Source organism: Scatophagus argus, chromosome 12 (genome assembly GCF_020382885.2).
Source record: "Scatophagus argus isolate fScaArg1 chromosome 12, fScaArg1.pri, whole genome shotgun sequence".
NCBI classification, from domain to species: Eukaryota; Metazoa; Chordata; class Actinopteri; family Scatophagidae; genus Scatophagus; species Scatophagus argus.
In genome coordinates this window covers 24,147,014-24,276,148 of record NC_058504.1, presented here as the reverse complement: position 1 = coordinate 24,276,148, position 129,135 = coordinate 24,147,014, and the positions used below count along the sequence as shown (strand labels likewise).

General features: G+C 41.9%; 2 protein-coding genes across 5 annotated transcripts; both read right to left on the bottom strand.

The window, feature by feature from the left end:
- Window positions 1-34,504: 34,504 nt before the first annotated feature.
- LOC124068665 (transposon Tf2-1 polyprotein) lies at window positions 34,505-36,643 on the bottom strand. The gene has a single exon (XM_046407065.1). The coding sequence runs from the start codon at window positions 36,635-36,637 to the stop codon at window positions 34,505-34,507; it is 2,133 nt and encodes a 710-aa protein (XP_046263021.1). The 5' UTR covers window positions 36,638-36,643.
- A 7,167-nt stretch (window positions 36,644-43,810) lies between these two features.
- LOC124067770 (storkhead-box protein 2-like) lies at window positions 43,811-127,709 on the bottom strand. 4 transcript variants are annotated; one of them, XM_046405366.1, is made up of 5 exons: window positions 126,253-127,709; window positions 77,497-77,649; window positions 69,796-69,921; window positions 55,461-57,855; window positions 43,811-49,453 (listed from the first exon to the last, which is right to left on the bottom strand). In XM_046405366.1, the coding sequence occupies exons 1-5, from the start codon at window positions 126,590-126,592 to the stop codon at window positions 49,249-49,251; spliced, it is 3,219 nt and encodes a 1,072-aa protein (XP_046261322.1). In that variant the 5' UTR covers window positions 126,593-127,709; the 3' UTR covers window positions 43,811-49,248. The 4 variants fall into 4 exon arrangements, with proteins under 4 accessions (XP_046261322.1, XP_046261323.1, XP_046261324.1 ...); XM_046405367.1 differs by lacking the exon at window positions 69,796-69,921 and having other exon boundaries at window positions 126,253-127,707; XM_046405368.1 differs by lacking the exons at window positions 69,796-69,921; window positions 77,497-77,649 and having other exon boundaries at window positions 126,253-127,708.
- Between the last annotated feature and the right edge of the window lie 1,426 nt (window positions 127,710-129,135).

Sequence of the window (129,135 nt, the reverse complement as noted above, 5' to 3'; positions counted from 1 at the left end):
GATGATGATGTCAGACACTTCAAAGCCATCTGTGAAAATGTCTTTTGACTATTAAAGACTGTCCAAGTTATACATGACTATGAAGTCAGACACTTCAAAAGCGTCTGTGAAAATGTCGTTGGATGTCTAGACCGTCCACGTTATGAGCTACTTCATAGTCAGAAACTTCAGTTCCATCTGTGAAAAAGTCGCCGTCATAAAACGTCAAAGTTATCCGTGTCCATGATGTCAGAGACTTCAAAGCCATGTGCAAAAATGCATTTGACTGTTGTTTAACTTGAATCTTTTTGTGATGATGTTCAGAGACTTCAAAGCGATCTGTGAAAATGTCTTTGTTCTTTTACTTCAATTGTTCTTGTGATCATGATCTCAGACACTTCAAAGCCATCTGTGAAAATGTTGTTGACTGTTGTTTAAGTTCAGTGGGACTTGTGATGATGATCTCAAACACATCAAAGCCATCTGTGAAAATGTTGTTGACTGTTGTATAACAGTCAAATACATTTTCACACGTGGCTTTGAAGTCTCTGACTTCATCATCACCCATAACTTGAACGTTCTATAACAGTCAACGACATTTTAACAGATGGCTCTGAAGTCTCTTACTTAATAGTCACTCATAACTTGGACGTTCTTGACATCTGAAGCCATTTTCACAGATTGCTTTGAAGTCTCTGACATCACCATTACCAATGAGTTTGAATTCTTGACAGTCAAAGACATTTTCACAGATGGCTGTGAAGTCTCTTGCTTCATCATCACCCATAACTTGAACCTTCTATAACAGTCAACGACATTTTAACACATGAACAAGAAGAACTTGCTATTTTCTCAATTCTGCACATGTCTGATGAAGAAAGCAGTCTGTAAACTTGATTTGAACGACAGTCAGATTACAAAAACAGCGTTCTCTTGCTGAGATAAGGCCAAAATGAACAAGTAGTGTGTGTAGCTGCTAAACTTCACAATAAACACATCAAACCATTAAGAACTTGCTATTTTCTCAATCCTGCATATGTCTGATGAAGAAAGCAGTCTGTAAACTTGTTTAGAAGTGAACTGCAGTCAGATTTACAAAAACAGCGTTCTCTCGCTGAGATAAGGCCAAAATGAACAAGTAGTGTGGGTAGCTGCTAAACTTCACAATAAACACATCAAACCATTAAGAACTTGCTATTTTCTCAATTCTGCATATGTCTGATGAAGAAAGCAGTCTGTAAACTTGATTTGAACTCCAGTCAGATTTACAAAAAACAGCGTTCTCTCGCTGAGATAAGGCAAACTAGTGTGTGTAGCTGCTAAACTTCACAATAAACACATCAAACTTAAGAACTTGCTATTTTCTCAATCCTGCATATGTCTGATGAAGAAAGTACTTTGCAAAACGTGTTTCCTTTGAACTACAGTCAGATTTACAAAAACAGCGTTCTCGCTGAGATAAGGCAAAATGAACAAGTAGTGTGTGTAGCTGCTAAACTTCACAATAAACACATCAAACCATTAAGAACTTGCTATTTTCTCAATCCTGCATATGTCTGATGAAGAAAGTACTTTGCAAACTGTTTCCCTTTGAACTACAGTCAGATTTACAAAAACAGCGTTCTCTCGCTGAGATAAGGCCAAAATGACCAGTATGTGTGTAGCTGCTAAACTTCACAATAAACACATCAAACATTAAGAACTTGCTATTTTCTCAATTCTGCATATGTCTGAAAAAAGAAGTCTGTAAACTTGTTTCCATTTGAACTACAGTCAGATTTACAAAAACAGCGTTCTCTCGCTGAGATAAGGCCAAAATAAGTGTGTGTAGCTGCTAAACTTCACAATAAAACACATCAAACCGTTAAGAACTTGCTATTTTCTCAATCCTGCATATGTCTGATGAAGAAAGCAGTCTGTAAACTTGTTTAGAAGTGAACTGCAGTCAGATTTACAAGCAATCTGTGAAAATGTTGTTGACTGTACTTGAACTTCAATGGTACTTGTGATGATGATGTCAGACACTTCAAAGCCATCTGTGAAAATGTCTTTGACTATTAAAGACTGTCCAAGTTATACATGACTATGAAGTCAGACACTTCAAAAGCGTCTGTGAAAATGTCGTTGGATGTCTAGACCGTCCACGTTATGAGCTACTTCATAGTCAGAAACTTCAGTTCCATCTGTGAAAAAGTCGTCGTCATAAAACGTCAAAGTTATCCGTGTCCATGATGTCAGAGACTTCAAAGCCATGTGCGAAAATGCATTTGACTGTTGTTTAACTTGAATGTTTTTGTGATGATGATGTCAGAGACTTCAAAGCGATCTGTGAAAATGTCTTTGTTCTTTTACTTCAATTGTTCTTGTGATCATGATCTCAGACACTTCAAAGCCATCTGTGAAAATGTTGTTGACTGTTGTTTAAGTTCAGTGGGACTTGTGATGATGATCTCAAACACATCAAAGCCATCTGTGAAAATGTTGTTGACTGTTGTATAACAGTCAAATACATTTTCACACGTGGCTTTGAAGTCTCTGACTTCATCATCACCCATAACTTGAACGTTCTATAACAGTCAACGACATTTTAACAGATGGCTCTGAAGTCTCTTACTTAATAGTCACTCATAACTTGGACGTTCTTGACATCTGAAGCCATTTTCACAGATTGCTTTGAAGTCTCTGACATCACCATTACCAATGAGTTTGAATTTCTATGACAGTCAAAGACATTTTCACAGATGGCTTTGAAGTCTCTTGCTTCATCATCACCCATAACTTGAACCTTCTATAACAGTCAACGACATTTTAACACATGAACAAGAAGAACTTGCTATTTTCTCAATTCTGCACATGTCTGATGAAGAAAGCAGTCTGTAAACTTGATTTGAACTACAGTCAGATTTACAAAAACAGCGTTCTCTGAGATAAGGCCAAAATGAACAAGTAGTGTGTGTAGCTGCTAAACTTCACAATAAACACATCAAAGCATTAAGAACTTGCTATTTTCTCAATCCTGCATATGTCTGATGAAGAAAGTACTTTGCAAACATGTTTCCCTTTGAACTACAGTCAGATTTACAAAAACAGCGTTCTCTCGCTGAGATAAGGTCAAACTAGTGTGTATAGCTGCTAAACTTCACAATAAACACATCAAACCATTAAGAACTTGCTATTTTCTCAATCCTGCATATGTCTGATGAAGAAAGCAGTCTGTAAACTTGTTTAGAAGTTAAATGCAGTCAGATTTACAAAAACAGCGTTCTCTCGCTGAGATAAGACCAAAATGAACAAGTAGTGTGTGTAGCTGCTAAACTTCACAATAAACACATCAAACCATTAAGAACTTGCTATTTTCTCAATCCTGCATATGTCTGATGAAGAAAGCAGTCTGTAAACTTGTTTAGAAGTGAACTGCAGTCAGATTTACAAAAACAGCGATCTCTCGCTGAGATAAGGTCAAACTAGTGTGTGTAGCTGCTAAATTTCACAATAAACACATCAAACCATTAAGAACTTGCTATTTTCTCAATCCTGCATATGTCTGATGAAGAAAGCAGTCTGTAAACTTGTTTAGAAGTGAACTGCAGTCAGATTCACAAAAACAGCGTTCTCTCGCTGAGATAAGGTCAAACTAGTGTGTGTAGCTGCTAAACTTCACAATAAACACATCAAACCGTTAAGAACTTGCTATTTTCTCAATCCTGCATATGTCTGATGAAGAAAGTACTTTGCAAACTTGTTTCCGTTTGAAGTCAAGTCAAGTCAAGTCAAGTCAACTTTATTTGTATAGCCCATTTTTACAAGCAGTTTGTCTCAAAGGGCTTAACATAACATCAGCAACATCCTCTGCCCTTCGACCCTCACATCGACTAAGGAAAAACTCCCAGAAAAACCTTTAACAGGAAAAAATGGAAGAAACCTCAGGGTGAGCAACAGAGGAGGGATCCCTCACCCAGGACGGGCAGACGTGCAATGGATGTTGTACAGGCAGGAAAGCAATTTGCAACATGAGAAATGACATTACTAAAAAGATAAGCAAAACAAAATCTCAACTGTTTAGTTTCACTTTTTGCTACCACCTCAATATGATTTTAACATTTCACAGGTTATAAGAAAATTATAGTAATGAAAATTATAATGAACTGCTGTAACATTCATGTATTCTTTTTTTTTTTTTTATGTGATGTTGAGAATCACTATCCTATCAGTTCGATTTCGGCCCGTAGGGAGAACCACCCCGCCGATAGTCGGTACACAGAGGAATGACAGGCAGATGTCAACAATACACACTGGGTTGGTCATAGAGCCGGCTACAGTTCAACTTGAAGATCTGGATGGAGAGATACCTGCAGAAAGATACAGAGAGAGAGAGAGAGAGAGAGGGAGGGAGAGACACAAGACTACGAGGAGCACTGGACACACAGTTAGTGACATAAAATAATGAACTGCATGTTAATCTGACGAGGGGAGAGGATAGAAGAGGAGAAGGAGGAGGGGAAACTGCTTGGTGGATCATGTTTGTGTCCCCCGGCAGCATAGGCCTATAGCAGCTTAGCTATGATAGAGATTTAAAGATTAACAGTTAGTCAGACCTATTCTACCTGTGGCTATATATCATGAGGTGAGTGAAACTATGCCTACCAGCCCTACACACTTTATTTGGTGCTAACTATATGCTTTACTAAAAAGAAAGGTTTTAAGTTTAGTCTTAAAAGTGGAGGTGGTGTCTGCCTGTCGAACCCAGATTGGCAACTGGTTCCACAGCAGGGGTGCCTGATAGCTAAAGGCTCGTCCTCCCGTTCTACTTTTACAAATTCTGGGAACTGTAAGTAAACCTGCACTCTGTGATCTGAGTGATCTATTGGGAATATATGGGACTATTAGATCCTGCAGGTATGATGGGGCTAGTCCATTTAGGGCCTTATATGTAAGTAGGAGAATTTTAAAGTCTATTCTGAATTTTACCGGAAGCCAGTGAAGAGAAGCTAAGATGGGGGATATGATCCCTTTTACTGATTCCTGTTAAAACTCTAGCTGCTGCATTTTGGATCAGCTGCAGGTATTATAGATAATTTGGACATCCTGACAATAGTGAGTTGCAGTAGTCCAGCCTAGAAGTAACAAAAGCATGAACAAGTTTTTCAGCATCACTCTGAGAGAGGACGCTCCTAATCTTAGCGATATTACGGAGGTGAAAGAAGGCGGTCTTAGAGGTCTGTTTAATGTGATGAATAAATGACACGTCTTGATCAAAGATAACGCCGAGGTTCCTTGCAGTCGTACTGGAGGCCAAAGTAATGCCGTCCAGAGAGAGAATATTATCAGCTATTCTATTTCTAAGGTGTTTGGGGCCTAGAACAATGATCTCAGTTTTGTCTGAGTTTAATAATAAAAAATTGGAGGTCATCCAGTCCTTTATGTCCTTAAGACATGCCTGGAGTCTGGCTAACGGCTCTGTTTCTTCAGGCTTTAAGGATAAGTACAGCTGAGTGTCATCAGCATAACAATGAAAGTTTATGCCATGTTTCTGAATAATATTTCCTAGAGGGAGCATGTATAAGGTGAACAGGATCGGCCCAAGCACTGAACCTTGTGGAACACCGAGGCTAACCCTTATATATGAAGAGGAAACATTATTAACTTGAGCAAAGTGAAATCTATCTGTTAAATATGATTTGAACCAGCGTAGCGCAGTCCCTGTGATCCTAGTCTCATGTTCTAATCTGTGTAATAAAATGCTGTGATCTACAGTGTCGAAAGCAGCACTGAGATCTAGCAAAACAAGTATGGAGACAAGCCCCCGGTCTGATGCCATGAGGAGGTCATTTGCGACTTTAACCAGTGCTGTTTCTGTGCTGTGATGGGCTCTAAAACCAGACTGAAACATCTCAAAGAGACTGTACCTGTGTAGGTGATCAATCAACTGATTTGCAACCACTCTTTCGAGTATTTTAGATAAGAACGGGAGGTTGGATATCGGCCTATAGTTTGCTAAGATGTCTGGGTCAAGTGAAGGTTTTTTAAGTAAAGGTCTAATAACAGCGGTTTTAAACGCCTGTGGTACATAACCTGTTGTTAAGGATAAGTTTATCTGATCTAAGAGGGAAACGCCAATCAAGGAAAGACGTCCTTGAGGAGCTTAGTTGGGATGGGGTCTAAGAGACATGTAGTTGGGTTAGATTTGTTAATGCTGGAGGTCAGCTCGGGGAGGTCTATGGGCAGGAACCTGTCCAGGGATGGAGTAGGATTAAAAGAGATTACTAGAGATGGCACTATATTGGCTATTCTGGGAAGATCTTTATTGATTTTTTCTCTAATGTTATTGATTTTATTGGTGAAGAAACTCATGAAGTCTTCACTGCTAAGAGCTGCAGGAATACAAGTCAGATTTACAAAAACAGCGTTCTCTCGCTGAGATAAGGCCAAAATGAACAAGTAGTGTGTGTAGCTGCTAAACTTCACAATAAACACATCAAACCATTAAGAACTTGCTATTTTCTCAATTCTGCATATGTCTGAAAAAGAATGTAGCCTGTAAACTTGTTTCCCTTTGAACTACAGTCAGATTTACAAAAACAGCGTTCTCTCGCTGAGATAAGGTCAAACTAGTGTGTGTAGCTGCTAAACTTCACAATAAACACATCAAACCATTAAGAACTTGCTATTTTCTCAATCCTGCATATGTCTGATGAAGAAAGCAGTCTGTAAACTTGTTTAGAAGTTAAATGCAGTCAGATTTACAAAAACAGCCTTCTCTCGCTGAGATAAGACCAAAATGAACAAGTAGTGTGTGTAGCTGCTAAACTTCACAATAAACACATCAAACCATTAAGAACTTGCTATTTTCTCAATCCTGCATATGTCTGATGAAGAAAGTACTTTGCAAACATGTTTCCCTTTGAACTACAGTCAGATTTACAAAAACAGCGTTCTCTCGCTGAGATAAGGCCAAAATGAACAAGTAGTGTGTGTAGCTGCTAAACTTCACAATAAACACATCAAACCATTAAGAACTTGCTATTTTCTCAATCCTGCATATGTCTGATGAAGAAAGCAGTCTGTAAACTTGTTTAGAAGTGAACTGCAGTCAGATTTACAAGCAATCTGTGAAAATGTTGTTGACTGTACTTGAACTTCAATGGTACTTGTGATGATGATGTCAGACACTTCAAAGCCATCTGTGAAAATGTCTTTGACTATTAAAGACTGTCCAAGTTATACATGACTATGAAGTCAGACACTTCAAAAGCGTCTGTTAAAATGTCGTTGGATGTCTAGACCGTCCACGTTATGAGCTACTTCATAGTCAGAAACTTCAGTTCCATCTGTGAAAACGTCGTCGTCATAAAACGTCAAAGTTATCCGTGTCCATGATGTCAGAGACTTCAAAGCCATGTGCGAAAATGCATTTGACTGTTGTTTAACTTGAATGTTTTTGTGATGATGATGTCAGAGACTTCAAAGCGATCTGTGAAAATGTCTTTGTTCTTTTACTTCAATTGTTCTTGTGATCATGATCTCAGACACTTCAAAGCCATCTGTGAAAATGTTGTTGACTGTTGTTTAAGTTCAGTGGGACTTGTGATGATGATGATCTCAAACACATCAAAGCCATCTGTGAAAATGTTGTTAACTGTTGTATAACTGTCAAATACATTTTCACACGTGGCTTTGAAGTCTCTGACTTCATCATCACCCATAACTTGAACGTTCTATAACAGTCAACGACATTTTAACAGATGGCTCTGAAGTCTCTTACTTAATAGTCACTCATAACTTGGACGTTCTTGACATCTGAAGCCATTTTCACAGATTGCTTTGAAGTCTCTGACATCACCATTACCAATGAGTTTGAATTTCTATGACAGTCAAAGACATTTTCACAGATGGCTTTGAAGTCTCTTACTTCATCATCACCCATAACTTGAACCTTCTATAACAGTCAACGACATTTTAACACATGAACAAGAAGAACTTGCTATTTTCTCAATTCTGCATATGTCTGATGAAGAAAGCAGTCTACGTAAACTTGATTTGAACTACAGTCAGATTTACAAAAACAGCGTTCTCTCGCTGAGATAAGGCCAAAATGAACAAGTAGTGTGTGTGTAGCTGCTAAACTTCACAATAAACACATCAAACCATTAAGAACTTGCTATTTCTCAATTCTGCATATGTCGGATGAAGAAAGCAGTCTACGTAAACTTGATTTGAACTACAGTCAGATTTACAAAAACAGCGTTCTCTCGCTGAGATAAGGCCAAAGTAGTGTGTGTAGCTGCTAAACTTCACAATAAACACATCAAACCATTAAGAACTTGCTATTTTCTCAATTCTGCATATGTCTGATGAAGAAAGCAGTCTGTAAACTTGTTTAGAAGTGAACTGCAGTCAGATTTACAAAAACAGCGTTCTCTCGCTGAGATAAGGTCAAATTAGTGTGTGTGTAGCTGCCAAACTTCACAATAAACACATCAAACCATTAAGAACTTGCTATTTTCTCAATTCTGCATATGTCTGATGAAGAAAGCAGTCTGTAAACTTGATTTGAACTACAGTCAGATTTACAAAAACAGCGTTCTCTCGCTGAGATAAGGCCAAAATGAACAAGTAGTGTGTGTAGCTGCTAAACTTCACAATAAACACATCAAACCATTAAGAACTTGCTATCTTCTCAATTCTGCATATGTCTGATGAAGAAAGCAGTCTGTAAACTTGATTTGAACTACAGTCAGATTTACAAAAACAGTGTTCTCTCGCTGAGAGAAGGCCAAAATGAACAAGTAGTGTGTGTGTAGCTGCTAAACTTCACAATAAACACATCAAACCATTAAGAACTTGCTATCTTCTCAATTCTGCATATGTCTGATGAAGAAAGCAGTCTGTAAACTTGATTTGAACTACAGTCAGATTTACAAAAACAGCGTTCTCTCGCTGAGATAAGGCCAAAATGAACAAGTAGTGTGTGTGTAGCTGCTAAACTTCACAATAAACACATCAAACCATTAAGAACTTGCTATTTTCTCAATTCTGCATATGTCTGATGAAGAAAGCAGTCTGTAAACTTGATTTGAACTACAGTCAGATTTACAAAAACAGCGTTCTCTCGCTGAGATAAGGCCAAAATGAACAAGTAGTGTGTGTGTGTAGCTGCTAAACTTCACAATAAACACATCAAACCATTAAGAACTTGCTATCTTCTCAATTCTGCATATGTCTGATGAAGAAAGCAGTCTGTAAACTTGATTTGAACTACAGTCAGATTTACAAAAACAGCGTTCTCTCGCTGAGATAAGGCCAAAATGAACAAGTAGTGTGTGTAGCTGCTAAACTTCACAATAAACACATCAAACCATTAAGAACTTGCTATTTTCTCAATTCTGCATATGTCTGATGAAGAAAGCAGTCTGTAAACTTGATTTGAACTACAGTCAGATTTACAAAAACAGCGTTCTCTCGCTGAGATAAGGCCAAACTAGTGTGTGTAGCTGCTAAACTTCACAATAAACACATCAAACCATTAAGAACTTGCTATTTTCTCAATTCTGCATATGTCTGATGAAGAAAGCAGTCTGTAAACTTGTTTAGAAGTGAATGCAGTCAGATTTACAAAAACAGCGTTCTCTCGCTGAGATAAGGCCAAAATGAACAAGTAGTGTGTGTAGCTGCTAAACTTCACAATAAACACATCAAAGCATTAAGAACTTGCTATTTTCTCAATCCTGCATATGTCTGATGAAGAAAGTACTTAAACATGTTTTTGAACTACAGTCAGATTTACAAAAACAGCGTTCTCTCGCTGAGATAAGGCCAAAATGAACAAGTAGTGTGTGTAGCTGCTAAACTTCACAATAAACACATCAAACCATTAAGAACTTGCTATTTTCTCAATCCTGCATATGTCTGATGAAGAAAGCAGTCTGTAAACATGTTTCCAACTGAATTATAGTCAGATTTACAAAAACAGCGTTCTCTCGCTGAGATAAGGCCAAAATGAACAAGTAGTGTGTGTGCAGTTGCTAAACTTCACAATAAACACATCAAACCATTAAGAACTTGCTATTTTCTCAATTCTGCATATGTCTGATGAAGAAAGCAGTCTGTAAACTTGATTAGAATGAACTGCAGTCAGATTTACAAAAACAGCGTTCTCTCGCTGAGATAAGGCAAATAGTGTGTGTAGCTGCTAAACTTCACAATAAACACATCAAACCATTAAGAACTTGCTATTTTCACAATCCTGCATATGTCTGATGAAGAAAGCAGTCTGTAAACTTGTTTAGAAGTTAAATGCAGTCAGATTTACAAAAACAGCGTTCTCTCGCTGAGATAAGGCCAAAATGAACAAGTAGTGTGTGTAGCTGCTAAACTTCACAATAAACACATCAAAGCATTAAGAACTTGCTATTTCTCAATCCTGCATATGTCTGATGAAGAAAGTACTTAAACATGTTTGAACTACAGTCAGATTTACAAAAACAGCGTTCTCTCGCTGAGATAAGGCCAAAATGAACAAGTAGTGTGTGTAGCTGCTAAACTTCACAATAAACACATCAAACCATTAAGAACTTGCTATTTTCTCAATCCTGCATATGTCTGATGAAGAAAGCAGTCTGTAAACATGTTTGAACTACAGTCAGATTTACAAAAACAGCGTTCTCTCGCTGAGATAAGGCCAAAATGAACAAGTAGTGTGTGTAGCTGCTAAACTTCACAATAAACACATCAAACCATTAAGAACTTGCTATTTTCTCAATCCTGCATATGTCTGATGAAGAAAGCAGTCTGTAAACTTGTTTAGAAGTGAACTGCAGTCAGATTTACAAAAACAGCGTTTTCTCGCTGAGATAAGGCCAAAATGAACAAGTAGTGTGTGTAGCTGCTAAACTTCACAATAAACACATCAAACCATTAAGAACTTGCTATTTTCTCAATTCTGCATATGTCTGATGAAGAAAGTCTTTGCAAACTGTTTGAACTACAGTCAGATTTACAAAAACAGCGTTCTCTCGCTGAGATAAGGCCAAAATGAACAAGTAGTGTGTGTGTAGCTGCTAAACTTCACAATAAACACATCAAACCATTAAGAACTTGCTATTTTCTCAATTCTGCATATGTCTGATGAAGAAAGCATTTACAACATGTTTCCCTGAACTACAGTCAGATTTACAAAAAGCGCTCTCTGAGATAAGGCCAAAATGAACAAGTAGTGTGTGTAGCTGCTAAACTTCACAATAAACACATCAAACCATTAAGAACTTGCTATTTTCTCAATTCTGCATATGTCTGATGAAGAAAGCAGTCTACAAACTGTTTCCTTGAAGTACAGTCAGATTTACAAAAACAGCGTTCTCTCGCTGAGATAAGGCCAAAATGAACAAGTAGTGTGTGTAGCTGCTAAACTTCACAATAAACACATCAAACCATTAAGAACTTGCTATTTTCTCAATCCTGCATATGTCTGATGAAGAAAGCAGTCTACGTAAACTTGATTTGAACTACAGTCAGATTTACAAAAACAGCGTTCTCTCGCTGAGATAAGGCCAAAGTAGTGTGTGTAGCTGCTAAACTTCACAATAAACACATCAAACCATTAAGAACTTGCTATTTTCTCAATTCTGCATATGTCTGATGAAGAAAGCAGTCTGTAAACTTGTTTAGAAGTGAACTGCAGTCAGATTTACAAAAACAGCGTTCTCTCGCTGAGATAAGGCCAAATTAGTGTGTGTAGCTGCTAAACTTCACAATAAACACATCAAACCATTAAGAACTTGCTATTTTCTCAATTCTGCATATGTCTGATGAAGAAAGCAGTCTGTAAACTTGATTTGAACTACAGTCAGATTTACAAAAACAGCGTTCTCTCGCTGAGATAAGGCCAAAATGAACAAGTAGTGTGTGTAGCTGCTAAACTTCACAATAAACACATCAAACCATTAAGAACTTGCTATTTCTCAATTCTGCATATGTCTGATGAAGAAAGCAGTCTGTAAACTTGATTTGAACTACAGTCAGATTTACAAAAACAGCGTTCTCTCGCTGAGATAAGGCCAAAATGAACAAGTAGTGTGTGTAGCTGCTAAACTTCACAATAAACACATCAAACCATTAAGAACTTGCTATTTTCTCAATTCTGCATATGTCTGATGAAGAAAGCAGTCTGTAAACTTGATTTGAACTACAGTCAGATTTACAAAAACAGCGTTCTCTCGCTGAGATAAGGCCAAAATGAACAAGTAGTGTGTGTGTAGCTGCTAAACTTCACAATAAACACATCAAACCATTAAGAACTTGCTATTTTCTCAATTCTGCATATGTCTGATGAAGAAAGCAGTCTGTAAACTTGATTTGAACTACAGTCAGATTTACAAAAACAGCGTTCTCTCGCTGAGATAAGGCCAAAATGAACAAGTAGTGTGTGTAGCTGCTAAACTTCACAATAAACACATCAAACCATTAAGAACTTGCCATTTCTCAATCTGCATATGTCTGATGAAGAAAGCAGTCTGTAAACTTGATTTGAACTACAGTCAGATTTACAAAAACAGCGTTCTCTCGCTGAGATAAGGCCAAAATAGTGTATGTAGCTGCTAAACTTCACAATAAACACATCAAACCATTAAGAACTTGCTATTTTCTCAATTCTGCATATGTCTGATGAAGAAAGCAGTCTGTAAACTTGATTTGAACTACAGTCAGATTTACAAAAACAGCGTTCCTCGCTGAGATAAGGCCAAAGTAGTGTGTGTAGCTGCTAAACTTCACAATAAACACATCAAACCATTAAGAACTTGCTATTTTCTCAATTCTGCATATGTCTGATGAAGAAAGCAGTCTAGTAAACTTGATTTGAACTACAGTCAGATTTACAAAAACAGCGTTCTCTCGCTGAGATAAGGCAAATGAACAAGTAGTGTGTGTAGCTGCTAAACTTCACAATAAACACATCAAACCATTAAGAACTTGCTATTTTCTCAATTCTGCATATGTCTGATGAAGAAAGCAGTCTGTAAACTTGATTTGAACTACAGTCAGATTTACAAAAACAGCGTTCTCTCGCTGAGATAAGGCCAAAATGAACAAGTAGTGTGTAGCTGCTAAACTTCACAATAAACACATCAAACCATTAAGAACTTGCTATTTTCTCAATCCTGCATATGTCTGATGAAGAAAGCAGTCTGTAAACCATGTTTGAACTACAGTCAGATTTACAAAAACAGCGTTCTCTCGCTGAGATAAGGCCAAAATGAACAAGTAGTGTGTGTGCTGCTAAACTTCACAATAAACACATCAAACCATTAAGAACTTGCTATTTTCTCAATCTGCATATGTCTGATGAAGAAAGCAGTCTGTAAACTGTTAGAAGTGAACTGCAGTCAGATTTACAAAAACAGCGTTCTCTCGCTGAGATAAGGCAATAGTGTGTGTAGCTGCTAAACTTCACAATAAACACATCAAACCATTAAGAACTTGCTATTTTCTCAATCCTGCATATGTCTGATGAAGAAAGCAGTCTGTAATTTTTAGAAGTAAATGCAGTCAGATTTACAAAAACAGCGTTCTCTCGCTGAGATAAGGCCAAAATGAACAAGTAGTGTGTGTAGCTGCTAAACTTCACAATAAACACATCAAACATTAAGAACTTGCTATTTTCTCAATCCTGCATATGTCTGATGAAGAAAGTCTGTAACATGTTTCCGAACTACAGTCAGATTTACAAAAACAGCGTTCTCTCGCTGAGATAAGGCCAAAATGAACAAGTAGTGTGTGTAGCTGCTAAACTTCACAATAAACACATCAAACCATTAAGAACTTGCTATTTTCTCAATCCTGCATATGTCTGATGAAGAAAGCAGTCTGTAACTTGATTTGAACTACAGTCAGATTTACAAAAACAGCGTTCTCTCGCTGAGATAAGGCCAAAATGAACAAGTAGTGTGTGTAGCTGCTAAACTTCACAATAAACACATCAAACCATTAAGAACTTGCTATTTTCTCAATCCTGCATATGTCTGATGAAGAAAGCAGTCTGTAACTGTTTAGAAGTGAACTGCAGTCAGATTTACAAAAACAGCGTTCTCTCGCTGAGATAGGCCAAAATGAACAAGTAGTGTGTGTAGCTGCTAAACTTCACAATAAACACATCAAACCATTAAGAACTTGCTATTTTCTCAATCCTGCATATGTCTGATGAAGAAAGTCTGTAACCATGTTTCCCTGAACTACAGTCAGATTTACAAAAACAGCGTTCTCTCGCTGAGATAAGGCCAAAATGAACAAGTAGTGTGTGTGTAGCTGCTAAACTTCACAATAAACACATCAAACCATTAAGAACTTGCTATTTTCTCAATCTGCATATGTCTGATGAAGAAAGCAGTTTAAACATGTTTCCCTTTGAACTACAGTCAGATTTACAAAAATAGCGTTGTCTGAGATAAGGCCAAAATGAACAAGTAGTGTGTGTAGCTGCTAAACTTCACAATAAACACATCAAACCATTAAGAACTTGCTATTTTCTCAATTCTGCATATGTCTGATGAAGAAAGTCTTACAACATGTTTCCCTTTGAAGTACAGTCAGATTTACAAAAACAGCGTTCTCTCGCTGAGATAAGGCCAAAATGAACAAGTAGTGTGTGTAGCTGCTAAACTTCACAATAAACACATCAAACCATTAAGAACTTGCTATTTTCTCAATCCTGCATATGTCTGATGAAGAAAGCAGTCTTAAACTTGTTTTGAACTACAGTCAGATTTACAAAAACAGCGTTCTCTCGCTGAGATAAGGCCAAAATGAACAAGTAGTGTGTGTAGCTGCTAAACTTCACAATAAACACATCAAACCATTAAGAACTTGCTATTTTCTCAATCCTGCATATGTCTGATGAAGAAAGCAGTCTGTAAACTTGTTTAGAAGTGAACTACAGTCAGATTACAAAAACAGCGTTCTCTCGCTGAGATAAGGCCAAAATGAACAAGTAGTGTGTGTAGCTGCTAAACTTCACAATAAACACATCAAACCATTAAGAACTTGCTATTTTCTCAATCCTGCATATGTCTGATGAAGAAAGCAGTCTGTAAACTTGTTTAGAAGTGAACTGCAGTCAGATTTACAAAAACAGCGTTCTCTCGCTGAGATAAGGCCAAAATGAACAAGTAGTGTGTGTAGCTGCTAAACTTCACAATAAACACATCAAACCATTAAGAACTTGCTATTTTCTCAATCCTGCATATGTCTGATGAAGAAAGCAGTCTGTAAACTTGTTTAGAAGTGAACTGCAGTCAGATTTACAAAAACAGCGTTCTCTCGCTGAGATAAGGCCAAAATGAACAAGTAGTGTGTGTAGCTGCTAAACTTCACAATAAACACATGTCAAACCTATTTTACATTTAGTACTTTCAAAATTATTTTGTAAGATGAGGTCAACGTTGAAAAGTACTGTTTCCCGTATTAATATTACAGTAAACACAAGCAAAACCTTCACATACTTCATATGTACATAAATCAGAGCATTTCTAAACATGAAAGACATTGCTAAATATGTTTTGAAGTTAATTACACTGACACAGGTAATAACATCTCACTGAGATAATGCCAAAGTGACCAAATAGCCTTTAGCCTTTAAAACCCCATGAAACCATAAAGTATTTAATGTGTACATAAATCAGTGCATTTCTAAAAGTAATTTTGATTATTTTTTCAATTGAGTCACTTGGCTGTGCAGTGCCAGGCTGCAAAACCACTGCGTAATAATCCCCCATCTTCTAGTGCAGTACAGTAATTTCTTTTTCCTGCTAACTATTTACAAATTGTGATATTTTGTGTATATATCAGGGTATATTGTGTGCTTTTAATAGTTTCATTCAAAAGGGGGTGTGAAATATCCCGGTATTTTGTTACTTTGTATATCTTTTTACTCGACCTCCCTGCACCTTTATTTTGCTATGCTTGTGCTGCTGTGGCAATTTCAATTTCCCCAAAGCGGACTTATAAAGACTGATCTTATCTTTTGTTCACTGGATTCCTTTTGTTCTACATTAAATTACTCAATTCATGGTCAGTCTCACCGACATTATCAAAAACATGAATGCCCATCAGTTTCACACTTTTGAAGCACCTGGCTGGGCATTTAAAATGTTTTTTATAATATTCAATAGTTTTTGTTCTAATAATAATAATAATAATAATTAATAATAATAATAATAACATGTTATTACCACATTGCAGATTCATCAACAGCTGCTTTCTTGCTAACTTACTTAACTGAGCCTACCTGTTCATACTGTGAACGCAACTGAAGCAACACTTATGATGGAAAGTTTAATCGACCCCATATATTAGATGATTAAACTTGATGCATAACAATCATGACTTGGTCTGAGGCAGACATCAGTGGGGAAATGGGATGACTTTGATGAAGGCAAAGTGAAATGGCCAAGGAGAAAGATAGGCCAGTTAGCTAGATGCAAGCAATGCTTAAATAGCTAGCTTGTCTCGACAATAATAATGACATAATTATGCATACCTCACGTCTGCTTTGTGTTCATTCAGTTCCTTCTTTGGCTTTCACAGCAACTTCTCCACAGCTCCTTATAATTAATAAAAAGAAGAAAAGATATCTTTATATCTTTTCTTCTTTTTCTTGCTTTCTGCACCTGTTTTACCCTACTTTGGGAACATGCTCTGCTCATGCCCATTACTCTCCTACACCTATTTCCCCTTTGGATGCTGCTGCAGCTGCAGTTCAAAGCAGCCCGCTGACTTGAGACACTCTTTGATGTCGCCCTCTTCAGTTAAAAACAAATCCAGCTTTAGTCAGACAGTGATAACTATATTTAGACCATTTTTTTTTTAGAAATATTCATGCACAATATACAATGATTACTATGCTGATTTCACTGATATTCATTCATTATCAGCAGTAGTATTTTTATTGTAGGGGAGCCTACATTAATCAGTTTGTGTGTTTAATTTTATTGCAGCTGTAATGCAGAGCAACTGTACATTTACAGAAATGCTGCACTTTGCATTTCCTCTTCCTATATTCTGTAGTGACCGAAAGAATGCGATCGCGTATACAAGCGGCCACACACAGTTGAAGTGTCTGACTGGACATTTATGTGAATCACATTAAATAATGTCACATAGTTATTTTTTTAACTAAACCTGGTTTGTCATACACCAAAAGTTATATTACATTCATTATTCATTTTAATTCATCACAAAAGAGAGAGGTAAACTGATAATAACAAGTTCACTAGAGGATGCAGATTCATCAGCAGCGACTTCCTCCATCTCATGGTAAAATATTTTGAGAATTGAGGATAAGATGATTCCTGGTATGAAATTCACGTGCTCATCGCAAGTGCGCTATACTGTAAGTAACTACACCTTTACTAGCTTCAACGTTATGATAACCTGCTTGACAATAACTGCAATTCAGCAATATAACAATATTGTTCACACTCAGCTTGAGAGAAAAAGAATTCAAACCATGTTTTGTGTCAGCATTTACAGAAATACTGTACTTGTATCTGCGTTTCCTCTTTCTATCTTGTGTAGTCACCGAAAGAATGTGATCGCGTATACCAGCGGCCGTACACAGTCTTTTGAAGTGTCTGAATGGACATCTATTCGAATCACATGAAACAATAGCACATAGTTATTTTTTTAACTAAACCTGGTTTGTCCGATACCAAAAGTTATATTACATTCATTACTCATTTAAATTCATCACGAAAGAGAGCGGTAAACTGATAACAATTTCTCAAGATCGCAGATTCTTCAGCAGCGACTTTCTCCATCTCATGGTCAAATATGTAGGAGAGCCTCGCCACTACTACTACTAATACTGTGAACGGGACTGAAGCAACGCTCGCAATGGAAAGTTTTTGCCCATAACATGAGGCATAACAATCATCACATCAGTGGGTGAACGGGATGACTTGGATAAAGGCGATATGGAATGGCCAGGGAAAAATACGGCACCGTTAGCTAGATAGCTATGCATGAATAGAAAGTTTGTCTTGACAATATTTATGGCATAATTAGTCTATACATACCTTTGGTTTGCTTCCTCTTCATCTCGTTCCTTCTCCCATATTCTCTGCAGTTTCGCAGCTCCTTGTTAAAAAGAATAAAATATATCTTCAAAACTTGACGTTTTAGGCTATTCTGCACTTGTGTTCCCATGCAGTGGGACAGTCCTCTGATCATGCCCAATGCACTCAGTCGAACTTGTTGCAGCTGCTATTTCAAAGCAACACGCTATTGAATAAAAACTTGCGACACTCTTTGATGTAGCTACCAGCCTGCAATATTTATAAACAAACCTCTGCTAACTTTTTTTTAATGTCTAGTACGTTCAAGTCAGAAGAGGAGGAAAACGTTAGGAGATAAAAGGATCTTTGAATTCCCTGCTTAGCTTTCAGCTACCACGACCGACAAGAGGTGAGGATGGATGGATGGATGGATGGATGGATATATGCATAAATGAGGACGCAACATTTTGAGAAGTGAAGGATAAAATGATTCATGGTCTGAAATTCACGTGCTAACTGCAAGTGGGCTATATTGTAAGTAACCTTTACTTTTTTACACCTTTACTAGCTTCAACGTTATAATAACCTGCTTACTAATAATTGTAATTCAACAATATAGCAATCACATATTGTTTAAACTTAGCTTAAGAGAAAGAAGAAGTCAAACCATGTTTTGTGTCTATTTAAGTCACATTTGACTCAATCTAAGCCTAAAACTTGACACAGTTGTGTGAAAAAGTGTACTTAAAATGCTGAAACTCATCATCTGTCTAGAAAACATGGTTTGACCTCTGTTTCTCTCAAATTCCAGCTGATCTCACAAGAAGCATTTTAAAACCTCTCTTCAGTGAGCAAATTTGAGTTTCAGTATTTTGAGTGCAGTGGTCTCACCTAATTGTGCACAATCAAGTTTTTGGCTTAATATTCGTCAAATGTGACTGAATTTGACAGAAATCATGGTTTTGACTTCTGTTTCCCTCCAACTCATCAAACCTCATCACACAGCAAGCACTTCATGGCCTGTTTTCAGTGAGTTAATTTCAGTAACAGCATTTTTTGTGCAGTTTTCTCACAGACCTGTACACCATCAAGTTTTTGACTGTTATTCAAATGTGACTGAATTAGACAGAAAACATGGTTCGACCTCTGTTTAGTTTTCAGCTTGATCACAGAGCACATACTTCATGATATTTTTCAGTGAGTTAACTTTAGTTTCAGCGTTTTGAATACAGTTTCTTCACGGAACGGTGCACAATCAAGTTTTTGACTATTAGTCGAATGTGACTGAATTAGACAGACAACATGGTTTGACCCGTTACTCTCTCAAGTTCCATCTGATGACGGAGCAAGTACTTTATGACCTGTTTTCAGTGAGTTAACATGAGATTCGGCATTTTAAGTACAGTTGTCTGAAAGATCTGTGCCCAATGAACGTGCTGGCTTAGACGTAGTCAAATGTGACTGAATTAGATAGAAACCATGGTTTTCACTTCTGTTTCCCTCAAACTCTACCTCATCATGCAGCAAGTACTTCCTGGCCTGTTTTGAGTGAATAAAGATGAGTTTCAGCATTTTAAAGGAAGTTTCTTCACAGAACAATCCACAATCAAATTTATGGCTTTATGTTGTCAAATGTCTGAATTAGACAGAAAACATGGTTCGACCTCTGTTTCCCTTAGTTTCCAGTTTGATCACAGAGCAAGTACTTAATGATATTTTTCAGTCAGTTAACTTTAGTTTCAGCATTTTGAGTGCAGTTTTCTCACAGACCTGTGCACCATCAAGTTTTTGATTGAGTGTTGGTCAAATGTGACTGAAATAGACAGAAAACATGGATCGACATCTGTTTTTCTTAGTTTCCAGCTTGATCACAGAGCAAGCTGGAGTACTTAATGATATTTTTCAGTGAGTTAACTTTAGTTTCAGCATTTTGAATGCAGTTTCTTCACAGACCTGTGCACCATCGAGTTTTTGGCTTCTTTGAAGTTTTTGTTTTCCCTTCCTAAGTTTTTTATTTCCTCCTGTAGGAATGATTTTCTGTTTCACTAGATAGCAGTATTCTTAGCCTAGTTAGAGCCTTTAGCCCAAGATTAATTTCATAGCCTCTTGCTTTCTCTGTTGCTCTGTGAGAGGTTGGATTGGGGGTTGTGCTTGGATAATTAAACTCTATGTTCTCTCACTATCTCTGACCGGCCGTTCCGACCAGCGAACCAGCTGTCGGGGGTTAACAGCACAAAGGTTAACAGCCACTGCTCTGATAGATAGAGTATATGACGGTGAAATGCCGGCCACACTATCTGCCTCGGGAGTTTACCGCGGTGTTTGTTATGGCTGTTTACCACGCGCCGGGTGCTAATGGTAACGAAGTGCTTCGGGAGCTACACAAAAACATCAGCTCGTTCCAGAACAAGCTCCCGGAGGCTTTTTACGTGGTTGCGGGAGATTTCAACCACGTAAACCTGACAGACGCTCTGCCTAAGTTTTACCAGCATGTCACCATACCAACATGGGGGAAATAACACGCTGGACCATGTTCACACAAAAAAATGAGACGCATACAGAGCTGTCCCAAATCCCCAGCTCGGCTTTTCCGACCACATCTCCATCATGCTGGTTCCTGCCTACCGTCCACTGCTCAAATGCCACACGCCAACACAGAGAACCATTACCGTGTGGCCCATCGATGCTGTCCCTGTACTGCAGGACTGTTTCCAGCGCACAGACTGGCAGGTCTTCAGGGGAGCAGCTGAAGGTGGTCAGGACCTACAAGTACCCGGGTCTGCAGTTGGATGACAGACTGGACTGGTAAGTGAACACGGACACCATCCACAGGAAAACACAGAGTCGTCTGTATTTCCTGAGGAAGCTGGGGTCCTTTAACATTTGCAAAAAACTGCTGCTGATGTTCTACCAGACTGTGGTGGCCAGTGTCCTCTTCTATGCTGTGGTGTGCTGGGGAGGCAGCATCAAGAATTCAGTTAAATTCAGTACAGTTTATTTATACAGCACCAATTCACAACAAAAGTTATCTCATGACACTTTCCAATTAGAGCAGGTCTAGACCAAACTCTTTGATTAAATTGTAATAAAGAGAACCCAACATTCCCCCTGAATCAAACACTTGGCGACAGTGGCAAGAAAAAATTGCCTTTTAGAAGGCAGAGACCTTGGAGCAGACCAAGATGGGCAGCCATCTGCCTTGACCAGATGGGTTGAGAGAGAGAGAGCGAAAAATAGAGAGAGAAAGACAGACAAAGGGGGGGGCCTTGGGGCATGAGAGGGACGTAACACGGCTAGACAGGCTGGTGCGGCAGGTAGGATCTGTGATGAATACAGAGCTGGACTCTGTGGTATCAGTAGCAGAAAAAAGTCAAGTCAAGTCAAGTCAAGTCAAGTCAAGTCAACTTTATTTGTATAGTTCATTTTTACAAGCAGTTTGTCTCAAAGGGCTTAACATAACATCAGCAACATCCTCTTCCCTTCGACCCTCACATCGACTAAGGAAAAACTCCCAGAAAAACCTTTAACAGGAAAAAATGGAAGAAACCTCAGGGTGAGCAACAGAGGAGGGATTCCTCACCCAGGACGGGCAGAAGTGCAATGGATGTTGTACAGGCAGGAAAGCAGTTAACAACATGAGAATGACATTACTAAAAAGACAAGTAAAACAAAATCCCAACTGTTTAGTTTCACTTTTGCTACCACCTCAATATGATTTTAACATTTCACAAGACTGAAATTCTAATAATGAAATTATAATGAACTGCTGTAACATTCATGTATTTTTTTATGTGCTGTTGAAAGTCACTATCCTATCAGTTCAATTTCGGCCCGTAGGGAGAACCACCCCGCCGATAGTCGGTGCACAGAAGAATGACAGGCAGATGTCAACAGTAGACATTGGGTTGGTCATAGAGCAGGCTACAGTTCAACTTGAAGATCTGGATGGAGAGATACCTGCAGAAAGATATATATATATAGAGAGAGAGAGAGAAAGGGAGGGAGAGACACAAGACTACGAGAAGAACTGGACACACAGTTAGTGACATAAAATAATGAACTGTATGTTAATCTGATGAGGGGAGAGGATAGAAGAGGAAAAGGAGGAGGGGAAACTGCTTGGTGGATCATGTTTGTGTCCCCCAGCAGCATAGGCCTATAGCAGCTTAGCTATGATAGAGATTTAAAGATTAACAGTTAGTCAGACCTATTCTACCTGTGGCTATATATCATGAGGTGAGTGTAACTATGCCTACCAGCCCTACACACTTTATTTGGTGCTAACTATATGCTTTACTAAACAGAAAGGTTTTAAGTTTAGTCTTAAAAGTGGAGGTGGTATCTGCCTGTCAAACCCAGATTGGCAGCTGGTTCCACAGTAGGGGTGCCTGATAGCTAAAGGCTCGTCCTCCCGTTCTACTTTTATGAATTCTGGGAACTTCAAGTAAACCTGCACTCTGTGATCTGAGTGATCTATTGGGAATATATGGGACTATTAGATCCTGCAGGTATGATGGGGCTAGTCCACTTAGGGCCTTATATGTAAGTAGGAGAATTTTAAAGTCTATTCTGAATTTTACCGGTCAGTGTAAAGTCAGTAGAGAGAAGCTAAGATGGGGGAGATGTGATCCCTTTACTGATTCCTGTTAAAACTCTAGCTGCTGCATTCTGGATCAGCTGCAGGCTATTAACGGAGTAATTTGGACATCCTGACAATAGTGAGTTGCAGTAGTCCAGCCTAGAAGTAACGAAAGCATGGACAAGTTTTTCAGCATCACTCTGAGAGAGGACGCTCCTAATCTTAGCAATATTACGGAGGTGAAAGAAGGCGATCTTAGAGGTCTGTTTAATGTGATGGATAAATGACATGTCCTGATCGAAGATAACGCCGAGGTTCCTCGCAGTTGTACTGGGGGCCAACGTAATGTCGTCCAGAGAGACAATATTATCAGCTATTCTAGTTCTAAGATGTTGGGGCCTAGAACAATGATCTCAGTTTTGTCTGAGTTTAATAATAAAAAATTGGAGGTCATCCAGTCCTTTATGTCCTTAAGACATGCCTGGAGTCTGGCTAACGGCTCTGTTTCTTCAGGCTTTAAGGATAAGTACAGCTGAGTGTCATCAGCATAACAATGAAAGTTTATGCCATGTTTCTGAATAATATTTTCTAGAGGGAGCATGTATAAAGTGAACAGGATCGGCCCAAGCACTGAACCTTGTGGAACACTATAAGGCTAACCCTTATATATGAAGAGGAAACATTATTAACTTGAGCAAAGTGAAATCTATCTGTTAAATATGATTTGAACCAGCGTAGCGCAGTCCCTGTGATCCTAGTCTCGTGTTCTAATCTGTGTAATAAAATGCTGTGATCTACAGTGTCAAAAGCAGCACTGAGCTCTAGCAAAACAAGTATGGAGACAAGCCCACGGCCTGATGCCATGAGGAGGTCATTTGTGACTTTAACCAGTGCTGTTTCTGTACTGTGATGGGCTCTGAAACCAGACTGAAACATTTCAAAGAGACTGTTCCTGTGTAGGTGATCAATTAACTGATTTGCAACCACTCTTTCGAGTATTTTAGATAAAAGTGAGAGGTTGGATATCGGCCTATTGTTTGCTAAGATGTCTGGGTCAAGTGAAGGTTTTATCTAATGACAGCGGTTTTAAACGCCTGTGGTACATAACCTGTTGTTAAATATAAGTTGATCTGATCTAAGAAGGAAACGCCAATCAAGGGAAAGACGTCCTTGAGGAGCTTAGTTGGGATGGGGTCTAAGAGACATGTAGTTGGGTTAGATTTGTTAATGCTGGAGGTCAGCTCGGGGAGGTCTATGGGCAGGAACCTGTCCAGAGATGGAGTAGGATTAAAAGAGATTTCTAGAGATGGCACTATATTGGCTATTCTGGGGGGATCTTTATTGATTTTTTTCTCTAATGTTATTGATTTTATTGGTGAAGAAACTCATGAAGTCTTCACTACTAAGAGCTGCAGGAATACAAGGCTCAACAGAGCTGTGATTCTTAGTCAGCCTGGCTACAGTGTTAAAGAGAAAACGTGGGTTGTTCTTGTTTTTCTCTATTAATGTTGAATAATAGGCAGTTCTGGCTTCACGAAGGGCCTTTTTGTATGCCAATAGACTGTCTTTCCAGGCTCTCTGGGATTCAGCTGATTTGGAGGAGTACCACTTCCTCTCCATACTGAATTATACCAAGGAGCTAGCCTCCTATGATTTGTAACCTTTTTTTTCAGTGGAGCAACCATATCTAAAACTGTGTGCAACGTGGCTGCAGTGTTATTAACAAAAGAATCAATTGCTGCAGGAGTAACGTTTAAATCAGTACGGTCTGTTGTACTGGTACATGGTGCTGAGGGGAGCTGTGATGGGATTGCATCCCTAAATCTGTCTACACTATCTTCAGAGAGGCATCTGGTATAATAGACCTTTTTGTTGTGTGCTGTAAAGTCTTGTAGAGTTAGTTCAAAAACTACAAGTGAATGGTCTGAAAGGAGAGGGTTTTGAGGGACAACTAACAGGTTCTTAGTTTCTAGACCGTAGGTGAGAACCAGATCGAGTGTGTGATTGTGGCAGTGTGTTGGTTCATTTACTGTCTGAAGGAAACCTATTGAATCTAAGAGTGAGCTAAAGGCTGTCTTAAGACTGTCAGAGTCAACATCCATATGAACGTTAAAGTCACCCACTATAATGACTTTATCTGTACTGAGCACTAAACTAGATAAGAAGTCAGAAAACTCAGACAGGAACTCTGAGTAAGCAGCAGGTGGGCGATACACAACAACTAATAAAACTGGCTTTTCTGACTTCCAGTTTTGGTGAGACAGGCTGAGAGTGAGACTCTCAAATGAGCTATAGATAGATTTAGGTTTGGGGTTAATCTGAAGACTGGAATGGTAGATTGCTGCCACTCCTCCTCCTCGGCCTGTGCCTCGAGGAACATGATAGTTAATATAACCAGATGGAGTTGATTCATTTAAACTAACATATTCTTCATCCCGTAACCAAGTCTCGGTAAGGCAGAGTATATCAGACTGATGATCAATAATTAGATCACTGACAAGGAGGGAATTAGGGTGGAGGAATTGTATATTTAATAATCCACATCTGACTGTCCTATTTTTTGGCTCCAAATATTTGCTAGTTTGTATTTTTATGAGGGTATTTGTTAGGTTCTTTAAATACAAGGACCCCAAAGCAGAGACTACTCACTGGTGAGAGGGAACAAAGGTTCTTTTAATAAACTCCACAAACTAAATACAGAAAACAAAGCAGGCTGTGGACGCAAGGCGCTGGCTGACTGAAAAATAACCTCTATAGGAGGATCCAGGGTAACCTCTGATGAGCTGCGTGCATAGGTAGAGCGAGCAATAATCTGGCAGCAAGCAGGAGTGGAGGCCAGGCTTAAGTAGAGGAGAGAATGAGCAGATACAACTCAGGTGTGTCTAAGCTGCCAACAGGAGGAGTCAGCCACACCCCCTGCCACCACAGACTCTGCCAAAGGAAGAGAGCACAAAGAGAAAAGCACGACAGAAAACACACAACGCCAAACCATAACAGTATTATGATTAACACTTCTTAAATTTTGTGCTGGTTGGACTATGGGAGGACGAGGCACTGACACTATTTCTATGGGACTGTTAAACTTAGTATTACTGTGTGCATTTATATTTTTATTTATTCTAATTTTAACGGAGGGCGGCAGTCCTACAGAAGCAGCAGAGAAGTGTGTAAGACAGCGACTCTGCTTCCTGGCCTCGACCCTGGGTTGTCAGGGTGTTGGTTGTCTAATAAACTTGGCCATATTGGTAGAAATAAGAGCCGCACCACCCCAGGTGGGATGAATGCCGTCTCTGCTAATGAGGCCAGGTTTTCCCCAGAAAGTCTCCCAGTTATCTATAAAGGCCACGCTGTTTTCTGGACACCACCGTGGCAGCCAGCGACGGAGCGATGACATGCGGCTAAACATATCATCACTGGTCAGATTCGGGAGGGGACCAGAGAACACTGCAGAGTCCGACATGGTTTTTGCCAAATTACACACCGACTCAATATTGACTTTGGTGACCTCCGACTGGCTCGGTCGAGTGTCGTTAGCGCCGACGTGAATTATAATCTTACCATATTTACTCTTATCTCTCGCCAGCAGCTTTAAATTGCCCTCTATGTCGCCCGCTCTGGCCCCCGGGATGCATTTGACTATGGTCGCTGGTGTCGGCTTCACATATTGCAAAACAGAATCGCCAATAACCAGGGTCGGTTTCTCAGCGGGTGTGTCGCTGAGTGGGGAAAAGCGGTTAGACACATGAAGCGGTTGGTGGTGAACCACGGGCCTTTGTTCTGGACTACGCTTCTTTCGAACCGCCACCCAACCTCCCTGACTTCCCGGCTGCTCGGGGGCTGCCGGGGGGCGGCTGACATCAGCTAAAGTAGCTAAAGTAGGCTGGTCCGCACAGGCTAACTGCTGCTGGGACTAATGGACGGGACTAATGGACTATGATCTACAGTACGAAGCCGGGCCTCTAACTCAGTTAGCCTCGCCTCCAAGGCTATGAATAAGCTGCACTTTCTACACATCTCACTCTCACTAAAGGAGGCAGAGGAATAGCTAAACATTTCACACACCTTACAGAAGACGGGAGAGGGAGAGGCAGAGGGAGAGTGAGTGGAAGAAGCCATGTTAGCACTAAGCTAAGCTGAACGACAAATAGAACGGGGTTTGGGAAAGGAAAGAATCTAGATGATCGTGCCGTTAATAAACTTTTCCTAAAGTGTTTGTGTACTAAAAATCAACCACAGTAAAAACTAACACAAAATATGTCGACTGAAGTACACCAATACCACCGAACACCAAACGCTAGCAAGTGAATGAGTGGTGCAAGAACAGGAAGTGACGCAATACGTTACCCAACGCTTGTCATCCAGCTTAGGTCTAAGCTAGTGTGGCTCAAAAGGACCCTGGATAAGATCCTGTCCACACTGGACAATGCCTCCCACCCTCTGCACAGGACTCTGATCACTCAGAGGAGTGTGTTCAGCACCAGGCTGCTGTCTCTGACCTGCTCCACGAATAGACTCAGGAACTCGTTTGTTCCCCTGGCCATTAGACTCTACAACACATCTCTGGGTGTTCAGGGGTCACGATCCCAGCGACAGTCGTGCCTGCGTCACATCAGGCGTAAAAATCACATTTATTTATTGGACATTTATTCCACTGTGCACCTTACCTTATATGTTTTGCACAGTTAACCTGCACTTTATAACTCATTTCTGGGTAGCAGTCCGTTTACATATGTTTACACTGTAGCTTTTTAGCCTTTTGTTTAATACACACAGTCAATCTGGTCGACCTGCTTTCTCTGTATGACAGGTTGTCTCTCTCCCTGGCACTGTGTCAATCCACTGAGCGCCCTGATTGAGGGGCGGCACTATGTGTCCCTATATAGAGAGGTGCAGATACACCTGCCTCTGCCTCTTCCTCCCGGTGGCCACTGGCTTGGTGTGACCACCGTGATTGTTTGGTGTGGCTGTTGCGGGTGCACGATCCTCTTCATTCAGGTAACGCATTCTGTTAGTATTCCATTGCTTGTGTGTGCATAGAGTGGTCGTTTTGGTGACGCGATCTTGGCTCTGTATAGCATGACCGGCTGGGGCCGCAAGGATGTATTGCTCCAGGGGAGGCCTTTCCTGGAGTTGCTCGCCTGCTCCTTTCGGTAAGTCAGTGATTGTCCACCGTTCAGCGGCTTAGTTTCTCAGTTCCCAGCTGATTCTTTTCTGGTGTTTTGGTGCAGCTGAGTGACTGACCTGCGGCGTGAGCTGGTTGTCCTCTGCCTCTTTTTGGCATAAATGTAGCCCCAGTGAACGGTGCGTATGAATTTATATTTTTTTCTAAATGTTTCAATTACATAATTTGTGCGCAAAGTTATGGTTTGTGTGCCTCCTTTTTTGTCTAGAGGCCACGGTAAATTGCCGGCTATAATCACCCATCCCTCCCTGGGTCCACACTGCTGTTTTGGCTTGATGTGAGTTTTGTTTCCTCTTTTGTTTCTGTGTCGTTTTACTTTTTGGTCCGGACTCCAGCGGCTAGCTTGATTGAAGCGCCCTCCACCTTTGTCCATTTTGTGGAGCGCTGCCTGGGCCAGCTCCGCGTTATCTGCTTGAGTGTGGCACTGACTGTTCGCGACTGTATAGTGCTCACGCCACCGAGGCAGGTCCCGGTGGTGTTACGCCGTCTTTAATAGTTGTTGTCCTTTTTTTTGTATTTGTGTTTGTTTCCTTTTCAATGTATTGATGAGTTTATTAAATTGTTTCCTTTTCGTTTTTTCCTTTTATTTAGGTAAATGTTTGTTAGTCCCAGCCTAGTCAAGTGAGCATGAACTGATGAAGCCTCTTGGATGAGAGGTGAAACGTCTTCAAAGACAAATAACTAAGTCCAGTTGCATTCGATTGAATTTCCTTGAGATAACCATGACCTGGATGAATGAGAATATTCACAGGCTTATTGCAGAACAATTTGGGTTGGCAACCCTGAGAATGGTGCGGGAATATGAAAAGTTGGCTCGGAAAATTGCAGATTACAGAAACCACCTACGGTTTAATCTGAGATGCAGACAACAAAGGCTTATACCAACTAGCCTACGCCTATGTTCCACTATGGAAGGTCATAGAGTGGAAAGAATCATAGGAAAAGCACAAAACCAACTCCTCAATGAGCGGATAAGGCAGATTAATTTCACTGTGGAGGGGCTGAAAGAGAAAACAGAGAAATTACTACAGAAATCACTCCTACCTGGTTCTATGTTGGAGAAAGTTGTGGATTTCACCAAGAAAGCCCAATTATCCCAACACAACAAAAGCAAAGAAAGACAGACCAGAAAGTTCCATAACCTGCAGTCTCGGAACAAAAGCAATAACAACACAGAAACTCTTACTTGGAAGCAAAAGACTGACATTCCAGAACAGAATACAATACAAGACAGATGGGTAAAGAACTTGTCAGACAGAGAACTTACCCAACCAGAGAAAGAGGTCTTAGCCAAGGGCTTGAACTTTGCCATGACACCAAAACAGTTACCTATAGTTGATTTGATTACAGCTACAGAATCAGCTATAAAGAAAAACAACTTAACAGAAACCGAAGCCGAACAGCTTAGGTTAAAAGTGTCAGCAGCTCTGTCCAACGCCAAGGCTCCCCCTTCCAACCTCACCTTTGAGGAAAGGAAAGCGGTCACAACACTCAGCAAAGACCCCAGAATCACAATTCTTCCAGCAGATAAAGGACGATGCACAGTTGTGCTCAATACAACTGACTACCATGCCAAAGTCTCTACACTACTCAGCGACTCAGAAACGTATGAAACCCTGAAAAGAGACCCGACTAGTGGCTACAAAAAGAAAGCAATAGAATGTCTACAAAAACTACAGAAAGAAGGGATTATTGACAAAGCACAATATCACCGTCTTTATCCGCAAGATTCTATCCCTTGCTTATATGGACTTCCAAAAATCCACAAAGAAGGGGCTCCACTCAGACCCATTGTCAGCAGCATTAACTCGGTCACCTACCACATTGCCAAACACGTGGCGAACATCCTGGCTCCCTTGGTGGGCAACACCCCCCACCATATACAAAATTCCATTGAATTTGTGAACAAAGTCCGGAACTTAAAAATGGATCCAGATGAAACCATGGTATCCTACGACGTGACTTCTCTGTTCACTTGTATACCAACCATGGAAGCTTTGGAAACAGTAAGAGAGCGTCTTACACAGGACGACTCTCTCCAGGACAGAACAAAACTCAGACCAGAACACATATGCCAACTCCTGGATTTGTGCCTAAACACCACATATTTCCAGTTCAATGGCAAATTTTACAGACAAAAACATGGCTGTGCCATGGGTTCACCAGTATCTCCCATTGTGGCCAACTTATACATGGAGGAAGTGGAACGCAGGGCCCTGAACTCCTTTGAGGGAGCAACACCGAGCCACTGGTTCAGATATGTGGATGACACGTGGGTCAAAATCAAAACGAAAGAAGTGCAAGCCTTTACTGAACATATCAACTCAGTGGACAGGAACATCAAGTTCACCAGAGAAGATGTTAAAGATAATAGTTTGCCCTTCTTAGACTGTGACGTCCATATAGAAAAGGACAGGAGCCTCCACATTGGGGTATACAGGAAACCCACACACACAGACCAATACCTCCTTCTCGACTCACACCACCCTTTGGAACACAAACTTGGTGTTATCAGAACTCTGCAACACAGAGCTGATAAGGTACCCACCAGCTCACAGGCCCAAGGGGAAGAACATGAACACCTGAGGGATGCCCTCAAAACGTGTGGTTATCCCAGTTGGACCTTTGTGAAAACTGCAGCTGGTTCCAGGAAGAACACCACCAAGGTGGTTGAGGAGGAAAAACAGAACAAAAGAAACAACATAGTCATCCCATATGTATCTGGGTATCAGAAAAACTCAGGAGGATCTTCGGCAAGCACCGGATCCCCGTGTATTTCAAACCCAGCAACACACTCAGACAGAAACTGGTACATCCCAAAGACAGAACACCACACACTCAAAAAAGCAATCTGGTGTATGGTGTCCAATGCGATGAGGAATGCAAAGACCTCTACATTGGTGAAACTAAACAACCACTACACAAGCGCATGTATCAGCACAGGAGGCCCAACTCCTCAGGCCTAGATTCTGCTGTATACCTACATCTGAAGGAGAAAGCTCACTCCTTTGAGGACAACAATGTCCACATCTTGGACAGAGAGGATAGATGGTTTGAAAGAGGAGTAAAAGAAGCCATCTATGTGAAATTAGAAAAACCATCTCTCAACAGAGGAGGAGGTCTGCGACACCACCTATCTCCAATTTACAATGCTGCCCTTTCATCTCTTCCCAGGAGATTCCACAACTTAGCCTCTCAGGAAAACTGCCATTCACAAAGGACCCCATGTGACTCTAACGACTGTCGTTACAACACAACAGAGCAGTAACGAAGTCGAAACCAACTTTACCATCCCCAACGACTGTCTCAACGACTGTCGTTTGTCACAATGGAACACTAAACGAGCTTATGACACCACTGGTCATGTGAATGCCTCCACAGAGGTTAAATACCTGGGTCTCCACACCAGCTAGTTGGACTAGTCCCAGCCTAGTCAAGCGAGCATGAACTGATGAAGCCTCTTGGATGAGAGGTGAAACGTCTTCAAAGACAAATAACTAAGTCCAGTTGCATTCGATTGAATTTCCTTGAGATAAATGTTTGTTTAGTTCACACCAATTCGGTTAAACTTTTGGGCTTGTTTTATTAACTTTTGTTTCTTTTGTTGCCAGGTGTTGTGGGCTCCCTGCGGCAGTTAATTCCCGGTGGTGGTGCGCTCTTCACGCCCCCCCCCCCCCCCCCCCCTTTTTTTGATTTTTGTGTGCATGTGTTTGCAGTTTCACGGGTGATTATTTTGAGGACCTCCCCCTCCTTTCTCTTTTAGTTGCCCTGCCGCACGGTGGCCGCAGCCCGGTTTTATCGTGCCCAATGGTTTCTTTTAGTGTGTGTTTACCTGGTGTGTAACTGGTTCAATTTATACTTTGTCTTACATTATTTATTTTTGAGTTGGAGCTGTCTCACCCTGTGGTGTTTAAACCTGTGTGGCCTTCATCCATACAACTAAACACCGTTTTGCTCAGATTTTCTGGGGTGTAATTCCCCAGGTGGCGTTGTCGCAACAATAATCTCCGTTCTCCATAGTTTACACCTCGCTACATCTGCACTCTACTGTACTTTATGTAGCATATGTTAGTTCGAGGCCGGTTAGTTCGGCCTCGTAGTTCTGCACTGTTTTGTTTCAAATAATCACAGTGGTTTTTAAAGCCAGCTTACTTATTTTCCTCTCCAGCTTTCAGCAGCTCACAAAGAGAAAGTTAATGCTGTGTAATGCATCTGTTTTTCAGAGCTTTTAAAAAGTGCAGTGCTGCTCCTACTTTAGCATCAGCAAGCACTGCTTCTCCTGTACCTTCCCCAACAAGTGCTGCCCCAAAGCAGCCTGCTCAGCTACCTAATGACTTAAATAGCAATGCACCATCTCAGCCAATACTTTGTAGTTACCCAAAGTGTGCATTTGGTACAACATCATTTAATCCTGCCTGGTATCGCACACGACCATGGAAAAGCAGGAGCTTAGTCTTCAGGTGGGACACCCAAGTTGGACACGTCTGGAGGTAGAGGCCTGACAAAGTGCAGTCCACTTCTCCAGGTTGGGGTTGGACACATAGCTAACAACCCAATTCAATGAAGAAAACACTGTTACTATAAGCACGGGGAAAAAGTGCTGGAGCATGATGTGTACGCATGCTGCCTCCTTCACATTTCTGAGTGTCTCCTCATATATGGCTGCTTAGAACCGGCCCTGTGTTAGTTTATTTAGATATACTAATTAGAGTCTGAATACAGCGTTCAAGCATAAATATAGACAATAAAACACATTTTAAACATATAGAAAACAATGTTCAGGATTATTAATATTTCAGGATTTGATGCTTAAATTTCTCTTGCGATCAATTATCTATTACTATTTAAGTATCCTAAAGTATCTATTTATCTATCTATCATCTGTCAAGTTTGCTTCAATTTTTTGCAACGTTATTAAAAATGAAAAACAAAAATGTAACATGTATATAAGTATTCACACACTTTGCCATGACACTCAAAATTGAGCTCAGGTGCATCCTGTTTCCATTGATCATCCCTCAGAAGTTTCTGCAACTTGAGTTGAGTCCAGCTGTGGTAAATTCTTTTGATTTGGCATGATTTGGAAAGGCACACACCGGTCTATATAAGCCCTTACATGTCAGAGCACAAACTAACCCATGAAGTCCACGAGAAATAAAATTCTCTGGTCTGATGAAACAAAGATTGAACTCTTTGGCATGAATGACAAGCGTCATGTCTGAGGGAAACCAGGTACTGCTCATCACCTGACCAATACCATTCCTACTGTGAAGCATGGTGGTGGTAGCATCATGGTGCATCCAACAATGAGTGTGCCAAGCTTATAGGATCATAATCAAAAAGGCTTTAGGCTGTAATTGCTTCCAAAGGGGCTTTGACAAAGTACTGATCACACGGTGTGAATATTTGTGTACATTATATTTTAGTTTTTTATTATTAACAAATTTGCAAAATTCAAGAAGAAGAAGAAGAATCAGATTTATTGACAGTATATATATATTTTACATACACATACTGAATTTGACTACTGCATTTATCCCATCCTTAGTTGAACACACACATGCAACACCCGGCAAATTACATGCAGTGTAACACACACAGGAGCAGTGGGCAGCATCAAGCGCTCGGGGAGCATATTGGGGGGTTAAATGCCTTGCTCAAGGGCACATCAGCCGGCTTGTTTCACTTTGTCATTATGTGTTATTTTGTGTAGAATTTTGAGGGAAAAAAATGAATTTAATCCATGGTAAAATGAGACTGTAACATAACAAAATGTGCAAAATGTTAGGTTCTTTTTAGACTAGGTCCCCAAAGCAGAGACAAACTCACTGGTGAGAGGGAACAAAGGTTCTTTTAATAAACTCCATAAACTAAATACAGAAACTAAGCGGGCTGTGTAAGCAAGGCGCTGGCTGACTGAAAGACAACCTCGACAGGAGAATCCAGGTAACTTCTGATGAGCCGCATGCATGAGTAGAGCAAGCAATAATCTGGCAGCAAGCAGGAGTGAAGGCCAGGCTTAAATAGAGGAGAGAATGGGCTGATACAACTCAGGTGTGTCTAAGCAGCCAACAGGAGGAGTCAGCCACGCCCCCTGCCACCACAGACTCTGCAAAAGGAACAGATAGAGAGCACAAAAAGAAAAGCACGACAGAAAACATACAACGCCAAACCATAACAGTACCCCTCCCTCAAGGGACGCCTCCCGGCAGCCTACCAGGCTTGTCCGGGTACCGGTTATAGAAGTCTTTAATGAGATCAGAGTCTAAAATCAGGGAGCGAGAAATCCATGAGCGCTCCTCAGGCCCATATCCCTCCCAATCCACCAAGAATTGGAAACCTCGACCCCGCCTCCGTACATCCAACAGCTGCCGGACAGTAAATGCAGGGTGGTCGTCGATGATCCGGGGGGGTGGAGGGGGTTCGGCAGGAGGGCACAGAGGGCTGGTGGAAACAGGCTTGAGGAGGGAAACATGAAAAGATGGGTGGATATTGAGGGAGGGAGCCAACTTAAGTCTCATCACACTGGGGTTGATGATGCGTTCAATAGTGTATGGACCGATGTACCTGGGAGTCATCTTTCGGGACTCAGTCTTGAGTGGAAGATCACGGGAGGAAAGCCAGACCTCCTGGCCAGGCTGATACTGGGGAGCCGGAGAGCGGTGATGGTCAGTCAGTCTCTGGTTCCGAGTCGCTGTACGGGAGAGAGCTGCCCGGGTTTCACGCCAGACTTGGTGGGCACGCCGGCACCGAGGGAACCGCCACTTCCACCTCCTGCGCAGGGAAGAGTGGGGGCTGGAAGCCATTAGCAGCCATAAACGGAGATATACCTGTGGCAGAACAGACCAGGGAGTTGTGAGCGTACTCTATCCAGGGTAGGTGGGAGGACCAGGAAGCTGGGTGATGTGAGGCGAGGCAGCGAAGAGTTGCTTCCAGATCTTGATTCGCCCGCTCAGTCTGGCCATTAGTCTGAGGATGGTATCCAGAGGATAGGCTGGCCGATGCCCCCATTGCCGTGCAAAAAGCCTGCCACACCCTGGAGGAGAACTGAGGGCCTCTGTCGGAGACAATGTCCTGGGGGATTCCATGCAACCTAAAAACATGCTGGGTGAGCAGACTAGCAGTCTCTAGGGCAGAGGGAAGTTTGGACAGAGGGATAAAGTGAACAGACTTAGAAAAACGGTCAACAACAGTCAAAATGGTGTTGTTACCTTCTGAAGGTGGCAGGCCTGTGACAAAATCTACTGCAATGTGAGACCAGGGCCGATGGGGGATAGGAAGGGGGCGAAGGAGACCGGCAGGAGCACGTTGAGAAGACTTACTGCGGGCACAGACTGAGCAGGCAGAAACAAACTCCTTGGTGTCAGCGGACATAGAGGACCACCAGAATCGCTGACGAAGCAAAGCCAGGGTTCGATGAACACCAGGATGGCATGCCACCTTGGAAGCATGTCCCCACTGGAGCACCGGGGATCGGACAGGTGGTGGCACAAACAACCGGTTTGGTGGGCCACTCTCAGGAGCAGGATGGTCAGAAAGGGCCTCCTGGACCAGCTGCTCTATCTCCCACCTGGCTGCACCTAGCACACAGGACAATGGCAGGATGGTGTCCTCAGCAGGCTCCTCCTTGGGGGGTGAGTACTGACGAGAGAGGGCATCTGGCTTGGCATTCCTGGAGCCTGGCCGGTAGGTGAGAGTGAAGTTAAACCGGCCCAGAAACAAAGCCCACTGGGCCTGACGGGAATTGAGCCTGCGGGCAGAACGGAGGTATGACAAGTTTTTATGGTCAGTCCATACAACAAAAGGGTGAGTTGAGCCCTCCAACCAATGCCTCCACTCCTGAAGGGCCAATACCACTGCCAGCAACTCCCGGTTCCCCACATCATAATTTCTCTCTGCAGGTGTTAGGCGGCGAGAGAAGAATGCACAGGGTTGCAGCTTCTGGTCTGCGGAGGATCGTTGGGACAGGACTGCTCCCACTCCAGAGTCCGAGGCATCGACCTCCACCACAAACTGGACAGATGGATCGGGATAACACAACACAGGAGTCGAAGAGAACATACTCTTGAGCTTGGCAAAAGATGCTTCAGCTGCAGGTGACCAAATGAAGGGTGACTTGGGAGAGGTTAGATTGGTTAGTGGAGTAGCTACTTGACTGTAATTACAGACAAATCTGCGGTAGAAATGAGCAAAACCAAGAAATCTTTGCAATTGCTTCCTAGAAGTAGGAGTGGGCCATTCCTCCACTGCCTTAATCTTCGCAGGGTCTGACCTGATCTGCCCCTCCTCCACCACAAAGCCCAGAAAACTGACAGAAGAGACATGAAACTCACACTTCTCAGCTTTTACAAAAAGTCTGTTCTCTAACAGTCTCTGAAGAACCAGTCGGACATGTTGCACATGGTCTGGAAGGGTGTGAGAGAAAATCAGAATATCATCTAAATAAACGAAAACAAACCTATTGAGCATATCGCGGAGAACATCATTAACGAGACACTGAAAGACAGCTGGTGCATTGGTTGACCCAAAAGGCATGACTAAATACTCAAAATGTCCCAGAGGTGTGTTGAAACCAGTCTTCCATTCATCCCCCTCCTTGATTCTCACCAAGTGGTAAGCATTACGTAGGTCCAACTTGGAGAAAATGGTGGCCTGGTGGAGGGGACCAAAAACAGAGTCAATCAGGGGGAGAGGGTACTTGTTTCTAATGGTGATATCGTTTAAGCCCCTGTAGTCTATACAGGGCCGTAGAGTCTTGTCTTTCTTTTCAACAAAAAAGAACCCTGCTCCCATGGGTGAGGAAGATGGACGGATTAGGCCAGCTGCCAAGGAGTCTGAAATATAGGACTCCATAGCCTCTCTCTCAGGCCTGGAGAGGTTGTGAGCTTGCTGGTGGGATAGGGGGCACCAGGGAGCAGGTCAATACAACAATCATAAGGTCTGTGAGGTGGCAGAGACAAAGCACGATCCTTGTTAAATACCTCCTGGAGGTCATGATACTCAGTAGGGACAGAGGCAAGATCTACTGGCTTGGGGGTAACAGGAGCTGGTAATGGTGGTGGGAACGGCTGAGTGCAAATAGTGAGAGTGACAAAATATGCTCCAATTGGTGATAGATAAAGTGGACCAGTCAATGTATGGATTGTGGAGCTTGAGCCAGGGAAGTCCTAAAACTAAGGGTGTGTCATGCCTGGTGGTTTTCTGTCATGCCTGGTGTTTTTGTTATGCTTTGCCTTTTATTTCTGTCCATGTGTCATGTCCCATGTTGTCTTGTGCTGCCATGTATTATGTTAAAGGTTTTTGTCATGTCCTGTTTTATTTTGAAAGTGTCTCTTCCCCTGTGTACCCTGTTTTCATGTAGCTTTGCTTTAGTTCTCCTGATGTGTGTCACCTGTGTCTCGTTGTCTTGTCTATTTAGTCCTTGTCTTCCCAGTCACCTTTGTCTGAGCGTCTGCATTTCTTCCCCATGCCATGCCAGGAACGTTTTGTTGGTTTTGCCTTGCCTTGCCATGCCATGCCATGCCTTGTTTTTTCCACAGTAAGTGTGTTTTTGTGTTTAGTTTAGTTTAATAAAAGACAAGTGTTTTTGGACCTCCACCACGCCTGCCTGCCGCCTTCTTACTCTGCATCGGGGTTCAGCTAATTTCTGCGTCAGCGACGCCGACTCATCTTGACAGGGTGAAGACGGTGAGGGAATGAGGTAAAAAGAGATAGTTTCATGATGATTGCCAGAAAGTAGCAGGGACACAGGGACAGTACGGAGAATGACTCGGCACCAGAGTCCACCAAGACATAAAGAGGAATGTTAATCTGAGACCAGGAAACAGTACCTTTTAACTGAATGCGATTGGAGGGGGATGGACTAACTGCAGTATGGCTCATCAGCGCCCCCCTTGCAGCTGACGAGCCCAGTCTTTTGGCCGATCAGGACAGGTAGCGAGGACATGACCAGCTCCACCACAGTAGAAGCAAAGTCTCTGGAGGTAGCGGCGTTGACATTCTGCAGGAGTAAGCCTCATCCTTCCCATCTGCATGGGCTCCTCTTTGCTGGAGGAGGATGAGGCAGCCGGTGGCGAAGCACAGAAAGGAGGAGATTCCAGGGGTGGACGAAGTTCCATGGGACCTTGGTGCAGAGGAGACTTGGACCGAGGTGGAGGGGCCCTCAGTCTGACTACTCTCTCCCTGCGTCTTTCACTGAGACGGTTATCAAGACGGATGGCTAGGGAAATGAGTTCCTCATCCCAAGCAGCTAGCTCATCCTTTAGTTCCTCACTAAGCCCTTGCAGAAAAACCCCCTGTAAGGCCCTTTCATCCACCCACTCTCAGCTGCGAGAATGCGGAAGTCTATGGAGTATGCTGCTACTGAATGGGAACCCTGACGCAAGGACAGCAGTCTCTTTCCGGCTTCCTTACTCTGGAGTGGGTGGTCAAAAACTCTACGAAACTCGTCGCAGAATAACTGGAAAGAGTGCCAAGCAGGTGAGTTTGCATTAGCCATGGCCACGGCCCATGCTGATGCCTTTTCTGACAGTAAGCTGCTAACGAAAGCTATCTTGGACTTGTCTGTTGAATAAGTTAAAGGCTGCTGGTCAAACACTAGCAAACACTGATGGAGAAACTGACTGCATGGCCCTACCTCCCCTGAATACCTGTCTGGGGTGGGAATAAAAGGCTCACGAGGATGACTGGGCTGGGTTGGAGAGGCAGCTGGACCTGGAGAATGCGCAGGTGGGTCCAGAGGAGGGACAGGAGCCGCCAATGAAGATAGTTGAGTTGAAACCAACAACATGCCTCTCAGACCCCATCCCAACTAAGCTGCACAAAGAAGTTTTACCCTTACTTAGCACCTCTCTATTAGACATGATCAATTTGTCCCTAATAACAGGCTATGTACTCCAGTCTTTTTAAAGTAGCTGTAGTCAAACCTCTCCTTAAAAAGCACACACATGACCTAGAGGTTTTAAGCAACTATAAACCAAAATGTAAACTTTCATTTCTCTCCAAGATCCTTGAAAGAACAGTCCCCAATCAGCTACATGACTTTCTACATAGTAATAGCTTATTTATTTGAGGATTTTCAATTTAGCTTTAGAGCTCATCATAGCACAGAGACAGCATTGGTCAAGTCACAAATGAACTTCTACTTGCATAAGATGAGGGAATTATCTCTGTCCTACTGTCAGATCTTAGTGCTGCATTTGACCATTCTATCTTTTCACACAGATTGGAACACTTAACTGGCATTAAAGAAACTGGATTAAGCTGGTTTCAGTCCTATTTATCAGATCGATCTTAATTTGTTCATGTTAATGAGGCATCATCCATACTCACAAAAGTCACTCACGGAGTTTGCCAAAGTTCTGGGCTTGGACCAATACTATTCACCCTTTATATGCTCCCCATCGGTGATATTATTATCAAACACCATACATTTTCATTGTTATGCAGATGACACAAAATTGTACTTGTCAGTGAAACCAGATGAAACAAATCAACTAGCCAAACTTCAGGCATGTCAGACATGACACAAAAACCTGGATGACTTGCAATTTTGTACTAAATTCAGACAAAACTGAGGTTATTGTCCTGGGCACTAAATACCTTAGAAACAAGTTATCCAATGATATAGCAGTGCTAGATGGCTTAGTCATGGCCTCAAGCTCCACTGTAAGGAATCTAGGAGTTATCTTTGATCACATAACACACATTTCAAAGACTGCATTTTTTCACCTCCACAATATTGCAAAAATTAGTCCATGCATTTATTACTTCCAGGATGGATTATTGCAATTCCCTTTTATAAGGCTGGCCCAATAAGTCTCAAAGGAGTCGCCAGCTAATCCAGACCCCCTCGACAACATTACTCACAAGAACCAGCATTAGAGAACATATTTTTCCTGTACTGGCTTCTCTACATTGGCTACCTGTAAAATTCAGGATGGAGTTTAAAATTCTTCTCCTCACATATAAAGCCCTGAATGGCCAGGCACCATCATATCTTAAACAGTTGATAGTACCCTATTATCCCACCATAGCTTTTGTTTGGATCTCTGGCCATGCGCTCTGGAGAACAATAGAGCGGCCTACATGTAACCCATAAAGCCTGTGTTAGAGTGACTAACAGTTAGAGACCCCACCCATGACGTGCACCTAGTCATAAATTCCTGAGTTCAAACTCGACCGGCACGGACATTGGCTGTGTGCCAGCCATCTCCACGGAGGTCCGAGGTGACGTCACTCAGGTAATAAAAGGTCACTGCGACTGTGAGAGCTGCTCCAGGCTCTCCAGGTGTCCAAACCGCCCAAAGGGAGCAACAATCAAATGTTTGATTATCATCATCTTAGATCCCAGGTCACAGTTCTGCAACTCGCAGGCCGAGAAACAGACTGCTGTATTTTTCTGTAACTTTTCCTTTTTTCCTTTTACCGACGTGGATCGCTGGGCAATCAGCTGATCGCACGTTAACGAGCTGCACGCCGACTTTGTTAAGGACGAAACAAAGTTTGTTAACTTCTTGACCGGTGATTTTCTCTGCTGCCGCAGAGAGATCAATACTCTGCATCATCTGAGATAACGGACCGCCAGCATCCCGCCGAGGACGACGCTGCGAACATTAAGCGGAGTATTATTTCAAACTCCGAAAGATCAGAGAAACGCAAAGTAAGAGGCTTATGTCTGGGCAGAGACAATGTAAAGTAGGGTTGTTTACACATGATTTCCTGTAACTTATAAGTGCTGCATTTACTGATTTTGTTTCCAATCGGTCATTTCCGCCATTTCAGCGAGACCGCGCGTCACCGGGTAAAGGACCAATAGCTGAGCAGATAAGCTCCGGTTTACTGACTCCACTATTGTGTGGTGATACGTGAGACTCCAAAGAATTGGAGTGGATTCTTTATTTGGGTTGTGTTTCTTGTATTTTCATTTCTGTCTTTCCTCACACTCTTCCTTCTGAACGGTGAGGTGAAAGTCCGAGCACGCGATCACGAACCGTAACCAAGGGGTATGTGGCGCTCTAAGGCTTCCGCCCATTGTTCTCTTCTGTGACCACATAAGCAATATTAAGTGGGTTATCACCAACTTGGCTCCGAATAATACGGCTGGCGTATTCTTCTGTAGCTATTTAGGTTTTGCTGAGTCATCACTTTCGTGTTGACTAGCTGTTTTGTTTGCTGAATCATTCTTTATGTGGTTGTTCATTTTGTGTGCTGATTCCCCCTCATGTAGTCCTCCACCATTTTGGTTGTAGTTTCCCCACTCGCCATTTTGGTTGTAGTTCTCCACTCATGTGACCATCCGCCATCTTAATTGTAATCAGCCACTAGCTTGTTGTTGTTAGCTGCTATCTTGTTAGCTGCTATCTTACTAACCGCCATCTTGTTTGTTTTTAGCCGCTAGCTTGTTAGCTGCTACCTGGCTAGCTTGTTAGCCTCCACCTTGTTTGTTGTCATCTCTCTCTCTCTCACATGCACACCCACACACACACACACAGTCGGGCAGTCGTGGATCAGCGGTTAGGGTGTCGGACCCGTAACCGGTGGATCGCTGGTTCGATTCCCCGTACTGGTGTCCATGGCTGAGGTACCCTTGAGCAAGGTACCTAACCCCACTGCTCCCTGGGCGCTGCATGCGGTCGCCCACTGCCCTGGGTTTGCTGTGTGTGTGTGCACGTCACTTGGGTGGGTTAAATGCAGAGCACGAATTTCATTGGAGTGAGTTCCCTCCAATGACGAAATATGTCACTTTCACTTTCACTTTCATCACACACATATATGCACACCTATGTATAGATATACTCTTGCTGCTTTACCTGTGTTATAATAAATCCTGTTATAGTTTAACCTGTCGTTGTCGGTGGTTATTGTGTATGTACTTGTAATAACAGCTGAATTCATGACAGCCAGTGCTCGGAATCATCCTTCATAATTTTATGAGACTGTTTTCCTATTAATGAATTTGGCTATTGGTCCCTGGTGACAGGGTGGTGCCCCGATATTTATGTGTATAAAGTATACACTTATTTTTGCATCATAAAGGATCAGGACTTGTCTTCTAACATGCACATAAAACAAATCTCAAGGACTGCCTACTTCCACCTTCGTAACATTGCAAAAATCAGGCATATCCTTCCCTTAGATGCTGCTGAGGAGCTCATCTATGCTTTTGTTACCTCCAGGCTGGATTAATGTAACTCTATTTTGTCAGGATGCCCTAAAAAGTCTCAGAACTCTGCAGCTCATTCAGAACTCCGCAGCTCGTGTTCTGACTAAGAGGCGTGACCACATTTCTCCTGAGTTGGCTCTCTACATTGGCTTAAAGTAAAATTTAGAGTAGAATTTAAAATCCTCCTCCTAACCTACAAAGCCATGCATGGTCTGGCCCCATCATATATCACTGATCTCATTGAACCATACCAGCCCTCTCGGATGCTGCATTCCTTAAATTCAGAGTTACTAGTAATACCATGACTCTCCAAATGTAGATATGGAGCCAGGGCCTTCATTTATCAAGCTCCTCTGCTGTGGAAACAATTACCAGCATCAGTCTGGGCGGCAGACACCCTCTCTTTGTTTAAGAGTAGACTTAAAACCCTCCTTTTTGACAAAGCCTATAACCAGGATTGGTTCAGGTTCTTCCTGGACCAACCCCTAGTTATGCTGCTATAGTTACGCTGCTATACTTTGCACTGTTCTTTTCATTTACACAATACCACTGTGAATATTGTTGTCATCCCTGACATTGTGTATATTTTTTTTATTCTGGTCGTTCTTATATTTCTTACATTTATATAGTGCTGTTTTATGTTTATAGTAGGTAGTATTGGTTATTGAGCTTATACCAGACCAGGAAAACTAATTTCGTTCCACCTCACGTGTCTACATGTGTGAAATGACAATAAAGCTCCTTGAATCACTGAATCCAATAGGTTTAGATTGCTGGGGGAGATCCTTAGACACTGAGCTTTCAGAGCAGGAGTACTCACTCATCATGTCCCATCACCTGTACAGCACTAACTCGTCCTCTACCCCGGAGCTCTTGTGCTCCATTTCTTCTCAGCACTTCTGGAGCATGTTGCTGGATCCATAATCTCCTACCCCGCCCTGCTGAGGCCTGGTACTGCTCCTGGATCCTGAAGGCCGTCTACACTGAGTCTGGTTCTGCTCAAGGTTTCTGCCTGTTGAAAGGAAGTTTCTCCTCGCCACTGTTGCCAAATGCTTACTCATTGTGAGGCACTTGGCTACGGGAAGATGCTGGGACCTGTTTCTCCTTCATTCTCTTTTTTTTTTTGAATGTGTTGTTTACACACCTGTAAAGTGTCATGAGATAACTCTGTTATCAATTGGCACTTTAAATAAAAATTGAATGTACAGTTCCAATACTTCTGGTATTATTGCTGCTGCTACGTATCTCTGTTTACGTGCTTCTTCTCTCACGTCTCAAAACAATGACCTGCAGTCTAAACCGAAGCCCAACTCAATGCATCGGTTTAAGCTGAATCCATCCTGTCACCAGGTTGGACCTCCCACTTGGAGGCCCCACCATTAACGCACAGGACCCAAAGAATATAACATTCTGATGCCAATGACCACAAAATACCCCCAGAGGTCCTGTGTCCCTTCCCCTAAAAAGGTTAGAGCTGTTTTGGCAGCACAAGGGAGAACTACGAAATTGGAGTACAGTATTTGTCTTAATATCCAGTTTTAAAACATTCTGATCTGATGAAAATGTGTTCAGGAGTTATGCTTTCCATTGCTGCTATTTTCCAAAAGCCTTGCAGGTACATGTAATGTGTATGTGATTATACTTTCTTTGAACCCTAACATTCTGCATTAGGACTGTTCAGCCTCACCTTGTCTTGGGAATTTAGAAATTAGAAAGTTGAATTGAATTATTATGAATGAATTATGAATATTGAAATATGAATTCGGATCAAAATATCTTCCTTTCTTTTTTTCATGTTTTTATTTTAAGCTGATCCACTTCTTCAGGGACAGTAATGTTGATCACATTAAAAACACACAACGTTGTTGTAATCAAACATGTTATTTATTATCTCAAAAAGTAACACAATTCCCATAGGGTATCACATACACTACAACAACAGTAACACTAGTACTACACATCAAAGGGACTTTCAGATATTATAGACATTTAAAAATCCCTCTTTTATTGTTTAATTTGTGTGACTAGGCATGACAGATAAACATCATTTACAGGTATGACATACTGTCACCAATGTTATTGTAAAACCTCCATTTTTATAAACTACCACCAATGTTGAGGGAAGACATTTCATGGACTGTCAGTAGAAAAGGGATGGAAGATTACAGGACTCTTGTTGGAGAGAAAAGAGGGTTGATGGAAGGGCATTGCGCCAGACAGTAGGAGAGAGGACTGGGGTTGACAGAAGTTCAAACATCAGACACAAGGAATTGAACCCATGACCTCTGTTGGGCAGGGGAATATGGCCGCTATTTTACTACTTATAGAGACGAGAACCCTACTGTGGCTGTGGAACAGGAGCAAAAACCCCTGAACTGTGTAACAACAGAGATTAAATACTGTACTTTGTACTGTACTGAACTTGTAGGGACAAGTGACCCTCTAAATGGTAAAAGTGTAACAGGGACTTGACTAACATCCTTCCCTGTATGTCTTTCTGCAGTCACAGATGTATGAGATGAGGGCCAACTATGTTGGAACAACCTCTACAAGGCATAATTGGGATTGGAATCCTACTGTAATGATGTAGTAAGGCCTAAATCTCTACTGTTGTGGGCTTTATAAAAGATTTAAAGCTGACTGCTGGGTTAGAGTAGAGACTAGAACCCTATTACAAAAAAAGATGTAAAGAATATCCCTAGATTATTTACAGAGGAAGGACTGAAACCCTGAAACCTGCAGTGCTGAACCTTTTTCTCCCCTTTCTGGTAAGATTAATTACACAGCTGACATGCATATTTTGCCAAAGGCACCACACTAATCTTCTCCATTGCTATGTTTACATACATCAGCATATTTGTACTGTATGTCTGTTTTTTTTTCACTGGCCCATTCCATGAAGACATGACCTAATTCACCTCTGACTGGCTAGTTGCTAGGTTAGGGGTTGGCTTAAATAGCTGGTTAAATGGCTAGAGTTTGAAAAAAAAAAAGTCGGGGTCAGAGTGTGGGTGGGGGTGGGACTGGGGTTCTTTGTAGATTGGGGGGCAGCTGTGGCGTAGAGGTAGGAGAAGCAGCTTGTGATCGGAGGGTCGCTATTCGATTCCCCCACTGGATGGGCAGGAAAAATTTGAGTGTGGTGGAGTGATTAATGAGAGAATGCAGCCCCCCCCCATAAGCCGGCTGATGTGCCCTTGAGTAAGGTACATAACCCCCAATTTACTCCCCGGGCGCCTGACAGTGGAAGCCCACTGCTCCTGTGTTTCACTGCAAGTAATTTGCTGGGTGTTGCATGTGTGTTCAATTAAGGATGGGTTAAATGCAGAGGAGAAATTCAGTGTGTGTATGTAATTACACACACACACACACTGAATATATATATATACTGCCAATAAAGCTGATTCTTCTTCTTCTTCTTTTTCTAGAATGCATTGCTCTCCCTTCAGCTTTGGCAAAACATTTATTGATGTAAACCGCATCAGCACAAGCGTAGGAATGTCACTGCACACACCAGATATTAAAACTGCAAAGTATGAAATACAGAGTTTTACTTGTCAATTACAGGCTTAATCAGCAGTGTGTAAACTCATTTTGCACGGGCTTGAATGTTCCTTTATATGTAAAAGTACAAATTTTAATAGTATAACAACTGACAATGTAGACTACTGGATATAATTTTATAACAGAAAAAGAAATCCGAGATTAAGGGTTTCATTACAAAAAAAATTTCAAACTGCTTGTCTTATCTTAAGTTTTAAAGACAGGAAAAATCCTATGTTCAGGACACAGGACAACCTAACTTCATGGCTGTCCTACCTCCCCTGTCACTGGCTAGTTAGCTTGCTGTAATCGACAAAAAAAGACAGGATTCGTTTCTAGCCTCGATGAGGCTGCAGCATTAATCGTGTCAGTGTTGGAGAGGATATATGCATATTAATACATTTTTATTAGCTTCTCCATTAGACTAAAATTGCTGTCAGTTTCTCCAATAGGCTAACAATAGTGCTACGTTCTCCAACAGTTATCATTTCAGCAATCTTTAAGCCATAATATTTCAGTGTTTGTGTTGTTACCCATCTTAATCTAGCCAATTCCATAAATACATAACAACAGTGCTATTGCCATTTTTGCCATGTATTTTGAATTTAAGATCAGGTCTATGCTAACCTAACTTAGGATTCTTAACTTTAGAAATTCTTCAGTTAGAACAATTCTATAATAGCGTAATTCCTATCCTTAAATAAGATATGATTTTGTCCTAAATACAGTTAGGAGACCTGTTTATGTAGTATCAAAATGCCAAATACAAAAATAATCCTAGATGTCAGTCTAAACTGAGATAGTGTTAACACTGACTGATGTTTGTCCTTTGCACCTCTACAGAAAGTAAAAGCCAAGAACAGCATTGGAAAATACTGTAAATCTCTTTTAGTGATAGCAGAGAGATTAGAACAGGGACCACATTTGATAAACAGAAAAATCAATAGCATATAAATCAACACTCTGGGGTAGGGGGAAAAGGTTAAAGCCCTAGTATTTGCAGTTTGAATGATACTGAACCTTTTACTAAAGTGGTAATACATATTGTTAGATACTTGCACAGTGGCAGGATGATGAGTAGAACTAAATGCTGGGACAGAATGAGATCTAATAGTTCAGGGACTACAGTATTACCCCTAGTCTGACTGTGTGTCCCAGGAAGCCACTGAGGGTTCACATCCTTCCATCCTTGTAACTACATTAGTGACTCTTAGTAGTCAGTTATGGTGCCTGTATAGTTGGCCAGATGAACAGTATAGTGAGCTGCAACAATGACTTCAGAGAAGAGGGAACTGAACACCCCACACTGAGAAAATTTTATGGATAGAAATGACAGTTTAAATAAACCATCAGATCCTACCATGCAAGATTCTCAAGGTGAAAGCAACAAGTCTTCTGAGATATACTGTTCTTTAACCAAAGGCAGTTACACTATGCTTTACTGAGGGTCAGTAAACTTCAAATAAGTACTTGTCAGATTGTGGCGCAGTAAACATTTCTGATGTCAAAACTGATGTAGCCAGGAGGCTGCTTTCCAGTGGAAATTGAGGACACATTGAGGACACTGGCAAGTGTGCCATTTAACCACAATGCTATCATATATCATGCAGAAGAAACCTCATTGATGAAGAAAGTAAAACAACAGGGAGTCCAGCACTTTGATGTGTAGTGAGTTATTGTATATATGTGTATATGCATATGTGTGTGTATAGACATTCAAAGGCTAGATGCTTATGACAGTGTGATTGTAGAAAGGACGAGCTGTGTTTTTGTTGCTATGGAGGTAGTTGTAAAGGAACCTATAAGACGGCAACATCGGGTTGACTGACAGCTCCCTGAGCCTATAGGAGGATGAGCGATGACTGAACTAGGCCTGCGGGAGTTTTGTTTGTTTGTTTGTTTTTGAGAAATTCAGCTTAGCCCAGATTCTGGTTAAATAATGAGACCAAAACATTTAAAATTGAGGTTTTGTGTAATCCCTGCTCACCCATACAGAAGGGACTAATATGCAACTATGCAAACTATGCAGGTGACCCTAACAATCCATGTGTAAGCAGAGATTTAACTATATTCAAAAATATTATCCCTCTTTTTGATGACTCCCTACCAGGAGTCAGAATAGCTCAGGGTTTTTTTTTCTTTTTTTGGAAAAAAAAGTCAAGTAGACATTAACTTGTAGAAATGCAAATGAATGGTAAAGTTGTGTATAAATAAGGAACTATGAAAATCCAAAAATTAAGTCACAGCCCTATTTGTGTGAAATACTGCTCTACATGAGGTTTTACCGGATTGCATCGCATACCCTTTGTTGGACATTCAGCCACTAGTGCTAGTTCAGCTGTTGTGAATGGGAACACATAAACCCAGGCTTTTAACATACAGCGGAATCTACTTTCTCTGATGCCAAAATGTATACATCTAATTTAAAATTCAAGTATGGTGATTTTGCTGCTTAAAATCTTTCAACTCTTAGAAGTCACTAACTAACTTTTTAAAAGCTTAGCTAAGAAGCTCAGATTTAAATGTAACCCCTTGCCACTGCTTACAGCTGTGTGACTGTAGTAGTCAGAGTTTCAAATGTTTACTGATGTTTGATTAAGTAGTTCTTGTTTATTTTGCTTGAAATGTTTAAAGGAAAGGTGCTTTTTCTTTGTTGTTAAGGTTCACTGCTTTTCTGCTTCTCTCTCCATCCACTCCTCATAAAAAAAGATTTTCTCATTTTCTGTGTATATTGAGGTCTTGGTGTGGCATTGCCATCTGGTGCTGATTGCCATACTCTGGGGAGCCGTAATATGAAGTAGCTGCATGCCAACGGCAATGAGGAGTAACATAAAAAGATAAAAAAAAAATAGTGGAAGAAGATCTGTCTTCATGAAAGTTTAAATAGTCTCATCCTCTGAATTAAACCTGAGGCTGCCCATGTATCTGACAACATTTGGAGAGGATATCTAAAATCTGGTTAAAAACTGGAAACACTGTTCAGGCAGATTACACAGGCATCATCCAACAGCTGTAAGAACTGCTCAGCTTCATGCGACAAGGGTATTATAGCAAAATTGGTCTTGGTGTTAGGTTACTCATTTGACTAACCACTTCACTTTCATGTGGGATTTGCTTTTGCCATTTGCCAGAGTATCGTTTGCCATTTCCTGTGGCACTGTACTGTACTGTACATTGGTGCTCGCCAATGGTGAATTTTAGGGAGGAGCTAAGGTAATCAGTAAGAATGAGCCAGATCACTAATAGTGTGTGTACATCAGTAATAGTAACCAGCAGAGCTTTATCTATTCAGTGTGTAATACCAGTAAACACCACTAGAGGGAGATCCATCAGTTGGAATGGGATTGGAAATAACATGAACGGAAATTACGGATTATACCCCCCCCCAACACACACACACACACACACACACACACAGTATGACCTAGGTTAGTCAAACAACATAAAAGCAGTGTGTGATCATGGTCTGCCAAGTGCCCTGGTATGCCTATGTTTGTATGTGTGTGTGTGTGTGTGTGTGTGTGTGTATGTGTGCATGTGTAAGAGAAAGAGAAAGAAAGAGCAGTTTCCTGGTGGTCTAAACTCCTGTTTGGATCCATCGGTCACTGTGTGTATATTTCTGTTACCAGCTATAGTTCCACAGAGGACCTGTGGTCCACTGTTTTAGACAGTCAGGTGTAACAGTCCTTGGGGGAGGAAGGTTTATTTTCCAGTCGCCTGCCCAGTGGTTCTGTAGGTCCAACCAGTCCTAATTCCACTCCTAGACGCTGGTGATTGACGCAAGGCAAGTGCTGGGCTTCTGGAGTTTCTCTGGTTGGGTGCTGGCAGGTTCTGGGATGGTACGGAAGGAGAAGGGGGGGCCGTTACCGGTAGTGATGCCCAGATGGCCGGGGCTCAATGCCAGGTTCTGCCGACGGTTACTCTCCACTATGGATGAGGTGTTCGATGCTAGGCTCTCCCTCGTTCTGCAGAAAGATACACAATAAGAAATTGTACAACCATAACACCAAAGAAAGTACATGAAACCTCCACTTGAAACAAACTAGAAGAAACAGACCACCTGTCAACAAAGACATTCAAATTTTTGTGCATCAGATTAGCATCCCAGGGCATAAAAAAAAGCCTATGGTCTTTCTAGTTACAATATTTCCTTTTACTTTCGATTCAGAACCTCAATCAGTGGAGTATCTTGGTGTTATAAAACTAATTATGCTATGTTTATAAATTTTACTGCTACTCATACAATCTATAACAACTCATTTCTCAGTATGTGGTGCTTGCCACTTCACCCACTGAAAGCTTTCTCCTAGCTGCTCACACTATTCTTAGGGTACTTCAGACCATACATTCATGTTTTGTCCCGGTGCACAGAGGTCACTCCTTTTGTATGAATGAAATGGAATTGTGGTTATCTTTTTTACTTCATAATACAGTGCTTGTTGTTTTAATTCACTCTGGTGCATCAGGTCCCTGCTTTATCTCATCAAAAAATACATTTTTGTTCTTTTGTTTTTATGTATACTCATTAACCTCCATTAAAATCACCAACGACCAGCATGTTGTGGAGAAACTTTTTTCACGCATCTGCCCTAGGAAGGCCTCTGAACCAGTTGGTATCTCCGTGCATTAATTGGAATCTTGCAGCAAAGAGCTAGCAGAAGCATGGTGCCTCATGTACCAGCTGTACCTAGATGCACACTCAGTTTCATCTATCTGGAAAAGTTCTTTTATTATTACTGCCCCCCAAAAAGCAATCGGTAAGAAGAATAATGACTACCATCCAGTTGCACTTCAGTAGTAATGAAATGCTTTGAGAAAATTATGATTAACCTGGTGAAAACAGAGGTCAGCTGTTGTCAAGATCCATTTCAGTTTGCATACAGGAAATAATAGAAGCACAGACTATACCATTACACACATTTTATAAACAGGCACTTAGAGGTTGCTAGCTCATACACATGTGTTTTATTTGTAGATTTCAGTTCAGCTTTTATACACCGCAGCCACATCTTTTAATTGGGAGGCTGAATGCTTTGAAGTTCATCCTGTTATTATTAAATGGTATTGATTTTATTTGTTTATTTATTTTTTATTCATTAATTTTTCATTCATTTTAACTAGTTGTAGACAGCAGGTTAGTGTTAAAAGAATCCTATTTGAATCTATAAATTGAGCATGGAACCCCCCTGTGTCAGTTCTTTGGTTCTGTTCACTTCATACACTGATGAGTGTAGAAGGTTTTATTATCCTAATAGTCACTAATAATTATTAAATTCTACCTTTAAATTGGCTACCTTTTAGAGACTGAAAGGGTTGTGAACAGTGAGTGCAAGGACAACCACCTAGTTTTGGATGTCAGTAAGACAGAGGAGATGGTGTTTGACCCTAGGGGAGTTGGTGACCACAGGCCTGCGATCAACCACAACCAAACCATCATACAAATATCTTTTTGTCTTTACTGACAACTCACTAACATGGAACACACATGTTGACAGTCTCTGTTGCAGCCTACAACAACGGTTAAATTTTTTATGTCAGTTTGGTTTGCTAACGTCTCAGAGCAGTTAATGTTATTGGTTTTTCTTAGAGTAGCTTGCTTAACAAATAGTTTGCAGGGATGTCTCTGTCCTTAGTACCAATAATTTTCCAAACCCACCCAGAGCAGTTTGGCTTGCTAACTTCTCTGAGCAGGTAAAAACTATTACAACTATTTGTTAATCAAGCTACTCTAAGATAAACCAATAATACTGTAACTGATCCATTATATGTTCTGTATACACAGTATAAGCTGCTGCCTTCTGGCAGGAGGCTCAGATTCCCTCATTGCAAATTTAACAGATTTAAAAATTCATTCATTTCTCTGTATAGAAAAGCTTTCAAATAGCAGATAAAGTGGCAGATAAAGCCAGAACATACATTGGATGAGAATAAGCTCCTACTTGCTTTTGCACTGACATCTTTGAGCTTAGTTTTATTGTCTTTCAGAATTGGTACGCTGGTATGAATTGTTTCACACTTGATTTTTATTTATGTATTCATATTTTAATATTTTTGTGGCTTGCTGATGATTGTAATTATTACTTCTATTATTTTTGTGTGTGGATTTTCAAAATGATAAAACTTGCAGGTTATCAAAGTATCGCTTTCCTACACATTTAAATGTTTCTGTTTTTTTGAAAAGGTGTATTGATAAATTATTGAATTTTTTTTTTTTACTCCCAAAGGTTTTACTGCCCTAACAGAAACAAGCACAGCTGTCATTAACTCAAAAATCATATCTGTCTCCAATGTAGCCTCTCTTTTTTTTCCTGTTCTCTCCATGTGAGTGTGTTTGAAGGAGCTCAGCAGAGAGGCTGCAATATAATGTTAAATTATATCAAAACACTGAAAAGTAGATATGGATAACTTATAATAATAACAATAGTTTAACACCAGGATTTGGTCCCCATCTCTTCTAAGTATATGCTTGTGCTTCCCATAGTTAAAATGCATTGATTTATACCAGGGGTCAGCAACCTTTAGCATGAAAAGAGCCATTTTGCCCGTTTCCCACCAAATTAAAACCCACTTGGAGCCACAAAACCTATTTGACCACTAACCTGAAAGTAACACCACATACAGTTTTCTTAAACTTATGCTTTATATATATATATTTTTTATATATATATATATATATAGATATATATATGTATACACACATATGGATCAGCGGTTAGGGTGTCGGACCCGTAACCGGTGGATCGCTGGTTCGATTCCCCGTACTCATGGCTGAGGTACCCTTGAGCAAGGTACCTAACCCCCACTGCTCCCCGGGCGCTGCACGCGGTCGCCCACTGCCCCGGGTTTGCTGTGTGTGTGTGTGCACGTCACTTGGGTGGGTTAAATGCAGAGCACGAATTTCATTGGAGTGAGTTCCCTCCAATGACGACATATGTCACTTTCATCATCTTTCATATATATATATGAGAACTATAGTATGTTACTTTTATGAAATAAAACGACAGAAAACGACAAATTTTTATTTTCCATTTTTTACAGCGCAAAACACCTAATACTTTTGTGCTTTGAGAGAAAAAGACGCTGGTACTTAAACATTTATTTTCAAATAAAATAATATACAAATATATTAGGGCTGTGGCAACGTTAGCGCGCTATCACATTAGGACCGGGCAAGTCAAGGCTTAAATTAATTAACGCTGTCAATTATTATTTTTTATTTTATTGCGCATTAACGCAGTTTTTTAGTAAGCAAGTGAGCAACGGATTTTAAAAATAATTACTATCATAAAAACAACAACGCGATAAAATAATTCTTGGCATTAATTATCGCGTTAACGCATATGTGATAATTATGCATTAAATTGCACAGCCCTAAAATATATATGAAATAAAATAAACGAATGTTTGCTAACCCTAACCCTCTCACCACACGTTAAGCATACCGGTAAGCCAGTTTTGTTAGCAGTAAAACCAAACAAATCTGTCCATGAGGCATTAAATGATCTATTTTCGTCTACAATTTTTCTCTTTGTCCACTGCTAGCTTACCGGAGGCCAAAATGAGTCACTTATTTGGCGGCAAAAGGTGTCACAAACAGGTCGTGATGGATATTTTGATCGACAAAATATTAAAACAAGTTTTACGTTAATGTCACAAGAGCACCTCAGTGTCCAAAGAAATAACTATTGCAACTGTAACCTACTTTTTGAAAGTAGTCAATTTATGTTCTTCCGGCATAAGATGTAGAGGTACATGTAGTGCTTTTATTTTGAAGGAAGAGTCCGGGAATGGTGTTGCTGTTGATATGCAGACTTTTGACGTTGTTAAAGAGAGTGCTAATAAACGGACGCAGGTTATGGTCGTTCATTCAACGGAGCCGTGTTTTATTTTTATGATAGCAATGGGCGTATATATAGATCGCTCGGGAAAAAAAATGAATGACTAGAATGAAATCAATTTAAATTAAGTGTCCATTATTATATTCACATAATTTTTTCCCCAAAATATGCTTGCTCTCTCTTAGCCACAGAAGCCACACAAGAGGGATGAAAGAGCCGCATGTGGCTCCAGAGCCGTGGGTTGCCAACCCCTGATTTATACAGTTAAGTCCATATATATATATTGGTATAAGTTTTTTGGCATTTGGCCTCTGTACACCACCACATTAATTTTGAAATGAAACACTTAAGATGTAGGCAAAGTGCAGACTTTCAACTTTACTTCAAGAGGTTTGAAAAAAGTGTGGCAATAACCATTTAGGAATTACAGCCATTTTTATACATCCAACCCCGATTTGGCTCATAAATGATGGGACAAATGGCTGACAAGCAGTTTCATGGCCATGTATGGCCTGTTCCCTTATTAGTCCATGACAAATTAAGTAGATAAAGGTCTGAAGTTTGCATTTGGTACATTTACATTTGGCTGTTCACTGGAACACTCAACATGAGATCATCATTAGGCTGGAACACCCCCCCCCCCCCCCCCCAAAAAAAAACAACAAAAAAACAAACAAAAAAAAAACCCCAAAAAAACAAAACAAAACTTGGGAGTGGCCAAAACAATAGCTTGGAACATTCTTAAAAAGAAGGAATTAACTGGCAAGCTCAGTGAGGTAGGTGTGTTTCCCTACTGAACTCTGCCCTCCTGCTGAACCTTCATGCCCCCTCTACCATATCACCACACATGTCCCCTCCCTCTTCATTGTTGATACTCCATGTCCCCCTACCACACCAGTACACATGCCTCCTCTTCATCTTTCCCGATGACCAGGAAGTCTGAAGTGTTTCTGGCTATACTCTCTACTCAGATTTTGCCAGATGGATAATGACCCAAAACACAAGGATTTCTCAAGGCAAAGAAATGGGACCCACCAAGTCAGATCTCAACAGAGTAGAATATGTTTTTCTCTTACTGAAGACAAGACTGAGGGCAGAAAGAATGACAAACAGCTGCAGTAAAGGTGTGGCAAAGCATTTCAAAAGAGACATTTGGTCACATCCATGGGTTCCAGACTTCAGGATTTTCATCGAAGTATTAAAAACAATCCTTATATTTGTAATTATCATTTGTAAGGCACCAAAATGGGGTTGGGTGTATAAAAATTTCTGTAATTCCAAAATGGTTAATGCCACACTTTTGTTAAACCTAGTCATCATCACAAAGCCTTCAGCATTTCATTAATTGTGCACTCAAAGTTTTGTTTGAAAAAAACTCACTGTGCAAGATCAGGAGATAACAGGATGTCTCCAGCCAGTTCAGTCAGGATTGCTCAACTGCTCTGGTTGTGACTGCCAAGTACTCCGTTCTCGATCAATAATTCACAGATTCCAAAAATTTTTGTTCCAATCAGTCATTTACTCGGGACAACAAGGTCCCACTTATCCTTTCAGCTGTGAACATTTTTTATTCATCACACAATAGCCTATTTATTTGGCATATTTTCCACTGGACATTTTGGCCGTTTCATGTATTCATCTGCTGGACAAATGCATGACACTGACCGGTAGCTGAGATGTGCCGGCTAACGTACACTTTGCTGCTTAAAATCCAGCCTTAGCAAATTCCCCTTAAGGTACGTCCCTATGTTACTAAAATTATCCAACATTATAACATTTGGGATAATTTCTCAGAGTATAGCCGAAATTTCATCTGCGCCAACATTTTAACCTGCCTGTTGTCCTGGTGGCGAGGACATAGTTGCATGTGGAAGTGGGAAACGTTAGCTTGGCTTTCAGATAAGTGAAAGAGGAATGAATGAAAGGAAAATCCAAGCTTACAAAGACATAAATTTCTCCTCCTCCTTTGCTAACAACTCCATGATGCAATCTGCTGCATCTGATAAATGGAAAATCCATCCATCCATCCATTCAGCTCTAAATGTGCCTATACAACAGGAATATGGTATAATAGTGTGAGTGTGTGTGCAGATGTATGTATTATGTATTAAATATGTTACAAACATGTTCTCACCGTGGTGAGTTGAATCCACTATCAACAGTGATGGAGCTGGAGTCCATACTGTCAAGTCTGGCGGAGTGGGCTGACTGCTGGTTCTGACCTGGCTCTGGAATGTTCTCTTTAGCCCCAGGGAAGGTGAGGGTTCTTTCAAACCTCCTCTGTAGATCTCGCTCCTTCTCTCTCTCCAACAGCCATTGCATGGTCCCTGCTCCACCACCTACCACGCCCACAACTCCTCTTCCAGCCTTTTCATCCTCTGCTCGGCTTTTAGTCCCCCCCTCCTCAAGTTCATCATCGTCAGAGACATTGTAGTAGTCAAAGGAGGCTTCTGCAGCACTGGTAATAGGTTCAATACCCTGTGATGGAGCGGGTGGTGTGGCCAACAGAGGTTTTGGAACATCAAAGGCTTCCTGGGAATCCAGTGCATCACAAGATGAAGACAGAGTAGAGGAAGTGAGGGCTGGGGGTTTTCTTAGGGAGCTGTAGCCAGATAAAGGAAGGCTAGGAGGAGGTTTAAACAGTGTGTCTTTACTAAAGATCTCCTTACGATTTTCTTGAGCAAAGGAGGCACTGTGTGGAGGTCGTCCATTTGGAAGGGGGAAGTCTGGGATAGAGAGAGGTATTGGTGGCAGGCTGCCACACTTAGGCCCCACCTTTGACAAGTCCTCATTTTCTAGGGGATGGGGTGTCTGTCTGTCTGTTTGCCTGTCAGTGCTACCTAGTTTTAATCCATCATGGCTACTTTTGCCCTGTGTTCCCAGTGGGTTTGCTGCAGTGAGGACAGCCTCAGAGGAACCTGCACATTGGAAGTAATCATCAGCAGGGACAGAGGTGGGTAGTGGTTTGGGTGAGTATGCTGGCAGGCCATCCTTGCTCTTACTCATTTCTAAGCTCCTGCAACCGTCCAACCCCAGAGAATCCACAGAAAGCTTAGCTGAGGGTGGAGTGGTGTGAGAGTAGTGAGATGAGGTCTGATTGGCTCGCAGGGTGCCATCATCAGTATAGTAACGGCTGCGGTCATCATAATAATCAGGCGGTCCAATCAGCCCAGCTCCAAGTGGTCCTTTGGAATTGTCCATGGATCTGGAACGTTCCTTGGCCTTGTCGCTGCGTTCATTCCTGGACTTCCTCTCCTGGGTGTGGGAGTGAGAGCGGTGGACTTTGGAGTGGTGTGCTGATGGGGCATGGCTTGGTTCAGGGAAAGGCATTTCTGTGCGTCGCTTGGCAAGCTCTCCAGACACATCCCACTCTGGTGTGATAGGCAGGTGGGAGGAGTCAAGAATGTTAGGGTTGCTGTGTGCCAGGTGAAGCCGAGCCCGTTGCCGCTCCATGGCCAGAGCATGTTCCCGTGGTGACCGAGCCAGTGAGGATGAATAGGCTCTGTAGTCCCTGTCGACCAGCTCCAGGTGGAAGCCATCACTTGGCTCACCACGGGATGTCCGTGTCTTGCTGTGTGAGCGGCTGAGTTTAGTCTGAGACTGCTTCCTGTGTCTACCCCCACTTCTCCTACTTCTGGAACTTTGATTGGCTGAAGATGCTTTGCTCCTCTGGGCACGCTCTTCTTCAAGGCGCTTCATGACTGCAGTGTGTCGGGCGAGGTTTTCCACAGTGAGGTCAGGGTTGATTCTGCGGATGATCTCCATCTCTACATGCCGCGGCAGCTGGCTGGGTGCTTCCTCATCACGGAGTGGCCACTCCTCGGGAGGGAACTGTGCAGAGAAGGTGGCCAGCTGTTTGGTTTTGTCCTTTTTAAAGCTCAGACGAAACAGCTTCAAACCAAATTTCCGACTTCCTGTACCAATTCCTCCAGCTGCTTGTTTGTCTATCTCTCCAGTTCCTCCTCCTAACCCACCTCCCCCCCCTCGGTGCTTAGTGAGTGTGTCCGTCTTGAAGGGGAACCCAAGAGTACTGCGACTTTTTTCTGTGTTGCCTCCTGCTTGCTGAGGAGGTGTTTGTGGGGAGTGTGGGGAGGAGTACGCTTCTCGTTGGTCTTTGGGGGATCGGCGCTGCAGGGTGGTATGATGGCTAGGTGGGTCTTCTCCACGGTAACTGTTGTAAAAAGAATCCCCACCTCCTCCACCACCCCCACTATGGTTTTGGCTAGATTTTGGGTGTGATCGATCTCGCACGACTCCAGAGGTGGATGGGGTGACTGTGCCAGAGAGAGGAGAGGTGCACTGTGTCTCCTGATGCTGTTGTTGATTCTGATGTTGCTGCTGTTGATGTCGGTCAGTGGATCGCTCATCTAAGTGGTACCACTTAGAGCTGGTTCGGATTAGGCTCGGAGTGATAAAGTAAGTCTGAGGAGTTACAATAAAATATCCATCGGATGTTGGGTAGATCTTCCTCTCATGGACCAACATGCTTAATGTATGATGTAGAACCTCCTCCGTTGGTGTGGGAACACCTAGGCATAATCAAACACAAAAAACAGTTAGAGCTACATAATGCAGATCCACTTGAGATTCTCTTTCCATGTCACCTAAACAAAATTTCCTTTATACTTTTTTCTTTCTTTTCTTAACACTATTAATAGACAATAATAAGATATTCAGACACAGCTCTTTGATTTTAGGTGTGGTATGGGGGCTGTTATTCACAGGCTGGGCTAGGACTCTTACTTCCAGTGAAGGGAAATCTTAATGCTTCAGCATACCAAGACATTTTGGACAATGCTATGCTTCCGACTTTGTGGCAGTGGTTTGGTGAAGGCCCTTTTCTATTCCAGTATGACTGTACCCCACTGCAAAAGCAACATGGCTGGATGACTTTGGTGTGGAAGAACTTGACTGGCCTGTACAGAGTCATGACTTCAACCCCATTGAACACCTTTGAGAAGAACTGGAACGCAGACTGAAAGCTAGACCTTTTTGTTCAATGGCAGTGTCTGACCTCACAAGTGATCTACTAAAATGGCCAAAAATCTAAAATCTAGTAAAAACTCCCACAAAACTGATCTTGGGGAAAGCCTTCCCAGAAGAGTGAAAGTTGTTAAATACGGTCTTTGTATTTAGAATGTGATGTATGAAGGAATGACAGTGCTTATAAAAAGTATTCACTCCCTTTGATGTTTTTCCCATTTCTTGCTTTTATAAATGGAATCAGGGCAACACGGTGGTGCACTGGTTAGCCAAGTTTGAACCCTGGTCTGGCTTCCTCCCACAGTTCCAAAAACATGCACATTAGGTTATGTGGATGTTACGAGGTTCATCCAGCCTTTTTAGTTTGTAGCAGATAAACAAATCACAAATTTAACACAAAAAAATGTGGTAACAGCTGAACATTGCGGCTTTCTGAAATCTTTTTTTTGCATATAAAGCAAAGAAAAAATTGTGGAACCACTCAAGGCTGATGAAAAAAGTCAATATCATTATCAACAAGAACAGTAAATAAAATTTATTAGTACTTTGTTGCACCTCCTCTGGCCTTTATGATGGCCTGAATTCTTTGAGGCACAGACTTGACTAAAGAAAAACAATATCCTCCATCAATTTGGTTCCAGTTTTCTGAATTGCAGTTGACAGCTCACTTTTGCGAGGTGAAGTGTTGTCATGGACCTTTTGTTTTTATTAATTTCCACCACAAATTCTCAACTGGACTGAGATTGCTGGGACTCTTTGTTGGCCATGTCATAGAATCGATCCTGAAGAAAAGCTCTGACACTTCTGGCTCTGTTACAAGAGCCAGGAGTGTTTTGTTTTTCATTTGTTTGGTTGTGCCTTCTTGCAGTGACCAGGACAGGTCCCGTGTGATGGTCACACCGAGATATTTAAAACTGTCCACCCTCTCCACCCTGCTTCTTGTTGCAGTCCACAATCAGCTCCTTAGTCTTGCTGACGTTCAGCAGGAGGTTATTCTCCTGGCCTTAGCTCTCCAGGTGGGTGACCTCCTTCCTGTAGGCCTCTTCCTTATTGTGGGAGATTAAGCCCACAAAGGCTGTATTGTCAGCAAACTTTACGATGATGTTGCTGTCTAATGTGGACACACAGTTGTATGTACAGGGAATACAGCAGAGGACTCACTGCGCAGCCTTGAGGGGATCCAGTGTTGAGGGTGAGGGGGGATGAGCTATGGGTGCCGACACGTACCACCTGTTGTCTGCCGGTTAGAAAGCTGTGGACCCACCTACAGTTGACCCATCTACCGAGTTCAGTCCAAGATCACACAGCTTAGTGACCAGCCTGGAGAGGACTAATTTTCCTTTTATAATCTTCCCATTTTGTTCATACTTGCTCCAGATTTTTGACACAGCTGACTGAAAACAACCAACATCTTTTGCTACATTCCACATTGGATTTCCCTCTTAAAGCAGTATCATAATCCCTTCCTTTGTTTCCATCAATAGTTCTCTTAATGGAGCCATGATTCCTTTCAACCAGCCAACAGCTTGTTAAGGTGTGTAAGCACTCCATTTTAACCACAGACTGTTTTGCATAATTATTTGTGCAGGTGTTTGTAATAGAAATGCTAATTTGTAGGTGATACCATAATTTTTCCCTCAGCCTTGAGTGATATAATAATTTTTCCTTTGATGGATATGAAAAAAGGATCCCAATATACAGAAGAATTGCATTTGATTTGTCTGAGGTCTGTTCCACAAAGTCACAATGTTCAGCTGTTTAACAAATTTTGTTTTGTGTTATATCTATGATTTGTTTATTTACTACAAAATAAAGAAAAGTCGGATGAACATCCTCCAAGTGTAATGATTCCATTTGCCTGGGGGTTGTTATTTGGCTTTTCTGAGAAAGATTTTCCAAAAAACTCTTTCATGTCAAAGTGAAAACAGATTTCTACAAAACAATGTCAAATAATTAAAAATATATAAGGTAAAATAAGAGATTGAATAAATATTCACTTCCTTTCACGGTGACTGAATTAATTCAGTAGAGGTCCAGTTAAGTGGTGCTAGTAGTCTCTCAATTGGTGAAATAGAGATCACATGAGTGCAGTGAATGTGTCTTTAGTGAATGTATAAGGACAACGGTGTCTGGAAGGTCCAGTCACTATTAAATCAGTATTCCTTGCTATTTACAACATGAAGACATAAGAACACTCCAAGCAACTCTAAACAACTCTGAGTAAACTCAGGGAATGGATACAAAAAAAAATTCCAAGACACTGAACATCCCCAGGAGTTCAGTTAAATCCATCATAAACAAATGTAAAAATGTGTAAATCTACCCAGAGCAGGATGTCCTCACAAACTCAGTGACTTTGCAAAAAGCAGCGGAGATGGGAGAGACTCTGCATACAACAACTGTTGTCTGAGCTCTTCACCAGTTAAAGCTTTATGGGAGAAAGCCACTGTTGAAGAAAGCTCACATTAAATCTTGACTAAAGTTTGCGCAAAGGCATGTGAGAGACTCTAACGTCAACTGGATGAAGATTTCTTGGTCTGATGAGACCAAAATTGAGTTTTTTGGTCATCAGACTAGACACTATATTTGTTGGACACCAAACACTGCACATCACCACAAAAACACCCCCACAGCATGATGCTGCCACTATCATGCTTCATTGAGGGGATGATCATGGCTGCGCACATGTTTGCAGCAGCTTACAGCTCTCCATTTTAGTGCATTTTTCTTTTTCTGTCGTTTTTCTTCCTTTTGTGCACTATCGGTACTGCGAACATCCAGTACAGCCGGCAGATGCTTTTGAACATCGGGAACCTACACCAGATATCTGTTTCGAGTGACTTTCATCACACACATAACATCCCAGATGACATAGCGAGACCGCTGGGCTCTCCGTGGATTGTTGTCGGATACCCGATGCTAGTGTGCAGCTAGCTGGTCACACTGTGCTCTGCTTGGACAGGAATGAGGACTCCGGTAAGAGCAGAGGAGGAGGGCTCTGTATTTGCATGCATGACAACTGGTGTAACAATGGGACAATAATAGACAAACACTGTTGCCTGGACGTCGAGTACATGTCTGTAAGATGCCAGCCTTTTCTTTCTGCCGAAAGAGCTAATTGTTGTGATCGTTATGGCTGTGTATATTCCACCTGACGTCAACGTAAACACAGCGCGCTCTCTCTCTCTCTTAACGAACACCATAAACGAACAGCAGCAGGTCTACCCCAATGGGGTTCACATAATTGCAGGTGACTTTAATAAGGCCAACTTGAAGACTGTACACCCAAAGTTCTATCAACATGTCAAGTGTTCCACAAGGGGGGAAAACACTCTGGATCATGTGTACACCAACATCAAGCACGCGAACAGAGTCATACCCCTCCCCCACCTCAGCCAGTCAGACCATTTTTCCCTCCTGCTTTCCCCAGCCTACATCCTCCTCAAATGCAGTGCCAGGCCCACCACAAAAACTGTTACAACCTGGCCTGACAATGCACTCTTCAAACTTCAGGACTGTTTCACATAGACAGACTGGGACTTATTTGAACACCAGGAGCTGGAGACATTCACAGGTAAGGTACTGGACTATATTAAGTTCAGTATTGGGAATGTGACTGTGGACAAATACATCCGAGTTTTCCCAAACCGGAAACCCTGGATGACCAGCCAGGTCCACACACTCCTCAGGGCCCGCGACGCTGCCTTCAGGTCAGACGACAGAGCTCTGTACAGAGTTGCTCGGGCTGACTTGAAAAGAGGAATAAAAAGAGCCAAGGCGGACCACAGAATGTGCATAGAGTCCCACCTGTCCAGCAACAACACCCGGGAGGTGTGGCGGGGCATACAAGACATTACAAACTTCAGAGGCTGGGATGTGTCAACAACAGACCTGAGCGCGCCACTGACAGAGGAGCTAAACTGCTTCTTTGCCCGCTTGGATTCATCTCAGCAGCACTCATCTGCTCCAGCCCTGCCCCCACCCGGCTCCTGCACCACTCCACTCATTGTACAGGAGCACGATGTCAGAAGGGTGCATAGACTTCCTGAACACAGCTGAACGGTTCAGATTTCAGTTTAGTTCACGACGTCCGGGACCAGGAGACAAGTGGGTTTTGTGATGCTTTGACAAACATGTTAAATAAACAAAAAAATAAACTCGCTTATAAATCATGATGTTTTAAGTGTCGTATGGTATGCTATTTAACTGGTCTACTCAGTAAATTGGGCTCAATGAGTGATCCGTTCACTGAACGTATATCTCACAGTACATTCAGTGAAGGATTCACACTGAACATGCACCGTTCCCTCGCAAAATATTGCAATGAGATTAGATTATTATTGCTGTGGGATTTTTGCCCCACCGACAGGTGTGGCCCTTAAGAAAAAAACACATTTGCTTTTAGACTTTAGGCAAATTACATAATTTTGAGGTAAACTGAAATAGCTGACAAAGCCTGATGAGAAGGGAGTTACATGAATTTGCAAGAAACTAGCAGTTTAGAAAGTTGACACTGTCTGCTTTCTTCTAGAAATTTTTGCTCCCAGTTACAATACACAGTAGTCAGTGGGTTCCAGTTCCTTGGAACTCCTATCGCTTTGAGGTTCACCAGTTCAAATAGGTAAGTCCATTTGATTTCTTAGCTAAACTAGTCAAGTCAAGTCAACTTTATTTGTATAGCCCATTTTTACAAGCAGTTTGTCTCAAAGGGCTTAACATAACATCAGCAACATCCCCTGCCCTTCGACCCTCACATCGACTAAGGAAAAACTCCCAGAAAAACCTTTAACAGGAAAAAATGGAAGAAACCTCAGGGTGAGCAACAGAGGAGGGATCCCTCACCCAGGACGGGCAGACGTGCAATGGATGTTGTACAGATGTTACTGTGATTTGACCTATAATGATGTATAAAGAGTGAAGCCTGAGAGTGTCAAAAATCAATATGGAAGAAAGATAAGTATGGGAAAGAGTAATAATATGCCTGTACCTTGCATATCCGGCACGATTTAGCATGCGGAAATAGTGACGTAATGACTCACATCATTTGATTTTTTAAAGTAAGGAGAAAATCAAAGATAACAACTAATATTGTTCTCTTTTCTGTTTTCTTACTCTTTATCTTCCATTTTTCTCCTTCCACTAACCTCTCTTCATTTTTCTCTCTTCTTATTATCTTTGGCTCTCTCTCCTTCTGTCAGCCTGAAGATATTACTAAGAGTTACATCATAGCAGTCTTTCAGCCTAGCCAGCATGATGCAACAACATGCAGACAGACCACACGCACGGACGCACGCACACACCATCCCTTTTCCTTTCCATCTTGATGATAAGAAGGTCAGGCAGAGGGAACTGCTGTTCTGGGTTCAGGACAGGCTAATCCTGACATCAGCACATTAATTTCCACATTGTAATGCATATCCAGATGTACAGTCAAGGAACGACATAAGCTGGTCACTCTCTGCTGTAAGTGCTACCTGCTTGAAGGTTTGTCTTTATCTGATGATGCAATGCAGTCTTTCATCTAATATCTCACTGTGTCACTCACCCAGTATTTGTCCTACCTGTCGCATAGATGAAGAATAGCTGCTAACACATTTAATTTCTGACAAATTCTTCACGATAAGTGAAGTGAGTTGAGTCTCACAACACACACTTGTTTGAGGAGAAGGAGGTTCATCACGTTTGGCGGCAGTTGGCAAGATGTCACCGTAACTTGTAAGCAAGCCAGAGGCACTCTGTCCCCCATCCAGAGATGGTCCATCTTGGGCATGGCTTGGCACAGCTTTTGTCAATGGAAACAAGGAATTTAATGTCCAGTAGCAAATAATGAACAAAAGCATCTGTATTTGTCAAGCATATTTCCAATGAGTGACAACTCGTGAAGGAGACTTGTTCATAAACAGGAACAAGTGCTAAGTAATAATAGATTCTTAGTAGCAGCGTATTTATGTCCTGCGAGTGAAATCACATCTCACTCAGACAGACAGACTTAGACAGATTCTCGGTGCTACTCCTAACAATACTGGCTGTCAATCCAATATCTATACTATTATCAGTACTGTTATCAGTTCTTTTTAATATTTCTGAATAATAAGAAGAAACAAATTAAAAACATAATTACCATTGCGTTATTTTCTAATATGTACTCTATATAAATTTACATCCACTAGCTGCCATTGTGAAGGGGTTTTGACCTTTTCTTTGGCTTTGACCAGCAGGAGCGAAGGTAGAAGCTGGTTTGTTTATCATAGCTATGAGTCTTTAAATGGATGAGTTCATGAATTCAATTTGACGGTTTGGTCTCAAAGTGTCACAGATTTTCTATAAATATCCATTCATCCATTTTCTATACCGCTTATCCGTCAAGGTTGCGGGGGAGCTGGAGCCTATCCCAGCTGACTACGGGCGAGAGGCAGGGTACACCCTGGACTGGTCAATCACAGGGCCAACACACAAAGACAGACAACCACACACTCTCACACTCATACCTAGGGACAATTTAGAGTAGCCAATTAACCTAATGTGCATGTTTTTGCTATTGTGGGAGGAAGCCGGAGTACCCGGAGAAAACCCACGCAGGCACAGGGAGAACATGCAAACTCCACATAGAAGGGCCCAGACCGGAATTCGAACCTGGAACCCTCTTGCTATGAGGCGACAGTGCTAACCACTACACCACCGTGCCGCCCCTTCTATAAATATAATAAATTAAATATTATTATTATTATCATTATTATTCATCAACTACCCAGCATTATATAATAATTAAAAGCCCCACCTTGAACAGATATAAAGTGAAAGTAAGTACATTGTGCTGATAAAACCTCTCAGTTGCGTTTGAGAGGCTAGGGATGCTCAAAACCTCATAAAACTTGTCACACTTGTCCCAAGTGGCAAATAGTATTATTTGATTTAGAACTTTATTGTCATACCAGCTCACATTCACATGTTTATGGTACGAAATTAGGACTCAGGTCTCGGGAGCAGTAAGTAGACTATAAGAATATAAAAATATAAATATATATATATGTATATAAAAAAAGTTAAATAAAATAGAAATATAAGCTAAATAAAAAATAGAATGTAAAAAGAATATAAAACTAGACATTTAAATAAGCTAAACAATTAAATAAAGAAGCCGGTTTTAGCATATAGTAGCATAAATATGCATGTGCAAGTGTGTGCAAGTATGTAATGGGACTAATAAAGGATTATCTTATCTTATCTCTTATCTTAGACACATATGTAACTCCCTGATACTTTTTGGATTTTTGGACCATTTCCAGGTGTCACATTTTAACAAACTCGTCCTAGGGGATCAAACTGATCGATCTGAGATTCGATGAGCTTGTAAAAAAGACCTTGTACCAAAGCTTTCGGCAACACTTGAAAGGTGTGGAGGTGGCAGCACAGCATAGTTTTATGTTTTGTCATGAATGAGGAAATTGCCCCAAAATATCTTATTTAATGTGCATCAGACTTCACATGGTGGAAAAAAGTCTGAGATACTAACATCACAAAAGTGAATACTGTAAAAAACAAATATCCAGTTGTTTCCATAGCACCACCTGCTGGCAACAGGAAACTACTATATATATATTTTTTTTTACCAAGCACACTGTTTTACACTAAATGACCAGATACACATCAAAGGCAACCAGGAAACCCTGAAGAGTTCAATGATTAATTTTCATGGCGTAGCATTGCCATGGCAGCATGGCACATTTCAAGCCTTTGTCTAGTCTAGTCAATTGTAGATTTATCTGATTGAATTCAGACTAGGTGAGCTTGTACAATAGTCCTTGATGATGAAAAGTTATTAAAGGTTTCTGCAAAATGTGAAAGGTGTGGCCATGGTGCCACTGCAAAGTTGATGTGTCACCATAAAACAGGAAGCTGTATTCGAGAGGGAAGAAATGCTCGCATACATTTGTCCCAAGAGGTGAACAATATTTGATGTTGAATTCTGTACTGATTGTGTCAAATTGACTCCATGACGCCCTCTACAAAATTTCAATTCAATTGTACGTTTTACCTAGATGGCGCCATGGCAAACTTTGATGTTTCACCATAAAACAAGAAATTGCTCCAATTCAAGGATGTGTTATCCAAACTGCATCAAACTTCACATGCTGGATAAGACTTTCAACCTGAATCCATGTAGGTGTGAATATTCAGTTATACTCATAGCACCTCCTGCTGGGAACAGCAAATTAGATGTTTTGTTTTACATTTCTGTGTGTACTGTTACCCTCAGGTTGACAAGGAACACCTCAAATGCAGTTAGAAAAGCATTAAGAGCTTAAGTCCTTGTCGTGGATGCACAAGTGCACATGAAATAAATCTCATGAATAACATTTTGAAATAAATAAATGTACTTATTTATAAATAATTATTTATAAATAAACATTTACAAATAAATGTATTTATTTATTGGGTTTGTTTCATAGCCGTATTTATTTACTTGATCTTGAATAAAACAGTTCTCCATAGACATCTATGTTATACCTGCAACTAAGAGGAAATTTAACATTATATGTAAAACAGAAATCAAAAAAAGAACCATGTATATAAGTAATATTTCTGAAGATAATATATGGAGAACACAACAATATGTTATAATGTATCTGGAAAGAATACTGTTAGAACAATTTTAGTAGCAAATAAGGAGCACGTTTTTGTCTGTAAGACATAAACCATTCACATGATTTTTGCTCTCTCCTGGTATTGTCGTTTTTTTCCCCAGAATGTTAATTTGGTTATTGTCAAAGTTCTGAGCTATGATATTCCCAGATCGTATTCAGTGCTATATTTTATATGACAGGAAATATTGTGTCCAGAGATTTTCTCACAGAGATATTTGTTAGCAGCTGGTAAAAATGCCATCATTAAGATATGAAAATTGATAAAAGATATAAAAAAAATTGATAAAGATAGTGAGTCAAATATATGTTATGGAGCTGCTGACTCATAAGATCAGAATTCAAGAGGAACAATGTCAACAGAGATGTGAGAAATTGACCTTTTTTACATGTCAGTGAGAGGCTGAGGACTGAAATCTTGATACACTATATTGCCAAGAGCATTCACTCACCCATCTAAATAATTGATTTCAGGTGTTCCAATCACTTCTATGGCCACAGGTGTATATCAATCAATCAATCAGACTGCTTCTACAAACATTTGTGAAAGAAAGGGCTGCTTTCAGGAGCTCAGTGAATTTCAGTGTGGTACTGTGATAGGATGCCACATGTCGTGAAATTTCCTCGCTACTAAATATTCCACAGTCAACTGTCAGTATTATAACAAAGTGGAAGCAATTGGGAACAACAGCAACTGAGCCATGAAGTGGTAGGCCACATAAAATGACAGAGTGAGGTCAGCAGATGCTGAGGCGCATAGTTCGCAGAGATCGCCAACTTTCTGCAGAGTCAATAGCTACAGACCTCCAACCTTCATGTGGCCTTCAGATTAGCTCAAGAACAGTGCGTAGAGAACTTCATGGAAGCTGCATCCAAGCCATACATCACCAAGTGGAATACAAAGCGTCAGATGCAGTGGTGTACCACTGGACTCTAGAGCAGTGGAGATGCGTTCTCCGGAGTGACGAATCACACTTCTCCATCTGGAAATCTGAAGGACGAGTCTGGGTTTGGCGATTACCAGGAAAACAGTACTTGTCTGACCGCATTGTGCCAAGTGTGAAGTTTGATGGAGGGGGGATTATGGTGTGGGATTGTTTTTCAGGAGCTGGGCTTGGCCCCTTAGTTCCAATGAAATGAACTCTCAATGCTTCAGCATAACAAGAGATTTTGGACAAATCTATGCTCCCAGCTTTGAGGGAACAGTTTGGGGATGGCCCCTTCCTGTTCCAACATGAATGCACACCAGTGCACAAAGCAAGGTCCATAAAGACAAGGATAAGCAAGTTCGGTGTGGAAGAACTTGACTGGCCTGCACAGAGTCCTGACCTCAACCTGACAGAACACCTTTGGGATGAATTAGAGCAAAGACTGCGAGCCAGGCCTTCTCATCCAACGTCAGTGTCTGACCTCACAAATGCGCTTCTGGAAGAATGGTCAAAAGTTCCTATAAACACACTCCTAAACCTTGTGGAAAGCCTTTCCAGAAGAGCTGAAGTTTTAATAGCTGCAAAGGGTGGGCCGATGTCATATTAAACCCTATGGATTAAGAATGGGATGTCACTTAAGTTCATATGCGTGTCAAGGCAGATGAGCAAATACTTTTGGCAATATAGTGTATGTCACAGGAACAAACTGCAGAAGCTAGGTAATCCAGATTGTTCATGGGTTGTTGTTGTTGTTGTCTGTTTGTTTGTTTCCTTGTTTTTTTTTTGTGTAATGAGCAAGTAATGTAATGTTGTGTTAAAAAGTGTTAAGAAAAATTAAAAGCAATCTCAACCGGTTGGAGTCGGTACAAGGCAACAGCTGCTGCACACCCTGACAGCACAGCAGTGTGGATTGTTTTAGCTTGCAGCTTTAATAATTGATATTGATAGACCTTCATTTGAGTGACAAAAATGCATTTTGCTGTGGCCGCCATCCACAGTAATACATTCATCGCTATACACTATGCTGCAGTTTCTAAAATTTAGGGCTCACCAAGTTTCAAGTCAAGTTTTTAAGCTGCTGAGTCTCAAGCAACACAAGGCTCAGAGTAAACAAGTCCAAGTCAAGATGCTAGTTTTCATTTTCACAACTCACTTCTGACATGATTCCAAGTCTTTAGTCTGCAGTCCGCTGTGGTGCGATTATTTTGGTCAATATTGAAATCAACATTATTTAACATGATTACTTACTGACTGGAAAGTTGCATTTCTTGAACTTAAAAAATATCTTTTAACCCTGAATTTCCTTGAACTTTTTGAATTCCCCTTAAATAAATAATAAAATAAAATATATAATAAATAAAATAAATACTCTAAAATACATATTCAAATGTACAAATAATATAAAATAATAAACACAAATAAAAATCTTTTGAAAACAGGTAATAAATAAGATAGAAATAATGAATAAAAACAAAAATAAATTTTGTTTTTACATGGCAGGCAGAGCAACTCTCGTGAAATGGAAAGAGATGGAAAAGGATAACAGTTGTCCAAAATATTCACCAACTTTTGAAGCCTTCATTCTCAACTGTGGTTATGGGGCACATATCTTTGGCTAAAAAGTATGCAACAGCATGTGTAACGAACTGGATGGATAAGGAGTTGCACTGTAGAGTGTGTCTTTAATGGATGACTGTGTTGCAGTGGTGTTGTGGGAATTGTGATTTGTTCCTTCTGTCTCTTTGTTAGTTCGTCATAGGTCACTCTGTGTTTAAACTTCAGGTGGTTAAAAAGATTTGTGGTGTTACCTAGTGGTGCAGACACCTCTATGTAGCAATCTTGCACACAGCATGTTTTTGATCTGGATCAGATTCCTTGAATCCAAAGTGTTCCCAGACAATGGAATTGGTTGTACCTTTTTCTGCTGACCAAACGCTGCTGCTTCTCTTCTTCCAACAGCTACATTTGCGCTGATTTTTTAAATACCACCAACACAACACACATGACTTCGCTGACAGTATAGGTGGAGTGAGTGAAGGCTCTGGGAGGGGCAAAAGTGCACATGCATGTGTAATTCAGAACAAGATGAACATACTTGCAAAAAGCATTGTGATAAAATAACTGTTTTTTAATTTTTTTTTCAGTTACACTGTTTTTGTTTAATTAATTTGATTAATTGCACAACCCTACTAAGACCTGATCACTGTCAGTCAAATCAGTAGAGGAAAATGAGTTAATTAAAAAAATCAGATGTAACTGTTCTAAATGGGAAAAATTACCCTCAAAATAAGTCTCATGAGATGACTCAGCCACAGATCAACACAGTAATATAAACTCACTAACTGTATAATATCTGAAGAGACAATTGTGTGTGTTTGCCTATCATTACATCATGCAAGCTGCAGTTGCTTTGTGAAATGACGCAAGCTCTCTAAAGAGGGAAACCCAGAGCTGACTGACACGCACACACACACTCAAGCAGACTAAATCTTTGTACGTGTGTACACAATGACTCGGCCTTAACACCATATGTATAATTTTTCTTGTGCTAGTGATTAAACATTAGCTAATTAAATGACGGGGAATTCATTAGCAACCATTTTGTTTAGTGGTGTCTCACATACAAATAGCGTAAAATAAAATGATGATACTTGAGTTTAATAACCAATTCGTGCTTCTTGTGTCAGATTTCACAGGTAGCAACATTTAACTGACTAGTCAGTTAATCAAGTACATCCTTGAAGTAGACAGACTCTTCTCATAGGATGCAAGATTGAAGGGAAGCTTTCAACTCAGCTCTGTTTTTTATTTATCTGATAGCAGTTTTTGTAGTGGTAATATAGGTCAGAAATAGATGTCAATAACATCATTACTGAAAGCATTGTCTTGTATTTCTTTTCTCTGCTTAGCTCAATTATATGGAGCAAATGATTCTGATTTACATGAAAAGTTTATGATTAATTATGATCACAGATCAATTGTCTAAAATTATTTATTATTTTATCCAATATGCCACTCTTTCATAATTAAAACAACTGGATACTGGAAACTCAGAATCATAACTAACAAGATTGCCCAAATTTGTTCAACGTGAAATGTGCCATGAGAGGGAGCAACACCTTGGTTCATGTGTATACAAATATTAAGCAAGCCTACAGATCTGTACCCGTCCCCCATCCATGTTGGACCATCTCTCCCTACTCCTCATCCCGGCATACACACCACTCAGGAAAAGGACAAATGCCACCATCAGAACCCTGTCTGATGAAGCCCTGGCCCAGGTGCAGGACTGCTTTGACCTCACAGAATGGAGTGTTTTGAGCATGACGACCTACAGACTCACACAGATGCAGTGTTAAGCTACATCATGCACTGCATGGACACCATCACCATGGAAAAGCGGGTCCCTGTCTAACCACAAACCCTGGATGATGGGCAAGGTTCAGTCACTACGAAATTCTGCATACAAATCTGGGGACCAGGTCATGTACAGCAGAGCAAGGGCTAAACTGAAAAAGGGTATCAGAGAGGCAAAACTGGCCTATGCAAATAAGCTGTCAGACCACCTCTCAGACAACAACCCTAGGTACGGGAGGGTATGAAACACATCACCAACTACAAAGACAGCAGGACAAGTACTGGAAATATAGACTTCTCACTAGCAGAAGAGCTAAACCACTTCTTTGTCCGCTTTGAGAAACTGGCAAACACCCCAACATCTGGCATCACCCGGCATCTGGACTCCCCGGGAACCTACGTTAGGATCTTGTTTGTGGACTTCAGCTCTGCCTCAAATACGATCCGCCCAGCTCTCCTCCAGGACAAGTTGTCCCTGCTGAACGTGCCTGACCCCATCTGCTGGTGGATCACTGACTTCCTGACAGACAGGAAACAGCATGTGATGCTGGGGAAGAATGTCTCGGACACCCGCACCATCAGCACCGGTACCCTCCAGGGCTGTGTACTTTCCCCTCTGCTCTTCTCCCTCTACACCAACTGCTGCACCTCCGGCCACCAGTCTGTCAAGTTGATTAAGTTTGCAGACGACACCACCCTCATCGGTCCCCAGCTCCATTGCTCCCCCTCACCCTGACAGACACACCCATCTCCATGGTGGACTCCTTCCGCTTCCTGGGTACCACCATCACCCGGGACCTAAAGTGGGAGCTGACCATCAGCTCCCTCATCAAAAAGGCCCAGCAGAGGATGTTCTTCCTGCGGCAGCTGAGGAAACTCAACATACCTGTCAAGATGATGGTTCAGTTCTACATGGCCATCACTGAGTCCATCCTCACCTCCTCCATGATGGAGGAGGTGCTGAGATGGTGATCGGCTACAGCCTTCCATCTCTCCGAGACCTGTACATCTCCAGGACTCTGAGGCGTGCAGGTCGGATCACAGCTGACCCTTCTCACCCTTGACACAGACTCTCTGAAAAACTTCCTTCAGGCAGGAGGTTACGGTCCATTCGGACCAAAACCTCACGCCACATGAACAGCTTCTTCCCCTCTGCTGTTGGACTGTTGAACACCAACTGACTAACATGCACTTTAGTTACTTCAGTACAGGCACTGATTTCTGCTCATGTAATTATCCACTTGCTGTTCATTTGCACTGTTTACCTCACCTACTTGCACTATACTTCCACCCTGTACTACCTCACTTTTGGACTACCTCCACAACCATATTTATTTTACTTATTTTATTTTGTTTTACCTTATTCTATTCTATTTTATACTACCACTATATGTTACTCGTTACGTTCTATGTATGCACCAATCACCAAGACAAATTCCTAATGTGAAACCTCTTCACTTACAATGGCAATAAAGACAATTCTGATTCTGATTCTGAACAACACACACCCCCTTGTCCATAGCCTCTTCTGATCCCACAAACACTCACCCTCCAAGAACACCAGGTTTGCAGTGTGTTCAGGGCAGTGAATCAGAGGAAAGCTGCTAGCCCCAACAGAATACCTGGGAGTCTACTCAAGGCCTGCCCTGACCAGCTGTCTAGCTGTGTTCACCAGGCTATTCAACTTCTTGCTGCCACAAGCCACCGCCCCCACTGCCTGAAACAAAAGTCCCCATCCTCAAGTCCACCACCATCAGCAGCCTCAACGACTACAGACTCATCGCCCTAACACCCGTGATAGCAAAATGTTTCAAGAGGCTGGTCCTAAAGCACATCAAGGACCGCCTCCCCCCTAGTTTCGACCCCACCAGTTTGACTACAAGGCAAATAGGTCCACTGAGAACGCCATCTCCACTGCCCTCCACTCTGCCCCCTCAGTAAGGATGCTTTTCATCGACTTCAGCTCGGTCTTTAACACAATCATCCCGGATATCCTCATAGCCAAGCTGGCTGACTTGAACTCCCACACTCACATGCGTCTGGATAAAAAACTTCCTCACAGATCGTCCACAGTCTGTCAAGATTGGAAACAGGAGATCATCCACCCTGGCACTCAGCACTGGCTCTCCACATGGCTGTGTGCTGAGCCCTCACCTGTACACCATCTACCATTGGATTAGCCAGGCTCCTGGTCTTTTGTGTTTGGTCAGTGAATGTGTGATACACCAGCTTACCCTTGATATAAGACCACGTTATTTAGTCCGCATTGTTATCGCCGGCTTGTGCTAAACTGTAGACACCCCTCTGTCTGGTTGGAGCTCTGGCTTATACCACAGACCTAACTAACTACTGGCAATGGTAGCATACCTGGTGTTTATATTGTAAATACACATTATTACTGAATTATTTGAAATAGTTAGCAGGCTAAAGGTTACTTTTAAATCAATAACCCTAATTAATATAATTTAGTTGACTCCATGTGTGGACTCCTGGCTGTTAGCATACATAGCATACCTGGGACAACGACAGATGAACTGTGAACTAGACTGTCAAAAACTGCATTTCTCCACCTGTACATGACACTTTTGCTAGATGTTCAGACAGACTGCTTGTGCTTCTGCCCTTGAAGGCAAAAGACTGCATTGTTGGTATCGACTGGTTGTCCATTTAGTTGCATGCTCCTGTAATAAACAAATGTGTTAAGTTGGTGAGATAAAATGTGCAAGGTAATGGTTTTGTAACAATAATAATTAGGAAATCATTTCTCTAAATTTCTCCAGTATCGAAAGATGAACCAATAATATTGAAGTTTATTGATACTACTGTCGTATACTGATTTAGCCAAGGGTTCTGATTAAGACTGGATGTCAGTATTTATACTTCAGTACTCGCACTGGTCAATAATTGAAAATGTATCAAAATAAAAGGAAGTCATTTTTAATGTCTGTCTTATTTTGAAGTGAAATATTTTTTCAGTACCAATACAACAGTGTTTCAATGCCAGTTTTTCCTTAGTCTGTTCCATTTTTTTTCAGTGATAAATTTTAATGTCAATATTCTAGCCCCATAGAAGCTGGCATAAAATGACCAAAGTGAAGACTGCAACAACCTCAGCACGATCAACACCAAAGATACGTGGCAAGCGATTCAGAACATCACCGATACAACCTCATGATGTCTGTGGCCAAGTTGCTAAATAAGCTTAACATTCCATGCTCATTCTGATATTCTCAACAAAGATTTAGCTGTCAAATCTACCTCCAGAGGACTAGCCACTGTCAGTATTCACAGTGGATGTAAGAAAATGCTGATGGGAGTGAATATGAGTAGACCTGCTGGGTCTGACAAAATCCCTGGTGGTGTACTAAAAGCATGTAACAAACCAGCTACCTCACTGCCACAGGAGAGTGTTCCCACCTGCCTCAAGACAGCTACCATCATTCCTGTACCTAAAAAGTCAGCAGTGTCCATTCTAAATGACTATCGCCCTGTGGCACTTTGTGCACTAGTGCTTTGTGAAACTGCTTCTAAAGTACATCAACAACGTCACAGCTTGCCTGGACCCTCACCAGTGTGCAGCTACAACAGAACTGCAGAATATGTGACCTTGACGTCTCTCCACACACCATGAAAATAACAATTCCTGACAGAATGTTGTCGATGATTTCATCTCAGCATTCAACACAATCTCACCCATGAAACTGATACAAACTTAGTACTCTGGGCTTGAGTACTACTCTGCAACTAGATACTGGTGTCACAAACAAACTGTTCAAATGGGCAGATACACTTCCTCCACTCTTGAAAATCAAAGCCCCCAAAAGCAGGGTGCTCAGCTCTCTCTTATTCACACTAAACACCCATGACTGCAGCATTCAAATGGGAAACACTATTACTATTATTATTGTTATTCATTCATGTTATATCATTATTATTATTATACTAGTACTGGTGTTAAAATAACTAATTATTGTATGGCAGCAGTAACTGAATGTGCTCCAGGTGGTCATAAATGGGTGGTTGATATATAAGCTGGAAAAAAGTTTTTAAAGAAATTTCAAATATTATCCCGGAAAATTATTTTTTTGTGTTGTTATGACTCTTAACTTTCCAAATATATAAGAGTTTGAGTTGAAATATGCATTTTTTTTTCAGCAATTTGCTCTGTCAGTGCCTTAAATTGTCATATGGTGTGACATGAAAGCTATTTCATATAAAGTGAGGTGAGGTATTTATTTTTTCTAACTCACATCATCAAACATTTTAATCATGACTGCTTTGATATTTAATATTTCCTTGTGAAAATTTTGTATATTTCGGTTTATTTTTCAAAATCATCATGCAACAGAAAACATTGCTCCTCAATCTTTTTAAACTATTTTAGATAAATTCTCTTAAACCTTGTAACAAAAGTAAGAAATTGCTTGAGACTCTTGCTGATACTAATTTCCTTGTGTTCTATTGATATTTTCATGAATTAACAACTAACAAAGACTCTTTTTGTCACAATTGTGAACGTCGCACCAAATGACATGAGTGTCACGCCATATGATAAATTGCACCACACCACAATATGTCAATGCAAAAAGTGTCTTATATGTATTTAACTCACAAACAAAACAGTTAAGGAAACGGGTTACACATGAATTTTAAATATAGCATAATAACAGCATTCACATAACCTTAATGGTTCAATATAAACTCCTCTTAACATTGTGTATTCAGTACTAGTTATTAAGGCATTAAGGTATATTATTATTAAGGCATCCAGGTCACTGAAGGGCTTAATTTTTCCTTTTTGTGTCTTCTCTTCATACCTGTTAAAGGAAAATATATAATGGCTAAGTTTTAAAATATTTAATTTCAGATTCACTATCATAGTCATAGTAAGCAGTAGTAATAGTTTTCAAAATATTACTATGCTGGTTGTAGCCTAGACTTTCAACCTCCTATAGCTGTATAGTGTCTGTCCTATGTGAACTGGCATGATCTATTTACTTTTCCCTCCTTTCCCTGAGGACTTCCTCTCTCCTTACATGGTCTGCATTCAGTCTTTCCTTGTACTTGTGTGTACCCTCCTTGATGGACATATCTGCCTCACTCTGACAACAAATGCAGGAAAAATATCTTTTAATATTATTGGAAACTGTAAAATATGGTAGCATGAAATCTAAAATTGGAAAGTGGATTATTTATCATATAGATATTTTTTCGATCAAACATTTTAAATACATAAATATTCATGTAAAATAAAGTGAATGTCACATATTGTGACAGATGTGTCATATGGTGTGACTTGGAAAAAACAGTCATATGATGAGTTAAGCTAATTTATTGGCAAACTAAAAACAGCTAACCAATAGTTACCATGTAATTAGCCACATGGCAGCAATGCTTTTTGAGAATTAATAAGTAAAATCTGTGAGAAATATTCATTTTTATGCAAATAATGTCACACCATAAGACACAAAACATTGACTACTACTGGTGATGTCAGGTTCATAGCTGAAAATCAAAAAAGCACAACTCAACTCATGACTTTGCAACTCTGACTCTGACTTTGCTGAGATGATATTGTAACTTACTTGTTGGGTGTGGTCCTCTTCATTATTAAGATGTCCAAATTATTGCCCGTTCAAAATATAGATTATAGTGTCACACCATATGACGACCATTTTGCGAACAAAATGTATTTGGAATATGCTCTTATTTGTGAGGGCACTCATATGCACTGTATGACATTTTTCATGTTTGGATCAAAACTCTAAGTTGAAATCTTAATATACCCACAACACCTTTGGTAGTATTGTACTATATCTTGTCAGAGGAAAAGCATTTAAATATAGATTCTTAAACAATAGAAATTTTTACTAGTATGTGACACATGGACAGTCAGAATTGTGTTATTCATCAACCACCCAAATACAACCACATGGTTAGTCCATTATATTTGCTGCAGCGACCAGAGTAATGCAAAGAAGTGTATAAGGTACCATATTTCTCTCTGAAATTTAGTCAAGTATAGTCTCACAAAATAAAAGTGTAATGCAACAGGAATTACACAACAAGGAACAGGATTGTACAGCACTTAATAAAATGTACTGTGAGCCCTGAATATATTAAGATATAAAAGGCTGATAATAAATGACCATTTCACTAAATTTGATTATGTTTATCTAAAGAATTCCAGTTTTTATTTGAACCCATAACTGTGCAGCAGCAGACAGAGGCTGATGGGTGGTGTTGGCTGTTGAGTTACCTGGAAAACATGTCTGCAGGTGTTCAGTTAGGGCCTCCTGAGTGACAGGTTTATGGGCAGAGTTCATAGCAGAAATAGCCAAAAGCAATACTTCTCCCAAAGGGATGAACTGCGACTGGCTGATGGGGGACATACTGATAGGCGACACATCACCTGTGAAAAGACAGAAATCAGTCACTTTGAGTGATACTGTATTAACACCTGCAAATTTTCTATAGATAGATAGATAGATAGGTCCTTATGCTAGACATTGTAGCCCAAATTGGTGTTGTGTGAATCGTTATTGCTCCTGATGAGCAGGTGAAGCAGACACACTCTCCACACCGAAGAGTAGGCTGATACCTCTAGGGCTGCTTAGGCTAGACCTAACTGTAAGCTACATTTTAAAAAAAGCTTATAAGCTTGAAAAAAGCTAATATCAAAAATCGCTTAGTGAGAACAGGCATACACATTTGCTTCAAGCACAGAAGAAAGATAAGATATGGTTAAAAGCTCTGAAAAAACTGCAGACTGACACTAGAGTTAAGATTATTTGGTCAAACCCTTCATCATATACTGTATGATTATTGTTAACGATTACCTGATTACATTTTTGATTATGGCTTTAAATTTGTTATCATTTTTTACATGATAACAAATGATCTATTATCTCATTAAAAGCACATCTGAGTGTGCCACTTTGTGGGAGAAAAAAAAAGGTGTTAAGTCAAGGCGAATGCTTCATGCAGCGATGAATAGCTTTCCATTCCTGGCATTAGAGGGGCAGTCGTGGATCAGCGGTTAGGGTGTCGGACCCGTAACCGGTGGATCGCTGGTTCGATTCCCCGTCCCGGTGTCCATGGCTGAGGTACCCTTGAGCAAGGTACCTAACCCCCACTGCTCCCCGGCCCCGCACGCAGTCGCCCACTGCCCCGTGTGTGCACGTCACTTGGGTGGGTTAAATGCAGAGCACAAATTTCGTTGGAGTGAGTTCCCTCCAATGACAAAATATGTCACTTTAAAAAATTATCACCATCACTTGGACTTTAAAACTGTGCAAAACAAAAACATCTATGTCCAGAATATGTGTGGAATTTTTTGTGGCTGAATTCACTTTTTAGAATAAGACACAATATTTTAAGTGTTTTGAATCAATCTTTTAGTATTATGCTACTTATTATAAAAATGGCTATGTAATTTGCATTCTGTAACTGACTGCATATAATCTGACCCAGTCCTGTCTACAGTCTTTTCATGGTATCTCATGAGTTTGGTTCACATGTCAAGGGCTACTGAAGTGCTAAAAGATTTAGTAGTCTTTAGAAGCACAGCTGCAGAGGCTCTGCTGGCAACACTGACCACCACGCTCCACCTCCATTCACTGACAGCTGCAGTCATCAACACACACACACACACACACACACACACACGAATTGAGGGGGTTGCTGCAAACACTATGAACTTCTTTAACACCATGAATACTTTCCAGGACCAGCTGTCTGGAAATGTGTTCTATTATCCTAATATTTAAAAGAAACCACATGTCCCCCAAAAACAGTTACACTCAGCAAAACCTTGAACGTCTGTCACAAACAACAATGTCCTGTCATGTTTTCTCTGCCTCTGCCTACTACAGTCTTTAAGAAGAATCAACTTTATTGGCAGTATATATATTTTTACATACACATACTGAATTTGACTACTGCATTTATCCCATCCTTAGTTGAACACACACATGCAACACCCGGCAAATTACATGTCAAATTACAGTCAGAAGTATTACTATTTGTGTCGCTGTTGCTGCTACTAATTCTTCTACAATTGCTGTTGAAATCATTGATACTACCATTGCTAATAAGGCTACCATGCTATTACAAATACATCTAGGCAGTCGTGGGGGGCAGTCGTGGATCAGCGGTTAGGGTGTCGGACCCGTAACCGGTGGGTCGCTGGTTCGATTCCCCGTACCGGTGTCCATGGCTGAGGTACCCTTGAGCAAGGTACCTAACCCCCACTGCTCCCCGGCCCCGCACGCAGTCGCCCACTGCCCCGGGTTTGCTGTGTGTGTGCACGTCACTTGGGTGGGTTAAATGCAGAGCACAAATTTCGTTGGAGTGAGTTCCCTCCAATGACAAAATATGTCACTTTCATCTTTCATTTTTTCTTTCATCTATGGTGCTGTATTGACACCACTATTACTAGTACTGTTAGTACTACTTCAGCTATTATTATTAGTGTAACTACCAGTGATGTATCAAGTGACTACTGATATCACCACTTTGCTACATACATTTATTCTACTACTTGACTATTCCCGTCTACTAATCCCAATACTCTGAATGTATGTATACAAATGTATGTATACAGTTTTTTTGCTATGGGTGGTAATACCGGTCTGTCTATCAGTCCACCAGTTCAGTTTAGACTGTAATTTTAAGTACTATGAGATGAACTGTCATGATGTCAGATAAAAGTATTTATGTGCCCCTCATAAGTAATTTTAATGATCTGAAGATCCTTTAACTGCCATCTAACTTAAAATTGTAATTTGTTTTGCACTTCAGTTTATGACCACATATCTAAATACTTGAATACCAATACACTAATAACTATGCTGTGCATGAGTAATATTAAATCTCCTTAAAAACAGCATGTTAATGCTGATGTGAGAATTTATACTGAATCCTAACAATGTTTTTTTTTTTTTTTTAATTTTTAATTTAAGTTATTTTATTAATCCCAAGATGGGAAATTACTTCTCTGCATTTAACCCACTGATTGAAACACACACATGCAACATGCAACATGCAGTGAAACACACAGCAGCAGTGGGCAGCATCAAGCGCCCGGGGAGCATATTGGGGGTTAAGTGCCTTGCTCAAGGGCACACCAGTCGGCTAATGGGGGGTGGGGACATTATCACTCCACCACACTCAAATTTGCCCATCCGGTGGGGGAATCAAACCAGCAACCTTCCGATCACAAGCCGCTTCTCCAACCTCTAGGTCACGGCTGTCCCCCCCATGTCATTTAGCTAAAAGCATTGCTATGCCTGATTACAATACTAGAGAGCTCTTGACTGATGACTTGTTGAAACCTACCAAGACTGTACAAGCCACACATTAAAAGCTGTTCTTCTAATTTGCAGAGCACACTTTTTTTATTCATTGACAATCAGGAAGGATCATAAAGGATTCAAGAATTCAAGGAACTTTATTGTCATACCAGCTCACATTCACATGTTTATGATACCAAATTAGGACTCAGGTCCCGGGAGCAATAAGTAGAATATATAAATATAAAAATACAAGATAAAAAGACGAATAAAATATAAATATAAGCTAAATAAAAATAGAATATAAAAAAATAAAAAAATAAACATTTAAATAAAGAAGCCGGTTTTAGCATCATAAATATGCATGTGCAAGTGTGTGCAAGTATGAGGTAGTCCAGGAAAGTAGTCCTTAATTATTATTGCACTTGTAGGATAAAGTGTTTGTAGTGCAGGTCTGTGTTGTAACTTTATAATTCCGTAAATACATCAGGCATCTACTGGTCTAGGCAGGGTTAGGGATAAACCTAAATACTGGCTTAAATCTAAATCTAAATATATAATATATATAAACATAAAATATGTGCAAAAGAATTTTAAGTTTGAGGAATAGTGTGCCTTGTGCTTTGCATTATAATTGGCAATAATTATATATAAACAACAATGCTGGTGTTAATACTGAATTTCCCTCGGGATCAATAAAGTATCTATCTATCTATCAATCATCACACCATCCATCCATCCATTTTCTATACCGCTTATCCGTCAGGGTCGCGGGGGAGCTGGAGCCTATCCCAGCTGACTACGGGCGAGAGGCGGGGTTCACCCTGGACTGGTCGCCAGTCAATCGCAGGGCCAACACACAAAGACAGACAACCACACACTCTCACACTCACACCTAGGGGCAATTTAGAGTAGCCAATTAACCTAATGTGCATGTTTTTGGTATTGTGGGAGGAAGCCAGAGTACCCGGAGAAAACCCACGCAGGCACAGGGAGAACATGCAAACTCCACATAGAAGGGCCCAGACCGGGATTCGAACCTGGAACCCTCTTGCTATGAGGCGACAGTGCTAACCACTGCACCACCGTGCCGCCCATCATCACACCATCTACTGCTTAAAATCATCATGATTCTTGCAATGCCAATGCCAATTTATGTGATTAATTTAGATTTAAAAAAGCATGTCAACACACTCTAATCAGAAGTATGCAGCCTTCATCCTTTAGTGGTGGAGACTGTGAACTGCACTCATTCTCAAATATAGGTTGTATTTTCACAATATACAGCAACCCTTTACGTAGTATTAGTACTTAATACTTGTTTCTAAATTATGCTATGGTTTGGACTAATGTCATCAATGCCTGTAGAAAGACTGCCTTCATTCCCTCAGGGGTGACCCATGTACAGCCAGACAGCTGCTACTTAGGCCAAAAAAAAAAAAAGTGATCCCATAGTCTATTTAAAAGAAACCAAAAGGGTTTGTAATTTCTGTTAATAAATTTTTAAGTTAATCCTTGGACCCGCAGCTGCCTTTTGTTTTTTGTTGACCAGGCTCTCATTCAGAGGCCGCAACATTAAGTCAAAAAACTCTGCCACAACAAAGACGCCACACAATGAACACCGACTCAGATTGAATAGTACCAACCAGCAATATTGTATTTTTGCCAGGATTTGCAGCAAGTATACAATGTGTTTCAAAACTTACACATTCACTGGGACAATGAATGTGGATCAGCACCTCAGACTGTGCTGATCCTCACCCCAGCCGCTTCACACTCAGCTAAAAACTGTCCCAGTGTGAACAGGAGGTCTCTATTCGATGACGGCAATAAGACTACATCATCTTCTGCCTCAGTGATGGGAGAGCCCATGAGTCATCTGGCTGTGTTTCCTCCATGGAATATGTGTTGGTGGGATTAAGGAGACACTCAAAATATTCCTTCCACAATCTGACTATATCCTCAGTCGAGGTCAGCTGCTGCCCATCCCCACTGTAAACAGTGTGAACGAAGTACCACTTCTGCTTCCTGAGTTGCCGGAAGGTTTGCCAAAATTTCTTCAAGGCCGTCCACATTTATTTCTCCATGGTTTCACCAAACTTCACCGGATTTTTGTTTCTGTGACTGCCTGAGTGGCGCATTCTTTGGCCTGCAGGTAGTTGTCAGCTGCCTAAGAGCCAAAGATACCCTGTGAGACTCCTTAAGTTTGAAGGCATCCTTCACCCCCAGTGTCCACCAGTGGGTTCGAGGATTGGCGCCATGACTAGTACCAGTGACCTTCTGATCACAGGTGACATGAGGCATATGTGTGTGTTTAATCTGGTGACAATTGCATTTACAGTATCTCTTAGTTGAGGCTAAGTCTGCAAGCTACAATTTACACAAGGGATGTTCCCAATAACTAGTTTCTCTAATGTTTAAACAGGAAGTTTAAACTTAGAGTAATCGACTAGTCTATAAGTAGGAATAAACTCAGGAAACAGTCAGTCTCTATAGCTTTCAAAATATGTAATATCATAAACATCTATACATTTTTAAAGTCTATGAAACCTGACACAGACATTCTCCAGATTCTAAAGTGTTTCCAAGGGAACTGAGATTGGTCAAATGGTGAGTCTGCAGTGATATTAAGTGTCTTGATGTAATTTGTATACTGAGTACAACAGTTCATGTAGTTATTAAACAAATCTCAATATTTGACAATACATATGAAAATAGCAGAATAATGTCTGTTTTTTTTTTCAGAAATTTATCACCAACAGTTCAACTGTGAACTGTGAATTGTGAATTTGAAGTTTTGCAACATCTTATTATTTTCTGCTGCTGGGGTGATACATTGGGCTGTTACACCCTTAAAACTGAATGGTTCTGGTTGAATCTCTTTCGTGCTGCACTCTTACTTTAAAACAACAATAAGAGAAATACAGACTTCCCACCTTCAGTATGAATGTAACAGGCCCTACATAATGAGATAAGAAAGGTACAAACAAACAAATGAATACAACGAGTCATCAAATGCATGGGACACGCAGCAGAATTAATAGAAGGTAGATCTGGATAATGGATCTAATGGATCTAAGAAGGGTAATAAAAAGAGAAGTCTCCAAGTTTTCATCAAATGCCACTGCCATGGTAATGCATTATTCGTTATTAAACAGGAAGCTGTTGTAACCAGCCCCAGATTTAAAATTTTTGATAAGAATTCCGGTCTGAGAAGATATACATGCACAAGTTAATTGTGCCACCTACTGGCATCATGTAGTAAACCTCGTGTGAAAATCATCATTTATTTTAATGGTGTGGTCTACACTTGATATACTAGAACTTAACAGATAATTATAGGGGTTCTCTTGCCCCACATTGCTGTCAAAGGAAGTGGCATTTATCTCATTTGTGCAGTGTAAAACATGGTGTCCAGTAACAAGGCTGCAGTGTTTGCACAACCTGATGTGCACAAAGGTGCCAGGGCTCATCAATGGTGTTTGCAGCTTTAATTTCCTAGTTTATTTCCTAAGTATTGCATATTTTGAAAAACTGGATTGTATAGTAGTTTTTTGTGGGAGCAAAGAAAGAAAGGCTGTTTATTTTCCAATCTGTCTTTCTCAGGCAACACGCAAGTGGTGTCATCGGTCACTGATGCTGTATGCAAATATCAAACAGTTAAAAAAATCTTTACAACAACAGAACAGCGTGAGACTGTTTTGGACTTTGGAATTTATCTCTAGCATAGCAGAAGCGCACCACAACAAAGTGCCAACACTCTCTTTCTTCAAATGACAAACTATTATTAAGGAAATATTTACAGTTCACATTATCTGGGTGACACTTCTCCACATTAACTTTTTTAGTGCATATGTCCTAAATGAAAACACTGAGCACACAAAGAAATGAAAGGAAGTGGAAGTGTTCACATGACCCAGAGTTTATATACATATTTATTCAAATGTGTGTGCCCTCTTCCTTGTATGCCATTACAAAATGAAAACCAGTTAAAAACTCAAGCATTTAGACACTAGGCATGGGCCTTAAATCACATTGTTACATTCTTTGAACAATTACACACACATGCTCAGACAAGCTCTAACATGCAGCTATACTGTATATCTTGGGACCTGTCAGTGAGAAAAGTTCCACCTTCCTGTCACCTCAACCAATGAGGAGACCTCTTCACAACTTAGTTTATAAAAGCAGTGACTAATTTATGAAAGATACAGAAAACAACTGAATAGATGGATAGATCCAATCAAATAATCAGAGAGGGGGAAGAGAGGGAAGAGGAGAGAAGAGACTGTAGTCAAGAAAGTACAAGAAGGATGATTGGTTTTTTTTTTCTCTTTAGGACCACAGTTGATTCTTACTTTGAGGATAATAATTTATTACCTGACATATTCATAGCAAGACTCAAAAATTACAGCTCAACAGATGTGGAATATCAGCGTACTGATTGAATGATTATTGCACTGGACTGATCACAATAAAAAGCCATTCCAAAATGTGCAATTTACTCACACAACATAATTGCTCAGATGTCACAACGTTTGAGGTGTGCAGTTGGCACCTTGGCTTCAGAACTGTTCACCAGGGCTTTCTGACTTATTTGAGACCATTATTTGAATATTTACTTTTATATGGGAATATACAGTATTTTAACTTTTAAAAGATCTTTTATGCACGAGGTCTTTGTAAGATCATTTAAAACAGATGTGACTCTTTAAATAAACCACACTACCAAGATACTGCAGATATGTTTTATTAATATGTGTTAAGTGGCTGAATTAACTAATAAGCATGATACGACCTTGATGACATACTTAATTCAGTTTTTATCTAAATACTTGTAACTGAAACGTGTTATTAACTGTTAATTGTTGAATCAGTTCAATACATTGGCTATCCAAAATTTTACATATTTTATCAAATATGGCCAACTCAAACAACTGGGTAATTAAGCAGAAATACAGCATTGCACTGTATGAATGTACATCTGGTAAATTACTTTATTATCAAAAAATACAGTATTTTAAGTTACTATGAGAAACACTGTTACCATTAACAAAAACACAGTACTTGGGAATTACGGTGTATTATTTTATAGTTAAATGCCTGTATGTTAATAAATATAACATTTTTTTCTTTCTAATGTTAGCTAGCTAGCTAACATGTTCATTTCTTCATTTGTGATATATTAGCAAAGAAACATTAAAAAGCCAGCCTAATTTGGCCTCCTTGTGCATCTACAATACCTGAAGGAAATGAAAGCTAGCTTAGTTACATTTTCATAGCCTAACCTAACAGATGATCTCTGTCCGCACTGCAACTTTTTCTCAAAATGGATGTTTCGAGGTTTCCTTCTCGTGACACAAATAAATAAATAAAATCTTTCAACACTACTTGTATTCATTTTGCCAAAAATGCATAATCCCACAGTAATCACCACCTACTATGTTCATGGTATTATTGAAATTTAAAATGAGTCACAACTTCACAACTTAACAGCATGTGCACACATGCAGGCTGTGTAGGAATAGTGAACAACTGAAATGATCCTGCCGAGTAAAATCTGCGGCACGTCTTTAACTTTGGAAAATAAGATCCAAGCTGTAAAAAACTGTATTAATGAACAACCAACAACACCAGTACAGCTACTACTTACACTGCAGCCCTAGTACTTCTACTACAGCTGTTTTTTACTTTCTACTACCACAAGTACCATCTTTTGTTAGGAATACTGCCATATGTGGTTGCTGTAAATTCTACTGCTGCCACGACAAGTACTTGACTACTACTGCTTTCTTTCTTCCTTTACTACTGGTAAAAAATGGACAGACTGACCGAGTCATACAGCAAGCAGTCAGCTCGTACACATACAGACAAAACACGGTACATCATTATAAACATGTCATCAGTATGGAATGATATCATTAACTGTCAAATTTTACTGTTGGTTTTCAAAATCAAAAAACTGAGTTGGAAATAAAGAGCCTTTTTGTTGCTAACTCACTCCATTACTTCTACACTGTCCAAAAAACAGAGAGAAAGAGAAAGAGAGCTATTCAGGAACATGAGGAAGAGAAATTACACATTGGGAAAGAGAGACAAGGATTTAAAAACTGTGTTGCAAAGGAAAGGACACAAGACAGGAGTAGCTGTGAGAAGCAGAGTGGTGAGAAAATACGAAGAGAGAGAGATAGAGAGAGAGAGGAAGAGGAAGAATGATGGAACACTGATCATGCATTTCTCTCACTGCAGTGGTAGTAAACAATCAGCCTGCCTCCTTTGTCCAAAGCACTAAACCACACCCCCTCCTTTTGTCATGCGCTCTCTCCTCCCTTACCTCTCTCAACCTCTTTCTCCCGCTTTCTATAAACCACCACTATTTCTTCTACAATATATCTGAATCTGTGCTGCAATCAATCTCTTTCTTTGTATCTCTGTGTGTGTCTGTCTGAAGTGCTGTGACGCTATGTGGTAATGCTAAATAGCCACTGCTGCTATTAGCATAGCTAACGAAAATGTGAGACAGCCAGAGAACATACAGTCAGTGTGATGGGCAGACTCATACCTTGCCGCGTAGTAATCCACTCCCTTAATGAAAAATAGAATCCTGTTTAAAACAAAGTGAAGCTTCTGGTGCACAGATTTCTATCCCTCTGTCTCTCTCTCACACACACTAGCTCATCCTGTTCTCTCTCTCTCACACACATACGCTGCTCCTCCCCCTCTCCTCTTACTCACACACACACAGAGGTGTCATCCTCCTATGTTCTCTCTCTCTCACACACACACACTGCCCCCTCACTCTTTTTCCACTCGCACACATAAATGAGCATTCAGTCAAGGGCTACCCACAATCCCTTGTGCTAAACAAAGACAAGGGGGTGTGACCAATCACACACTGCCTCACTCTGCACCTGTGTTTTTTTCCCCTCCCTCACTGTGTAATGCCCACATACAAACTTGTGGGCGGGCCACCAAGAAGGTTGCCATGACAACGCATCCCCAGTCGTTCTCTTTCTTTCATGTTGGTACATACACACAGTCTCCAGTCTTTTCCCCTTTTAAATCTCTGTAGAGAATCTGTGTGTAAAGTTTGTGTCTGAGAGTGTGAGTGAGAGTGTGTCTGTGTCAGTGTCTGCACATGCTCTCTCAGCCGGTGGGGCGTTGCAGTACTGAAGCTGGGTTCTAGTGTGACCCAGTTATAAAACAGTATGTAAAAGGCCACATGTGGGACACTGCTACCACCCCCCAACCCCCCACACACAGATACTCAACAGAACATTCTAGAACTATGAAATGATTTCTTATGTACAGAACAGTTACTATAACAGCAACTGTATATTATCATTACAAGGAAGTTGAAGTCATCCATGTTATGTGTGTCTGATGTGCACACAGAACATTGAGAACACTGATTATTACTGTATTTGTTATACTATACCGTGAGCCTGAGGTGCAAAGCATATAAGCATACAAGCACACTGATCATTACCATACGTTTCATATTTCTTCCCACTTATTTTTCTTCAACTCTGAATTTTGGCACTAGTCCACAGCTGCCAGCACATACCCAAATTACACATTAAAACATGCAGATTCATGTGGAACAGTGTGCTATGACCCTTGTTAGCAATTCGTAAAACCACTTTTGTGGAAAAAACTGTGACCAAAAAAAAAAAAAATATCCTAAATCCCAAATAAGAAAATTCCTTAAGAAATTATGAGTGTGCTTGATGTTTGGTGCATATCCCAAAATTAAACAAATACTGCCAGTCGGCCTAGTAAGAGACAAGAAGGACAAAATGGCTGACAGAGTGCAGGTATACACTCCCATTATAAAATCAGAAACTGAGGGAAATTTTTTCAATACGAAAACTGTTGGGGAAACCGCTCTAACTATCATCGTCTATTTACCCTAGTAGGGTCTCTTAAGCCATAGTAACAAAGTAATTTATACATTAAAATTGGAGAAAGAATATGTGCACTCTAGTGATGCTAATTTGGATGCACACAAACACAGTTTTGGCTCACAAAGGCTTTGAGCAACAGAGGCACCACACTAGTTTCCCAAATGCTCTGGGGCAACAAAAATTCTTGAGGAGAGCAGACAGTGCATGTTTCATCTCTGCCTCTAATAGCCATCTATTACTTTATCCATGTAAACTATTTTTGTACTTGTTCCGCAACTTCCTAGGATACTAACAGTTTTGATTTAGAGCCTTTTTGAAGTTGAAATCATTGCTTTGCATCCATGATTAGATTCAAATCTAGAGTATTTTTTCCACTTTATTGACCTTTAATGGGCCCACTACATCTCTTACACACACAAAAACAAATATGTATGGAAAAACGCACTACCTGACACTACCATCTTCTCAACTGTGTCTAAACAGGAAGCTTAAGATGAGCCTTGTTTCTCAAAATGAGCAGCTCAGAATCGCCAGTTATCTTGGAGTGCCCATGTGGTATCCTGTAAATGGTTTCACCTAGTGAAGCTATGGTTCTGCTGTGGGCCTTCAGTGCTCATATGCGTATTGACAGAGACTAGGAAGGAGGTGGTCGGGGGGAACACTCTGCCTGATCTGAACCTCAGGGATGCTTTGGTATTGGTCTTCTGTTGACCATAAGGTGATTCCTCCACCTCAGATCACACAAGACTGATGATCAACTTTGCAGTCGTATCTTCAGACCTTCAGTCATATGTGTGTCTGTCACACACTGGTGTAGAGAATAGCAGATCTGTCAGCTGATCCCCACCTGGTGGTGAATTGGATCAGATGGTGGCGGAGACTGCCAGACAGACCTTGTAAACTCAAATGGGTAGTGAATAGGGAACGTCTAGCAGAGGATCTTGACCACTGGATTTCCAACTTCTGCTTCTAGAAGAATTTTTCACATATTTCGATGAAGGCTGGGGGCATGGAGTCCACGTGGGCCATATTCAAAGCCTCCACTGCCAAGAGCTGTTGTCAGAAGGTCATTAATGCCTGTAAGAAACCAATGAAGGAAACCATCACGCTGAATAGGCATTTTTGACTTCACTGGCCCAGTGATGTGAACAGCAAACAGATACTAAAAGGCCAGAGGATCTGCTCTATCACTGGCACTAAGGATTCCCTCAACAAGATGGTGACGGCTCTGGGCTGGGGGTCAGGGACAGTTCCTGTGGAGTTTTACACCAGGGAACTGGTTCTCTTTTTTATAAAGACAGACCATGTAGATCATGTACTCTATCAGAGTATCACATGTCCCAGACTTACCAAGAAAGTTTAATCCAGGGTTCTGGAAAGAAGGCTCCCGCCTCATCAAACCTCAGACTCTGGAGAAGCAATGCAGATTCTATCCTGGCCATCTTAACACAGTGGACCGGCTCTTATTTTCCCTACTTTACAACACTGTTGACAAGTGTTTCTATTATGTGTTTATTGGCGTTACTTAACAACAGCAGGGCAGAGTGACTGTGCGCAGCTTCCTGCAGACTTACTGACAATGTGAGGTAGCAAAATGTGGTAAGATCATGCCTCTCAGCATGTTACACAACAAGTGACGTTTATAGCGTTAAACGTCACTTTGCATCAACCTGAGCTTAGTCCACAAGCTTGTTAGAAAACTACTTCTGTACTCATCCATTTGCCTATATTCTTGCAGTCAGATCACTATCTTACTTAGCATACTTAGCTATGGATTTTCTCTCTCCCTCCACTTCCTCACCTCTCTCTTGCTCCTGATGATAGCTACTCCCCTGCCTTGTTTACTGATAATGGTACTTGTAATAAATGTAGCATTTTTGTGGCCCTGGAGGTGAGGCTTAGTGTTTTGGAATCCTGGCTCCGCACCATGGATAGTAAACCAATAGCCTCTGTGGTTTGCCAGACCTCTGTAGCTGGTGCGGAGCAACCTCGCTCAGCCAACGTTAGCCATTTCCTTAAGCAGCCGGGAAGCTAGACCAGCTTGGCAACAGTGCAAACGGAGCATAGCTCAAAACAACGGCCCTTGGTTCACCACCAGCCCCTTCGCGTCTCCAACTGGTATTCGCCATTCAGCTACACACCTGCTAAGAAACAAACTCTGGTCACTGGCGACTCTATTCTTTGGAATGTGAAGCTAGAGGCTCCAGTGAACATAGTTAGGTGCCTCCCCAGGGCCAGAGCTGGCAACACTGAAGTTAATTTGAAGCTGTTGGCAAAGCGTAAACCTAAATTCAATGTAATTCATGTCGGCGCTAACCACACCCAAGTACGGCAGTCGGAGATCACTAAAGTTAATGTTGAGTCGGTGTGTAATTATGCTAAGACAATGTCGGACACCGTAGATTTCTCTGACCCCCTGCCCAATCTGGCTAGTGACGACATGTTTATGCCGCATGTGGTCGTTCCATTGCAGGATGTCTAGGTGGTGTTCAGCAAAAAACGTGGCCTTTATAGACAACTGGAAAACTTTCTGGGGATATAAATAATGTGTTTACAAACAGTGACAAACTGACATGTTGGGAATGCGTCACTGCTGCAACGAACCAGATGGAGTAGAAAGTCAAGTCAAAGTCAAAGTCGAGTATTGTCATTTCAACTGTATGCCGTTGATACAGTATAAAATGAAGGCAACATTAATCCAGATGCTTCCAAAAACCACACAAAAAGTCAACGCAAGACTATGTCTACAGTTACTATAAAACGTTTTTATACAACTTTTTTGCATTACTTCTGCAAGCAAAGGTAAGCATCCTAGTTTTTTTTCCACAGTTAAACACTGCCTATTTTATTCTCCACTATAATGAATACTTCACCTTGTACTTTTGAATCTCCATCTGTTTGCCTCACACACTTACAGTTCCCATTTTTAACTTACAGACATTTAGTGTTAATTTCCGCTAACTTAGCTTATTAATCAGTGATGGCTTCCCTTGCTCCTTCTCTCTCCTGCTCTCTCTTGCTCAGTGTGTCACATGTTTAGCTACTCCTCTGCCCCCTTTAGTGAGACTGAGAATTGAGGAGTCTTATGGCTTGGGGAAAGGAGCTGTTGCACAGTCTGGCTGTGATAGCTCAAAAACCTTGGTGTCTTTTGACAGACGGCAGAAAAGTTAACTTTATGTAATGGGTGTGCAGGGCCATACACAATGCTGACGGTTGTGCGGATACAGCTAGTGGTCTAAATGCCCTTGATGGAAGAAAGATAGGCCCTGATGATCTTCTCAGCTGTTCTCAATACCCGCTGCAGGTCACTGTAATCCCTACAGCAGTCCTTCTCAAATAGTGAGGCCTGGGGAACATGCTTTTTTTTGCCGTACTAGAATAAAGTGTAATTGCACATCCACTACAATAGTTGGCAGTGGCGCTCTCATTGTCAGAGTGTACGCAGGGAGTATTAGCTCTATGGTGTAGCGTTTATTTTGCACCGAGCAGGCGATATGAAGTGCAGTAAACAAACCCTTAAGAGACAACATGAAGAAATTTTTAAGGGATGAAAAGAAAGGTGGAGAGAGATGAAGATAATGAGACAAAAGTAACTCACCCGAAAGCTAAGACGAGGAAATATGACAAAGCATATGTAGCACTTGGCTTCACTATGGCTACAGTGGGAGACGAGGAAAGACCGGTGTGTTTACTGTGTCTAAAAATGCTGGCAGCGGACAGCATGAAGCCAAATAAATTAAGGCGCCACTTGAAGACATTACATCCCAATCATGCTGATAAGCCGCTGGAGTTTTTTCAGCGAAAACGTGCCGAATATTGCCAACAATCATCCCACTTTGTGAATGCTACTTCAGTAAACCAGCGAGCACTGTTAGCATCATATTATTACATATTATTAAATATTATTACATATTATTATTACTATTATTTATAGTTGCGGCGGAGAGTGGGTGGTGGGGTGGGGCGCGAATTGTTTTCTTCTTGCTGGGGGGGGGGCGCAACAGAAAACAATTGAGAAGCACTGACCTACAGTGAAATTTCCAATCCAATTTCCAACAATCAATGGTTCCCCTATACAGCATGGTGAGGATAGGGGGAGAAAGCTTTCCTCAATTTCCACAGGAAGTGGAACCGCTGCTGAGCTTTCTGAAAGGTGGAGCTGGTGTTGAGGGAACAGGTGAGGTTCTCTGCCAGGTGAAGACTCCTCAGTGAAGACTCCTCACTGAGACACTGAGAAATTTGGTGCTCTGCAAGTTCTCTGGAGAGGAGCCATCGATGTGCAGCAGAGAGTGGTCATGCTGTGCCCTCCAAAAGTCCACAACAATCTCTTTAGTCTTGTCCATGTTCAGGGACAGGTTGTTGACTTTGCACCGTCGTGAGATGACTCATCGTTCTTTATGATGCGATCCACCACGGTCATCTCATCAGTGAATTTGATGACGTGATTCAAGCAGTGCGTGCCTGCACAGTCATGAGCCAGCAGTGTGAATAGCAGCGGGCTGAGCACACAACCTTGTGGGGCTCCAGTGTTCAGTGTGGTGTTGCTACCGATTCACACTACCTGTGGTCTTGCAATTAGCAAGTCCAGGATCCAGTTGCAGAGGGAGGTGTTCAAGCTCAGCAGGGGTGAATGCTAAACTGAAATTTATGAACAGTCTTCAAACATAGGTGCCCTTTTTGTCCAGGTGTGTGAGAGCCAGGAGGAGCGAGTGTCCTTAAAGTGGCTGTGGATTCCCAGGGCATGTGCATGCTTCGCCTCTCTTATGGCCAAGGACAGTCTCCCTCTCGCTGTACTTGGTGCCTTAATGCCTTGTCACCAGCTCTTATGGCTCTGTCTAGGGTCCTCAGCAGTGTGGACACTTCCATAGTCCACAGCTTCCAGCTGGCACATGTAGTGATGTTCTTGAAGACAGTGATGTCATCGATGCACTAGCTACTCAATGATGACGCATACACCTCCAAGTGTGTGGTCGCTGACAGTTGCAGGCTTCTTAAACATGTGCCAGTCATTGCTCTCGAAACAGTCCTGACGGGCAGAGATCGCTCCAGCTGGCCAGGTTTTCACCTGTTTCAGAACCGGTTTGGTGCATCTGATGAGCAGTATGTGTGCTGGAATTAGCACAACAGAGACATAGTCTGAGTATCTGAGGTGGCAACAGGGCTCTGCCAGGAGTAATTGTATAAAAAAGATCCAACGTGTTTCCCCTGTCTCATCTCATTGATGGAATTCAGGGAGCACCATGATGAGATTCAGATGGTTGAAATTAAGGTTATCAAAACATTTATGTTTCAATTATTTTATTGCGCAGTTATTTTTATTATAATAATTATTTTTAAGGTTTGTTGCTCACTAGGTATCTAACTGTTGCTCACTTTCTCACTAAAAAACTGCATTAATGTGCGATAAAATAAAAAATAATAATTGTCAGCGTTAATTAATTATCGTGTGAATGTGTTATTATTGCGTTCATGCGACAGTAACGTGATAAACGGGAAAGCCAGTCAGCTAGGGTTTGTTCTGAACATACCATGGACTCCTGTGCAATTGCTCCGCTTTCACTTCTTCTCGCTCACATTGGCGCACTGACATAAATCTGAACAACTTGCTCTAAGGAAGAAAGCAAAACACATCCCAAAATACTTAATAATACCAACATAATCAGATTTTGTTACATTACTCTGCAGCACCACCATATCCCATCCTCGCCGGATACAAACATAAAGGCTTTGTAATGTACATTTTAGCACTATTAACAGAGACAGAAAGCACATGGGAAACACTATGTGAACATGAGAAGTGCTGAGGAATAGAATCGAGTGAAATGACTAGAGAAAAAATACAAAAGCCCAGTAGAAACACATTAGTAAAGCAATGAGTGCTATTAGACGGCAGGTAGACAGTCTCTGTGGTAATGTAAGTGAGATTAGCATGTGGAATAGCTCTGAGTATCACTCTGGTTGAGACTTGTTGAAATGAAGTGGACTGAAATGAATGGAGGAGGGACTTCCCCTGGGCACTTGACTTACACCTTCCATAACTTCTGCATCATGCTACAACAGGCACTCAGCATACAGTTCCAACAGTCAGCAAAGCCTTCCAAAAAGTGCAAGGGACCAAGTCAAAAGCATGTCAATGCGTAATTCATGCAGGGTTTCTGTGAAATGTGAAAGCTGGAAATGTGACTTGTGAATTTATTATGATTCAGCAGCAGTGTAATCTGGCATTTACAACAGTTTTAAAACATTTAAACAGTGAGGACATGGTTAGCCTATCTTTACAAAATAGTGCAAACAAACACAGCACACCTAACTTTGCCCAAAGTCCAAAAATACCAACAACTCTAAAGCTCACTGATTAAGATATTGTATGTTTAACTGTATTGTTTCTATTTATATGTAAACAAAAAAAGGAAAGGCAGGAGTTGCACTTGGGAACTGTTTCTTTGTGAACAACATGCACTTTTGTAATCATGTTATATGTTAATGTAATATGTTATCGAAAAAGTACAGACACTTGGATATTTACAAAAGCCAAGAGACAATTACGCAAAAGTCATCACACAAACACATCTGTCGAGTCAGACTGAGAACTGACTGGTCAACAAGATTCAACCTAACCCAGACATAAGAGACTGAATTTTTCTACTGGAAAAGGTTTGTATTAAAGATACAATATGCAGCATTTTCACACAAAAATATCTTCAAATGATTAATGATTAAAAATGATGAAATGATGTTATGTATTTTGTTGAGCAATGTGCTTACATTATCCCAAAGGTGTCCAAAATTCATTTCGAGAGTGAGAAAGGAAATCTGCAAACAAGATCAAATCCAACATAAAATTTCAAAGCATCTATGAATATTTCTACCTGAGTCACATCAGATTTTTATCTGCCATGGTGATTGTTTAACAATGAATACAGCAACTCCCATGATCCCACACAATTCTCATCTTTTGTTTTTATTGACATACCCCAAGTGGTAAATTACATACAGTGCATTTAAAGGCACAAGTTATTGTTGTAGAGTTGCAACAGCGTGTGTATTATGGGATATTAAGCAGTGTTGGTCACTGTTGGGCCATCCATCATCTTCTATACTGCTTATAATCTGTCAGGGTTAGAGGGGGACTGAAGCCTATCCTGGCTGACAACGGGCAAGACGCGGGGTACTCCCTAGACTGTCGATCAGCCAACATACAAAGACAAACAAACACACGGTCACATTCACACCTAAGGGCAATGCAGAGTGGCCAATTGACCTAACGAGCATGTATTTGGGACTGTGAGAGGAAGCCAGAGTGCCCAAATAAAACTCACATAGGCACAGAGAAAACATGCAAACACCACAGTGAAGGGTCCAGACCTGGACTCAAACAAGGAACCCTCTTGCTGCAAGGCGACAGTGCTAACCACTGCACCATTGTGCTATCTCAAAAACAACCTGGCTTAAAGTCAAAATTCTTACATCATTTTGATGCCTCAATTCATCTGTATCTGTAAGTGTCTTTAAATAAACACTCACAAATGAAAATAGGATTAAGATATTGTCATCAAACTTGATACAGATCAGTTCCCCAGGAATGTACTGGCTCCAAAGCACAGGCTGCCCTGTTAACTGAATAATGAGGTAATGAGTGTTTTGAAAGCATTAATTCACTCTGAAACAACTGTAGTCCACAAGCTAATGTTGTGCTAGCAAGATTCAAAGCAAAAAAATGTGCATACAGTTCACAAACAGTATATATCTTGCTATCCGGCCATGTCACTGTCCCCAGATCACTCCTGAGATTTTCAAAAAACACAAATGATAGGCCATGTATACTGTCAGGGTTTTGTGTCATACTCAATGACACTTAAAAATATAGACCAAAGGAGCTGGGGATTGAACCACCAACCTTCTGATGAGTGGACCACCTCCTCTACCTCCTGAGCCACAGTCACTCCTAAATGGGATGGGATTCACAAGTTGCACTTGGGTGTGAAGTTTGATTTAAATTCAAACTCTGGCCTTACTGAACAAGGGGTGACCAAGGACATCAAGGCAGCCCTGAATGGGTGACCAAGGACATCAAGGCAGCCCTGAATAGGAAGAAGGCTGCCTTCAGGAAGGGGGACAGGGAGGAGATGAAGTGAGCGCAGACTGAGGTAAGGGACAAGATCAAGGATGGCAAGGAGCAGTGCAGGAGAAAGCTGGAGAGCAAACTGGCCCAAAACAACACCAGGGAGGTGTGGAATGGGATAAGAAGCATCACTGGTCAAGGAACAAAGACTGCCGCAGTGTTGGGAGGAGACCAACAAGAGGCCAATGAGTTAAACCTGTTCTTCAACAGGTTTGATGTTGTGGACACTTCCCACCCCTCACCCACACCTCCAACACCTCTCCAGGGGTCATCACACCTCCTTGACTACTCTCCCACCCCTCTTCACCAATGTGGATTTCAGCCTGAATCCCTTCCTCTTAACACCCCTCCCCCTCCAACACTATTGTATGTTCCTAACAGGTCAGAGCCTCCAATCACCATCAGCAGGGATGCTGTGAGGATGGAGCTCAGCCGCCTACATCCAAGCCACTCTGTAGGCCCAGATGAAAGATGAAAGATGAAAGTGACATATTTTGTCATTGGAGGGAACTCACTCCAAAGAAATTCGTGCTCTGCATTTAACCCACCCAAGTGACGTGCACACACACACAGCAAACCCGGGGCAGTGGGCGCCAACGAAAATCGTGCTCTGCATTTAACCCACCCAAGTGACGTGCACACACACACAGCAAACCCGGGGCAGTGGGCGCCCGCATGCAGCGCCCGGGGAGCAGTGGGAGTTAGGTACCTTGCTCAATGGACACCGGTACAGGGAATCGAACCAGCAATCCACCGGTTACGGGTCCGACACCCTAACCGCTGATCCACAACTGCCCCCAGATGGCTTGAGCCCCAAACTCCTGAAAGGATGTGCGGCCCAACTGTGTGATGTTTTTCAGTACATCTTCCAACGACAACGACAACAACAACAACAACAACAACAACGGCCTCACACCAACTCATAGGCTTCACTGGGCAGATTGCAGCTGCTAAGAACACCGGACTGGCGTACAGGCTATGCTGGACGGAGGGCAAGAGGAAGCGGTGTGCACGGAAGCAGAAGAGGGGCAAACGGGGCGGCCTGTCTCATCCCTGTTCCTGTCCGATGTTTGCTCTCTGGACAACAAGATGGACCTACTTCGACTGAGGCTGGGGGTTTCATGTGAGATGAGGAACTGTGCGGTGCTTTGTCTGATGGAAACATGGCTAAACGAGAACATGCCGAACCCAGCCTTCCAGATCGCCGGCCGGCTTCTCTTCCGAGAGGACCGCAACTAGCTGTCAGGGAAAGCTCGCAGGGGCGGACTATGCGTCTACGTTAATAAAGCTTGGCGTACAAACTGCACAAAGGTTAACAGCAACTGCTCTGAGGCGATAGAGTATATGACGGTGAAATGCCGGACACACTATCTGCCTCCGGAGTTTACAGCTGTGTTTGTTATGGCTGTTTACATCGCGCGGAGTGCTAATGCTAACAAAGCGCTTTGGGAGCTACAGAAAAACATCAGCTCGCTCCAGAACAAGCACCCGGAGGCTTTTTACGTGGTAGCGGGAGATTTCAATCACATAAACCTGACAGAATATCTGCCGAAGTTTTACCAGCATGTCACCATACCGACACGGGGAAATAACACGCTGGACCGTGTTTACACAAACAAACAAGACGCATACAAAGCTGTCCCCCACCCCCACCTCGGCTTCTCCAACCACATCTCCATCATGCTGGTTCCTGCCTGCAGTCCGCTGCTCAAACGCCACACGCCAACACAGAGGACCATCACCGTGTGGCCCAGTGAAGCAGTCCCTGCACTACAGGACTGTTTCCAGCGCACAGACTGGCAGGACTTCAGGGAAGCAGCTGTCCGTGAGGGAGAGGTGGACCTGGAGGACTATACATCAGCTACATCCACAAGTGTACAGAAAATGTCACCAGTACCAGGACAGTAATAACCTACCCAAACCGGAAACCCTGGCTGAATGCATCCCTGCTGAAAGCCAGGGATGCTGCATTTAGGTCAGGTGACAGACTGGCACTCAGGGTGGCGAGAAGAGAGCTGACTGCAGGAGTGAAGAGGGCCAAGGCCGCATACGCCCAGAGGATCCAGGGACACTTTACATCGAGCGATCCACGGAGCATGTGGAAGGGCATAAAGTGCATCACAGACTATAACGCCTGCTCTTCGTGGATTTTACATCAGCTTTCAACACAATGATTACACAGACACTGATCCACAAGCTCAGTACTCTCGGACTGAACTCCAGGAAAGGAAGGAAAGGAAAGGAAAGTGACATATCTTGTCATTGGAGGGAACTCACTCCAACGAAATTTGTTCTCTGCATTTAACCCACCCAAGTGACGTGCACACACACACAGCAAACCCGGGGCAGTGGGCGACCGCGTGCAGCGCCCGGGGAGCAGTGGGGATTAGGTACCTTGCTCAAGGGTACCTCAGCCATGGACACCGGGACGGGGAATCGAACCAGCGACCCACCGGTTACGGGTCCGACACCCTAACCGCTGATCCACGACTGCCCCTCTCCACCCTCCACCCTCTGCAACTGGGTCCTGGACTTCCTGACAGGCCGCAGACTGTGAAGATCCACGACAACTCCTCCTCCCCCATCACCCTCAGCACCGGCTCTCCCCAGGGCTGTGTGCTGAGCCCCCTCCTGTTCACCCTGCTCACACACGACTGCTCAGCGCAGCATCCGAGCTGCCTGATCGTGAAGTTGATACAGCTGTGTTTGGACGCATCGCCAACAGCGATGAGTCCGACTACAGGCAGGAGGTGGAACGCCTGGAGGGTTGGTGCAGAGAGAACAACCTCTGCATCAACATGAAAAAAAACAAGGAGATGATCGTGGACTTCAGAAGGGGAAGACATCTCCCCCTTCCTTCCCTGTATATCGAAGGGACAGCGGTGGAAGTGGTCTCCAGCTTCAGGTACCTGGGTGTCCACATAACGGATGACCTCACTTGGAGCAACACCACTTCCTGCCTCATCAGGAAGGCACACCAGCGCCTCTACTTTCTCAGGAGGCTGAGGCGTGCCGGACTGGGGAGCTCAGTCCTGACTTCATTCTACAGATGTGTGGTGGAGAGTGTCCTGTGCTCCTGCATCACTATGTGACACGGCAGCTGCTTTGCGGCAGAGAAGAAGGCTCTGCAGAGGGTGGTGAAAGTTGCACAGAAGACTGTGGGACACAGCCTATCCACAACCACAGACATTTACACCTCCAGATGTAGGAAAAGGGCCTCCTGCATCATGATGGACCCCACCCACCCCTCACACAAATTATTTGCCGCTCTCCCCTCAGACAGGAGGCTGCGGAGTATTAAGAGCAGGACCACCAGACCCTGGAACAGCTTCTTCCCAGAAGCTGTGAGACTGTTGAACACTGGAGGTCCTCTGTAGCCCCTGCTGCTGCTTTTTTTTATATTTATATAGTCTTGTTTTTATATTTACAGCATTAGTATTTAGGTTATTCAGGGAAACTAATTTCGTTCCACCTCATGTTTCTACATGTGTGAAATGACAATAAAGCTCCTTGAATCCTTGAATTATGGGGAGATCAGGGAGACAGCCTGGGGGAAGAAACTGTTTTTGTGTCTGGTAGTAGCAGATCAAACAGTTTGTGTGCAGGGTGTGAGGGATCTGCAGTGATGCTTCCTGCCCGTTTTTTGACCCTGGACTGGTATAAGTCCTGAATGGAGGGCAGGGCGGCCCCGATGAGTTTTTCTGACCAGCTGGTCTACTTCACATCTGTAGGCAGTCTCATCACCGTCCCTGATGAGGACAACTACTGTTGTGTCGTCCGCAAACTTAAGTAGTTTAACGGACGGGTCCCCTGAGGAGCAGTCGTTTGTGTATAGGGAGAAGAGCAGCAGGGAAAGAACATACCCCTGGAGGGTGCTGATACTGATGGACCTGGTGCTGGAGGTGATGCTCCCCAACCACAACCGCTCCATGTTGACTGCGTCATCCATCGACTGGTTTGCCCAGTAGGCAAACTGCAAGGGGTCGAGCCGGGGGCCTGTTATGAGCTTCAGGTGGTTCAGCACCAGCCTCTCGAAGGATTTCATGACCACAGACGTCAGGGCGACGGGTCTGTAGTCGTTCAACCCTGTGATGGTGGGTTTTTTGGGGACTGGGATGATGGTCTGATCTGAGTTGAGCGGGAAGGGGGGGTGTCAGGTATGGCACAGAGGTTGAGTGTTGTGGATGGGGTGGGTGAAGGATGTGAAAACCGGCAGTAGAAGCTGTTCAGCTCCTCTGCCAGTACCTTGTTACCCACAGGGTGGGGGGATGGGCTCCTGTAGTTGGTGAGGCCCTTCCACACTGAGGTAGCGTTATTGGCTGAAAACTTGTTTTTCAGCTTCTCAGAGTAGCACCTCTTTGCAGCTCTGATCTCCATTGTCAGTGTGTTCCTGGCCTGTTTGTACAGGGCCCTGTTCCCACTTCTATGGGCCTCCTCTTTAGCCTGGCGCAGCTTTCTGAGTTTGTTGGTGAACCATGGTTTATTGTTGCTGTATGTGCAGAAGGTTTTGGTCTGCACACACGAGTCCTCACAAAAACTGATGTAGGATGTCACAGTGTCAGTCAGTTCGTCCAGGTCTGTGGCAGCAGCCTCGAAGACACTCCAGTCAGTGCAGTCAAAGCAGGCCTGTAACTTCAGCTTTGACTCAGCTGTCCATCTCTTAACTGTCCTCACTACAGGCTTTGCTGATTTTAACTTCTGCCTGTAGGTTGGGATGAGATGGACCATACAGTGAGTCCCAAAGAGTCCCAAAGCAGCATGGGAAACAGAGCGATAGGAGTCCTTTAAAACAGTATAACAGTGGTCCAGTGTGTTAGCATCCCTGGTGGGACACTTTATCTGTTGTCTGTATTTTGGGAGTTCTTGGCTGAGTTTGCTCTGTTAAAATCCCCAAGAATGATGAGCAGGGAGTCTGGATGTTTTGCCTCCATGTCTGATACCTGGTCAGCTAGGTGTTGTAGCGCCTCCGTTACACAGGCCTGAGGTGGAATGTAAACACTGACCAGGATGAACTCCCGCGGTGAATAAAACAGTTTACAGTTTATGAATAAAGACTCAAGGTGAGTCTCTCTGAAGAATCAGGGAAGAAGGAAGAACCTGCGAATCTTTGGTGTGCGAGAAGGGGCAGGGAGGAGGCAGCCACTCTTTGACTGCAAAAGACATTTACACTAGAGCGGGATCACCGCACGCTGCCCCGCGGGGAAGCTAAACCAAAAGAGAACTGTCCTGGTCTGTTTCCTAAACTTCCAAGAAAAGGAGTTTGTCTACCGCAAAGCAAATAAAAAAGGAAATCACACGTGATGGGCTCAAGATTACTGTGGCGCATGAACTTTCAGTGGAAACGGCCCGTATCCAGCAGGATTTCACCCGGTCATAAAGCGCTTCGTTGACATCAACGCTTTCCGTGGGTTCCAGCACAATCCCTGCAGGGTCCTGCACGGTGGCAATACAGAAGTTCCACAAACGGCGACAGGGAGCTAGAATGAACATATTCATCAGACAGCAGAGACAGATATGTCACTCTGAAGAACTGCACATGAACATTACGTCAATTACAGGTGAAATTCAGTATACAAAGGTGGTCTGAATGTTCACTTATAGACGATGTTATGTCTTTAAAATGTTCATGTACAATTTGAGCTAATAGTAATATTGTTGACAGTCACACATGCTAATTACCTTTTTTAAGGGTTAGACATTGTAAGACGCATTGTGGACCAGTGGCCTCAGAAGGCCCTCCAAGGGAGGGATGTGCATTTCACAGGAGGGAATGCCAATGTTCTATGTTCTATGTTTGTTTAAGAATCAAGAAACAAGAGTCTTTATTGTCATTAGGCAAGCATAACGAAATTTTGAAAGATGAAAGTGAAAGAAAGATGAAAGTGACATATTTTGTCATTGGAGGGAACTCACTCCAACGAAATTCGTGCTCTGCATTTAACCCACCCAAGTGACGTGCCCGGCGGCCGCGTGCAGCGCCCGGGGAGGTACCTTGCTCAAGGGTACCTCAGCCATGGACACCGGGATGGGGAATCGAACCAGCGATTAGGGGTCTGACACACTAACCGCTGATCCACGACTGTGAAGATTCTCGGCTCAAATGCACACATATAAATAGCAGCAAAATATAAAACTGAACACAAAACATCAAAAATATAAAAACAAAGTAAAGTGAAGTGAATAAAGTGCACTTAGTGCAAGTCTGTGGTGTTCTGTGAGTGTTTGTGTGTGTATGCGGCTGGGGTGGGGGTGGAATGTGAGTGTTTCACTACAGGGGGGTTATTGCTTTAACAGCTCTGGTGAAGAAGCTGTCCCTGAGTCTATTTGTGCTTGTTTTAATGTTTCTGTACCGCTTTCCTGATGGAAGCAGTACAAACTGTTCGTTGCCCGGGTGGATGGGGTCTGTAGCAATGCGTCTGGCAGCTCACAATCCCCTGTGCTGTCCTCACCACCCGGGTTAAGTTCTTCCTGTCCTGTGCTGTGCAATTGCCATACCACACAGTCACACTGAGACACTGCTTTCAGTTACGGTCCTGTAAAAGTTCGTGAGCAGTTGAGAATGACTGAGAGTCCAGTCCGCTTCAACTTCCTGAGAAAGAAGAGCCGTTGTTGGGCCTTTTTCACCAGGTGTGAGGTGTTCACTGACCAGGAGAGGTCAGAGGAAACGTGGATGCCCAGGAACTTAATGCTGTCCACCTGCTCCACCGCCTCACCCAGTATACAGACGGGAACGTGTACAGTCTTCCTGGACATCCTATAATCCACTATGACCTCCTTGGTCTTGCTGATGTTCAGGACGAGGTTGTTCCTGGAACACCACTGTGTCAGGTTCTGGACCTTGTCTCTGGGTCTCATCATTGTTGGATATGAGACCCACTACAGTGGTGTCGTCCGCAAACTTAATGACCATGTTTGTGGGGTGGATAGCAGAGCAGTCATGTGTGAAGTGGGTGAATAGGGCAGGGTTGAGCACACAACCTTGCGGCGTGCCAGTGTTGATGATCAGTGGGGCAGATGTAGATTCCCCTATCCTCACTACCTGGGGCCTGTTGGTGAGGAAATCCCTTATCCAGGAGCAGAGTGAAGTTGACAAACCCAGGCTGTGGAGTTTCAGGGCTAGCATATCCGGGGGAATGGTGTTGAAGGCTGAGCTGAAGTCCACAAATAGCATCCTAGAGTAGGTGTTAGGATGCTGCAGGTGAGTCAGGGCCGTGTGAAGTGCTAATGAGACAGCATCCTCCGTAGAACGGTTCTCCCTGTACGCAAACTGCAGACTGGCGTCCTTGATGTATCTCAGGAGGATCCTCTCGAAGCACTTCATAATAACCGCGGTCAGAGCGACAGGTCGGTAGTTATTGAGGCAAGTGATGGTTGATTTCTTTGGCACAATGATGGGAGGACTTCAGGTACACAGGGACCGTGGACAGCTGCATGGACAGGTTGAAGATGTCCAGTTGGTCTGCACATGACTTTAGAGTGCATCCTGACACCTTGTCTGGACCTGCAGCCTTGTTGATGTTGGTCCTCCTCAAGGCGGAGGTCACTTGGTGCAGCTGCAGGACGAGAGGCTGCTGCTTGGAGAGTCGAAGTGTGCGCAGAAGCTGTTTAGGGTGTCAGGCAGAGTTGGGTCATGGCTGACCGGCTGGTCGTTGCGCTTGTAGTCTGTGATGGTCCTGATGCCTTTCCACATGTTACGTGGATTGTTGTCATTGAAGTCATGGCTTTTGTTTGGGAAAAACCATGATTGTCTTTGTGGGCAGGATAGCATCAGTACAGAAGTGAACATAGGATAACACAGCTGACGTGTATTCCTCCAGGTCAGCGTCTGCTTTGAACACTCCCCAGTCTGTGTGCTCAAAGCAGACCTGTAAGGCCGAGGAAGCCTCCTCAATCCAAACCTGGATGGTTCTGGTGGTCGGTTTGGTCCTGCAAATCAGAGGTCTGTAGGCAGGGATCAGCTCCACAGAGATGTGGTCAGGAGCTGCTACAGCCTTGTATGCTCCTGGTATGTTACAGTAGACCTGATCCAGCATATTATAGTCTCTGGTCGGAAAGTTGATTAATATGTGGAATTTGGGGAGAGCGGTTTTAATTCCACATTGTTAAAGTCTCCAGCCATGATCACAGCCGCCTCTGGATTAGAGTCCATTCGGCTGCTAATCAGGCAGTATAGCTCCTCCAGTGCTAACTTAGCGTTAGCCCTCGGTGATATGTAGATCGCTATGATCATGACCGAGCTGAGTTCTCTGAACGGTCTGCACTTCACTGCAAGATATTCTAAGTCGGGGGAGCAGAAAGTTCCTATTATGTTCGTTGCTGTACACCACGAGTTGTGAATGTACAGCGCCAAACCTCCACCTTTGGTCTTGCCTGAAGCTGCAGTCCTGTCGGACCGGAACATCAAGCACCCCGCTAGCTCCACTGCTGCATCGGGGATGTTTTTATCCAGCCAGGTCTTGGTGAAGATCGCCACACAGCTGTCTATCTTATGTGAGACGATCCTCAGTCAAATTTCGTCCAGTTTGTTGATGAGTGACCTGGCGTTGGTGAGGAGGAGACTGGGCAAAGCCAGTCTGTGTGGGTTAGCATGTAGCCTAGCTCCGCTTATCCAGCTTTTGTTTATGTTGTCTCCTCTGTCTCTGAGGCCACAGAGGGGGAATGGCCAGAGCCTCTGTGGTCCACTGCAGTTCTGATGGAATAAAATCCAGCCCTTCTGTACTACTACTACTAGTACTACTTAAGGCTTCCAGTGGTGAAAACACAGCAAAACGAACACAAACACAAAAAGCCTAGAGTCTCGAGCCATTGCGTGCACTCGCGCCACCATGTAGGCTGTTTATTTCAGGTTCTGTGTTCAAAAGGTGTGAGTGTGTGAAGGCGTGCATAAACTAGTATTATCAATGTAATACGCTTATTTTTATTGTTACTGTCCAGTGGATTGGTCAACCTAAAAGTAAAACATGCAGAGGATAAATCAGGGAAGTAGACATAACTATTACAAGCTTGAATGTCAGGGGAATAAGAAGGATAGCCAAAGTTAAACAAAAATCAAACGGAATAAAATGTCTAAAATCCAAGATAATTTTCATACAATTGTATGACCAAATTGGACATACAATTGATGACTAAAAGATGGACAGATCAGATATTTAATGCTTCCTTTAACAGCCATGTCAGAGGAGTTATTATTTTAGTACATAAATCAATACCATTTCAATTCTCAAAGGTCATCACCCAGGCGGTAGATATGTTATAGTCCAAAGCAGTAGTTAATCACAAAAAATAAATTTTATAAATGTATACAGACCTAATGAAGATTGTCTGTCCTTTTTCGAAAAGCTTCTTAACTGTCTCTACATTAGAGGGTCCATATATTATAGGAGGAGATTTTAATTGTACCATTGATCCAGTCCTAGATGGATCTACTTAAAATGACAAAACCCATTAAAAAACTAGAAAACTAATACAGAACTCTATGCAAGACTTAAGTTAATGATACTTGGAGGAGCAAAAACCCCACAAATAGGCAATATTCATGTTATTCAAGTACATATAAAAGTCATTTGCGTATTAACTACTTCTGTGGAATTACAACCTCATGTCATAGAATGTGGGTACAATGGCATTGTTATCAGTAACCATGCTGCAGTCTTTCTTGAAATGCATCTGGGTAAGACTGAACATTGTCCAAACAGATGGAGGCTACAAACATTTTTGTTAGAAGACCCAGCCTTTATTAAATTTGTAGAAAACTGCATAGACAAGTATTTTGAACTAAATAAATATTTTGAAACCGCTGCCAGCACTAGATGAGAAGCTTTTAAAGCTTATAAGAGGAGAGATCATTAGTTATACTAGCAGTCAAAACAAAAAATACAATTTAGAAGTAAAATCACTGGAACAACAAATTAAGACCTTAGAGAATGACTTTCATAATCGCAATACCCCTGAAAAACCACAGGATCTGAGAGCTAAATACGACAAACTGACAACTGACAAAGTAGCAAAAAGTTTAATGTGGACTAAACAAGCTTATTATGATCAAGGAGAAAAAGCAAGTACGTTGTTGGCTTGGAGAATAAGGAAATTGCAAGCTTATAGAGCCATTGTTAGTATTAAATCAACTGTGGATAAACTTGACCACAACTGACTACTGGCCCCTTAGAGATACACGATTTAGCGTTTAATGTTATAGAAATGGGGAAAACCAGTATAGATTTCTTACTAAAACACGATTCTCATCACATACCATAGACTTTCACTAAGTGCACTTAATCTACCTCATTTTGTATTTTATATTTTTATTTTTTTCTTAAGTGCGCAATTTTAATTTTCTGCTGACTATTTATAAGTGTGTTCTTAAGCCGAGAATCTGCACAAAATTTCGTTATGCTTGCATGATGACAATAAAGACTCTTGAATCTTGAACTGTCAGAGGAAGATAAATTCACACTTGATAGTCCACTCACAACCACTGACATAGTAGAAGCCATAGGAGATAGGAAAAGTGGCAAATCCCCCGGTCCAGATGGGCTACCTCTAGAATTTTACAAAGTATTTAAAAATAAGTTAGTACAGCCACTTATTGACATGTATAACAAATCATTGGAACTGTCTTCCAGAGACACTGAGGCTAGCTACAATAACTGTTATTTAAAACCTAACAAGCCTCCAACAGAATGCTCCTCTTATAGGGGGATTAGCCTCATGGAGTGTGATACCAAAATATTATGTAAAGTACTCACTAGAAGATTAGATAAATATATGCCAAAATTAATGATAGATGACCAACAGGGCTTTATAAAAAAGAAACAGGGCTATCATAACGTGTTCTAAACATATTACATGAGAAACATAATGCCAGAGATACAGCAATGCTGGCTGTAGATGGGTGGTTGACATAAAAGCCAGAAAAAAGTTTTTAAAAAATTTTCAAGTATTATCCCTGAAAACTCTTAACTTTCCAAATATATATGTGTTTGTTTAGATTTTGAGTTGAAATATGCATTTTTTTGTTATTAAATTGCTCTATCAGTGCCTTAAATTGTCATATGGTGTGACATGAAAGCAAATGAAACATCAAACATTTTAATCATGACTGCTTTGATATTTAACATTTCCTTGTGAAAATTTTGTATATTTCGGTTTATTTTTCAAAATCATCATGCAACGGAGGACACTACTTCTCAATCTTCTTAAGCTATTTTAGATAAATTCTCTTAAACCTTATAACAACAGTAAGAAATTGCTTGAGACTCTTGCTGAAACTAATTTCCTTGTGTTTTATTGATATTTTCACAAATTACCACGAACAAAGACTCTTTTTGTCACAATTGTGAACGTCGCACCAAATGACATGAGTGTCACGCCATATGATAAACTGCACCACACCACAATATGTCAGTGCAAAAAGTGTTGTATGTATTTAACACACAAACAAAACAGTTGAGAAAACAGGTAACACGTGAATTTTAAATATAGCATAATAACAGCATTCACATAACCTTAATGGTTCAATATAAACTCCTCTTGGCATTGTGTATTCAGTAATAGTTATTAAGGCATTAAGGCATATTATTATTAAGGCATCCAGGTCACTGAAGGGCTTAATTTTTTCTTTTTGTTTCTTCTCTTCATACCTGTTAAAGGAAAATATATAATGACTAAGATTTTTAAACATTTAATTTCAGATTCACTATCATAGTCATAGTAAGCAGTAGTAATAGTTTTCAAAATATTACTATGCTGGTTGTAGCCTAGACTTTCAACCTCCTATAGCTGTGTCTGTCCTATGTGAACTGGTATGATCTATTTACTTTTCCCTCCTTTCCCTGAGAACTTCCTCTCTCCTTACATCATTAAGATGTCCAAATTATTGCCCGTTCAAAATATAGATTATAGTGTCACGCCACATGACAACCATTTTGTGGACAAAATGTATTTGGCCAGAATTTGTTCTGACATTACGCATAGACATCAACACTTCATGTGGCTATCGATAACACATTATTATTTTATATGCACTATAGAACCATCACATATTTATAATTTATTTGGGAATAGGATCTTAATTGTGAGGGCACCAGACAGTCACACCATATGACATTTTTCATGTTTGGATCAAAACTCTAATATAATATACCCACAACACCTTTGGTAGTATTGTACTATATCTTGTCAGAGGAACAGCATTTAAATATAGATTCTTAAAAAATATACATTTTTACCAGTATGTGACACATGGACATTCAGAATTGTGTTATTCGTCAACCAACCCAGGCATTTGACAGAATAGAACTTTCTCTTGACATTGCTCCCAAGATACAGATTATCTGGTATGCTGCTGCCACTGCTAAGGACCTTAGCAGACTGCAGCGTATCATCCGCTCTGCTGAGAAGTTAATTGGCTGCAACCTACCTTCTCTTCAGGATCTATACACCTCCAGGATCCTGAGGAAAGCAAAAAAGATTGCAGCCGACCCTTCTCACCCTGGACACAAACTCTTTGAGGTGCTCCCCTGTGGCAAGAGGCTGCGGTCCTCTCGGACCAAAACCTCTCGCCACAAAAACAGCTTCTTTCCCTCTGCTGTCAGGCTCATGAACAAACGAGAAGTCAACCACTGACACCCCCAGCCCCACACACACACACACACTTTCTTTCCTTCTCTCTCTCTCTTTCCCCCTCTTTCACACTCACACACACAGACACACGCACTTTCCCTTTGCACATCCAGTTCCTTTGCACATCATCACTTTATAAAAATACACGGCCATCTGCAAATGTTTACCTCCACCGCTGTATATACAGATGTATGTATATGTATACTATGTATACGGACTTTTTGCATCTCACTATTTATCGTTTTTTTATAATCTTTGCTTGTGTATGTCTGCTGCACCAGGTGCCAAAACAAATTTCTCCAGCCAGGTGGAACCTACCTGGCAATAAAAGTTTTTCTGATTCTGATTCTGATTAGGTGAAACATTCATCAAATGGATTAAACTACTATATACAAAACCTACCACAAAGGTTTTAACTACCGTATTTTCTGGACTATAGAATGCACCTGAGTATAAGCCGAACCCACCAAATAAAAAAAAAAAAAAAAATTTGTACATATATAGGCACTTGACTATAAGCCGCAGGTGTCCACATTGTAACATGACATACGTTTTCAAGTCCAGGCCATCTGCTTTTATTACCTCTGAAAGCTTTTGTCGTCTTTTTGCATTACGTCAGTTCTTCACGCTGCCGTCTCACCATTGATTCATTTACAACAAGCTTACGTGCAGCAGCTCTATTTCCTTCTTGGACAGCCAGTTCGATTGCTTTATCTTAAAAGCTGCATCATATGCATTTTTTCGAGTGTTTTCCATGATGATCGTATGTGCATGACATGCATAGGCTCCTCCCACCAAGCACTGAATGACTCTGTGATTCGATGAACAAATCTTTTCAGTGAATTGATTCTAGTGATTCAGTACATCTAAAACAGGGGTATACAATTAAAAGTCACTGAGGTCCAGTTATTAAAATTTCCTCCAAGTAAAAGGTCCGAACCGAAGTCCAGCTTGTGTCTTATAGCCTATGTCCACATTTTCATATGGTTTCAACAGTATTTAATGTCAATTTTCAATGCAGGAAACGTTTAACACAGCTAGCTCTTTTACCATAAATAAAAGTAGTCCCAGGCAAATAAATTTAAGAAAACAAAAACATCAGAGTAAAGAAGGAAATTATCTATCAGAGATTAGATGTCTGATCTAAAAAAACTGCCATGCCCATGACTAGTCCTAGCGGGGGGAGGGGGCCAGAGGTGTATGCGTCCTTGACATTACCATACAAAACGTCCAGCATCCTGTTGTCCCTGGTGTGGCATTTCACATACTGTCTGAATGTGGGGAGGGAGGAAGATAGAGAGGCTTGACTGAAGTCTTCACTGATAAGCAGGAGGGACTGTGGGCGATACGTCTGCATCCTGGTCACTACACTGTGGAGCAACTTACAGGCGGCTGCTGCGTCGGCCGAGGGACGGATGTACACGTTAAACACAATAACATGCGCATGCGTCAATACGTGTGCAGCCTGTTACAGACGCTCCCGATCTTTCTCACTGTTTTTCTACTATTTTATTATTATTCATGACTCCTTTACTTTCTTTTTTACTCTGGACTACACTGTCTTCTATCTACCACACACCAGGAAGTTGTGGGTCTTTTTGGTGTTTTTGTTCGTCGCTGAACTACACTTTTCGGAGCGGCGATGCAACTCCTCGCTGCCCGCATTGTTTACACTCGGGATCAGCTGATGGACCTGAAGCCGGCCACCGCTCCAGGGAAAACACCGAGAGAAATCCCTGCTGAATGCTGGATTAAAACTCACAGGGGATGCAGGGGAAATAAAAAGTTACGGAGGAAGAGGGAAGCTTTGAAACAGCGGAGGCTTATGACTAGAAAGTTTAAGCCGTGTCTCCCCTCTATCGTCATGGGTAATGTGAGGTCACTCGGGAATAAGATGGACGAACTGACGGCACTGTCGCAGAGTCAGAGGGAATACCGGGAGTGCAGTTTGATGTGCTTTACAGAGACATGGCTGCACCAGGATATACCCGACGACAATGTGACAGTAACGGGCTTCCATACGGTCCGTGCGGACAGAGACTGCGCTACCAGCGGTAAGTGCAAAGGGGGGGGGCTTGCCGTGCTTGTCAACAACCGGTGGTGTAATCCAGCTCACATCACGGTGAAGGAGCGCATCTGCAGCCCGGATGTGGAACTTTGTGCCGTTGGACTACGTCCATATTACTTGCCCAGGGAGTTTTCACATGTTGTCATGGTAACTGTTTATGTTCCCCCCTCTGCAAACCCCAGCAGGACATGTGACACTATTCACTCTGCAATAGCCCGGATACAGACTCAGCACCCGAGTGCATTCATTGCAATCTCGGGTGATTTCAACCATATTAACCTGGACAAAACACTCCCCACTTTCACTCAGTTTGTGAACTGTCCTACCAGAGAGGGAAGAACAATAGATCTGCTGTATGCTAATGCAAAGGACTGTTACAGCTCTTCCCCCCTCCCCCCACTAGGCAGGTCAGATCACAACCTGATCCACCTCTCCCCCTGCTATGTGCCTCTCGTAAAGCGTCTGCCCGCAACTTCAAGGACTGTGAGGAGATGGACAGATGAGGCGAATGAGACACTCCAGGGCTGTTTTGAGGTGACAGACTGGCAGGCACTCTGTGAGCCCCACGGCCAGGACATTGATGGGCTCACTGAGTGCATCACTGCCTACATAAACTTCTGTGTGGACACCATTGTCCCAACCACAACTGTAAAGTGTTACCCCAACAACAAGCCGTGGGTAACCAAGGACATCAAAGCCATCCTCAACAACAAGAAGAGGGCTTTCAGAGCAGGCAATAGGGAGGAGGTGAGAGCTATCCAGCGCACCCTGAGAATAAAGATCAGGGAGGCAAAGGAGAGGTACCGGAGGAAGCTGGAGTGGAAACTCCAGCAGAACAACACGAGAGAGGTGTGGAGTGGCATGAGGACCATCACAGGTTACGGGCCAAACAGCGGAGGAGTTGATGGCAGTGTGGAACGGGCGAATGAGCTGAATCAGTTCTTTAACAGATTCGACACAGGGACCCCAATTCACACTTCAAACGACTCCTCAGCAGTACGGTTGCAGCAACCAGCCACTCCAGCCTCTCTCCCTCCCCCCACATTCCATCTGGATGGTCTCGCTCACACCTCGTCCCCAGAAGCCTGGGTGGACCACTCTCACCTGGGTACCACAAGTACTCCTCCCCCACCCATCACCCCAACGATGACCTTCACAGCTGACCAGGTGAGAAGACAGCTGCAGAGACTCCGTGCAGGCAAAGCTGCAGGCCCAGATGGCGTGAGCCCCAGGGTCCTGAAAGCCTGTGCCCCCCAGCTAAGCGGAGTACTTCATCATGTCTTCAACCTGAGTCTGAGTCTTCAGAGGGTCCCCGTGGTGTGGAAGACGTCATGCCTCGTTCCTGTCCCGAAGACGCCGCGTCCCAGCGACCCCAAGGACTACAGGCCTGTGGCCCTGACGTCACACATCATGAAGACCCTGGAAAGACTCGTCCTGGAACAGCTCCGGCCCATGGTCCAACCACTTCAGGATCCCCTTCAGTTCGCCTACCAGCCCGCCTTGGAGTGGACGATGCCATCATCTACCTGCTGAACAGAGTCTACACTCACCTAGACAAGCCGGCAAGCACTGTGAGAATCACGTTCTTTGATTTCTCGAGTGCGTTTGACACCATCAGGCCGGCTCTGCTGGCTGAGAAGCTGACAGCGATGCAGGTGGATGCCCCACTGGTGTCCTGGATCGCAGACTATCTGACGGGCAGACCGCAGTACGTACGCTTGAAGTGCTGCCTGTCAGATGAAGTGATCAGCAACACCGGGGCTCCACAGGGGACTGTCCTCTCTCCCTTCCTCTTCACTATTTACACCACAGACTTTACGCACTGCACAGAGTCCTGCCATCTTCAGAAATTTTCTGATGACTCTGCAGTGGTTGGGTGTATTACTGGGGGGGATGAGAGAGAGTACAGGACGGTAGTGGACAACTTTGTCACATGGAGCGGGAAAAACCACCTACAGCTCAATGTGACAAAGACCAAGGAACTGGTGGTGGACCTGAGGAGGACTAAGGCTCCAGTGACCCCTATCAACATCAAAGGGGACACTGTGGAGGAGTACAAATACCTGGGGGTGTACTTAGACCACAAACTGGACTGGTGCAAGAACGTGGACATGGTCTACAGAAAGGGCCAGAGCCGCCTCTACTTTCTGAGGCGGCTGAGGTCCTTCAACATCTGCAGGACGATGCTGAGGATGTTCTACGAGTCGGTGGTGTCCAGTGCCATCACATATGCCGTTGCCTGCTGGGGCAGTTGCCTGAGGGTGAGGGACACTAACAGACTCAACAGAATCATCAAGAAGGCCAGTCATGTTGTGGGAGAGGAACTGGACTCTCTGACAGTGGTGTCTGAGAGGAGGATGTTATCCAAAATAAGAACTATACTGGACTTTCCCTCTCACCCTCTCCACAATGTGCTGATCAGCTACAGGAGCTCGTTCAGCAACAGACTCATACTCCCACGATGCACCACAGAGCGACACAGGAAATCATTCCTGCCTGTCGCCATCAAACTGTTAAACTCAGCACTGTGACGGACACACTCACTTGTATATACAATGTACATATTGGCTACTTCTACTTTTACACATTGTACATACCTGTATTTTTAAATTTTCTTAAAAAATTTTTGAATACAGTTATTTGTAAATACCTGTACCGTATCCTATTTTTATATTCTGCACTTTTCTCCTTTCTTGGTCGGGAATACTGCATGTGCAATTGTCTGTAGAAACAAGAATTTCCCTCCAGGGATTAATAAAGGAATTCTGATTCTGATTCTGATTTGAAAACTCACTTGGGATGTAATAAGGCCGAATGCCAACAGCAAGTAACTCAATGTCTTAAGTGCAGACTTTACAGAGACATGCCCTGTTGCAGCATCTCTCATCAATAAACACTACCAGGCACGGCCTTTCCGCTTACCACAGTCATACACTCTTCAGTCAACACGAATGAGTTTAAATCCGTACAGTACAGTCATAGTTTCTCATGTGGCCCCCTGGGAAAATTTGTTGCCCAGCCCCTGGTATAGAGTGAACAAATCAATGTTGTAAGCATGAGTCCAGACTGCCCACTGCCGAAGCTCAGCGCGTACTCGCGGATCAGGTACTGTGTGTGGAGCAAACATACCCAGACTCCTTAATTATTGTCCTTGGTGACTTTAACCCTCAGGAGTCGACAGACGCGCCGGCGCGTCCTTATCACAAGACCACTTTAAGACGACGTAGCTGCAAGACGCAGCCTCGCTGAATCTCAGTTTTTTTTGTGTCGAAAGTGGGCACTTCAAACTATATACCAGTTTTTAAATTTTGTTAATATGTCAAGTAAAACCTGAGTTATGATAAAAAATATACGCACTGTTTTTTTCATGACCATTGCCATCACGTTTGGTGCGCGCATTTTATGCAAGAAGACGCAGTAAACACCAGCGCATTTTCCCCAGTCGGATTTTAGAGTTTTGTGTGATTTTAGGTCCAGTGTGTCAATACAGTATGTCAAAATGAAAAAAACAACAGTAAATCACACTTGTGAGGTTGTGCTGATGAAAAATGATTCCAAAATGGCAAGATAAAAAAAATTCTAAGTTGAAATATAAAATTAGAATCAAAAATAGTCAACAACTGACAATTATACATGACTTCAGAGGGTTAATAAAGGAAATCTGAGCCAAGAGTTACCCAAATACAACCAGCTGATCAAATGCCCGACCAGAGAGGAGAACACACTGGATCACTGTTACACCACAATAAGTGGAGCATATCGTGCAGTGCCCCGCGCCGCTCTGGGTCTATCTGACCACGTCATGATCCACCTGATCCCCTCATACAGACAGAGGCTGAAGCTCGCCAAACCTGTGGTGAGCACATCTAAAAGGTGGACCACCCAGGCTGTGGAGGAGCTTCGTTTCTGTTTGGAGTCAACGGACTGGGACGTGTTTAGGGCTGCTACAGATAGTCTTGACGAGTATACTGATACTGTAACTTCATATATCCAGTATTGTGAGGACAGTATTGTGCCAACACGCACCAGGGTGAGTTATAACAATGACAAACCCTGGTTCACAGCTAAACTCAGACAGCTGAGGCTAGTGAAAGAGTCTGCTTTCAGGAGTGGGGATAGAGACAGCTACAAAGAGGCCAAGTACAGGTTTAGCAAGGAGGTGAGAAGCGCTAAATCACTGTACTCTGAGAAAATTCAACAGCAATTCTCAGCTAACGACTCGGCCTCTGTGTGGAAAGGGCTTCGGCAGATCACCAATTACAAGCCCAAAGCCCCCCACTCTACTGACGACCTGCGACTAGCCAACAGTCTGAACGAGTTCTACTGTCGCTTTGATGGACTATCTGCCGGCCCTGACACCCCCACTCACCCCATCAACACGGCCATTCACACCCCCCACACCCCTGAAGTCATTCCACCAGTATCCACCTCGGACCCCCCCTCCTCCACCACAGCCCTCTTTATCCAGGAAGAGGACGTTAACAAGCTGTTCAGGAAACTGAACCCTCACAAGGCTCCTGGACCAGACGGTGTGTCCCCCTCCATCCTGAGACACTGTGCAGATGAGCTGACTCCAGTTTTCACAGATATTTTCAACACCTCTCTGGAGTCATGCCATGTGCCAGTCTGCTTCAAAGCCTCCACCATAGTCCCAGTCCCCAAGAAGTCAAGGATCACTGGACTTAATGACTACAGACCTGTGGCACTGACATCTGTAGTCATGAAGTCATTTGAGCGCCTGGTTCTGTCCCACCTCAAGTCCATCACAACCCCCCTCCTGGACCCCCTGCAGTTTGCCTACAGAGCCAACAGGTCTGTAGACGATGCAGTCAACCTGACGCTACACTTCATCCTGCGGCATCTGGACTCCCCGGGAACCTACGTTAGGATCTTGTTTGTGGACTTCAGCTCTGCCTTCAACACGATCCGCCCAGCTCTCCTCCAGGACAAGCTGTCCCTGCTGAACGTGCCTGACCCCATCTGCCGGTGGATCACTGACTTCCTGACAGACAGGAAACAGCATGTGAGGCCGGGGAAGAATGTCTCGGACACCCGGACCAGCAGCACCGGTATCCCCCAGGGCTGTGTACTTTCCCCTTTGCTCTTCTCCATCTACACCAACTGCTGCACCTCCGGCCACCAGTCTGTCAAGCTGATTAAGTTTGCAGACGACACCACCCTCATCGGTCTCATCTCGGACGGGGATGAGTCCGCCTACAGGAGGGAGGTGGACCGTCTGGTGTCCTGGTGCGGTAGCAACCACCTGGAGCTGAACGCCCAGAAGACAGTGGAGATGATCATTGACTTTCGGAAAGTGCCAGCTCCATCGCTCCCCCTTACCCTGACAGACACCCCCATCTCCACGGTGGACTCCTTCCGCTTCCTGGGTACCACTATCACCCGGGACCTCAAGTGGGAGCTGACCTTCAGCTCCCTCATCAAAAGGGCCCAGCAGAGGATGTTCTTCCTGCGGCAGCTGAGGAAACTCAAGATGCCTGCCAAGATGATGGTTCAGTTCTACACGGCCATCATTGAGTCCATCCTCACCTCCTCCATCACCGTGTGGTATGCTGGGGCCACTGCCAGGGACAAGCACAGACTGCAGCGTGCTGTGCGCTCTGCTGAGAAGGTGATCGGCTGCAGCCTTCCATCTCTCCAAGACCTGTACACCTCCAGGACTCTGAGGCGTGCAGGTCGGATCACAGCTGACCCTTCTCACCCTGGACATGGTCTCTTTGTAAAACTCCCTTCAGGCAGGAGGTTACGGTCCATTCGGACCAAAACTTCACGCCACAAGAACAGTTTCTTCCCCTGTGCTGTTAGACTGTTGAACGCCAACTGACTAACATGCTGCCCTGCACCTTAGCAATTGATTTTGCTCATTCACTGTCCACCTGCTGTTCATTTGCACTGTCTACCTCACCCACTTGCACTATACTCCACCCTGCACTACCTTACTTTTGAACTACCTCCAGAAAAAATATTTATTTCACTTATTTTATTTTGTGTTACCTTACTCTATTTTATTTTTATTTTATTTTATTCTTCTTCTTACTGTTATGTTCTATGTATGCACCAATCACCAAGACAAATTCCTGGTAATGTGAAACCTCTTCACTTACATGGCAATAAAGTCTTTTCTGATTCTGATTCTGATTCTGATTATGATGGTTTGGTAGTAACTATATTTTCAACATTTATGTGTTTCAAGTTAAAAGTCCTTCAGTATTCCTTCCTCTATTAAGAAAGTGTTTATTGTGAAATATTTGCAGCTGCACAACAGCAGAGTGACCTGGAATAGTGTTTCGAAAGTTAAGCATTCAAATTCTTGATCTGAGATAAGTTAAGTTGAAATGATCTGCTGTTTCCTATTCATTCCTGCTTAACATTACAACTATGCCAGCTAATGATGCTAATGAAAATTGCTACCACTAGCTACCATATGTGTGCATTCATCCAGATTATTTGTATTTTGTTGCAGTTGCATAACGCTTTGGGTTTTTTGTGTTTGTATGTTTCTAATTAACATAACATCAATAACCTTTCTTCTAATTCTTCATCTGGCTGCTCAAGTTGGTTACAACAACAAACTGCAGTCAAGTCAAGATCATGCTGAACCAAGAATGATGATGAGTTTCCGTGAGGACAGTTTCTGACAGTTTAAAAATTCTTTGCTTGTGCAAACCAATTTTTGCACCAGCTGTCCAGGCAACAAACCAGTTACACCACCTGCTGCTACAGTCAAAGTAAATTATTTGTTGAGGAAATTAAAAATGAGCACCAAGCTCATAGTCAACAAGATATTTGTTTAATTTGACACATTAATCCATTTACTTTCTTCCTGTTATACTGGGGTTGCAGTGACGTAAGGTTGAGCAAGTCTTCTCTACCGCCCATCTCTATTTCCTCCTGTGTGTTTACTCCCAATCCATAGGGAGGAGCGTCTTAGGTCCTAGAATTTTGATGGACCCATGAAGACCCCACTCTTCACCCAGGTGATACTTTGTAAAAGATACAGTGTTAGTTGGTGTGGAACGGTACAGATACACCTGGGCCAGGCTTAGTAAACAGGCCAATAGTCCACCTTGTCAAGCTAAATGCTAAATTGGTGGTTCAAATCGAAGACCCCGTCCAGCAGTGACTTCTGCATTCACTATACATTCAGTGAGATATATGTGACCTTCCTGCTAATTTTGACTGTTAATCTATCTTACAATTGTGACTGCAGAGCAACAATTCAGCTCAAAATGTTTGAAAACTTGAGTTAGCCAAGTTATACTATGGACTGAGAATGTATGAAATCTATAGAAATGGAATTTATCAGTGGCGTTGTGTATGTGGAATTGATTCTTGAATACAGGCCATATGCTGAAGTGCTGTAGTAAGCATTGTTTCAATTCACACCATTAATTTTGCTTTATTTTTTTCGGCGTCCAATTACCTGATATACATTTAAACCTACACATCTCACAGTCCGTCTGTTTAGAATATTCCAAGTTTTCTGTTTTATTTTGGTGATCTAATCTATAGGTCATCTATTATATTATGTTTGCAATGCAATTCTGTCTTTGTTTTCTGTGATTGCTTGTTCTGCCCTGCTTAGATTCACCTATGTCTAGTTATCTCCAATGTATATACCTGTGCTCTCCTTGTCTTAGTTCACCAGTTTGTTATGTTCCTCAGCATCATACGTTACAGCAGGGGTGTCCAAACTACGGTCCATTTTTAATTGGCCCGCAAGAATTCTTTTAAATAGAATAGAATATGGCCCACACTTCAACTTTTGCCTGAGTGTATTGCACTTCTCCGTTTTAACACCAGGGGGAGCTACTATTGATCAAGGGCCTTCAAGGCAGTTGCTCCAGCAAAAACAACAATAATCAGAGAAGAAATTTACCCCAAATTACTCAACATGGCAGAGCCAAAGAAGCGAAAGGTAAAGAGTGAGTTCAGAAAATTTCAGACACGGTGGGAGAGTGAGTATTTCTTCAAAGAATTTGATTCTCTGAAGAATCAACATCAGCAGCTTTCCCTCCCCAAGTTCTACCGGAGCTTGGAAAAGGAAAAGTTTCCTCTGATGAGACGCCACGGGAAAAGAATGATCAGTCTGTTTGGCTCAACATACATATGTGAGCAAACATTTTCGCTGTTATCACTGAACAAAAGCAGAATGAGAACAAAAGTGACCGACAGCCATGTCCATGATGTCCTTCGCATCTCAACCACTAAGTTTACTCCAGACCTGCCAGCCATCCTTCGATCCAAAGAACAGCATCACTGCTCCCACTGAGTGCAATGCCGTTCCCACTTTAGGTGAGTAAAATATGTTCCACAGTACCGTGTGTTAATAAGCATGCATGTGCAAGTACACATGCAACAAATATCAATAATGCGCATCAATTCTGTCGCTACCCTGCTTTTGCGCACCACTTTATTATATGCGTTTTTGTTGTTAACACACAGAGTACACACCGCTGTGCACAGCGCACACACTGCACACGCAAAGGCAGCTGATCTCATCTGATGAAGATTTGCTCCTTGATCAAGTGATTTTGTCCGGATTTTTGGCACGAGTGGCGTCGGATCAGCACCGCAGCTGGATGGCCCGATTTACATACCCAGCGCAGCTGATACTCACCAGAATAATTTACTAAAATTATATGCACTCCTGTTATTAAGTCCAGTTCAGTCTGTTAATGTTGATAACCATTTCAAATGAACGTTAATAGGTGTGTTGCTAACCCTAATAACTTAAATAACAAGCTTGAAATTTAGCCGTTCCATTTTCCACTTTATTGTTTTTTCTCTGTACTGTAAATCTTCTGTCTAAATCTGAGGCTGCTGTTCTGAGAATGAGCTAAGATTTTTCTGAATAAATCAGTTAAGATCCATGTATGGAAAGCTGTGATGTTGATATTCAACAATTTAACATATTTGTCCACTTTTAATTGATTTTTCTATCTTTAATACACTAAAGTTAAGGCTATATACCTAATTTCTAGTAAGTGGCCCAGTCTCTTCTATATTTTTATGCATGTGGCCCTCAGTGAAAAGTTTGGACACCCCTGCGTTACAGCAACCTCATCTGAGTTTTGACTTCCTGTATCTTTGGTACCTGTTTGATTTTTAGACTTTGAATGTGCTCTTCTACAAAGTTGCAGTCAATTCTATTTGTGATAAGTGTATTGTGCTAATGGTCCATATCCTAAATTCTACTCTGAATGATCAGCTTTTATCAAGTTTTATTCTTAGAACAGATAAAGAATTTACTGTAGGTGATATAAGTGGACATCAATAATGATAGCCTTGGTACTTAGCCTTAGTTTATCTCATTATTAGATTCAACTAGCAACTGTCACTGTGTGTACACAAACCCACCCACAAACTTATATAATGCTGGACATCTTAATGAACAATAATGAATCATATTTTGTTATATTCTGCCTTCTTTCACCTATGTAACATTGCAAAATTGAGGCCCATCCTGCCTCAAAAAGATGAAACAAAATAAGTTTCTACATTTGTTGCTAACAGGCTGGATTACTGCAATTCATTATATTTACCTACTTTAACTTTACAAGTGAGATAGTATTTTTCCCATATTAGCTTCTCTGCACTAGCCCTGCAAAAAATTCAGAATGACATTTTAAATCCTTCTCTCACCTACAAAGCCAATAAAGGCCTAGGACAATCATATCCTAAAGAGCTCATAGTGCCATATTACTCAACAATTTTATTTTATTTATATTATGTTTTTGTCAACTGGTACTGAACTACCAAAAAATTATCTAGACCACATTTCTCCCACTGACCTTCACCAACTAAACTCATTGATTTCTTCATCTAAACCAACAACATGCCTCTTTGATCTCATCAAGGTTTAACCCTACTTTGCATTTACCAACTAGATATGATAAATTTGTCCCTAATAATACACTATGCACCACAGTCCTTTAAAGGAGCTGTAATCAAACTTCTCCTTAAAAAGCCAACTCTTGATCCAGAGGTTTTGGGCAACTACAGACAGATATCTAACCTTCTTTTTCTCTCTAAGATCCTTAAGAAAGCAGTCACTAATCAACTATGCAACTTTCTACATAACAATAATTTATTTCCAGTCTGGTTTGAGAGCTCATCACAGCACTGAGGCAGCACTGGTCAAAGTCATAAATGATCTCCTACTCGCATCAGACAAGGGTCATGCCTCTGTACTCGTATTGTTACACCTTAGCACTGCATTTGACATCACTGATCATCGTATTTTATTGCACAGACTGGAACACTTAATTGGCATTAAAAGGAACCTCATTAAGCTGATTTCAGTCTTATTTATCCGATCAAACTCAGTTCATTCATGTTAATGATGAATGCTCCATACACAGGAAAGTGAGTTATGGAGTTCCCCAAGGTTCTGTCCTCCAACCAAGATTCACCTTATATATGCTCCCCACTGGTGATATTATTAGGAAGATAGATTTTTATTGTTACGCAGATGGCACACAATTATACTCATCAATGAAACCTGATGAAGCCAATCAGCTAACCAAACTTCAGGCATGTCTCAAAGACATAAAATCCTACTTCTAAACTCAGACAAAACTGAAGTTATTGTGCTGGTCCCTCCACATTTTAGAAACAATCTATCCAGTGATATAGCTACCATGGATGGCATTACCATGGTGTCCCACCATAAGAAATATTATTTTTGATCAGGTATGTCCTTTAACTTACACATAGCTCATATTTCAAGGACTGCCTTCTTTCACCTTTACAACATTGCAAAAATAGGCACATCTTGTCTCAGAAAGATGCACAAAAACTATTCCACGCATTTTATCACCTTCAGCCTGGACTATGGCAGCTCCCTGTTATCAGGCTGCCCCAACAATTCCCCAAAACTCTTCAACTAATCCAGAATGCTGCTGCATGTGTACTGGTAAAAACTCATATTAGAGGTCATATTTCTCCTGTATTGGCTTCTCTACACTGACTGACTGTAAAATAAAAAAGAGTTTAAAATTCTCTTACGCCCTTAATGATAAGGCACCATCATGTCTTAAAGAGCTCTCAGTATCTTATTATCCAACTAGAACTTTACGGTCTCAAGATGCAGGGTTACTTGTGGTTCCTAGAGTCACCAAAATAAAATGGGAACCAGAGCCTTTAGCTCCTTTCCTATGGAATCACCCTCCAGTTTCAGTCCAGAGGCAGACACCCTCTCTACGTTTAAGAGTGCACTTCAAACTTTCTTTTTTGATAAAGCTTATACTTAGGGCTGGCCATGGCTTGCCCCTCATTACGCTGTTATGGGCTCAGACAGCCAGGGGATCTCCCATGATGCACTGAGCATTTCTTTCCTCCTCTAACTCTCCTTCTACACACATTCATGTCCCACTAATGCTTGCCACTAACTTGACTTCTTCCCCAGAGTGTTTGTACTTTCTCGTCTCGCAGGTTCCCATGGATCGTGTTTGGACCTTTATGCTGTGGTCCTGTTTGACACTGACAACTGTTATTACCACTTTCTATCACATTTCTACATCATTATTATTTCTACTCCTACCACTATTATAATTACTATTATTGTTAATATTATATCGTTTTTGTCATCATTATTGCTATGCATCTGTCTGAGTCCCCACGCCACCCTCCACCCCCCCGTTGCCTTGTTACCCCCCTCCCCCTTAACTTCTTTCTTTCTATCTCCCTCTCACGACCCAACTGGTCAAGGCAGATGGCTGCCCACCTAGATCCAGGGTCTGCTCCAAGGGTTCTGCCTTTAAAAAAAGAAAAGGAGTTTTTCCTCGCCATTGTTGCCAAGTGCTCACTCATGGACGTCTTGCTGATTCTATCTAACCTAAAAAATTAAAGAGTACATATTTAAAGAATAAATACGGCACATTTTCACATTTTTAATTTCATTATTTTTATAAGCTTTGTATTTTACAATATTTAATTTTTACTTACCTATTTTTTGGTAGCAGGGACATAAAGAATTTCACTGCACATTGTACCGTGTATGATTGTGTGTGTGACAAATAAACGTATCTTGTAGTCTAGACCTGTTCTAATTGGAAAGTGTTATGAGATAACTTTTGTTGTGACTTGGTACATTTGGTATATAAATAAATGGAATTGGAAACTGAATTGAATGTGGCAGCTTTTTCCTAGCTCACACAAAGAACAGTGGTGGTAACACAGACTATTATATTCTAGGAAATTCTGCTTATCCTTTACAGGACTGGCTTCTGAAACTATTCACTGACAGTAACAGCTAACAATAGAACAAGAAGATGTACAATAAGAAAATGTGCAAGGAACAAAAACAGGGAAGGAGCAAAAAATGCCTTTCGACAACTAAAACAAAGGTGCCGTTGCCTTTTGAAACCGAATGGCAGCGATACTAAACAGGTAACATCTATGGTGGTAACATGCTATGTGCTGCACAATCTTTGTGAAAGTTAGAGAGGACTACCAGAATGAAGGGCAGAACCTGTGCTGATGCTGGCACAGGGTGTAGCAGAGGCAAGAGATGTACAAGAGGATCTATTTGAACAATTAATGCTTTTAAATTACTTTTTGTAATTGTAGCGAACACAAAACTGCTATACTATTTAACAACCTAATGCCTTACTACTGTAATGAACACAAATCTTAATACTAATAACTTTGTAGGGCCTTGAAACTATAATGTTTTTTGAACTATGTATTGTACAGTATTGGGATTTTGAAATTGCAAGTCTACTCAGACACATGTGATTCTATTCCATACAGTCTACAATATTGTGTTTTAAACAAGTAAGATTGTGTTTTGTGATGGCATTGATTCAGCACTAATTGCCGAATGTCCCTCCCTAGTTGCCTCAGCTTCATTGTGTCTTGGACTGGAGCTTCTTCCAATAAAATCTGGGGGTGTTGATCACACCATTTCTGTTTCAGCTCCAGCTGTCTTATCTGATGGTGCATTGCCCTCACAACCATCCTCTTGCCTGGACAGCACAACAGACAGAAATATAAGCTGTTAAGCTAAGCATTTTCATCCATATAACTTTAGACAGCAGCTGCTTAATCGATGCACTGATATGCAAGTATAAAGATAAAGCATATAGAAAGAGATTCAGAGACAAAAGTAGTTCAACTACATTTGAAACTAATTCTGATGTTAACTGCATTGAGAGCACTGGTCAACTGTTATGGTTAATTCACTCACACACTGTTCTTAGGTACAGCTCTGAGGAATTTGTACTTAACTTGAGTGTTTAAAAGTTCGACTACTTTATATTTCCATTGCACTACATCTCAAGTTGTGAATAATGTAGTTTTTATGACACTATGCCAGACAGCTTTGTTAAAATTACAAACAACTAGCTCAGCTATACAGTTTTTCACAGTCATTCACCCTTGTGGAGTTGGTCAGGTTTAACAAAGTGGCAAGATTTTTATGTCTTACCTCTGACTGTATGCCATGTTTTCATGATGCTGGTGCTGGGGAATAGAAGGTAGTTATAGAATGTGCCGTGTCAATGATGCTGCTGGTAACAGAAAAGTTACACAAATCGTGTCTTAATTACAACAATTACAACAATACTCTTCAAAAGAACAGAAAATCTACAGAGTACCACACAATGGGTGAGGCTAGTTGTCACTGAGTAACTAGCTAACAACTGGTTTGCTAACTGGCTAGCAAACAAGCAACAGTGAACTGTAGGGTTAGTTTGAAGCAGTGATGGATAGTGACTCTTCCTATGAGCTCTGTATATGTTTTCAATGCCCCTTTACAAACCTTGCAAGCAGACCACCATAACATGGACATACCAATGTGTATTCAACCTGTTTGTCAGTTCGGAGAGAATCCAGTCTGTAATGTAGTTCATATATTTAAGCGATAAACCAGAGAGCTGCAGAATAACTTTAGCAGAGTCAGGTCAGGCATAACAACCCAATGGCCCAGGGCCAGTAACAACTGGGTAAAATACTAGATTATATGCAAACATTAAAGTTACCTTGTCTCGAGTTCACTCTGTGCAAAGTTGATCATAGATGATAATACAAATGTGGTCTGGGTTGTGTAGACTGGTGGCTCCTCTGTTGCAACAGTGTAAGCAGTATGCTACAGTAGTAGAGTAACCTGATTGAAAAATAAACACGCTGTAGAGAGTTTTCATTGGGACACTGTCTGTAATTTCTCTGGTCTGTCTTTCCACTTGCAGAGACAGCTGTGTCCACAGTATTTAGCATCAGTAATCAGCATCCACGCAAATCACAGTGCAAAAATATAAATGCGGCACATTTGTTTTTTCTCCCACAAAGTGAATTAAGAGAATAAGAGTAACAACACCAGCTCAGGATCTAGAGATCTAGTTTCCTCACTGCATGATCATCTGAGATCAGCAACCCAGACAGCTGATGCAATAGTTGGTTTGCACAACCAAAGAATTTCTATACAAACTGTCAGAAAACATCTCAAGGAAGCTAACCTGCATGCGCATTGTCACAGATACTGCCTGGATTTTTGATCTTGCTTGTAAAGTCCATATCATTTGTGATTTTAGGCTATATAAATGAAAAGGACTTTACTTTCATGATATAAATATTAGGCATCACAATGTCAAGAGTTTTTAAATTCTTGCTTGCATTTATGTCTCTCTGCACCTATTTTAAAATGTTGTAATTTTCTTGATTTTATGCATTCTATTTTGTGTATTTTTTCTATTTTTGTTATCGTGTTTTATTTGTATGTATTTGTTCTTATTTTATATTAATAATGGTATTCTCTACATGTTTTATGTTCATTCTGTTTATTTTGAAAGGAAACCCTTGGTGAATGTATTTTCTTTGTTGGAAATCACTAAAGGTTTACTGTTATCATTATTATTATTATATGTCTTGGTGCTGAATGGAGAAGTAATCTCGTATAGTATTAATGGAAGCACACGCACCAGCACATGAAAATTAGTCAGCCTAAATCTAAGCACACACACACGGGTGGGTGTAGCGGCCTTACCCAGGTATTTGATGGTGAATCCCCGTGGCGGATTGAGAGACCTCCGCATCCATCCCTCTCTCAGCACCTCCAAATGGTCCTCCTTCCCCTGTATCAACAGCACATGCTCGTCTATCCATCCCAGGAAGAATGTCTCGGACACAGCCTCGGTAATCCGTTGGTTCCACACATGCTGTTGGGTATTTTCTGCTTTGAAATCGGCAAAAATTTCATAGCCGGTGTGGTGTCTCGGCAGCTCGTCACTCTCTGACACCCCAACCACCCCCACTGCCTCCCCGGCAACGACCCTGGACAACACTATAGCCAGGGAATGGGGAGCTATCTGCAGGAAAGACTCCATTGTCACGTCGGCCTTCTAACTGACAATCGAATGCAATATTATCATCGTATTAACCTGTCTGAGACACCATCAGACTTCATGAGCAAACACACAACCCAGGTTAGCTAGCAGGGTGTTTAACTACTGCTACACTCTGCAGCAGCCGCATAGCCTCCTACTTTATTTCTGTGAAGCTATTATGCTAGCTCCCGTTAGCTCCGTAGCCTTAGCCTACATGAAACCATTCTTACACACTTAAGGTACGCCTTCTTCTCCAGACGTAATATATCGCCCCGTAACCGTTGCTAGTAGTTAATGAAGATTCACCTCGAGCGCTGTCCACCAGAAACGACAGATGACATTCGTGATTTTCGGTGTTAGTGAAACCTCGTTACATTAGAGACCGAGAAATGCTCCCAGCTAGCAGGACGCTAGCGTGTTAATTAATTCACCCAGGCAACGGATGCGGCGACCCCTACCCCTCTTCCCCTTTTCTCATCTGTAGGCAGCAGATGATTGTCGTGGGGTCCCTTGTATCTTTTGTCCAGCTTTCACGGTTAACTTGTAATTAAGATCGTTTCAACCGCTAATGAATAATGTCCCGTCTCACTCGTGGTACGCTCCTATACGGTGCACAGTTGGATGCAACAAAAGTGGCTCATTCAGGTAGAGCGATGGCAAGCATCATTCAGCTGCGTCAACGGATTGTCAACAAGACAGAAAACAACTATTTCCCGGGCACGTTTTCAAATTAAATTTTACATCTTATTTTGGAACAAATGCAGGTCCCATTTCACCATACAGTGGTGTTTGAAAGTTTGTGAAACCTTTAGAATTTTCTCTATTTTTGCATAAATATGACTTCCCTAAATGAGATCAGATTTTCACAAAAGTCCTAACACTAGATAAAGAGAACCAAATTAAGCAAATGAGAATAAAACATTATGCTTGTTAATTGTGGAAAAATGATCATATGTTACATATTTGTGCATGATAAATGAACCTCCAGGGTTATCAGTTCAGGAGAACGTTCTAAAGGGAAATTAGAGTCAGGTGGACCAATCCATGTGATGTCAAGGTCAGGTGTTAGTATGGGAGGCCTGGGTCTTACTGTCAAAATCTGAGCTTCACAGTACAGGTTTGTTGTGTGTCAGTTTCTGAGGGAGGGTCTCAGAAGAGCAGTTGTTGATGCTCACTGGGCTGGGAGGGATTACAAAACCATCAGTAAATTGTTTGGACAGCACCACTCCAATGTCAAGCAGAGTGTGTACAAATGGAGGAAATTCAACACCATTGTAACCATCAATAGGAGTAGTTGACCAACAAAGATCACACCAAGAGCAAGGCGTTTAATAATGCAGATTACAGAGAACCCCATCAAAGGAACTAGAGGCCTCTCTTGCATTGGCTAATGTCAGTATTGTTGTCATGAATCCACCATCAGGAGAACACTGAGCAACAGTGGTGTGTATGGCAGGATAACAAGGAGAAAGCCATTACTCCCCAAAAAGCACATTGCTGTTCTATTGGATGTTCTGTGGACAGATGAGACCGAAATTGAACTTTTTGGCTTGAATGAGAAGCACCTTATAGAAACTTATTCCATCTATGAAACGTGGTGGTGGCTGAATCATGGTTCGGTTTTGTTGCCTATGGCCTAAGGCAGCTTGCCATCATTGATGGAACTATGAATTCTCAATTGTACCAGCAGGACAATGACCCTAAACACACAAGTTGTTCTACCTAACAATGGTTACTAACAATGGTTAAAGCAGGAGAAATTTAATGTTTTGGAATGGCCAAGTTAAAGCCCTGACCTTAATCTGATAGAAATGCTGTGGAAGGACCTGACATGGGCAGTTCATTTGAGGAAGCCCACAAACATCCCAGATTTGAAGATGACTGATCAACAGTACCAGAAATGTTTGTAAATGTCCAGCTGCAGAGCATGCTTAAATATTAAATGTCTGCAGGTGTGAGATGTGATTCACTAGAAAATCAGTTAAAGGCAAACTTAATATCAGCTTGATTTAACACAGTGTCCATCTTCAAAACAGGGTCTCATTCAAGCAGTATGAAGGAGTTTTCCTTCAGTGGTTTCATAAAATCCATTCACATTTAGTTTGTCTGTATTCCCTCATTTAATGAGAAGTGTTTGCTTGTAATGTCAGCTAAATTTGACTTTAGTGCATAGCTCCCACCGGCATTAAAGGTCAGATAGACCCAGTATTGATAAAGTGCAGGGACATGTAATCAGCATCTCAGCAGTCTGAGTGAAAGGCCAGATCTTTGTGAAGTGATAGTGTCCTGTTGCCCAGTTTCATAGTCCCATATCTCTAGAAAAAGTCACTGTAATATTTACTAGCAAGAGGGTTCCAGGTCTGAATTCCAGTCTGGGCCCTTCTGTGTGGAATTTGCATGTTCTGGGTAATGTTCTGCCCACCATCCCAAAAAACATGCACATTAGGTTAACTGGCCACTCTACACTGCCCCTAGGTGTGAGTGTGTGTGTGTGTGTGTGTGTGTGTGCGTGGTTGTCTGTCTTTGGGTGTCGGCCCTGCGAT

Bases quoted from the DNA above. Each gene is read 5' to 3' on its own strand.
- LOC124068665 (XM_046407065.1), bottom strand. From the start codon at position 36,637: ATGGAGTCCTATATTTCAGACTCCTTGGCAGCTGGCCTAATCCGTCCA.
- LOC124067770 (XM_046405366.1), bottom strand. From the start codon at position 126,592: ATGGAGTCTTTCCTGCAGATAGCTCCCCATTCCCTGGCTATAGTGTTG. The intron at 69,922-77,496 runs GTAACTCAACAG...TGCCCCTCCCAG, and splicing joins CCTGCAGACATGTTTTCCAG to AGCCTTCACTCACTCCACCT. The intron at 57,856-69,795 runs GTACAACCAATT...GATTATGCCTAG, and splicing joins CGTTTGGTCAGCAGAAAAAG to GTGTTCCCACACCAACGGAG.